The sequence below is a fragment of the Rhamphochromis longiceps genome, linkage group LG12 (genome assembly GCF_057381845.1).
Source record: "Rhamphochromis longiceps isolate RC_006_pf linkage group LG12, R_longiceps_female_GT1.1, whole genome shotgun sequence".
Classification (NCBI taxonomy): domain Eukaryota; kingdom Metazoa; phylum Chordata; class Actinopteri; order Cichliformes; family Cichlidae; genus Rhamphochromis; species Rhamphochromis longiceps.
The window spans coordinates 17,622,354-17,766,532 of NC_140568.1; positions in this window are offsets into that span (position 1 = coordinate 17,622,354).

Sequence of the window (144,179 nt, forward strand, 5' to 3'; positions counted from 1 at the left end):
ATATAAATCGCTGTAACTTTTGATAGAAGACTCAGACAAACATGTTTATGGCTTTATCTTATGGAACTCAATATCCCCGTGCTGGGCAAACAGGTTTTGCAGCCGTTTGAGCTAAGATTTTAAAATTATTCACATAATGAAAACCTATACTTTGTCTCGGGTGAGTTTCCCATTCAAATGCATGTAGCAGTGAGAAACACATTGTCTTGGCGAAATAAAGCGTTTTCGTACAACTTCATATAAATCGCTGTAACTTTTGATAGAAGACTCAGACAAACATGTTTATGGCTTTATCTTATAGAACTCAATATCCCCGTGCTGGGCAAACAGAACAGGTTTTGCAGCCGTTTGAGCTAAGATTTTAAAATTATTCACATAATGAAAACCTATACTTTGTTTCAGGCGAGTTCCCCATTCAAATGCATGTAACAGTGAGAAACGCATTGTCTTGGCGAAATAAAGCGTTTTTGTACAACTTCATATAAATCGCTGTAACTTTTGATAGAAGACTCAGACAAACATGTTTATGGCTTTATCTTATGGAACTCAATATCCCCGTGCTGGGCAAACAGAACAGGTTTTGCAGCCGTTTGAGCTAAGATTTTAAAATTATTCACATAATGAAAACCTATACTTTGTTTCAGGCGAGTTTCCCATTCAAATGCATGTAACAGTGAGAAACGCATTGTCTTGGCGAAATAAAGCGTTTTTGTACAACTTCATATAAATCGCTGTAACTTTTGATAGAAGACTCAGACAAACATGTTTATGGCTTTATCTTATGGAACTCAATATCCCCGTGCTGGGCAAACAGGTTTTGCAGCCGTTTGAGCTAAGATTTTAAAATTATTCACATAATGAAAACCTATACTTTGTTTCAGGCGAGTTCCCCATTCAAATGCATGTAACAGTGAGAAACGCATTGTCTTGGCGAAATAAAGCGTTTTTGTACAACTTCATATAAATCGCTGTAACTTTTGATAGAAGACTCAGACAAACATGTTTATGGCTTTATCTTATGGAACTCAATATCCCCGTGCTGGGCAAACAGGTTTTGCAGCCGTTTGAGCTAAGATTTTAAAATTATTCACATAATGAAAACCTATACTTTGTTTCAGGCGAGTTTCCCATTCAAATGCATGTAACAGTGAGAAACACACTGTCTTGGCGAAATAAAGCGTTTTTGAACAACTTCATATAAATCACTGTAACTTTTGATAGAAGACTCAGACAAACATGTTTATGGCTTTATCTTATAGAACTCAATATCCCCGTGCTGGGCAAACAGGTTTTGCAGCCGTTTGAGCTAAGATTTTAAAATTATTCACATAATGAAAACCTATACTTTGTCTCGGGTGAGTTTCCCATTCAAATGCATGTAGCAGTGAGAAACACATTGTCTTGGCGAAATAAAGCGTTTTCGTACAACTTCATATAAATCGCTGTAACTTTTGATAGAAGACTCAGACAAACATGTTTATGGCTTTATCTTATAGAACTCAATATCCCCGTGCTGGGCAAACAGAACAGGTTTTGCAGCCGTTTGAGCTAAGATTTTAAAATTATTCACATAATGAAAACCTATACTTTGTTTCAGGCGAGTTCCCCATTCAAATGCATGTAACAGTGAGAAACGCATTGTCTTGGCGAAATAAAGCGTTTTTGTACAACTTCATATAAATCGCTGTAACTTTTGATAGAAGACTCAGACAAACATGTTTATGGCTTTATCTTATGGAACTCAATATCCCCGTGCTGGGCAAACAGGTTTTGCAGCCGTTTGAGCTAAGATTTTAAAATTATTCACATAATGAAAACCTATACTTTGTCTCGGGTGAGTTTCCCATTCAAATGCATGTAGCAGTGAGAAACACATTGTCTTGGCGAAATAAAGCGTTTTCGTACAACTTCATATAAATCGCTGTAACTTTTGATAGAAGACTCAGACAAACATGTTTATGGCTTTATCTTATAGAACTCAATATCCCCGTGCTGGGCAAACAGAACAGGTTTTGCAGCCGTTTGAGCTAAGATTTTAAAATTATTCACATAATGAAAACCTATACTTTGTTTCAGGCGAGTTCCCCATTCAAATGCATGTAACAGTGAGAAACGCATTGTCTTGGCGAAATAAAGCGTTTTTGTACAACTTCATATAAATCGCTGTAACTTTTGATAGAAGACTCAGACAAACATGTTTATGGCTTTATCTTATGGAACTCAATATCCCCGTGCTGGGCAAACAGGTTTTGCAGCCGTTTGAGCTAAGATTTTAAAATTATTCACATAATGAAAACCTATACTTTGTTTCAGGCGAGTTCCCCATTCAAATGCATGTAACAGTGAGAAACGCATTGTCTTGGCGAAATAAAGCGTTTTTGTACAACTTCATATAAATCGCTGTAACTTTTGATAGAAGACTCAGACAAACATGTTTATGGCTTTATATTATGGAACTCAATATCCCCGTGCTGGGCAAACAGGTTTTGCAGCCGTTTGAGCTAAGATTTTAAAATTATTCACATAATGAAAACCTATACTTTGTTTCAGGCGAGTTTCCCATTCAAATGCATGTAACAGTGAGAAACGCATTGTCTTGGCGAAATAAAGCGTTTTTGTACAACTTCATATAAATCGCTGTAACTTTTGATAGAAGACTCAGACAAACATGTTTATGGCTTTATCTTATGGAACTCAATATCCCCGTGCTGGGCAAACAGGTTTTGCAGCCCTTTGAGCTAAGATTTTAAAATTATTCACATAATGAAAACCTATACTTTGTTTCAGGCGAGTTCCCCATTCAAATGCATGTAACAGTGAGAAACGCATTGTCTTGGCGAAATAAAGCGTTTTTGTACAACTTCATATAAATCGCTGTAACTTTTGATAGAAGACTCAGACAAACATGTTTATGGCTTTATCTTATGGAACTCAATATCCCCGTGCTGGGCAAACAGGTTTTGCAGCCGTTTGAGCTAAGATTTTAAAATTATTCACATAATGAAAACCTATACTTTGTTTCAGGCGAGTTTCCCATTCAAATGCATGTAACAGTGAGAAACACACTGTCTTGGCGAAATAAAGCGTTTTTGAACAACTTCATATAAATCACTGTAACTTTTGATAGAAGACTCAGACAAACATGTTTATGGCTTTATCTTATGGAACTCAATATCCCCGTGCTGGGCAAACAGGTTTTGCAGCCGTTTGAGCTAAGATTTTAAAATTATTCACATAATGAAAACCTATACTTTGTCTCGGGTGAGTTTCCCATTCAAATGCATGTAGCAGTGAGAAACACATTGTCTTGGCGAAATAAAGCGTTTTCGTACAACTTCATATAAATCGCTGTAACTTTTGATAGAAGACTCAGACAAACATGTTTATGGCTTTATCTTATAGAACTCAATATCCCCGTGCTGGGCAAACAGAACAGGTTTTGCAGCCGTTTGAGCTAAGATTTTAAAATTATTCACATAATGAAAACCTATACTTTGTTTCAGGCGAGTTCCCCATTCAAATGCATGTAACAGTGAGAAACGCATTGTCTTGGCGAAATAAAGCGTTTTTGTACAACTTCATATAAATCGCTGTAACTTTTGATAGAAGACTCAGACAAACATGTTTATGGCTTTATCTTATGGAACTCAATATCCCCGTGCTGGGCAAACAGGTTTTGCAGCCGTTTGAGCTAAGATTTTAAAATTATTCACATAATGAAAACCTATACTTTGTCTCGGGTGAGTTTCCCATTCAAATGCATGTAGCAGTGAGAAACACATTGTCTTGGCGAAATAAAGCGTTTTCGTACAACTTCATATAAATCGCTGTAACTTTTGATAGAAGACTCAGACAAACATGTTTATGGCTTTATCTTATAGAACTCAATATCCCCGTGCTGGGCAAACAGAACAGGTTTTGCAGCCGTTTGAGCTAAGATTTTAAAATTATTCACATAATGAAAACCTATACTTTGTTTCAGGCGAGTTCCCCATTCAAATGCATGTAACAGTGAGAAACGCATTGTCTTGGCGAAATAAAGCGTTTTTGTACAACTTCATATAAATCGCTGTAACTTTTGATAGAAGACTCAGACAAACATGTTTATGGCTTTATCTTATGGAACTCAATATCCCCGTGCTGGGCAAACAGGTTTTGCAGCCGTTTGAGCTAAGATTTTAAAATTATTCACATAATGAAAACCTATACTTTGTTTCAGGCGAGTTCCCCATTCAAATGCATGTAACAGTGAGAAACGCATTGTCTTGGCGAAATAAAGCGTTTTTGTACAACTTCATATAAATCGCTGTAACTTTTGATAGAAGACTCAGACAAACATGTTTATGGCTTTATATTATGGAACTCAATATCCCCGTGCTGGGCAAACAGGTTTTGCAGCCGTTTGAGCTAAGATTTTAAAATTATTCACATAATGAAAACCTATACTTTGTTTCAGGCGAGTTTCCCATTCAAATGCATGTAACAGTGAGAAACGCATTGTCTTGGCGAAATAAAGCGTTTTTGTACAACTTCATATAAATCGCTGTAACTTTTGATAGAAGACTCAGACAAACATGTTTATGGCTTTATCTTATGGAACTCAATATCCCCGTGCTGGGCAAACAGGTTTTGCAGCCCTTTGAGCTAAGATTTTAAAATTATTCACATAATGAAAACCTATACTTTGTTTCAGGCGAGTTCCCCATTCAAATGCATGTAACAGTGAGAAACGCATTGTGTTGGCGAAATAAAGCGTTTTTGAACAACTTCATGTAAATCGCTGTAACTTTTGATAGAAGACTCAGACAAACATGTTTATGGCTTTATCTTATAGAACTCAATATCCCCGTGCTGGGCAAACAGAACAGGTTTTGCAGCCGTTTGAGCTAAGATTTCCAAGTTATACACATAATGAAAACCTATACTTTCTTTCGGTCGAGTTCCCCATTCAAATGCATGTAACAGTGAGAAACGCATTGTCTTGGCGAAATAAAGCGTTTTTGTACAACTTCATATAAATCGCTGTAACTTTTGATAGAAGACTCAGACAAACATGTTTATGGCTTTATCTTATGGAACTCAATATCCCCGTGCTGGGCAAACAGGTTTTGCAGCCGTTTGAGCTAAGATTTTAAAATTATTCACATAATGAAAACCTATACTTTGTTTCAGGCGAGTTTCCCATTCAAATGCATGTAACAGTGAGAAACGCATTGTCTTGGCGAAATAAAGCGTTTTTGTACAACTTCATATAAATCGCTGTAACTTTTGATATAAGACTCAGACAAACATGTTTATGGCTTTATCTTATAGAACTCAATATCCCCGTGCTGGGCAAACAGGTTTTGCAGCTGTGTGAGCTAAGATTTCCAAGTTATACACATAATGAAAACCTATACTTTGTTTCGGTCGAGTTCCCCATTCAAATGCATGTAACAATGAGAAACGCACTGTCTTGGCGAAAGAAAGCGTTTTTGTGCAACTTCATATAAATCGCTGTGACTTTTGATAGAAGACTCAGACAAACATGTTTATGGCTTTATCTTATAGAACTCAATATCCCCGTGCTGGGCAAACAGGTTTTGCAGCCGTTTGAGCTAAGATTTTAAAATTATTCACATAATGAAAACCTATACTTTGTTTCAGGCGAGTTTCCCATTCAAATGCATGTAACAGTGAGAAACACACTGTCTTGGCGAAATAAAGCGTTTTTGAACAACTTCATATAAATCACTGTAACTTTTGATAGAAGACTCAGACAAACATGTTTATGGCTTTATCTTATGGAACTCAATATCCCCGTGCTGGGCAAACAGGTTTTGCAGCCCTTTGAGCTAAGATTTTAAAATTATTCACATAATGAAAACCTATACTTTGTTTCAGGCGAGTTCCCCATTCAAATGCATGTAACAGTGAGAAACGCATTGTGTTGGCGAAATAAAGCGTTTTTGAACAACTTCATGTAAATCGCTGTAACTTTTGATAGAAGACTCAGACAAACATGTTTATGGCTTTATCTTATAGAACTCAATATCCCCGTGCTGGGCAAACAGAACAGGTTTTGCAGCCGTTTGAGCTAAGATTTCCAAGTTATACACATAATGAAAACCTATACTTTCTTTCGGTCGAGTTCCCCATTCAAATGCATGTAACAGTGAGAAACGCATTGTCTTGGCGAAATAAAGCGTTTTTGTACAACTTCATATAAATCGCTGTAACTTTTGATAGAAGACTCAGACAAACATGTTTATGGCTTTATCTTATGGAACTCAATATCCCCGTGCTGGGCAAACAGGTTTTGCAGCCGTTTGAGCTAAGATTTTAAAATTATTCACATAATGAAAACCTATACTTTGTTTCAGGCGAGTTTCCCATTCAAATGCATGTAACAGTGAGAAACGCATTGTCTTGGCGAAATAAAGCGTTTTTGTACAACTTCATATAAATCGCTGTAACTTTTGATATAAGACTCAGACAAACATGTTTATGGCTTTATCTTATAGAACTCAATATCCCCGTGCTGGGCAAACAGGTTTTGCAGCTGTGTGAGCTAAGATTTCCAAGTTATACACATAATGAAAACCTATACTTTGTTTCGGTCGAGTTCCCCATTCAAATGCATGTAACAATGAGAAACGCACTGTCTTGGCGAAAGAAAGCGTTTTTGTGCAACTTCATATAAATCGCTGTGACTTTTGATAGAAGACTCAGACAAACATGTTTATGGCTTTATCTTATAGAACTCAATATCCCCGTGCTGGGCAAACAGGTTTTGCAGCCGTTTGAGCTAAGATTTTAAAATTATTCACATAATGAAAACCTATACTTTGTTTCAGGCGAGTTTCCCATTCAAATGCATGTAACAGTGAGAAACACACTGTCTTGGCGAAATAAAGCGTTTTTGAACAACTTCATATAAATCACTGTAACTTTTGATAGAAGACTCAGACAAACATGTTTATGGCTTTATCTTATAGAACTCAATATCCCCGTGCTGGGCAAACAGGTTTTGCAGCCGTTTGAGCTAAGATTTTAAAATTATTCACATAATGAAAACCTATACTTTGTCTCGGGTGAGTTTCCCATTCAAATGCATGTAGCAGTGAGAAACACATTGTCTTGGCGAAATAAAGCGTTTTCGTACAACTTCATATAAATCGCTGTAACTTTTGATAGAAGACTCAGACAAACATGTTTATGGCTTTATCTTATAGAACTCAATATCCCCGTGCTGGGCAAACAGAACAGGTTTTGCAGCCGTTTGAGCTAAGATTTTAAAATTATTCACATAATGAAAACCTATACTTTGTTTCAGGCGAGTTCCCCATTCAAATGCATGTAACAGTGAGAAACGCATTGTCTTGGCGAAATAAAGCGTTTTTCTACAACTTCATATAAATCGCTGTAACTTTTGATAGAAGACTCAGACAAACATGTTTATGGCTTTATATTATGGAACTCAATATCCCCGTGCTGGGCAAACAGGTTTTGCAGCCGTTTGAGCTAAGATTTTAAAATTATTCACATAATGAAAACCTATACTTTGTCTCGGGTGAGTTTCCCATTCAAATGCATGTAGCAGTGAGAAACACATTGTCTTGGCGAAATAAAGCGTTTTCGTACAACTTCATATAAATCGCTGTAACTTTTGATAGAAGACTCAGACAAACATGTTTATGGCTTTATCTTATAGAACTCAATATCCCCGTGCTGGGCAAACAGAACAGGTTTTGCAGCCGTTTGAGCTAAGATTTTAAAATTATTCACATAATGAAAACCTATACTTTGTTTCAGGCGAGTTCCCCATTCAAATGCATGTAACAGTGAGAAACGCATTGTCTTGGCGAAATAAAGCGTTTTTGTACAACTTCATATAAATCGCTGTAACTTTTGATAGAAGACTCAGACAAACATGTTTATGGCTTTATCTTATGGAACTCAATATCCCCGTGCTGGGCAAACAGGTTTTGCAGCCGTTTGAGCTAAGATTTTAAAATTATTCACATAATGAAAACCTATACTTTGTTTCAGGCGAGTTCCCCATTCAAATGCATGTAACAGTGAGAAACGCATTGTCTTGGCGAAATAAAGCGTTTTTGTACAACTTCATATAAATCGCTGTAACTTTTGATAGAAGACTCAGACAAACATGTTTATGGCTTTATATTATGGAACTCAATATCCCCGTGCTGGGCAAACAGGTTTTGCAGCCGTTTGAGCTAAGATTTTAAAATTATTCACATAATGAAAACCTATACTTTGTTTCAGGCGAGTTTCCCATTCAAATGCATGTAACAGTGAGAAACGCATTGTCTTGGCGAAATAAAGCGTTTTTGTACAACTTCATATAAATCGCTGTAACTTTTGATAGAAGACTCAGACAAACATGTTTATGGCTTTATCTTATGGAACTCAATATCCCCGTGCTGGGCAAACAGGTTTTGCAGCCCTTTGAGCTAAGATTTTAAAATTATTCACATAATGAAAACCTATACTTTGTTTCAGGCGAGTTTCCCATTCAAATGCATGTAACAGTGAGAAACGCATTGTCTTGGCGAAATAAAGCGTTTTTGAACAACTTCATATAAATCGCTGTAACTTTTGATATAAGACTCAGACAAACATGTTTATGGCTTTATCTTATAGAACTCAATATCCCCGTGCTGGGCAAACAGGTTTTGCAGCTGTGTGAGCTAAGATTTCCAAGTTATACACATAATGAAAACCTATACTTTGTTTCGGTCGAGTTCCCCATTCAAATGCATGTAACAATGAGAAACGCACTGTCTTGGCGAAAGAAAGCGTTTTTGTACAACTTCATATAAATCGCTGTGACTTTTGATAGAAGACTCAGACAAACATGTTTATGGCTTTATCTTATAGAACTCAATATCCCCGTGCTGGGCAAACAGAACAGGTTTTGCAGCCGTTTGAGCTAAGATTTTAAAATTATTCACATAATGAAAACCTATACTTTGTTTCAGGCGAGTTCCCCATTCAAATGCATGTAACAGTGAGAAAGCATTGTCTTGGCGAAATAAAGCGTTTTTGTACAACTTCATATAAATCGCTGTAACTTTTGATAGAAGACTCAGACAAACATGTTTATGGCTTTATCTTATAGAACTCAATATCCCCGTGCTGGGCAAACAGGTTTTGCAGCCGTTTGAGCTAAGATTTTAAAATTATTCACATAATGAAAACCTATACTTTGTTTCAGGCGAGTTCCCCATTCAAATGCATGTAACAGTGAGAAACGCATTGTCTTGGCGAAATAAAGCGTTTTTGTACAACTTCATATAAATCGCTGTAACTTTTGATAGAAGACTCAGACAAACATGTTTATGGCTTTATCTTATGGAACTCAATATCCCCGTGCTGGGCAAACAGGTTTTGCAGCCGTTTGAGCTAAGATTTTAAAATTATTCACATAATGAAAACCTATACTTTGTCTCGGGTGAGTTTCCCATTCAAATGCATGTAGCAGTGAGAAACACATTGTCTTGGCGAAATAAAGCGTTTTCGTACAACTTCATATAAATCGCTGTAACTTTTGATAGAAGACTCAGACAAACATGTTTATGGCTTTATCTTATAGAACTCAATATCCCCGTGCTGGGCAAACAGAACAGGTTTTGCAGCCGTTTGAGCTAAGATTTTAAAATTATTCACATAATGAAAACCTATACTTTGTTTCAGGCGAGTTCCCCATTCAAATGCATGTAACAGTGAGAAACGCATTGTCTTGGCGAAATAAAGCGTTTTTGTACAACTTCATATAAATCGCTGTAACTTTTGATAGAAGACTCAGACAAACATGTTTATGGCTTTATCTTATGGAACTCAATATCCCCGTGCTGGGCAAACAGGTTTTGCAGCCGTTTGAGCTAAGATTTTAAAATTATTCACATAATGAAAACCTATACTTTGTTTCAGGCGAGTTCCCCATTCAAATGCATGTAACAGTGAGAAACGCATTGTCTTGGCGAAATAAAGCGTTTTTGTACAACTTCATATAAATCGCTGTAACTTTTGATAGAAGACTCAGACAAACATGTTTATGGCTTTATATTATGGAACTCAATATCCCCGTGCTGGGCAAACAGGTTTTGCAGCCGTTTGAGCTAAGATTTTAAAATTATTCACATAATGAAAACCTATACTTTGTTTCAGGCGAGTTTCCCATTCAAATGCATGTAACAGTGAGAAACGCATTGTCTTGGCGAAATAAAGCGTTTTTGTACAACTTCATATAAATCGCTGTAACTTTTGATAGAAGACTCAGACAAACATGTTTATGGCTTTATCTTATGGAACTCAATATCCCCGTGCTGGGCAAACAGAACAGGTTTTGCAGCCCTTTGAGCTAAGATTTCCAAGTTATACACATAATGAAAACCTATACTTTCTTTCGGTCGAGTTCCCCATTCAAATGCATGTAACAGTGAGAAACGCATTGTCTTGGCGAAATAAAGCGTTTTTGTACAACTTCATATAAATCGCTGTAACTTTTGATAGAAGACTCAGACAAACATGTTTATGGCTTTATCTTATAGAACTCAATATCCCCGTGCTGGGCAAACAGGTTTTGCAGCTGTGTGAGCTAAGATTTCCAAGTTATACACATAATGAAAACCTATACTTTGTTTCGGTCGAGTTCCCCATTCAAATGCATGTAACAATGAGAAACGCACTGTCTTGGCGAAAGAAAGCGTTTTTGTACAACTTCATATAAATCGCTGTGACTTTTGATAGAAGACTCAGACAAACATGTTTATGGCTTTATCTTATAGAACTCAATATCCCCGTGCTGGGCAAACAGGTTTTGCAGCCGTTTGAGCTAAGATTTTAAAATTATTCACATAATGAAAACCTATACTTTGTTTCAGGCGAGTTTCCCATTCAAATGCATGTAACAGTGAGAAACACACTGTCTTGGCGAAATAAAGCGTTTTTGAACAACTTCATATAAATCACTGTAACTTTTGATAGAAGACTCAGACAAACATGTTTATGGCTTTATCTTATAGAACTCAATATCCCCGTGCTGGGCAAACAGGTTTTGCAGCCGTTTGAGCTAAGATTTTAAAATTATTCACATAATGAAAACCTATACTTTGTCTCGGGTGAGTTTCCCATTCAAATGCATGTAGCAGTGAGAAACACATTGTCTTGGCGAAATAAAGCGTTTTCGTACAACTTCATATAAATCGCTGTAACTTTTGATAGAAGACTCAGACAAACATGTTTATGGCTTTATCTTATAGAACTCAATATCCCCGTGCTGGGCAAACAGAACAGGTTTTGCAGCCGTTTGAGCTAAGATTTTAAAATTATTCACATAATGAAAACCTATACTTTGTTTCAGGCGAGTTCCCCATTCAAATGCATGTAACAGTGAGAAACGCATTGTCTTGGCGAAATAAAGCGTTTTTGTACAACTTCATATAAATCGCTGTAACTTTTGATAGAAGACTCAGACAAACATGTTTATGGCTTTATATTATGGAACTCAATATCCCCGTGCTGGGCAAACAGGTTTTGCAGCCGTTTGAGCTAAGATTTTAAAATTATTCACATAATGAAAACCTATACTTTGTCTCGGGTGAGTTTCCCATTCAAATGCATGTAGCAGTGAGAAACACATTGTCTTGGCGAAATAAAGCGTTTTCGTACAACTTCATATAAATCGCTGTAACTTTTGATAGAAGACTCAGACAAACATGTTTATGGCTTTATCTTATAGAACTCAATATCCCCGTGCTGGGCAAACAGAACAGGTTTTGCAGCCGTTTGAGCTAAGATTTTAAAATTATTCACATAATGAAAACCTATACTTTGTTTCAGGCGAGTTCCCCATTCAAATGCATGTAACAGTGAGAAACGCATTGTCTTGGCGAAATAAAGCGTTTCTGTACAACTTCATATAAATCGCTGTAACTTTTGATAGAAGACTCAGACAAACATGTTTATGGCTTTATATTATGGAACTCAATATCCCCGTGCTGGGCAAACAGGTTTTGCAGCCGTTTGAGCTAAGATTTTAAAATTATTCACATAATGAAAACCTATACTTTGTTTCAGGCGAGTTTCCCATTCAAATGCATGTAACAGTGAGAAACGCATTGTCTTGGCGAAATAAAGCGTTTTTGTACAACTTCATATAAATCGCTGTAACTTTTGATAGAAGACTCAGACAAACATGTTTATGGCTTTATCTTATGGAACTCAATATCCCCGTGCTGGGCAAACAGGTTTTGCAGCCCTTTGAGCTAAGATTTTAAAATTATTCACATAATGAAAACCTATACTTTGTTTCAGGCGAGTTCCCCATTCAAATGCATGTAACAGTGAGAAACGCATTGTGTTGGCGAAATAAAGCGTTTTTGAACAACTTCATGTAAATCGCTGTAACTTTTGATAGAAGACTCAGACAAACATGTTTATGGCTTTATCTTATAGAACTCAATATCCCCGTGCTGGGCAAACAGAACAGGTTTTGCAGCCGTTTGAGCTAAGATTTCCAAGTTATACACATAATGAAAACCTATACTTTCTTTCGGTCGAGTTCCCCATTCAAATGCATGTAACAGTGAGAAACGCATTGTCTTGGCGAAATAAAGCGTTTTTGTACAACTTCATATAAATCGCTGTAACTTTTGATAGAAGACTCAGACAAACATGTTTATGGCTTTATCTTATGGAACTCAATATCCCCGTGCTGGGCAAACAGGTTTTGCAGCCGTTTGAGCTAAGATTTTAAAATTATTCACATAATGAAAACCTATACTTTGTTTCAGGCGAGTTTCCCATTCAAATGCATGTAACAGTGAGAAACGCATTGTCTTGGCGAAATAAAGCGTTTTTGTACAACTTCATATAAATCGCTGTAACTTTTGATATAAGACTCAGACAAACATGTTTATGGCTTTATCTTATAGAACTCAATATCCCCGTGCTGGGCAAACAGGTTTTGCAGCTGTGTGAGCTAAGATTTCCAAGTTATACACATAATGAAAACCTATACTTTGTTTCGGTCGAGTTCCCCATTCAAATGCATGTAACAATGAGAAACGCACTGTCTTGGCGAAAGAAAGCGTTTTTGTACAACTTCATATAAATCGCTGTGACTTTTGATAGAAGACTCAGACAAACATGTTTATGGCTTTATCTTATAGAACTCAATATCCCCGTGCTGGGCAAACAGAACAGGTTTTGCAGCCGTTTGAGCTAAGATTTTAAAATTATTCACATAATGAAAACCTATACTTTGTTTCAGGCGAGTTCCCCATTCAAATGCATGTAACAGTGAGAAAGCATTGTCTTGGCGAAATAAAGCGTTTTTGTACAACTTCATATAAATCGCTGTAACTTTTGATAGAAGACTCAGACAAACATGTTTATGGCTTTATCTTATAGAACTCAATATCCCCGTGCTGGGCAAACAGGTTTTGCAGCCGTTTGAGCTAAGATTTTAAAATTATTCACATAATGAAAACCTATACTTTGTTTCAGGCGAGTTTCCCATTCAAATACATGTAACAGTGAGAAACGCATTGTCTTGGCGAAATAAAGCGTTTTTGTACAACTTCATATAAATCGCTGTAACTTTTGATATAAGACTCAGACAAACATGTTTATGGCTTTATCTTATAGAACTCAATATCCCCGTGCTGGGCAAACAGAACAGGTTTTGCAGCCGTTTGAGCTAAGATTTTAAAATTATTCACATAATGAAAACCTATACTTTGTTTCAGGCGAGTTCCCCATTCAAATGCATGTAACAGTGAGAAACGCATTGTCTTGGCGAAATAAAGCGTTTTTGTACAACTTCATATAAATCGCTGTAACTTTTGATAGAAGACTCAGACAAACATGTTTATGGCTTTATCTTATGGAACTCAATATCCCCGTGCTGGGCAAACAGGTTTTGCAGCCGTTTGAGCTAAGATTTTAAAATTATTCACATAATGAAAACCTATACTTTGTTTCAGGCGAGTTCCCCATTCAAATGCATGTAACAGTGAGAAACGCATTGTCTTGGCGAAATAAAGCGTTTTTGTACAACTTCATATAAATCGCTGTAACTTTTGATAGAAGACTCAGACAAACATGTTTATGGCTTTATCTTATGGAACTCAATATCCCCGTGCTGGGCAAACAGGTTTTGCAGCCGTTTGAGCTAAGATTTTAAAATTATTCACATAATGAAAACCTATACTTTGTTTCAGGCGAGTTCCCCATTCAAATGCATGTAACAGTGAGAAACGCATTGTCTTGGCGAAATAAAGCGTTTTTGTACAACTTCATATAAATCGCTGTAACTTTTGATAGAAGACTCAGACAAACATGTTTATGGCTTTATCTTATGGAACTCAATATCCCCGTGCTGGGCAAACAGGTTTTGCAGCCGTTTGAGCTAAGATTTTAAAATTATTCACATAATGAAAACCTATACTTTGTTTCAGGCGAGTTTCCCATTCAAATGCATGTAACAGTGAGAAACGCATTGTCTTGGCGAAATAAAGCGTTTTTGTACAACTTCATATAAATCGCTGTAACTTTTGATAGAAGACTCAGACAAACATGTTTATGGCTTTATCTTATGGAACTCAATATCCCCGTGCTGGGCAAACAGGTTTTGCAGCCCTTTGAGCTAAGATTTTAAAATTATTCACATAATGAAAACCTATACTTTGTTTCAGGCGAGTTCCCCATTCAAATGCATGTAACAGTGAGAAACGCATTGTCTTGGCGAAATAAAGCGTTTTTGAACAACTTCATGTAAATCGCTGTAACTTTTGATAGAAGACTCAGACAAACATGTTTATGGCTTTATCTTATAGAACTCAATATCCCCGTGCTGGGCAAACAGAACAGGTTTTGCAGCCGTTTGAGCTAAGATTTCCAAGTTATACACATAATGAAAACCTATACTTTGTTTCGGTCGAGTTCCCCATTCAAATGCATGTAACAGTGAGAAACGCATTGTCTTGGCGAAATAAAGCGTTTCTGTACAACTTCATATAAATCGCTGTGACTTTTGATAGAAGACTCAGACAAACATGTTTATGGCTTTATCTTATGGAACTCAATATCCCTGTGCTGGGCAAACAGGTTTTGCAGCCGTTTGAGCTAAGATTTTAAAATTATTCACATAATGAAAACCTATACTTTGTTTCAGGCGAGTTCCCCATTCAAATGCATGTAACAGTGAGAAACGCATTGTGTTGGCGAAATAAAGCGTTTTTGAACAACTTCATGTAAATCGCTGTAACTTTTGATAGAAGACTCAGACAAACATGTTTATGGCTTTATCTTATGGAACTCAATATCCCCGTGCTGGGCAAACAGGTTTTGCAGCCGTTTGAGCTAAGATTTTAAAATTATTCACATAATGAAAACCTATACTTTGTTTCAGGCGAGTTTCCCATTCAAATGCATGTAACAGTGAGAAACGCATTGTCTTGGCGAAATAAAGCGTTTTTGAACAACTTCATATAAATCGCTGTAACTTTTGATATAAGACTCAGACAAACATGTTTATGGCTTTATCTTATAGAACTCAATATCCCCGTGCTGGGCAAACAGAACAGGTTTTGCAGCCGTTTGAGCTAAGATTTTAAAATTATTCACATAATGAAAACCTATACTTTGTTTCAGGCGAGTTCCCCATTCAAATGCATGTAACAGTGAGAAACGCATTGTCTTGGCGAAATAAAGCGTTTTTGTACAACTTCATATAAATCGCTGTAACTTTTGATAGAAGACTCAGACAAACATGTTTATGGCTTTATCTTATGGAACTCAATATCCCCGTGCTGGGAAACAGGTTTTGCAGCCGTTTGAGCTAAGATTTTAAAATTATTCACATAATGAAAACCTATACTTTGTTTCAGGCGAGTTCCCCATTCAAATGCATGTAACAGTGAGAAACGCATTGTCTTGGCGAAATAAAGCGTTTTTGTACAACTTCATATAAATCGCTGTAACTTTTGATAGAAGACTCAGACAAACATGTTTATGGCTTTATCTTATGGAACTCAATATCCCCGTGCTGGGCAAACAGGTTTTGCAGCCGTTTGAGCTAAGATTTTAAAATTATTCACATAATGAAAACCTATACTTTGTTTCAGGCGAGTTTCCCATTCAAATGCATGTAACAGTGAGAAACGCATTGTCTTGGCGAAATAAAGCGTTTTTGTACAACTTCATATAAATCGCTGTAACTTTTGATAGAAGACTCAGACAAACATGTTTATGGCTTGATCTTATGGAACTCAATATCCCCGTGCTGGGCAAACAGGTTTTGCAGCCCTTTGAGCTAAGATTTTAAAATTATTCACATAATGAAAACCTATACTTTGTTTCAGGCGAGTTCCCCATTCAAATGCATGTAACAGTGAGAAACGCATTGTCTTGGCGAAATAAAGCGTTTTTGAACAACTTCATGTAAATCGCTGTAACTTTTGATAGAAGACTCAGACAAACATGTTTATGGCTTTATCTTATAGAACTCAATATCCCCGTGCTGGGCAAACAGGTTTTGCAGCCGTTTGAGCTAAGATTTTAAAATTATTCACATAATGAAAACCTATACTTTGTTTCAGGCGAGTTCCCCATTCAAATGCATGTAACAGTGAGAAACGCATTGTCTTGGCGAAATAAAGCGTTTTTGTACCACTTCATATAAATCGCTGTAACTTTTGATAGAAGACTCAGACAAACATGTTTATGGCTTTATCTTATAGAACTCAATATCCCCGTGCTGGGCAAACAGAACAGGTTTTGCAGCTGTTTGAGCTAAGATTTTAAAATTATTCACATAATGAAAACCTATACTTTGTTTCAGGCGAGTTTCCCATTCAAATGCATGTAACAGTGAGAAACGCATTGTGTTGGCGAAATAAAGCGTTTTTGAACAACTTCATATAAATCGCTGTAACTTTTGATATAAGACTCAGACAAACATGTTTATGGCTTTATCTTATAGAACTCAATATCCCCGTGCTGGGCAAACAGAACAGGTTTTGCAGCCGTTTGAGCTAAGATTTTAAAATTATTCACATAATGAAAACCTATACTTTGTTTCAGGCGAGTTCCCCATTCAAATGCATGTAACAGTGAGAAACGCATTGTCTTGGCGAAATAAAGCGTTTTTGTACAACTTCATATAAATCGCTGTAACTTTTGATAGAAGACTCAGACAAACATGTTTATGGCTTTATCTTATGGAACTCAATATCCCCGTGCTGGGCAAACAGGTTTTGCAGCCGTTTGAGCTAAGATTTTAAAATTATTCACATAATGAAAACCTATACTTTGTTTCAGGCGAGTTCCCCATTCAAATGCATGTAACAGTGAGAAACGCATTGTCTTGGCGAAATAAAGCGTTTTTGTACAACTTCATATAAATCGCTGTAACTTTTGATAGAAGACTCAGACAAACATGTTTATGGCTTTATCTTATGGAACTCAATATCCCCGTGCTGGGCAAACAGGTTTTGCAGCCGTTTGAGCTAAGATTTTAAAATTATTCACATAATGAAAACCTATACTTTGTTTCAGGCGAGTTTCCCATTCAAATGCATGTAACAGTGAGAAACGCATTGTCTTGGCGAAATAAAGCGTTTTTGTACAACTTCATATAAATCGCTGTAACTTTTGATAGAAGACTCAGACAAACATGTTTATGGCTTGATCTTATGGAACTCAATATCCCCGTGCTGGGCAAACAGGTTTTGCAGCCCTTTGAGCTAAGATTTTAAAATTATTCACATAATGAAAACCTATACTTTGTTTCAGGCGAGTTCCCCATTCAAATGCATGTAACAGTGAGAAACGCATTGTCTTGGCGAAATAAAGCGTTTTTGAACAACTTCATGTAAATCGCTGTAACTTTTGATAGAAGACTCAGACAAACATGTTTATGGCTTTATCTTATAGAACTCAATATCCCCGTGCTGGGCAAACAGGTTTTGCAGCCGTTTGAGCTAAGATTTTAAAATTATTCACATAATGAAAACCTATACTTTGTTTCAGGCGAGTTCCCCATTCAAATGCATGTAACAGTGAGAAACGCATTGTCTTGGCGAAATAAAGCGTTTTTGTACCACTTCATATAAATCGCTGTAACTTTTGATAGAAGACTCAGACAAACATGTTTATGGCTTTATCTTATAGAACTCAATATCCCCGTGCTGGGCAAACAGAACAGGTTTTGCAGCTGTTTGAGCTAAGATTTTAAAATTATTCACATAATGAAAACCTATACTTTGTTTCAGGCGAGTTCCCCATTCAAATGCATGTAACAGTGAGAAACGCATTGTCTTGGCGAAATAAAGCGTTTTTGTACAACTTCATATAAATCGCTGTAACTTTTGATAGAAGACTCAGACAAACATGTTTATGGCTTTATCTTATGGAACTCAATATCCCCGTGCTGGGCAAACAGGTTTTGCAGCCGTTTGAGCTAAGATTTTAAAATTATTCACATAATGAAAACCTATACTTTGTTTCAGGCGAGTTTCCCATTCAAATGCATGTTGTTACATGAGAAATGCATTGTCTTGGCGAAATAAAGCGTTTTTGTACAACTTCATATAAATCGCTGTAACTTTTGATAGAAGACTCAGACAAACATGTTTATGGCTTTATCTTATGGAACTCAATATCCCCGTGCTGGGCAAACAGGTTTTGCAGCCGTTTGAGCTAAGATTTTAAAATTATTCACATAATGAAAACCTATACTTTGTTTCAGGCGAGTTCCCCATTCAAATGCATGTAACAGTGAGAAACGCATTGTCTTGGCGAAATAAAGCGTTTTTGTACAACTTCATATAAATCGCTGTAACTTTTGATAGAAGACTCAGACAAACATGTTTATGGCTTTATCTTATGGAACTCAATATCCCCGTGCTGGGCAAACAGAACAGGTTTTGCAGCCGTTTGAGCTAAGATTTTAAAATTATTCACATAATGAAAACCTATACTTTGTTTCAGGCGAGTTCCCCATTCAAATGCATGTAACAGTGAGAAACGCATTGTCTTGGCGAAATAAAGCGTTTTTGTACAACTTCATATAAATCGCTGTAACTTTTGATAGAAGACTCAGACAAACATGTTTATGGCTTTATCTTATGGAACTCAATATCCCCGTGCTGGGCAAACAGAACAGGTTTTGCAGCCGTTTGAGCTAAGATTTTAAAATTATTCACATAATGAAAACCTATACTTTGTTTCAGGCGAGTTCCCCATTCAAATGCATGTAACAGTGAGAAACGCATTGTCTTGGCGAAATAAAGCGTTTTTGTACAACTTCATATAAATCGCTGTAACTTTTGATAGAAGACTCAGACAAACATGTTTATGGCTTTATCTTATGGAACTCAATATCCCCGTGCTGGGCAAACAGAACAGGTTTTGCAGCCGTTTGAGCTAAGATTTTAAAATTATTCACATAATGAAAACCTATACTTTGTTTCAGGCGAGTTCCCCATTCAAATGCATGTAACAGTGAGAAACGCATTGTCTTGGCGAAATAAAGCGTTTTTGTACAACTTCATATAAATCGCTGTAACTTTTGATAGAAGACTCAGACAAACATGTTTATGGCTTTATCTTATGGAACTCAATATCCCCGTGCTGGGCAAACAGGTTTTGCAGCTGTTTGAGCTAAGATTTTAAAATTATTCACATAATGAAAACCTATACTTTGTTTCGGTCGAGTTCCCCATTCAAATGCATGTAACAGTGAGAAACGCATTGTCTTGGCGAAATAAAGCGTTTTTGTACAACTTCATATAAATCGCTGTAACTTTTGATAGAAGACTCAGACAAACATGTTTATGGCTTTATATTATGGAACTCAATATCCCCGTGCTGGGCAAACAGGTTTTGCAGCCGTTTGAGCTAAGATTTTAAAATTATTCACATAATGAAAACCTATACTTTGTTTCAGGCGAGTTTCCCATTCAAATGCATGTAACAGTGAGAAACGCATTGTCTTGGCGAAATAAAGCGTTTTTGTACAACTTCATATAAATCGCTGTAACTTTTGATAGAAGACTCAGACAAACATGTTTATGGCTTTATCTTATGGAACTCAATATCCCCGTGCTGGGCAAACAGGTTTTGCAGCCCTTTGAGCTAAGATTTTAAAATTATTCACATAATGAAAACCTATACTTTGTTTCAGGCGAGTTCCCCATTCAAATGCATGTAACAGTGAGAAACGCATTGTCTTGGCGAAATAAAGCGTTTTTGAACAACTTCATGTAAATCGCTCTAACTTTTGATAGAAGACTCAGACAAACATGTTTATGGCTTTATCTTATAGAACTCAATATCCCCGTGCTGGGCAAACAGAACAGGTTTTGCAGCCGTTTGAGCTAAGATTTCCAAGTTATACACATAATGAAAACCTATACTTTGTTTCGGTCGAGTTCCCCATTCAAATGCATGTAACAGTGAGAAACGCATTGTCTTGGCGAAATAAAGCGTTTTTGTACAACTTCATATAAATCGCTGTAACTTTTGATAGAAGACTCAGACAAACATGTTTATGGCTTTATCTTATGGAACTCAATATCCCCGTGCTGGGCAAACAGGTTTTGCAGCCGTTTGAGCTAAGATTTTAAAATTATTCACATAATGAAAACCTATACTTTGTTTCAGGCGAGTTTCCCATTCAAATGCATGTAACAGTGAGAAACGCATTGTCTTGGCGAAATAAAGCGTTTTTGTACAACTTCATATAAATCGCTGTAACTTTTGATATAAGACTCAGACAAACATGTTTATGGCTTTATCTTATAGAACTCAATATCCCCGTGCTGGGCAAACAGGTTTTGCAGCCGTTTGAGCTAAGATTTTAAAATTATTCACATAATGAAAACCTATACTTTGTTTCAGGCGAGTTTCCCATTCAAATGCATGTAACAGTGAGAAACGCATTGTCTTGGCGAAATAAAGCGTTTTTGTACAACTTCATATAAATCGCTGTAACTTTTGATAGAAGACTCAGACAAACATGTTTATGGCTTTATCTTATGGAACTCAATATCCCCGTGCTGGGCAAACAGGTTTTGCAGCCGTTTGAGCTAAGATTTTAAAATTATTCACATAATGAAAACCTATACTTTGTTTCAGGCGAGTTTCCCATTCAAATGCATGTAACAGTGAGAAACGCATTGTCTTGGCGAAATAAAGCGTTTTTGTACAACTTCATATAAATCGCTGTAACTTTTGATATAAGACTCAGACAAACATGTTTATGGCTTTATCTTATAGAACTCAATATCCCCGTGCTGGGCAAACAGGTTTTGCAGCTGTGTGAGCTAAGATTTCCAAGTTATACACATAATGAAAACCTATACTTTGTTTCGGTCGAGTTCCCCATTCAAATGCATGTAACAATGAGAAACGCACTGTCTTGGCGAAAGAAAGCGTTTTTGTACAACTTCATATAAATCGCTGTGACTTTTGATAGAAGACTCAGACAAACATGTTTATGGCTTTATCTTATAGAACTCAATATCCCCGTGCTGGGCAAACAGAACAGGTTTTGCAGCCGTTTGAGCTAAGATTTTAAAATTATTCACATAATGAAAACCTATACTTTGTTTCAGGCGAGTTCCCCATTCAAATGCATGTAACAGTGAGAAACGCATTGTCTTGGCGAAATAAAGCGTTTTTGTACAACTTCATATAAATCGCTGTAACTTTTGATAGAAGACTCAGACAAACATGTTTATGGCTTTATCTTATGGAACTCAATATCCCCGTGCTGGGCAAACAGGTTTTGCAGCCGTTTGAGCTAAGATTTTAAAATTATTCACATAATGAAAACCTATACTTTGTTTCAGGCGAGTTCCCCATTCAAATGCATGTAACAGTGAGAAACGCATTGTCTTGGCGAAATAAAGCGTTTTTGTACAACTTCATATAAATCGCTGTAACTTTTGATAGAAGACTCAGACAAACATGTTTATGGCTTTATCTTATGGAACTCAATATCCCCGTGCTGGGCAAACAGGTTTTGCAGCCGTTTGAGCTAAGATTTTAAAATTATTCACATAATGAAAACCTATACTTTGTTTCAGGCGAGTTCCCCATTCAAATGCATGTAACAGTGAGAAACGCATTGTCTTGGCGAAATAAAGCGTTTTTGTACAACTTCATATAAATCGCTGTAACTTTTGATAGAAGACTCAGACAAACATGTTTATGGCTTTATCTTATGGAACTCAATATCCCCGTGCTGGGCAAACAGGTTTTGCAGCCGTTTGAGCTAAGATTTTAAAATTATTCACATAATGAAAACCTATACTTTGTTTCAGGCGAGTTTCCCATTCAAATGCATGTAACAGTGAGAAACGCATTGTCTTGGCGAAATAAAGCGTTTTTGTACAACTTCATATAAATCGCTGTAACTTTTGATAGAAGACTCAGACAAACATGTTTATGGCTTTATCTTATGGAACTCAATATCCCCGTGCTGGGCAAACAGGTTTTGCAGCCCTTTGAGCTAAGATTTTAAAATTATTCACATAATGAAAACCTATACTTTGTTTCAGGCGAGTTCCCCATTCAAATGCATGTAACAGTGAGAAACGCATTGTCTTGGCGAAATAAAGCGTTTTTGAACAACTTCATGTAAATCGCTGTAACTTTTGATAGAAGACTCAGACAAACATGTTTATGGCTTTATCTTATAGAACTCAATATCCCCGTGCTGGGCAAACAGAACAGGTTTTGCAGCCGTTTGAGCTAAGATTTCCAAGTTATACACATAATGAAAACCTATACTTTGTTTCGGTCGAGTTCCCCATTCAAATGCATGTAACAGTGAGAAACGCATTGTCTTGGCGAAATAAAGCGTTTCTGTACAACTTCATATAAATCGCTGTGACTTTTGATAGAAGACTCAGACAAACATGTTTATGGCTTTATCTTATGGAACTCAATATCCCTGTGCTGGGCAAACAGGTTTTGCAGCCGTTTGAGCTAAGATTTTAAAATTATTCACATAATGAAAACCTATACTTTGTTTCAGGCGAGTTCCCCATTCAAATGCATGTAACAGTGAGAAACGCATTGTGTTGGCGAAATAAAGCGTTTTTGAACAACTTCATGTAAATCGCTGTAACTTTTGATAGAAGACTCAGACAAACATGTTTATGGCTTTATCTTATGGAACTCAATATCCCCGTGCTGGGCAAACAGGTTTTGCAGCCGTTTGAGCTAAGATTTTAAAATTATTCACATAATGAAAACCTATACTTTGTTTCAGGCGAGTTTCCCATTCAAATGCATGTAACAGTGAGAAACGCATTGTCTTGGCGAAATAAAGCGTTTTTGAACAACTTCATATAAATCGCTGTAACTTTTGATATAAGACTCAGACAAACATGTTTATGGCTTTATCTTATAGAACTCAATATCCCCGTGCTGGGCAAACAGAACAGGTTTTGCAGCCGTTTGAGCTAAGATTTTAAAATTATTCACATAATGAAAACCTATACTTTGTTTCAGGCGAGTTCCCCATTCAAATGCATGTAACAGTGAGAAACGCATTGTCTTGGCGAAATAAAGCGTTTTTGTACAACTTCATATAAATCGCTGTAACTTTTGATAGAAGACTCAGACAAACATGTTTATGGCTTTATCTTATGGAACTCAATATCCCCGTGCTGGGCAAACAGGTTTTGCAGCCGTTTGAGCTAAGATTTTAAAATTATTCACATAATGAAAACCTATACTTTGTTTCAGGCGAGTTCCCCATTCAAATGCATGTAACAGTGAGAAACGCATTGTCTTGGCGAAATAAAGCGTTTTTGTACAACTTCATATAAATCGCTGTAACTTTTGATAGAAGACTCAGACAAACATGTTTATGGCTTTATCTTATGGAACTCAATATCCCCGTGCTGGGCAAACAGGTTTTGCAGCCGTTTGAGCTAAGATTTTAAAATTATTCACATAATGAAAACCTATACTTTGTTTCAGGCGAGTTTCCCATTCAAATGCATGTAACAGTGAGAAACGCATTGTCTTGGCGAAATAAAGCGTTTTTGTACAACTTCATATAAATCGCTGTAACTTTTGATAGAAGACTCAGACAAACATGTTTATGGCTTGATCTTATGGAACTCAATATCCCCGTGCTGGGCAAACAGGTTTTGCAGCCCTTTGAGCTAAGATTTTAAAATTATTCACATAATGAAAACCTATACTTTGTTTCAGGCGAGTTCCCCATTCAAATGCATGTAACAGTGAGAAACGCATTGTCTTGGCGAAATAAAGCGTTTTTGAACAACTTCATGTAAATCGCTGTAACTTTTGATAGAAGACTCAGACAAACATGTTTATGGCTTTATCTTATAGAACTCAATATCCCCGTGCTGGGCAAACAGGTTTTGCAGCCGTTTGAGCTAAGATTTTAAAATTATTCACATAATGAAAACCTATACTTTGTTTCAGGCGAGTTCCCCATTCAAATGCATGTAACAGTGAGAAACGCATTGTCTTGGCGAAATAAAGCGTTTTTGTACCACTTCATATAAATCGCTGTAACTTTTGATAGAAGACTCAGACAAACATGTTTATGGCTTTATCTTATAGAACTCAATATCCCCGTGCTGGGCAAACAGAACAGGTTTTGCAGCTGTTTGAGCTAAGATTTTAAAATTATTCACATAATGAAAACCTATACTTTGTTTCAGGCGAGTTTCCCATTCAAATGCATGTAACAGTGAGAAACGCATTGTGTTGGCGAAATAAAGCGTTTTTGAACAACTTCATATAAATCGCTGTAACTTTTGATATAAGACTCAGACAAACATGTTTATGGCTTTATCTTATAGAACTCAATATCCCCGTGCTGGGCAAACAGAACAGGTTTTGCAGCCGTTTGAGCTAAGATTTTAAAATTATTCACATAATGAAAACCTATACTTTGTTTCAGGCGAGTTCCCCATTCAAATGCATGTAACAGTGAGAAACGCATTGTCTTGGCGAAATAAAGCGTTTTTGTACAACTTCATATAAATCGCTGTAACTTTTGATAGAAGACTCAGACAAACATGTTTATGGCTTTATCTTATGGAACTCAATATCCCCGTGCTGGGCAAACAGGTTTTGCAGCCGTTTGAGCTAAGATTTTAAAATTATTCACATAATGAAAACCTATACTTTGTTTCAGGCGAGTTCCCCATTCAAATGCATGTAACAGTGAGAAACGCATTGTCTTGGCGAAATAAAGCGTTTTTGTACAACTTCATATAAATCGCTGTAACTTTTGATAGAAGACTCAGACAAACATGTTTATGGCTTTATCTTATGGAACTCAATATCCCCGTGCTGGGCAAACAGGTTTTGCAGCCGTTTGAGCTAAGATTTTAAAATTATTCACATAATGAAAACCTATACTTTGTTTCAGGCGAGTTTCCCATTCAAATGCATGTAACAGTGAGAAACGCATTGTCTTGGCGAAATAAAGCGTTTTTGTACAACTTCATATAAATCGCTGTAACTTTTGATAGAAGACTCAGACAAACATGTTTATGGCTTGATCTTATGGAACTCAATATCCCCGTGCTGGGCAAACAGGTTTTGCAGCCCTTTGAGCTAAGATTTTAAAATTATTCACATAATGAAAACCTATACTTTGTTTCAGGCGAGTTCCCCATTCAAATGCATGTAACAGTGAGAAACGCATTGTCTTGGCGAAATAAAGCGTTTTTGAACAACTTCATGTAAATCGCTGTAACTTTTGATAGAAGACTCAGACAAACATGTTTATGGCTTTATCTTATAGAACTCAATATCCCCGTGCTGGGCAAACAGGTTTTGCAGCCGTTTGAGCTAAGATTTTAAAATTATTCACATAATGAAAACCTATACTTTGTTTCAGGCGAGTTCCCCATTCAAATGCATGTAACAGTGAGAAACGCATTGTCTTGGCGAAATAAAGCGTTTTTGTACCACTTCATATAAATCGCTGTAACTTTTGATAGAAGACTCAGACAAACATGTTTATGGCTTTATCTTATAGAACTCAATATCCCCGTGCTGGGCAAACAGAACAGGTTTTGCAGCTGTTTGAGCTAAGATTTTAAAATTATTCACATAATGAAAACCTATACTTTGTTTCAGGCGAGTTCCCCATTCAAATGCATGTAACAGTGAGAAACGCATTGTCTTGGCGAAATAAAGCGTTTTTGTACAACTTCATATAAATCGCTGTAACTTTTGATAGAAGACTCAGACAAACATGTTTATGGCTTTATCTTATGGAACTCAATATCCCCGTGCTGGGCAAACAGGTTTTGCAGCCGTTTGAGCTAAGATTTTAAAATTATTCACATAATGAAAACCTATACTTTGTTTCAGGCGAGTTTCCCATTCAAATGCATGTTGTTACATGAGAAATGCATTGTCTTGGCGAAATAAAGCGTTTTTGTACAACTTCATATAAATCGCTGTAACTTTTGATAGAAGACTCAGACAAACATGTTTATGGCTTTATCTTATGGAACTCAATATCCCCGTGCTGGGCAAACAGGTTTTGCAGCCGTTTGAGCTAAGATTTTAAAATTATTCACATAATGAAAACCTATACTTTGTTTCAGGCGAGTTCCCCATTCAAATGCATGTAACAGTGAGAAACGCATTGTCTTGGCGAAATAAAGCGTTTTTGTACAACTTCATATAAATCGCTGTAACTTTTGATAGAAGACTCAGACAAACATGTTTATGGCTTTATCTTATGGAACTCAATATCCCCGTGCTGGGCAAACAGAACAGGTTTTGCAGCCGTTTGAGCTAAGATTTTAAAATTATTCACATAATGAAAACCTATACTTTGTTTCAGGCGAGTTCCCCATTCAAATGCATGTAACAGTGAGAAACGCATTGTCTTGGCGAAATAAAGCGTTTTTGTACAACTTCATATAAATCGCTGTAACTTTTGATAGAAGACTCAGACAAACATGTTTATGGCTTTATCTTATGGAACTCAATATCCCCGTGCTGGGCAAACAGAACAGGTTTTGCAGCCGTTTGAGCTAAGATTTTAAAATTATTCACATAATGAAAACCTATACTTTGTTTCAGGCGAGTTCCCCATTCAAATGCATGTAACAGTGAGAAACGCATTGTCTTGGCGAAATAAAGCGTTTTTGTACAACTTCATATAAATCGCTGTAACTTTTGATAGAAGACTCAGACAAACATGTTTATGGCTTTATCTTATGGAACTCAGTATCCCCGTGCTGGGCAAACAGAACAGGTTTTGCAGCCGTTTGAGCTAAGATTTTAAAATTATTCACATAATGAAAACCTATACTTTGTTTCAGGCGAGTTCCCCATTCAAATGCATGTAACAGTGAGAAACGCATTGTCTTGGCGAAATAAAGCGTTTTTGTACAACTTCATATAAATCGCTGTAACTTTTGATAGAAGACTCAGACAAACATGTTTATGGCTTTATCTTATGGAACTCAATATCCCCGTGCTGGGCAAACAGGTTTTGCAGCCGTTTGAGCTAAGATTTTAAAATTATTCACATAATGAAAACCTATACTTTGTTTCGGTCGAGTTCCCCATTCAAATGCATGTAACAGTGAGAAACGCATTGTCTTGGCGAAATAAAGCGTTTTTGTACAACTTCATATAAATCGCTGTAACTTTTGATAGAAGACTCAGACAAACATGTTTATGGCTTTATATTATGGAACTCAATATCCCCGTGCTGGGCAAACAGGTTTTGCAGCCGTTTGAGCTAAGATTTTAAAATTATTCACATAATGAAAACCTATACTTTGTTTCAGGCGAGTTTCCCATTCAAATGCATGTAACAGTGAGAAACGCATTGTCTTGGCGAAATAAAGCGTTTTTGTACAACTTCATATAAATCGCTGTAACTTTTGATAGAAGACTCAGACAAACATGTTTATGGCTTTATCTTATGGAACTCAATATCCCCGTGCTGGGCAAACAGGTTTTGCAGCCCTTTGAGCTAAGATTTTAAAATTATTCACATAATGAAAACCTATACTTTGTTTCAGGCGAGTTCCCCATTCAAATGCATGTAACAGTGAGAAACGCATTGTCTTGGCGAAATAAAGCGTTTTTGAACAACTTCATGTAAATCGCTCTAACTTTTGATAGAAGACTCAGACAAACATGTTTATGGCTTTATCTTATAGAACTCAATATCCCCGTGCTGGGCAAACAGAACAGGTTTTGCAGCCGTTTGAGCTAAGATTTCCAAGTTATACACATAATGAAAACCTATACTTTGTTTCGGTCGAGTTCCCCATTCAAATGCATGTAACAGTGAGAAACGCATTGTCTTGGCGAAATAAAGCGTTTTTGTACAACTTCATATAAATCGCTGTAACTTTTGATAGAAGACTCAGACAAACATGTTTATGGCTTTATCTTATGGAACTCAATATCCCCGTGCTGGGCAAACAGGTTTTGCAGCCGTTTGAGCTAAGATTTTAAAATTATTCACATAATGAAAACCTATACTTTGTTTCAGGCGAGTTTCCCATTCAAATGCATGTAACAGTGAGAAACGCATTGTCTTGGCGAAATAAAGCGTTTTTGTACAACTTCATATAAATCGCTGTAACTTTTGATATAAGACTCAGACAAACATGTTTATGGCTTTATCTTATAGAACTCAATATCCCCGTGCTGGGCAAACAGGTTTTGCAGCCGTTTGAACTAAGATTTTAAAATTATTCACATAATGAAAACCTATACTTTGTTTCAGGCGAGTTTCCCATTCAAATGCATGTAACAGTGAGAAACGCATTGTCTTGGCGAAATAAAGCGTTTTTGTACAACTTCATATAAATCGCTGTAACTTTTGATAGAAGACTCAGACAAACATGTTTATGGCTTTATCTTATGGAACTCAATATCCCCGTGCTGGGCAAACAGGTTTTGCAGCCGTTTGAGCTAAGATTTTAAAATTATTCACATAATGAAAACCTATACTTTGTTTCAGGCGAGTTTCCCATTCAAATGCATGTAACAGTGAGAAACGCATTGTCTTGGCGAAATAAAGCGTTTTTGTACAACTTCATATAAATCGCTGTAACTTTTGATATAAGACTCAGACAAACATGTTTATGGCTTTATCTTATAGAACTCAATATCCCCGTGCTGGGCAAACAGGTTTTGCAGCTGTGTGAGCTAAGATTTCCAAGTTATACACATAATGAAAACCTATACTTTGTTTCGGTCGAGTTCCCCATTCAAATGCATGTAACAATGAGAAACGCACTGTCTTGGCGAAAGAAAGCGTTTTTGTACAACTTCATATAAATCGCTGTGACTTTTGATAGAAGACTCAGACAAACATGTTTATGGCTTTATCTTATAGAACTCAATATCCCCGTGCTGGGCAAACAGAACAGGTTTTGCAGCCGTTTGAGCTAAGATTTTAAAATTATTCACATAATGAAAACCTATACTTTGTTTCAGGCGAGTTCCCCATTCAAATGCATGTAACAGTGAGAAAGCATTGTCTTGGCGAAATAAAGCGTTTTTGTACAACTTCATATAAATCGCTGTAACTTTTGATAGAAGACTCAGACAAACATGTTTATGGCTTTATCTTATGGAACTCAATATCCCCGTGCTGGGCAAACAGGTTTTGCAGCCGTTTGAGCTAAGATTTTAAAATTATTCACATAATGAAAACCTATACTTTGTTTCAGGCGAGTTTCCCATTCAAATACATGTAACAGTGAGAAACGCATTGTCTTGGCGAAATAAAGCGTTTTTGTACAACTTCATATAAATCGCTGTAACTTTTGATAGAAGACTCAGACAAACATGTTTATGGCTTTATCTTATGGAACTCAATATCCCCGTGCTGGGCAAACAGGTTTTGCAGCCGTTTGAGCTAAGATTTTAAAATTATTCACATAATGAAAACCTATACTTTGTTTCAGGCGAGTTTCCCATTCAAATGCATGTAACAGTGAGAAACGCATTGTCTTGGCGAAATAAAGCGTTTTTGAACAACTTCATATAAATCGCTGTAACTTTTGATAGAAGACTCAGACAAACATGTTTATGGCTTTATCTTATGGAACTCAATATCCCCGTGCTGGGCAAACAGGTTTTGCAGCCGTTTGAGCTAAGATTTTAAAATTATTCACATAATGAAAACCTATACTTTGTTTCAGGCGAGTTTCCCATTCAAATGCATGTAACAGTGAGAAACGCATTGTCTTGGCGAAATAAAGCGTTTTTGTACAACTTCATATAAATCGCTGTAACTTTTGATAGAAGACTCAGACAAACATGTTTATGGCTTGATCTTATGGAACTCAATATCCCCGTGCTGGGCAAACAGGTTTTGCAGCCCTTTGAGCTAAGATTTTAAAATTATTCACATAATGAAAACCTATACTTTGTTTCAGGCGAGTTCCCCATTCAAATGCATGTAACAGTGAGAAACGCATTGTCTTGGCGAAATAAAGCGTTTTTGAACAACTTCATGTAAATCGCTGTAACTTTTGATAGAAGACTCAGACAAACATGTTTATGGCTTTATCTTATAGAACTCAATATCCCCGTGCTGGGCAAACAGAACAGGTTTTGCAGCCGTTTGAGCTAAGATTTCCAAGTTATACACATAATGAAAACCTATACTTTGTTTCGGTCGAGTTCCCCATTCAAATGCATGTAACAGTGAGAAACGCATTGTCTTGGCGAAATAAAGCGTTTTTGTACAACTTCATATAAATCGCTGTAACTTTTGATAGAAGACTCAGACAAACATGTTTATGGCTTTATCTTATGGAACTCAATATCCCTGTGCTGGGCAAACAGGTTTTGCAGCCGTTTGAGCTAAGATTTTAAAATTATTCACATAATGAAAACCTATACTTTGTTTCAGGCGAGTTCCCCATTCAAATGCATGTAACAGTGAGAAACGCATTGTCTTGGCGAAATAAAGCGTTTTTGTACAACTTCATATAAATCGCTGTAACTTTTGATAGAAGACTCAGACAAACATGTTTATGGCTTTATCTTATGGAACTCAATATCCCCGTGCTGGGCAAACAGGTTTTGCAGCCGTTTGAGCTAAGATTTTAAAATTATTCACATAATGAAAACCTATACTTTGTTTCAGGCGAGTTTCCCATTCAAATGCATGTAACAGTGAGAAACGCATTGTCTTGGCGAAATAAAGCGTTTTTGTACAACTTCATATAAATCGCTGTAACTTTTGATATAAGACTCAGACAAACATGTTTATGGCTTTATCTTATAGAACTCAATATCCCCGTGCTGGGCAAACAGGTTTTGCAGCTGTGTGAGCTAAGATTTCCAAGTTATACACATAATGAAAACCTATACTTTGTTTCGGTCGAGTTCCCCATTCAAATGCATGTAACAATGAGAAACGCACTGTCTTGGCGAAAGAAAGCGTTTTTGAACAACTTCATGTAAATCGCTGTAACTTTTGATAGAAGACTCAGACAAACATGTTTATGGCTTTATCTTATAGAACTCAATATCCCCGTGCTGGGCAAACAGAACAGGTTTTGCAGCCGTTTGAGCTAAGATTTTAAAATTATTCACATAATGAAAACCTATACTTTGTTTCAGGCGAGTTCCCCATTCAAATGCATGTAACAGTGAGAAAGCATTGTCTTGGCGAAATAAAGCGTTTTTGTACAACTTCATATAAATCGCTGTAACTTTTGATAGAAGACTCAGACAAACATGTTTATGGCTTTATCTTATAGAACTCAATATCCCCGTGCTGGGCAAACAGGTTTTGCAGCCGTTTGAGCTAAGATTTTAAAATTATTCACATAATGAAAACCTATACTTTGTTTCAGGCGAGTTCCCCATTCAAATGCATGTAACAGTGAGAAACGCATTGTCTTGGCGAAATAAAGCGTTTTTGTACAACTTCATATAAATCGCTGTAACTTTTGATAGAAGACTCAGACAAACATGTTTATGGCTTTATCTTATGGAACTCAATATCCTCGTGCTGGACAAACAGAACAGGTTTTGCAGCCGTTTGAGCTAAGATTTTAAAATTATTCACATAATGAAAACCTATACTTTGTTTCAGGCGAGTTCCCCATTCAAATGCATGTAACAGTGAGAAACGCATTGTCTTGGCGAAATAAAGCGTTTTTGAACAACTTCATGTAAATCGCTGTAACTTTTGATAGAAGACTCAGACAAACATGTTTATGGCTTTATCTTATAGAACTCAATATCCCCGTGCTGGGCAAACAGAACAGGTTTTGCAGCCGTTTGAGCTAAGATTTTAAAATTATTCACATAATGAAAACCTATACTTTGTTTCAGGCGAGTTCCCCATTCAAATGCATGTAACAGTGAGAAACGCATTGTCTTGGCGAAATAAAGCGTTTTTGTACCACTTCATATAAATCGCTGTAACTTTTGATAGAAGACTCAGACAAACATGTTTATGGCTTTATCTTATAGAACTCAATATCCCCGTGCTGGGCAAACAGAACAGGTTTTGCAGCCGTTTGAGCTAAGATTTTAAAATTATTCACATAATGAAAACCTATACTTTGTTTCAGGCGAGTTTCCCATTCAAATGCATGTAACAGTGAGAAACGCATTGTCTTGGCGAAATAAAGCGTTTTTGAACAACTTCATATAAATCGCTGTAACTTTTGATAGAAGACTCAGACAAACATGTTTATGGCTTTATCTTATAGAACTCAATATCCCTGTGCTGGGCAAACAGAACAGGTTTTGCAGCCCTTTGAGCTAAGATTTTAAAATTATTCACATAATGAAAACCTATACTTTGTTTCAGGCGAGTTTCCCATTCAAATGCATGTAACAGTGAGAAACGCATTGTCTTGGCGAAATAAAGCGTTTTTGTACAACTTCATATAAATCGCTGTAACTTTTGATAGAAGACTCAGACAAACATGTTTATGGCTTTATCTTATGGAACTCAATATCCCCGTGCTGGGCAAACAGGTTTTGCAGCCGTTTGAGCTAAGATTTTAAAATTATTCACATAATGAAAACCTATACTTTGTTTCAGGCGAGTTCCCCATTCAAATGCATGTAACAGTGAGAAACGCATTGTCTTGGCGAAATAAAGCGTTTTTGTACAACTTCATATAAATCGCTGTAACTTTTGATAGAAGACTCAGACAAACATGTTTATGGCTTTATCTTATGGAACTCAATATCCCCGTGCTGGGCAAACAGGTTTTGCAGCCGTTTGAGCTAAGATTTTAAAATTATTCACATAATGAAAACCTATACTTTGTTTCAGGCAAGTTTCCCATTCAAATGCATGTAACAGTGAGAAACGCATTGTCTTGGCGAAATAAAGCGTTTTTGAACAACTTCATGTAAATCGCTGTAACTTTTGATAGAAGACGCAGACAAACATGTTTATGGCTTTATCTTATAGAACTCAATATCCCCGTGCTGGGCAAACAGAACAGGTTTTGCAGCCGTTTGAGCTAAGATTTTAAAATTATTCACATAATGAAAACCTATACTTTGTTTCAGGCGAGTTCCCCATTCAAATGCATGTAACAGTGAGAAACGCATTGTCTTGGCGAAATAAAGCGTTTTTGTACCACTTCATATAAATCGCTGTAACTTTTGATAGAAGACTCAGACAAACATGTTTATGGCTTTATCTTATAGAACTCAATATCCCCGTGCTGGGCAAACAGAACAGGTTTTGCAGCTGTTTGAGCTAAGATTTTAAAATTATTCACATAATGAAAACCTATACTTTGTTTCAGGCGAGTTCCCCATTCAAATGCATGTTGTTACATGAGAAACGCATTGTCTTGGCGAAATAAAGCGTTTTTGTACAACTTCATATAAATCGCTGTAACTTTTGATAGAAGACTCAGACAAACATGTTTATGGCTTTATCTTATGGAACTCAATATCCCCGTGCTGGGCAAACAGGTTTTGCAGCCGTTTGAGCTAAGATTTTAAAATTATTCACATAATGAAAACCTATACTTTGTTTCAGGCGAGTTCCCCATTCAAATGCATGTAACAGTGAGAAACGCATTGTCTTGGCGAAATAAAGCGTTTTTGTACAACTTCATATAAATCGCTGTAACTTTTGATAGAAGACTCAGACAAACATGTTTATGGCTTTATCTTATGGAACTCAATATCCCCGTGCTGGGCAAACAGAACAGGTTTTGCAGCCGTTTGAGCTAAGATTTTAAAATTATTCACATAATGAAAACCTATACTTTGTTTCAGGCGAGTTCCCCATTCAAATGCATGTAACAGTGAGAAACGCATTGTCTTGGCGAAATAAAGCGTTTTTGTACAACTTCATATAAATCGCTGTAACTTTTGATAGAAGACTCAGACAAACATGTTTATGGCTTTATCTTATGGAACTCAATATCCCCGTGCTGGGCAAACAGAACAGGTTTTGCAGCCGTTTGAGCTAAGATTTTAAAATTATTCACATTATGAAAACCTATACTTTGTTTCAGGCGAGTTCCCCATTCAAATGCATGTAACAGTGAGAAACGCATTGTCTTGGCGAAATAAAGCGTTTTTGTACAACTTCATATAAATCGCTGTAACTTTTGATAGAAGACTCAGACAAACATGTTTATGGCTTTATCTTATGGAACTCAATATCCCCGTGCTGGGCAAACAGGTTTTGCAGCCGTTTGAGCTAAGATTTTAAAATTATTCACATAATGAAAACCTATACTTTGTTTCAGGCGAGTTCCCCATTCAAATGCATGTAACAGTGAGAAACGCATTGTCTTGGCGAAATAAAGCGTTTTTGTACAACTTCATATAAATCGCTGTAACTTTTGATAGAAGACTCAGACAAACATGTTTATGGCTTTATCTTATAGAACTCAATATCCCCGTGCTGGGCAAACAGAACAGGTTTTGCAGCCGTTTGAGCTAAGATTTTAAAATTATTCACATAATGAAAACCTATACTTTGTTTCAGGCGAGTTTCCCATTCAAATGCATGTAACAGTGAGAAACGCATTGTCTTGGCGAAATAAAGCGTTTTTGAACAACTTCATGTAAATCGCTGTAACTTTTGATAGAAGACTCAGACAAACATGTTTATGGCTTTATCTTATAGAACTCAATATCCCCGTGCTGGGCAAACAGAACAGGTTTTGCAGCCGTTTGAGCTAAGATTTTAAAATTATTCACATAATGAAAACCTATACTTTGTTTCAGGCGAGTTCCCCATTCAAATGCATGTAACAGTGAGAAACGCATTGTCTTGGCGAAATAAAGCGTTTTTGTACCACTTCATATAAATCGCTGTAACTTTTGATAGAAGACTCAGACAAACATGTTTATGGCTTTATCTTATAGAACTCAATATCCCCGTGCTGGGCAAACAGAACAGGTTTTGCAGCTGTTTGAGCTAAGATTTTAAAATTATTCACATAATGAAAACCTATACTTTGTTTCAGGCGAGTTTCCCATTCAAATGCATGTAACAGTGAGAAACGCATTGTCTTGGCGAAATAAAGCGTTTTTGAACAACTTCATATAAATCGCTGTAACTTTTGATAGAAGACTCAGACAAACATGTTTATGGCTTTATCTTATAGAACTCAATATCCCCGTGCTGGGCAAACAGGTTTTGCAGCCGTTTGAGCTAAGATTTTAAAATTATTCACATAATGAAAACCTATACTTTGTCTCGGGTGAGTTTCCCATTCAAATGCATGTAACAGTGAGAAACGCATTGTCTTGGCGAAATAAAGCGTTTTTGTACAACTTCATATAAATCGCTGTAACTTTTGATAGAAGACTCAGACAAACATGTTTATGGCTTTATCTTATAGAACTCAATATCCCCGTGCTGGGCAAACAGAACAGGTTTTGCAGCCGTTTGAGCTAAGATTTTAAAATTATTCACATAATGAAAACCTATACTTTGTTTCAGGCGAGTTTCCCATTCTAATGCATGTAACAGTGAGAAACGCATTGTCTTGGCGAAATAAAGCGTTTTTGAACAACTTCATATAAATCGCTGTAACTTTTGATAGAAGACTCAGACAAACATGTTTATGGCTTTATCTTATGGAACTCAATATCCCCGTGCTGGGCAAACAGGTTTTGCAGCCGTTTGAGCTAAGATTTCCAAATTATTCACATAATGAAAACCTATACTTTGTTTCAGGCGAGTTTCCCATTCAAATGCATGTAACAGTGAGAAACGCATTGTCTTGGCGAAATAATGCGTTTTTGTACAACTTCATATAAATCGCTGTAACTTTTGATAGAAGACTCAGACAAACATGTTTATGGCTTTATCTTATGGAACTCAATATCCCCGTGCTGGACAAACAGGTTTTGCAGCCGTTTGAGCTAAGATTTCCAAATTATTCACATAATGAAAACCTATACTTTGTTTCCGGCGAGTTTCCCATTCAAATGCATGTAACAGTGAGAAACGCATTGTCTTGGCGAAATAAAGCGTTTTTGAACAACTTCATATAAATCGCTGTAACTTTTGATAGAAGACTCAGACAAACATGTTTATGGCTTTATCTTATAGAACTCAATATCCCCGTGCTGGGCAAACAGGTTTTGCAGCCGTTTGAGCTAAGATTTTAAAATTATTCACATAATAAAAACCTATACTTTGTCTCGGGTGAGTTTCCCATTCAAATGCATGTAACAGTGAGAAACGCATTGTCTTGGCGAAATAAAGCGTGTTTGTACAACTTCATATAAATCGCTGTAACTTTTGATAGAAGACTCAGACAAACATGTTTATGGCTTTATCTTATAGAACTCAATATCCCCGTGCTGGGCAAACAGAACAGGTTTTGCAGCCGTTTGAGCTAAGATTTTAAAATTATTCACATAATGAAAACCTATACTTTGTTTCAGGCGAGTTCCCCATTCAAATGCATGTAACAGTGAGAAACGCATTGTCTTGGCGAAATAAAGCGTTTTTGTACAACTTCATATAAATCGCTGTAACTTTTGATAGAAGACTCAGACAAACATGTTTATGGCTTTATCTTATGGAACTCAATATCCCCGTGCTGGGCAAACAGGTTTTGCAGCCGTTTGAGCTAAGATTTTAAAATTATTCACATAATGAAAACCTATACTTTGTTTCAGGCGAGTTTCCCATTCAAATGCATGTAACAGTGAGAAACGCATTGTCTTGGCGAAATAAAGCGTTTTTGTACAACTTCATATAAATCGCTGTAACTTTTGATAGAAGACTCAGACAAACCTGTTTATGGCTTTATCTTATGGAACTCAATATCCCCGTGCTGGGCAAACAGGTTTTGCAGCCGTTTGAGCTAAGATTTTAAAATTATTCACATAATGAAAACCTATACGTTGTTTCAGGCGAGTTTCCCATTCAAATGCATGTAACAGTGAGAAACGCATTGTCTTGGCGAAATAAAGCGTTTTTGAACAACTTCATGTAAATCGCTGTAACTTTTGATAGAAGACTCAGACAAACATGTTTATGGCTTTATCTTATAGAACTCAATATCCCCGTGCTGGGCAAACAGAACAGGTTTTGCAGCCGTTTGAGCTAAGATTTTAAAATTATTCACATAATGAAAACCTATACTTTGTCTCGGGTGAGTTTCCCATTCAAATGCATGTAACAGTGAGAAACGCATTGTCTTGGCGAAATAAAGCGTGTTTGTACAACTTCATATAAATCGCTGTAACTTTTGATAGAAGACTCAGACAAACATGTTTATAGCTTTATCTTATAGAACTCAATATCCCCGTGCTGGGCAAACAGCACAGGTTTTGCAGCCGTTTGAGCTAAGATTTTAAAATTATTCACATAATGAAAACCTATACTTTGTTTCAGGCGAGTTCCCCATTCAAATGCATGTAACAGTGAGAAACGCATTGTCTTGGCGAAAGAAAGCGTTTTTGTACAACTTCATATAAATCGCTGTAACTTTTGATAGAAGACTCAGATATAAGATAAAGCCATGTTTATGGCTTTATCTTATAGAACTCAATATCCCCGTGCTGGGCAAACAGAACAGGTTTTGCAGCCGTTTGAGCTAAGATTTTAAAATTATTCACATAATGAAAACCTATACTTTGTTTCAGGCGAGTTCCCCATTCAAATGCATGTAACAGTGAGAAACGCATTGTCTTGGCGAAATAAAGCGTTTTTGTACCACTTCATATAAATCGCTGTAACTTTTGATAGAAGACTCAGACAAACATGTTTATGGCTTTATCTTATAGAACTCAATATCCCCGTGCTGGGCAAACAGAACAGGTTTTGCAGCCGTTTGAGCTAAGATTTTAAAATTATTCACATAATGAAAACCTATACTTTGTTTCAGGCGAGTTCCCCATTCAAATGCATGTAACAGTGAGAAACGCATTGTCTTGGCGAAATAAAGCGTTTTTGTACAACTTCATATAAATCGCTGTAACTTTTGATAGAAGACTCAGACAAACATGTTTATGGCTTTATCTTATGGAACTCAATATCCCCGTGCTGGGCAAACAGGTTTTGCAGCCGTTTGAGCTAAGATTTTAAAATTATTCACATAATGAAAACCTATACGTTGTTTCAGGCGAGTTTCCCATTCAAATGCATGTAACAGTGAGAAACGCATTGTCTTGGCGAAATAAAGCGTTTTTGAACAACTTCATGTAAATCGCTGTAACTTTTGATAGAAGACTCAGACAAACATGTTTATGGCTTTATCTTATAGAACTCAATATCCCCGTGCTGGGCAAACAGAACAGGTTTTGCAGCCGTTTGAGCTAAGATTTTAAAATTATTCACATAATGAAAACCTATACTTTGTCTCGGGTGAGTTTCCCATTCAAATGCATGTAACAGTGAGAAACGCATTGTCTTGGCGAAATAAAGCGTGTTTGTACAACTTCATATAAATCGCTGTAACTTTTGATAGAAGACTCAGACAAACATGTTTATAGCTTTATCTTATAGAACTCAATATCCCCGTGCTGGGCAAACAGAACAGGTTTTGCAGCCGTTTGAGCTAAGATTTTAAAATTATTCACATAATGAAAACCTATACTTTGTTTCAGGCGAGTTCCCCATTCAAATGCATGTAACAGTGAGAAACGCATTGTCTTGGCGAAATAAAGCGTTTTTGTACAACTTCATATAAATCGCTGTAACTTTTGATAGAAGACTCAGACAAACATGTTTATGGCTTTATCTTATAGAACTCAATATCCCCGTGCTGGGCAAACAGAACAGGTTTTGCAGCCGTTTGAGCTAAGATTTTAAAATTATTCACATAATGAAAACCTATACTTTGTTTCAGGCGAGTTTCCCATTCTAATGCATGTAACAGTGAGAAACGCATTGTCTTGGCGAAATAAAGCGTTTTTGAACAACTTCATATAAATCGCTGTAACTTTTGATAGAAGACTCAGACAAACATGTTTATGGCTTTATCTTATGGAACTCAATATCCCCGTGCTGGGCAAACAGGTTTTGCAGCCGTTTGAGCTAAGATTTCCAAATTATTCACATAATGAAAACCTATACTTTGTTTCAGGCGAGTTTCCCATTCAAATGCATGTAACAGTGAGAAACGCATTGTCTTGGCGAAATAATGCGTTTTTGTACAACTTCATATAAATCGCTGTAACTTTTGATAGAAGACTCAGACAAACATGTTTATGGCTTTATCTTATGGAACTCAATATCCCCGTGCTGGACAAACAGGTTTTGCAGCCGTTTGAGCTAAGATTTCCAAATTATTCACATAATGAAAACCTATACTTTGTTTCCGGCGAGTTTCCCATTCAAATGCATGTAACAGTGAGAAACGCATTGTCTTGGCGAAATAAAGCGTTTTTGAACAACTTCATATAAATCGCTGTAACTTTTGATAGAAGACTCAGACAAACATGTTTATGGCTTTATCTTATAGAACTCAATATCCCCGTGCTGGGCAAACAGGTTTTGCAGCCGTTTGAGCTAAGATTTTAAAATTATTCACATAATAAAAACCTATACTTTGTCTCGGGTGAGTTTCCCATTCAAATGCATGTAACAGTGAGAAACGCATTGTCTTGGCGAAATAAAGCGTGTTTGTACAACTTCATATAAATCGCTGTAACTTTTGATAGAAGACTCAGACAAACATGTTTATGGCTTTATCTTATAGAACTCAATATCCCCGTGCTGGGCAAACAGAACAGGTTTTGCAGCCGTTTGAGCTAAGATTTTAAAATTATTCACATAATGAAAACCTATACTTTGTTTCAGGCGAGTTCCCCATTCAAATGCATGTAACAGTGAGAAACGCATTGTCTTGGCGAAATAAAGCGTTTTTGTACAACTTCATATAAATCGCTGTAACTTTTGATAGAAGACTCAGACAAACATGTTTATGGCTTTATCTTATGGAACTCAATATCCCCGTGCTGGGCAAACAGGTTTTGCAGCCGTTTGAGCTAAGATTTTAAAATTATTCACATAATGAAAACCTATACTTTGTTTCAGGCGAGTTTCCCATTCAAATGCATGTAACAGTGAGAAACGCATTGTCTTGGCGAAATAAAGCGTTTTTGTACAACTTCATATAAATCGCTGTAACTTTTGATAGAAGACTCAGACAAACCTGTTTATGGCTTTATCTTATGGAACTCAATATCCCCGTGCTGGGCAAACAGGTTTTGCAGCCGTTTGAGCTAAGATTTTAAAATTATTCACATAATGAAAACCTATACGTTGTTTCAGGCGAGTTTCCCATTCAAATGCATGTAACAGTGAGAAACGCATTGTCTTGGCGAAATAAAGCGTTTTTGAACAACTTCATGTAAATCGCTGTAACTTTTGATAGAAGACTCAGACAAACATGTTTATGGCTTTATCTTATAGAACTCAATATCCCCGTGCTGGGCAAACAGAACAGGTTTTGCAGCCGTTTGAGCTAAGATTTTAAAATTATTCACATAATGAAAACCTATACTTTGTCTCGGGTGAGTTTCCCATTCAAATGCATGTAACAGTGAGAAACGCATTGTCTTGGCGAAATAAAGCGTGTTTGTACAACTTCATATAAATCGCTGTAACTTTTGATAGAAGACTCAGACAAACATGTTTATAGCTTTATCTTATAGAACTCAATATCCCCGTGCTGGGCAAACAGCACAGGTTTTGCAGCCGTTTGAGCTAAGATTTTAAAATTATTCACATAATGAAAACCTATACTTTGTTTCAGGCGAGTTCCCCATTCAAATGCATGTAACAGTGAGAAACGCATTGTCTTGGCGAAAGAAAGCGTTTTTGTACAACTTCATATAAATCGCTGTAACTTTTGATAGAAGACTCAGATATAAGATAAAGCCATGTTTATGGCTTTATCTTATAGAACTCAATATCCCCGTGCTGGGCAAACAGAACAGGTTTTGCAGCCGTTTGAGCTAAGATTTTAAAATTATTCACATAATGAAAACCTATACTTTGTTTCAGGCGAGTTCCCCATTCAAATGCATGTAACAGTGAGAAACGCATTGTCTTGGCGAAATAAAGCGTTTTTGTACCACTTCATATAAATCGCTGTAACTTTTGATAGAAGACTCAGACAAACATGTTTATGGCTTTATCTTATAGAACTCAATATCCCCGTGCTGGGCAAACAGAACAGGTTTTGCAGCCGTTTGAGCTAAGATTTTAAAATTATTCACATAATGAAAACCTATACTTTGTTTCAGGCGAGTTTCCCATTCAAATGCATGTAACAGTGAGAAACGCATTGTCTTGGCGAAATAAAGCGTTTTTGAACAACTTCATGTAAATCGCTGTAACTTTTGATAGAAGACTCAGACAAACATGTTTATGGCTTTATCTTATAGAACTCAATATCCCCGTGCTGGGCAAACAGAACAGGTTTTGCAGCCGTTTGAGCTAAGATTTTAAAATTATTCACATAATGAAAACCTATACTTTGTTTCAGGCGAGTTCCCCATTCAAATGCATGTAACAGTGAGAAACGCATTGTCTTGGCGAAATAAAGCGTTTTTGTACCACTTCATATAAATCGCTGTAACTTTTGATAGAAGACTCAGACAAACATGTTTATGGCTTTATCTTATAGAACTCAATATCCCCGTGCTGGGCAAACAGAACAGGTTTTGCAGCTGTTTGAGCTAAGATTTTAAAATTATTCACATAATGAAAACCTATACTTTGTTTCAGGCGAGTTTCCCATTCAAATGCATGTAACAGTGAGAAACGCATTGTCTTGGCGAAATAAAGCGTTTTTGAACAACTTCATATAAATCGCTGTAACTTTTGATAGAAGACTCAGACAAACATGTTTATGGCTTTATCTTATAGAACTCAATATCCCCGTGCTGGGCAAACAGGTTTTGCAGCCGTTTGAGCTAAGATTTTAAAATTATTCACATAATGAAAACCTATACTTTGTCTCGGGTGAGTTTCCCATTCAAATGCATGTAACAGTGAGAAACGCATTGTCTTGGCGAAATAAAGCGTTTTTGTACAACTTCATATAAATCGCTGTAACTTTTGATAGAAGACTCAGACAAACATGTTTATGGCTTTATCTTATAGAACTCAATATCCCCGTGCTGGGCAAACAGAACAGGTTTTGCAGCCGTTTGAGCTAAGATTTTAAAATTATTCACATAATGAAAACCTATACTTTGTTTCAGGCGAGTTTCCCATTCTAATGCATGTAACAGTGAGAAACGCATTGTCTTGGCGAAATAAAGCGTTTTTGAACAACTTCATATAAATCGCTGTAACTTTTGATAGAAGACTCAGACAAACATGTTTATGGCTTTATCTTATGGAACTCAATATCCCCGTGCTGGGCAAACAGGTTTTGCAGCCGTTTGAGCTAAGATTTCCAAATTATTCACATAATGAAAACCTATACTTTGTTTCAGGCGAGTTTCCCATTCAAATGCATGTAACAGTGAGAAACGCATTGTCTTGGCGAAATAATGCGTTTTTGTACAACTTCATATAAATCGCTGTAACTTTTGATAGAAGACTCAGACAAACATGTTTATGGCTTTATCTTATGGAACTCAATATCCCCGTGCTGGACAAACAGGTTTTGCAGCCGTTTGAGCTAAGATTTCCAAATTATTCACATAATGAAAACCTATACTTTGTTTCCGGCGAGTTTCCCATTCAAATGCATGTAACAGTGAGAAACGCATTGTCTTGGCGAAATAAAGCGTTTTTGAACAACTTCATATAAATCGCTGTAACTTTTGATAGAAGACTCAGACAAACATGTTTATGGCTTTATCTTATAGAACTCAATATCCCCGTGCTGGGCAAACAGGTTTTGCAGCCGTTTGAGCTAAGATTTTAAAATTATTCACATAATAAAAACCTATACTTTGTCTCGGGTGAGTTTCCCATTCAAATGCATGTAACAGTGAGAAACGCATTGTCTTGGCGAAATAAAGCGTGTTTGTACAACTTCATATAAATCGCTGTAACTTTTGATAGAAGACTCAGACAAACATGTTTATGGCTTTATCTTATAGAACTCAATATCCCCGTGCTGGGCAAACAGAACAGGTTTTGCAGCCGTTTGAGCTAAGATTTTAAAATTATTCACATAATGAAAACCTATACTTTGTTTCAGGCGAGTTCCCCATTCAAATGCATGTAACAGTGAGAAACGCATTGTCTTGGCGAAATAAAGCGTTTTTGTACAACTTCATATAAATCGCTGTAACTTTTGATAGAAGACTCAGACAAACATGTTTATGGCTTTATCTTATGGAACTCAATATCCCCGTGCTGGGCAAACAGGTTTTGCAGCCGTTTGAGCTAAGATTTTAAAATTATTCACATAATGAAAACCTATACTTTGTTTCAGGCGAGTTTCCCATTCAAATGCATGTAACAGTGAGAAACGCATTGTCTTGGCGAAATAAAGCGTTTTTGTACAACTTCATATAAATCGCTGTAACTTTTGATAGAAGACTCAGACAAACCTGTTTATGGCTTTATCTTATGGAACTCAATATCCCCGTGCTGGGCAAACAGGTTTTGCAGCCGTTTGAGCTAAGATTTTAAAATTATTCACATAATGAAAACCTATACGTTGTTTCAGGCGAGTTTCCCATTCAAATGCATGTAACAGTGAGAAACGCATTGTCTTGGCGAAATAAAGCGTTTTTGAACAACTTCATGTAAATCGCTGTAACTTTTGATAGAAGACTCAGACAAACATGTTTATGGCTTTATCTTATAGAACTCAATATCCCCGTGCTGGGCAAACAGAACAGGTTTTGCAGCCGTTTGAGCTAAGATTTTAAAATTATTCACATAATGAAAACCTATACTTTGTCTCGGGTGAGTTTCCCATTCAAATGCATGTAACAGTGAGAAACGCATTGTCTTGGCGAAATAAAGCGTGTTTGTACAACTTCATATAAATCGCTGTAACTTTTGATAGAAGACTCAGACAAACATGTTTATAGCTTTATCTTATAGAACTCAATATCCCCGTGCTGGGCAAACAGCACAGGTTTTGCAGCCGTTTGAGCTAAGATTTTAAAATTATTCACATAATGAAAACCTATACTTTGTTTCAGGCGAGTTCCCCATTCAAATGCATGTAACAGTGAGAAACGCATTGTCTTGGCGAAAGAAAGCGTTTTTGTACAACTTCATATAAATCGCTGTAACTTTTGATAGAAGACTCAGATATAAGATAAAGCCATGTTTATGGCTTTATCTTATAGAACTCAATATCCCCGTGCTGGGCAAACAGAACAGGTTTTGCAGCCGTTTGAGCTAAGATTTTAAAATTATTCACATAATGAAAACCTATACTTTGTTTCAGGCGAGTTCCCCATTCAAATGCATGTAACAGTGAGAAACGCATTGTCTTGGCGAAATAAAGCGTTTTTGTACCACTTCTATAAATCGCTGTAACTTTTGATAGAAGACTCAGACAAACATGTTTATGGCTTTATCTTATAGAACTCAATATCCCCGTGCTGGGCAAACAGAACAGGTTTTGCAGCCGTTTGAGCTAAGATTTTAAAATTATTCACATAATGAAAACCTATACTTTGTTTCAGGCGAGTTCCCCATTCAAATGCATGTAACAGTGAGAAACGCATTGTCTTGGCGAAATAAAGCGTTTTTGTACAACTTCATATAAATCGCTGTAACTTTTGATAGAAGACTCAGACAAACATGTTTATGGCTTTATCTTATGGAACTCAATATCCCCGTGCTGGGCAAACAGGTTTTGCAGCCGTTTGAGCTAAGATTTTAAAATTATTCACATAATGAAAACCTATACGTTGTTTCAGGCGAGTTTCCCATTCAAATGCATGTAACAGTGAGAAACGCATTGTCTTGGCGAAATAAAGCGTTTTTGAACAACTTCATGTAAATCGCTGTAACTTTTGATAGAAGACTCAGACAAACATGTTTATGGCTTTATCTTATAGAACTCAATATCCCCGTGCTGGGCAAACAGAACAGGTTTTGCAGCCGTTTGAGCTAAGATTTTAAAATTATTCACATAATGAAAACCTATACTTTGTCTCGGGTGAGTTTCCCATTCAAATGCATGTAACAGTGAGAAACGCATTGTCTTGGCGAAATAAAGCGTGTTTGTACAACTTCATATAAATCGCTGTAACTTTTGATAGAAGACTCAGACAAACATGTTTATAGCTTTATCTTATAGAACTCAATATCCCCGTGCTGGGCAAACAGAACAGGTTTTGCAGCCGTTTGAGCTAAGATTTTAAAATTATTCACATAATGAAAACCTATACTTTGTTTCAGGCGAGTTCCCCATTCAAATGCATGTAACAGTGAGAAACGCATTGTCTTGGCGAAATAAAGCGTTTTTGTACCACTTCATATAAATCGCTGTAACTTTTGATAGAAGACTCAGACAAACATGTTTATGGCTTTATCTTATGGAACTCAATATCCCCGTGCTGGGCAAACAGAACAGGTTTTGCAGCCGTTTGAGCTAAGATTTTAAAATTATTCACATAATGAAAACCTATACTTTGTTTCAGGCGAGTTCCCCATTCAAATGCATGTAACAGTGAGAAACGCATTGTCTTGGCGAAATAAAGCGTTTTTGTACAACTTCATATAAATCGCTGTAACTTTTGATAGAAGACTCAGACAAACATGTTTATGGCTTTATCTTATAGAACTCAATATCCCCGTGCTGGGCAAACAGGTTTTGCAGCCATTTGAGCTAAGATTTTAAAATTATTCACATAATGAAAACCTATACTTTGTTTCAGGCGAGTTCCCCATTCAAATGCATGTAACAGTGAGACACGCATTGTCTTGGCGAAATAAAGCGTTTTTGTACAACTTCATATAAATCGCTGTAACTTTTGATAGAAGACTCAGACAAACATGTTTATGGCTTTATCTTATGGAACTCAATATCCCCGTGCTGGGCAAACAGGTTTTGCAGCCGTTTGAGCTAAGATTTTAAAATTATTCACATAATGAAAACCTATACTTTGTTTCAGGCGAGTTCCCCATTCAAATGCATGTAACAGTGAGAAACGCATTGTCTTGGCGAAATAAAGCGTTTTTGTACAACTTCATATAAATCGCTGTAACTTTTGATAGAAGACTCAGACAAACATGTTTATGGCTTTATCTTATGGAACTCAATATCCCCGTGCTGGGCAAACAGGTTTTGCAGCCGTTTGAGCTAAGATTTTAAAATTATTCACATAATGAAAACCTATACTTTGTTTCAGGCGAGTTTCCCATTCAAATGCATGTAACAGTGAGAAACGCATTGTCTTGGCGAAATAAAGCGTTTTTGAACAACTTCATGTAAATCGCTGTAACTTTTGATAGAAGACTCAGACAAACATGTTTATGGCTTTATCTTATAGAACTCAATATCCCCGTGCTGGGCAAACAGAACAGGTTTTGCAGCCGTTTGAGCTAAGATTTTAAAATTATTCACATAATGAAAACCTATACTTTGTTTCAGGCGAGTTCCCCATTCAAATGCATGTAACAGTGAGAAACGCATTGTCTTGGCGAAATAAAGCGTTTTTGTACCACTTCATATAAATCGCTGTAACTTTTGATAGAAGACTCAGACAAACATGTTTATGGCTTTATCTTATAGAACTCAATATCCCCGTGCTGGGCAAACAGAACAGGTTTTGCAGCCGTTTGAGCTAAGATTTTAAAATTATTCACATAATGAAAACCTATACTTTGTTTCAGGCGAGTTTCCCATTCAAATGCATGTAACAGTGAGAAACGCATTGTCTTGGCGAAATAAAGCGTTTTTGAACAACTTCATATAAATCGCTGTAACTTTTGATAGAAGACTCAGACAAACATGTTTATGGCTTTATCTTATAGAACTCAATATCCCCGTGCTGGGCAAACAGGTTTTGCAGCCGTTTGAGCTAAGATTTTAAAATTATTCACATAATAAAAACCTATACTTTGTCTCGGGTGAGTTTCCCATTCAAATGCATGTAACAGTGAGAAACGCATTGTCTTGGCGAAATAAAGCGTGTTTGTACAACTTCATATAAATCGCTGTAACTTTTGATAGAAGACTCAGACAAACATGTTTATGGCTTTATCTTATAGAACTCAATATCCCCGTGCTGGGCAAACAGAACAGGTTTTGCAGCCGTTTGAGCTAAGATTTTAAAATTATTCACATAATGAAAACCTATACTTTGTTTCAGGCGAGTTCCCCATTCAAATGCATGTAACAGTGAGAAACGCATTGTCTTGGCGAAATAAAGCGTTTTTGTACAACTTCATATAAATCGCTGTAACTTTTGATAGAAGACTCAGACAAACATGTTTATGGCTTTATCTTATGGAACTCAATATCCCCGTGCTGGGCAAACAGGTTTTGCAGCCGTTTGAGCTAAGATTTTAAAATTATTCACATAATGAAAACCTATACTTTGTTTCAGGCGAGTTTCCCATTCAAATGCATGTAACAGTGAGAAACGCATTGTCTTGGCGAAATAAAGCGTTTTTGTACAACTTCATATAAATCGCTGTAACTTTTGATAGAAGACTCAGACAAACCTGTTTATGGCTTTATCTTATGGAACTCAATATCCCCGTGCTGGGCAAACAGGTTTTGCAGCCGTTTGAGCTAAGATTTTAAAATTATTCACATAATGAAAACCTATACGTTGTTTCAGGCGAGTTTCCCATTCAAATGCATGTAACAGTGAGAAACGCATTGTCTTGGCGAAATAAAGCGTTTTTGAACAACTTCATGTAAATCGCTGTAACTTTTGATAGAAGACTCAGACAAACATGTTTATGGCTTTATCTTATAGAACTCAATATCCCCGTGCTGGGCAAACAGAACAGGTTTTGCAGCCGTTTGAGCTAAGATTTTAAAATTATTCACATAATGAAAACCTATACTTTGTCTCGGGTGAGTTTCCCATTCAAATGCATGTAACAGTGAGAAACGCATTGTCTTGGCGAAATAAAGCGTGTTTGTACAACTTCATATAAATCGCTGTAACTTTTGATAGAAGACTCAGACAAACATGTTTATAGCTTTATCTTATAGAACTCAATATCCCCGTGCTGGGCAAACAGAACAGGTTTTGCAGCCGTTTGAGCTAAGATTTTAAAATTATTCACATAATGAAAACCTATACTTTGTTTCAGGCGAGTTTCCCATTCAAATGCATGTAACAGTGAGAAACGCATTGTCTTGGCGAAATAAAGCGTTTTTGAACAACTTCATGTAAATCGCTGTAACTTTTGATAGAAGACTCAGACAAACATGTTTATGGCTTTATCTTATAGAACTCAATATCCCCGTGCTGGGCAAACAGAACAGGTTTTGCAGCCGTTTGAGCTAAGATTTTAAAATTATTCACATAATGAAAACCTATACTTTGTTTCAGGCGAGTTCCCCATTCAAATGCATGTAACAGTGAGAAACGCATTGTCTTGGCGAAATAAAGCGTTTTTGTACCACTTCATATAAATCGCTGTAACTTTTGATAGAAGACTCAGACAAACATGTTTATGGCTTTATCTTATAGAACTCAATATCCCCGTGCTGGGCAAACAGAACAGGTTTTGCAGCCGTTTGAGCTAAGATTTTAAAATTATTCACATAATGAAAACCTATACTTTGTTTCAGGCGAGTTTCCCATTCAAATGCATGTAACAGTGAGAAACGCATTGTCTTGGCGAAATAAAGCGTTTTTGAACAACTTCATATAAATCGCTGTAACTTTTGATAGAAGACTCAGACAAACATGTTTATGGCTTTATCTTATAGAACTCAATATCCCCGTGCTGGGCAAACAGGTTTTGCAGCCGTTTGAGCTAAGATTTTAAAATTATTCACATAATGAAAACCTATACTTTGTCTCGGGTGAGTTTCCCATTCAAATGCATGTAACAGTGAGAAACGCATTGTCTTGGCGAAATAAAGCGTTTTTGTACAACTTCATATAAATCGCTGTAACTTTTGATAGAAGACTCAGACAAACATGTTTATGGCTTTATCTTATAGAACTCAATATCCCCGTGCTGGGCAAACTATATAAACAGGAAGTAGTGGGCGGCCCGTCCCATACACCTGTCTCACATATAGGACCTGCAAGCACAACATGGACACCATGGTAAGTATAACCAAAGCAACATAAAGAAACATAATTTACTAGACATGTGCCTGTAAACAGAAGAGAATTCAGATGATCTGATGGTTAGTAGTGTTTGCTTTAAAACACATGCATGGATGTAAAGAATGTAACTACTGCTACCACAAACAAAACCCGGGATATTGTGTGTTAAGAGAAGTTACACCAGCAATGTCTAAATGAAAGCATTATGGCTGACTGTAGTGATGGCCAAATGAAGCTTTCCGAAGCACTGAAGCTTGTATTTAAAAACGGTTCATTACTCGAAGCTTTTCAACACAGTCCTCTCCGGTGACATCTGGTGGTGAAAATTTTGAAGAGCAGCTTGAATCTGCAAAATAAAACGGACTGCTCAATCATCACTGCTCACTCAAGAGTGGAGTTCTCTCCGATATTGGGCCACCGTTCCGTTGCTTTGAACATGTAATTGGTTTAGTTTTCTCGATTGGGGGGCTGAAAAAAATGTAATGCGTATTTGCGTAATACATTTTGATCAATAAACTTTCCCTATTTAAACATGCACTATGGTGTGGCCTTTCTTTGCTCATAACTCCTTGATTTTGGTAAATACAATAAGTGAGCAATATATATAATATACATATGAGACTGCACAGCACATTATGGAGTATGCCCCTGCTGTGGAGTCCTGCCTCCATCTACTTGTCATTTAATCACTGGACAGCTGGACAGGTTCATACAAAATATTAGATTAGGCCAATTGTCCTATACATATTTTTGACCTAGGATTGATTGTGAACTGGAAAGGGAAAATGCTTAGGAAGCTGAGTACGGCTGCATCGTCACTGATTTGTAGAATCATTTTGATTCGATACAGGATCCGATTCAATTTGATTGGAATCTGGAAAGTTTTGCCTCAGTCAGAAATATTACAATTCTGGTCATGTATCAGTATATATCCATAATTTCGTATCTATTAAAAGAAAGCTGACACATGTGAGACTTAATTAGAGATGTAAACAGAGAGTTCTGCAGCTGCAGCTGCAGAAGCCAGTGAAGAAAAAAGAGGCAAACACAGCGCGGACCCGCCGACACATCAAAATCTGACTCTGACGCGTCGGGTCCGCGCTCTGTGTTCACGTTTGTATGCAGAATCCGTAAACCTGCTCCCAGTTACTGTTTTAGCTGTTTGGTGTTTGACGACATGTTGTGAGGTTTAACCTGAGATGCTGGCGTTTCAGGCATAATAACGTTAATTTACAAATCGACACAGGATTGTAATGAATCAATATCACTATATTCAATTTAGCATGGATTGTAATCAGAAAAGCGATAATCAAAACCCACCCCTAATCAAGAACTTGCAAAGTAAAAACATGATCTATGTAAGGTAGCCCTTTTGTTATTTACATTTAAAAAGAGGATTAGTGTTACTGTGCGCTGGCTGAGTCTGTTTCTTTTCTTAGAAATAGTTTCTCCTGCCTTGGAGAAAATCCACTTGCATGGAACAGAAGAGGCTGTGGAGTGCAGGAACCACACTGCAAGCTGGTAGATATGCAGGTATTCCTGGGTCCTGCAGACTATCACCTAAAAACAATAAACAAAATGATTTTCTAAACTGTGTAGCAATGTAGGCAAGGCAAGGCAAGTTTATTTGTATAGCACAATTCAACAACAAGGTGATTCAAAGTGCTTTACAGAGACATTAGAAACAAGAACAAATAAAAAGCGTGATTTAAAATTGATTAAAACAAGCAAATAAACTAACTAACTAATTAACAAACAAACAAACAAACAAACAAACAAACAAAACAGTATATAAAATCAAAACAGATAAAATCAGAACAGTAGATAAAATCAGTAGTTAAAAATGTAACTACTGATAAAATCAGTTGTAATGTACGTATAGTGTCAAATACATTTTTGTAGTCTTCATTAGCTTTAATTCACATGGAAGTGTTCCTAAAGTCATATGCTGTAATGGCATTTACATTATGAAAACATGATTTTGGACATTTCAGGTTTTTGACTTCGGCAGATAAAATGAATTGAGCAAAATCAACTCAAAATATTTTCACACGCCATAACGTCCTCTCTTCCTCGCTGGCTCCATATCTGTCAGTGGAATGATCACCTCTTCGCTCTCTGTCACCATCAACACACTCCACGAATCCCGTGGATGATTCACTTCCTTATATCCGTTTGAATCAGGTACCGAAGCAGTTACGTGCGTAATGAAGCTTCAGACGTCACTGGTCACGTGACTTTTGCCAAACGAAGCAAGCCTCGACACAGTGCTTCTGAACCAGTGTGTTGTTTTTTTCGACACACGCTCCGGAGCGTCAGCTTCAAGCGGGCCATCACTAGCTGACTGTAAAATAACAGAACACAGAATAACAATATACGCAAGTGACAAATGGCAAATGAATTCTGTCCTAGCCACTTTGTCACAGGCCTGAGCTAAAAACAGTGGCCCTGGGGAAATGTGGATGGTATTGGCCAGCACCACAGGCCCTGGTGTGGTGATGATGGAATCACAGGAAGCACTGTCCCTGGTGTAATGTGGATGGCCCCAGCCAACAACACTGGCCCTGGTGAAATGTGGATGGTATTGGTCAGCACCACACACCCTGGTGTAATGTGAATAGCCTTAGCCAACACCACTGGCCCTGGTGAATTGTGCATGATATTGGTCAGCACCACAGGCCCAGGTGTATTGTGGATGGCATCAGCAAATAGCACAGGCCCTGTTGTAGTGATGATGGCCGCACAAGAAGAACTGTCCCTGGTGTAATGTGGATGTCCTCATCCAACAGTACAGGCCCTGGTGTGGTGAAGATGGCCTCACAGGAAGCACTGTGCCTGGTGTAAAGTGTATGGCCTCAGCCAACAACAGTGGCCCTGGTGAAATGTGGATGGTATTGGCCAGCACCACAGGCCCTGGTGTGGTGATGAATGAATCAAAGGAAGCACTGGCAGTGGTGTAATGTGGATGGCCTCAGCCAACAACACTGGCCCTGGAGAAATGTGGATGGTATTGGCCAGCACCACAGGCCCTGGTGTAATGTGAATGGCATCAGCCAAAAGCACAGGCCCTGGTAAAATGTGGATGGTATCAGCCAGCAGCACAGGCCCTGGTGTGGTAAATATGGCCTCGCAGGGAGCATTGGCCCTGTTGTAATGTGGATGACCTCAGCCAACAACACTGGCCCTGGTGAAATGTGGATCGCATCATCCAGTAACACAAACCCTGGTGAAATGTCGTTGTTTTCGGCCAACAACACAGTCCCTTGGGTAATTTGGATGGCTAGCAGCACAGGCCCTGGTCTGGTGAAGATGGCCTCACAGGAATCACTGGCCCTGGTGTATTTTCGATGGCATCAGCAAGAAGCACAGACCCTGGTCTAGTGAAGATGGCCTCATGAAAATCACTGGCCCTGGTGTATTGTGGATGGCATCAGCCATCAACACAAGCCCTAGTGAAATATAGGTGGCCTCAGCCAGCAGCACAGGCCCTACTGCAATGTGAATGGCCTCAGCCAGTAACACAGTCCCTGGTGTAATGTGGATGGCATAATCTAACAACACTGGCCCTTGTGAAATGTGGATGGTATTGGTAAAGCACCACACACCCTGGTGTATTGTGGATGGCCTTAGCTTACACCACTGGCCCTGGTGTAATGTGCATGATATCGGCCAGCATCACAGGCCCTAATGTGGATGGCATCAACGAGCATCAAAGGCCCTGGTGGGGTAAAGATGGCCTCACAGGAAGCACAGGCCCTGGTGTAATGTGGATGGTAGAAGCCGGCATCACAGTCTCTGGTGTAATGTTGATGGCCTAAGCCAACAACAGTGGCCCTGGTGAAATGTGGATGGTGTTGGCCAGCACCAGAGGCCCTGGTGTAATTTGAATGGCTTAGGCCACCAGCACAGGCCCTCGTGTGGTGAAGATGGCCTCGCAGGAAGCACTGTCCCTGATGTCCCGTATTTTCACGACCATAAGGCGCACTTAAAAGTCTTAGATTTTCTTCAAAAAGTGCGGCGCGCCCTATAGCGCAGTGCGCCCTATGTGTTGTAAGGAGGACGTAGTAGAGAACACCATGAGAACGTTAAAGGGTGAAGTGTGGGCGTTGATCGTATATACCGGGACAATCGCACATACCTGTATAAAAGAACAGGTATGTGCATTATGCAGGACATCGTTGTTTTAACAACCCTGAAAATGGCAAAGAGACACGCTTACGAAGCACAGTTTAAACTGAAGGCCATCAGCTATGCGGAGGAACATAGAAATCGAGCAGCGGCGAGAGAATTTAAGATTAACGAATCGATGGTTCGCAAATGGAGGAAGCTGGAAAACAAGCTCCGGCAGGTCAAGAAAACGCAGCTGAGTTTCCGCGGACATAAGGCGAGGTGGCCCGAGTTGGAGGAAAGACTCGAGCGGTGGATCATCGAGCAAAGAGCGAGCGGGAGAAGCGTTTCGACGGTCACCATTCGGCTAAAAGCAGTTTCACTAGCTGAAGAGATGAACATTGAACATTTCCAAGGAGGTCCGTCTTGGTGCTTTCGTTTTATGAAACGGTGCCATTTTTCCATCCGGACCAGGACTACGGTAGCGCAGCAACTTCCAGCGGATTATAAGGAAAAGCTGGCCATCTTCCGCTCCTACTGCAGCAAACACATCGGCGACAAAAACATCCAGCCCAGCCACATCACAAACATGGACGAGGTCCCGCTCACTTTTGACATCCCGGTGAGTCACACTGTGGAGAAGAAGGGGACCAGCACGGTAGCGATACGCACAACGGGGTATGAAAAGTCTTCTTTTACTGTTGTGCTTGGCTGCCATGCTAATGGACAGAAACTGCCGCCTATGGTGATTTTTAAGCGAAAGACTTTGCCTAAAGAGAAGTTTCCAGCAGAAATCATCATTAAGGCAAATGAAAAGGGCTGGATGGATGAGGAAATGATGAAAGAGTGGCTGAGGGAGGTGTATGTAAGGAGACCAGGTGGTTTTTTCCACGCATCACCATCGCTGTTGATCTGTGACTCTATGCGTGCCCATCTCACAGCCGATGTGAAAAAACTTGTGAAGCAAATGAACTGTGAGCTTGCTGTCATTCCGGGAGGCCTGACAAAGGAACTCCAACCGCTGGGCATCGGTGTGAACCGCCTGTTCAAAGTAAGGCTGCGAGCGGCCTGGGAGCGATGGATGACCGGTGGAGACCACAGTTTCACTAAGAGTGGAAGGATGCGCCGGGCGAGTTACGCCACAATTTGCCAATGGATTGTAGATGCTTGGGCTAACATGTCTGCTGGCACTGTTGTTCGAGCTTTCGCAAAAGCCGGCATCGTTTCCGAGGAGCCGCACGGCAGGAAAGTGACTCTGACGGTGAAGACAGTGAACCTGGCATGTTTGATGGAGATTTAGCGCAGCTGTTCAATTCAGACACAGAGGATGAGGACTTCGATGGGTTTGATTGATGATAAAAATGTGAGTACCAAACTTTGTTTTGCTCCTGCTTTATTTTTAAATACGCACACTTGTATGCTTGTGTGTTGTTGATGATGACAATTATTGGTAATAAAAATGTGAGTACCAAACTCAGTTTTGCTCCTGCTTTATTTTTACATATGCACACTTGTATGCTTGTGTGTTGTTGATGATGACGATTACCGGCAATAGAAATGTGAGTAAGGTACCGAATTCAGGTTTGCTCCCGCTTTATTTTTAAATACGCATACGGTACTTGTATGCGCCCTATGGTCCAGTGTGCCTTATGTGTGTGTTACATACAGTAAGGGCACACATAACTGAGACTGCGCCTTTTAGCACAGTGCGCCTTATGGTCGTGAAAATACGGTAATGTGGATGGCCTCAGCAAACAACACTGGCCTTGGTAAAATGTCGATGGTATTTGCCAGCACCACAGGCCCTGCTGTAATGTAGATGGCATCAGCCAGTAAAACAGGCCCTTGAGTATTGTGAATGGCATCAGCCAGCAACACAGGCCCTTGGGTAATATGGAAGGCTAGCAGCACAGGCCCTTGTGTAATGTGGATGGTATTGGCTAGCACCACAGGCCCTGGTGTAATGTGAATGTCCTCAGCCATGACCACAGGCCCTGGTGAAATGTAAATGTCCTCAGCCAGTAGCACAGGCCCTGTTGTAATGTGGATGGCCTCATCTAACAACTCTGTCGCTGGTGAAATATGGATGGGATTGGTCAGCACCACACATCCTGGTGAAATGTGCATGATATCGGTCAGCACCACAGGCCCAGGTGTAATCTGGATGGCATCAACGAGCAGCAGAGGCCCTGGTGTGGTGAAGATGGCCTCACAGGAAGCACTGTCCCTTGTGTAATGTGCATGGCCTTTGCCAAAAACAGTGGCCCTGGTGAAATGTGGATTATATTGGCCAGCACCACAGGCCCTGGTGTAATGTGAATATCCTCAGCCAGTAGTAAAGGCCCTTGTGTTTTGTGGAACGCATCAGCCAGCAACACATTCCCTGGTGAAATGTGGATGGCCTCATCCAGCACCACAGGCCCTGGTTTGGTGATGATTGCCACACAGGAAGAACTGTACCTGGTGTAATGTGATTGGCCTCATCCAACAGTACAGGCCCTGCTGTGGTGAAGATGGCCTCACAGGAAGCACAGGCCTTGGTGTAATGTGAATGGCCTGAGACAGCAGCCAGGCCCTGGTGAAATGTAGATGGCCTGAGCCGGCAACATGCGCTCTGGTGAAAGGTAGTCTGCCTCAGCCACTAGCACAGGCCCTGTTGTGGTGAAGATGGCCTCACAGGAAAGCACAGGCCCTGGCGTAATGTGAATGTCCTCAGTAAACACCACTGGCCCTGGTGTAATGGGGATGGCATCAGCCAGTAGCACAGGCCCTTGTGTATTTTGGATCGCATCAGCCAGCAACATAAGCCCTGGTGAAATGTGGATGGTTTGGGCCTGCACCACAGGCCCTGGTTTAATGTGGATGGAATCAACGGGCCTGTGGTGCTGGCCAATACCATCCACATTACACCAGAGCCAGTGTTGTTGGATGAGGCCATTCACGTTACACAAGGGCCTGTGGTGCTAGCCAATACCATCCACATTACACATTACGCTGAGGCCATACACTTTACATCAGGGACAGTGCTTCCTGTAAGGCCATCATCAGCACACCAGGGCCTGTGGTGCTGGATGATGCCATCAACATTATACCAGGACCTGTGCTACTCGTTGATGCCATCCACATTACACCAGGGCCTTTGGTGCTGGCCAATACCATCCACATTTCAACAGGTCCAGTGTTGTTGGCTCAGGCCATCCACATTACACCACTGCCAGTGCTTCCTGTGATGCCATCATCACCAAACCAGGGCCTGTGGTGCTTGCTGAGGCCATCCACATTACACCAGGGCCTGTGCTACTCGTTGATACCAACCACATCTCACCAGGGCTTGTTTTGCTGGCTGATGCGATCCACAATACACAAGAGCCTGTACTTCTGGCTGAGGACATTCACATTACACCAGGGCCTGTGGTGCTGGCCAATACCATCCATATTTCACCAGGTCCACTGTTGTTGGTTTAGGCCATACACTTTACACCAGGGACACTGCTTCCTGTGAGGCGATCTTCACCACACCAGGGACTGTACTGTTGGATGAGGCCATTTACATTACACCAGGGCCTGTGCTACTCGATGATAACCTTCCACATTTCACCAGGGATTGTGTTGCCGGCTCATGCGTTCCAGAAAACACAAGGGCCTTTACTACTGGCTTCACCACAACAGGGCCTGTGCCACTGGCTGAGGCAGACTACCTTTCACCAGAGCGCATGTTGCCGGCTGAGGCCATCTACATTTCACCAGGGACTGGCTGCTGTCTCAGGCCATTCACATTACACCAAGGCCTGTGCTTCCTGTGAGGCCATCTTCACCACACCAGGGCCTGTACTGTTGGATGAGGCCATCCACATTACACCAGGTACAGTTCTTCCTGTGTGGAAATCATCACCAAACCAGGGCCTGTGGTGCTGGATGAGGCCATCCACATTTCACCAGGGATTGTGTTGCTGGCTGATGCGTTCCACAAAACACAAGGGCCTTTACTACTGGCTGAGGATATTCACATTACACCAGGGCCTGTGGTGCTGGCCAATATAATCCACATTTCACCAGGGCCACTGTTTTTGGCAAAGGCCATGCACATTACACAAGGGACAGTGCTTCCTGTGAGGCCATCTTCACCACACCAGGGCCTCTGCTGCTCGTTGATGCCATCCAGATTACACCTGGGCCAGTGGTGCTGAGAGATTTCATTCACATTTCACCAGGGTGTGTGGTGCTGACCAATCCCATATTTCCCATATTTCACCAGCGACAGAGTTGTTAGATGAGGCCATCCACCTTGCAACAGGGCCTGTGCTACTGGCTGAGGACATTTACATTTCACCAGGGCCTGTGGTCATGGCTGAGGACATTCACATTACACCAGGGCCTGTGGTGCTAGCCAATACCATCCACATTACACTAGGGCCAATGTTGTTTGCTGAGGCCATCTAAATTACACCAGGGACAGTGCTTCCTGTGAGGCCATCATCACCACACCAGGGCCTGTGGTGCTGGCTGATACAATCCGCATTACACAAGGGCCTGTGCTGCTAGCCTTCCATATTACCCAAGGGCCTGTGTTGCTGGCTGATGCCATTCACAATACTCAAGGGCCTGTTCTACTGGCTGATGCCATCTACATTACAGCAGGGCCAGTAATTTCTGTGAGGCCATCTTCACTAGACCAGGGTCTGTGCTGTTTGCTGATGCCATCGAAAATACACCAGGGCCAGTGATTCCTGTGAGGAAATCTTCACCAGACCAGGGCCTGTGCTGCTAGCCATCCAAATTACCCAAGAGCTTGTGTTGCTGGCCGAAAACAACCACATTTCACCAGGGCCTGTGGTGTTGGCTGAGGACATTCACATTACAACATGGCCTGTTGTGCTGGCCAATACCATCCACATTTCACCAGGGCCACTGTTGTTGGCTGAGGCCGAACACTTTACATCACGGACAGTGCTTCCTGTGAGGCCATCTTCACCACACCAGGGCCTGTACTTTTGGCTGAGGCCATCCACATTACACCAGGGCCTTTGGTGCTCGCCAATACCATCCACATTTCACCAGGCCCTTTGGTGCTGTCCTAAACCATCCACATTTCACCAGGGCTTGTGTTGCTGGCTGATGAAATCCACAACACAGAAGGGCCTGTGATACTGGCTGATGCCATCCACATTACACCAGGGCCAGTGGTGTTGGCTGAGGCCATCCACATTACACAACGTCCTTTGGTGCTGGCCAATACCATCCACATTTCACCAGGGCCAGTGGTGTTGGATGAGGCCATCAACATTACACGAGGGCCTGTGCTACTCGATGATAACCTTCCACATTTCACCAGGGATTGTGTTGCCTGCTGATGCGTTCCAGAAAACACAAGGGCCTTTACTACTGGCTTCACCACAACAGGGCCTGTGCCACTGGCTGAGGCAGACTACCTTTCACCAGAGCGCATGTTGCCGGCTGAGGCCATCTACATTTCACCAGGGACTGGCTGCTGTCTCAGGCCATTCACATTACACCAAGGCCTGTGCTTCCTGTGAGGCCATCTTCACCACACCAGGGCCTGTACTGTTGGATGAGGCCATCCACATTACACCAGGTACAGTTCTTCCTGTGTGGAAATCATCACCAAACCAGGGCCTGTGGTGCTGGATGAGGCCATCCACATTTCACCAGGGATTGTGTTGCTGGCTGATGCGTTCCACAAAACACAAGGGCCTTTACTACTGGCTGAGGATATTCACATTACACCAGGGCCTGTGGTGCTGGCCAATATAATCCACATTTCACCAGGGCCACTGTTTTTGGCAAAGGCCATGCACATTACACAAGGGACAGTGCTTCCTGTGAGGCCATCTTCACCACACCAGGGCCTCTGCTGCTCGTTGATGCCATCCAGATTACACCTGGGCCAGTGGTGCTGAGAGATTTCATTCACATTTCACCAGGGTGTGTGGTGCTGACCAATCCCATATTTCCCATATTTCACCAGCGACAGAGTTGTTAGATGAGGCCATCCACCTTGCAACAGGGCCTGTGCTACTGGCTGAGGACATTTACATTTCACCAGGGCCTGTGGTCATGGCTGAGGACATTCACATTACACCAGGGCCTGTGGTGCTAGCCAATACCATCCACATTACACTAGGGCCAATGTTGTTTGCTGAGGCCATCTAAATTACACCAGGGACAGTGCTTCCTGTGAGGCCATCATCACCACACCAGGGCCTGTGGTGCTGGCTGATACAATCCGCATTACACAAGGGCCTGTGCTGCTAGCCTTCCATATTACCCAAGGGCCTGTGTTGCTGGCTGATGCCATTCACAATACTCAAGGGCCTGTTCTACTGGCTGATGCCATCTACATTACAGCAGGGCCAGTAATTTCTGTGAGGCCATCTTCACTAGACCAGGGTCTGTGCTGTTTGCTGATGCCATCGAAAATACACCAGGGCCAGTGATTCCTGTGAGGAAATCTTCACCAGACCAGGGCCTGTGCTGCTAGCCATCCAAATTACCCAAGAGCTTGTGTTGCTGGCCGAAAACAACCACATTTCACCAGGGCCTGTGGTGTTGGCTGAGGACATTCACATTACAACATGGCCTGTTGTGCTGGCCAATACCATCCACATTTCACCAGGGCCACTGTTGTTGGCTGAGGCCGAACACTTTACATCACGGACAGTGCTTCCTGTGAGGCAATCTTCACCACACCAGGGCCTGTACTTTTGGCTGAGGCCATCCACATTACACCAGGGCCTTTGGTGCTCGCCAATACCATCCACATTTCACCAGGCCCTTTGGTGCTGTCCTAAACCATCCACATTTCACCAGGGCTTGTGTTGCTGGCTGATGAAATCCACAACACAGAAGGGCCTGTGATACTGGCTGATGCCATCCACATTACACCAGGGCCAGTGGTGTTGGCTGAGGCCATCCACATTACACAACGTCCTTTGGTGCTGGCCAATACCATCCACATTTCACCAGGGCCAGTTGTGTTGGATGAGGCCATCAACATTACACGAGGGCCTGTGCTACTCGATGATAACCTTCCACATTTCACCAGGGATTGTGTTGCCGGCTGATGCGTTCCAGAAAACACAAGGGCCTTTACTACTGGCTTCACCACAACAGGGCCTGTGCCACTGGCTGAGGCAGACTACATTTCACCAGAGCGCATGTTGCCGGCTGAGGCCATCTACATTTCACCAGGGACTGGCTGCTGTCTCAGGCCATTCACATTACACCAAGGCCTGTGCTTCCTGTGAGGCCATCTTCACCACACCAGGGCCTGTACTGTTGGATGAGGCCATCCACATTACACCAGGTACAGTTCTTCCTGTGTGGAAATCATCACCAAACCAGGGCCTGTGGTGCTGGATGAGGCCATCCACATTTCACCAGGGATTGTGTTGCTGGCTGATGCGTTCCACAAAACACAAGGGCCTTTACTACTGGCTGAGGATATTCACATTACACCAGGGCCTGTGGTGCTGGCCAATATAATCCACATTTCACCAGGGCCACTGTTTTTGGCAAAGGCCATGCACATTACACAAGGGACAGTGCTTCCTGTGAGGCCATCTTCACCACACCAGGGCCTCTGCTGCTCGTTGATGCCATCCAGATTACACCTGGGCCAGTGGTGCTGAGAGATTTCATTCACATTTCACCAGGGTGTGTGGTGCTGACCAATCCCATATTTCCCATATTTCACCAGCGACAGAGTTGTTAGATGAGGCCATCCACCTTGCAACAGGGCCTGTGCTACTGGCTGAGGACATTTACATTTCACCAGGGCCTGTGGTCATGGCTGAGGACATTCACATTACACCAGGGCCTGTGGTGCTAGCCAATACCATCCACATTACACTAGGGCCAATGTTGTTTGCTGAGGCCATCTAAATTACACCAGGGACAGTGCTTCCTGTGAGGCCATCATCACCACACCAGGGCCTGTGGTGCTGGCTGATACAATCCGCATTACACAAGGGCCAGTGCTGCTAGCCTTCCATATTACCCAAGGGCCTGTGTTGCTGGCTGATGCCATTCACAATACTCAAGGGCCTGTTCTACTGGCTGATGCCATCTACATTACAGCAGGGCCAGTAATTTCTGTGAGGCCATCTTCACTAGACCAGGGTCTGTGCTGTTTGCTGATGCCATCGAAAATACACCAGGACCAGTGATTCCTGTGAGGAAATCTTCACCAGACCAGGGCCTGTGCTGCTAGCCATCCAAATTACCCAAGAGCTTGTGTTGCTGGCCGAAAACAACCACATTTCACCAGGGCCTGTGGTGTTGGCTGAGGACATTCACATTACAACATGGCCTGTTGTGCTGGCCAATACCATCCACATTTCACCAGGGCCACTGTTGTTGGCTGAGGCCGAACACTTTACATCACGGACAGTGCTTCCTGTGAGGCCATCTTCACCACACCAGGGCCTGTACTTTTGGCTGAGGCCATCCACATTACACCAGGGCCTTTGGTGCTCGCCAATACCATCCACATTTCACCAGGCCCTTTGGTGCTGTCCTAAACCATCCACATTTCACCAGGGCTTGTGTTGCTGGCTGATGAAATCCACAACACAGAAGGGCCTGTGATACTGGCTGATGCCATCCACATTACACCAGGGCCAGTGGTGTTGGCTGAGGCCATCCACATTACACAACGTCCTTTGGTGCTGGCCAATACCATCCACATTTCACCAGGGCCAGTGGTGTTGGATGAGGCCATCAACATTACACGAGGGCCTGTGCTACTCGTTGATGCCATCCAGATTTCACCAGGGCCAGTTTTGTTGGCTCAGGCCATCCACATTACACCAATGTCAGTGCTTCCTGTGATGCCATCATTACCAAACCAGGGCCTGTGGTGCTGGCTGAGGCCATCCACATTACACCAGGGCCTGTGCTACTCGTTGATACCAACCACATCTCACCAGGGCTTGTGTTGCTGGCTGAGCAATCCACAATACACAAGGGCCTGTGCTTCAGGCTGAGGACATTCACATTACACCAGGGCCTATGGTGCTGGCCAATACCATCCACATTTCACCAGGGCCACTGTTGTTGGCTGAGGCCAATTACATTACACCAAGGATAGTGCTTCCTGTGAGGCCATCCTCAACACACCAGGGTCTGTGGTGCTGGATGATGTCATCCACATTACACCAGGGCCCTTGCTACTTGTTGATACCATCCACATTTCACTGTCCTTGGTGGTCCATTACACCAAGGACAGTGCTTCATGTGAGGCCATCCTCAACACACCAGGGCCTGTGGTGCTGGATGAGCTCATCCACATTACACCAGGGCCCTTGCTACTTGTTGATACCATCCACATTTCACCAGGGCTTGTGTTGCTGGCTGATGCGATCCACAATACACAAGGGCCTGTGCTACTGGCTGAGGACATTCACATTACACCTGGGCCTTTGGTGTTGGCCAATACCATCCACATTTCACCAGGGCCTGTGGTGATGGCTAATACCATCCACATTTCACCAGGGCCAGTGCTGTTGGATGAGGCCATCCAAATTACAACTGGGACAGTGCTTCCTGTGAGGCCATCATCACCACACCAGGGCCTGTGGTGCTGGCCGATACCATCCACATTACACAAGGGCCAGTGCTGCTAGCCTTCCACATTACCCAAGGGCCTGTGTTGCTGTCTGAAACCATCCACATTTCACAAGGGCCAGTGGTGTTGCTTGCTGATGCCTTTCACAATATTCAAGGGCCTGGGCTACTGGCTGATGCCATCCACATACACCAGGTCCTGTGCTGCTGGCTGAGGCCATCCACATTGCACCGGAGCCATGACGTTGGATGAGGACATTAACATTACACCAGGGACTGTGTTGCTGGCTGAGGCCATTCACATTGCAGTAGGGCCTGTGCTGCTGGCTGAGGCCACCTATATTTCACGAGGGCCTGTGTTGATGGCTGAGGCCATACACATTACACAAGGGACAGTGCTTCCTGTGAGGCCATCTTCACCACACAAGGGTCTGTGCTACTGGCTGAGGCAGACTACCTTTCACCAGAACGCATGTTGCCGGCCGAGGCCATCTACATTTCACCAGGGCCTGGCTGCTGTCTGAGGCCATCCACATTACACCACTGCCTGTGCTTCCTCTGAGGACATCTTAACCACACCAGGGCCTGTACTGTTGGATGAGAACATCCACATTACACCAGCTACAGTTCTTCCTGTGTGGCAATCATCTCCAAACCAGGGCCTGTGGTGCTGGATGAGGCCATCCACATTTCACCAGGGATTGTGTTGCTGGCTGATGCGTTCCACAAAACACAAGGGCCTTTACTACTGGCTGAGGATATTCACATTACACCAGGGCCTGTGGTGCTGGCCAATACCATCCACATTTCACCAGGGCCACTGTTGTTGGCTGAGGCCAATTACATTACACCAAGGATAGTGCTTCCTGTGAGGCCATCCTCAACACACCAGGGTCTGTGGTGCTGGATGATGTCATCCACATTACACCAGGGCCCTTGCTACTTGTTGATACCATCCACATTTCACTGTCCTTGGTGGTCCATTACACCAAGGACAGTGCTTCATGTGAGGCCATCCTCAACACACCAGGGCCTGTGGTGCTGGATGAGCTCATCCACATTACACCAGGGCCCTTGCTACTTGTTGATACCATCCACATTTCACCAGGGCTTGTGTTGCTGGCTGATGCGATCCACAATACACAAGGGCCTGTGCTACTGGCTGAGGACATTCACATTACACCTGGGCCTTTGGTGTTGGCCAATACCATCCACATTTCACCAGGGCCTGTGGTGATGGCTAATACCATCCACATTTCACCAGGGCCAGTGCTGTTGGATGAGGCCATCCAAATTACAACTGGGACAGTGCTTCCTTTGAGGCCATCATCACCACACCAGAGCCCGTGGTGCTGGCCGATGCCATCCACATTACACAAGGGCCAGTGCTGCTAGCCTTCCACATTACCCAAGGGCCTGTGTTGCTGTCTGAAACCATCCACATTTCACAAGGGCCAGTGGTGTTGCTTGCTGATGCCTTTCACAATACTCAAGGGCCTGGGCTACTGGCTGATGCCATCCACATACACCAGGTCCTGTGCTGCTGGCTGAGGCCATCCACATTGCACCGGAGCCATGACGTTGGATGAGGACATTAACATTACACCAGGGACTGTGTTGCTGGCTGAGGCCATTCACATTGCAGTAGGGCCTGTGCTGCTGGCTGAGGCCACCTATATTTCACGAGGGCCTGTGTTGATGGCTGAGGCCATCCACAATACACCAGGGCTGGTGATTTCTGTGAGGCCATCTTCATCAGACCAGGGCCTGTGCTGCTAGCCATCCAAATTACCCAAGGGCCTGTGGTGCTGGCCGAAAACAACCACATTTCACGAGGGCCTGTGGTGTTGCTGGATGGGGCCATCCACATTACACAAGGGCCTGTGCTACTGGCTGAAGACATTCACATTACACCAGGGCCTGTGGTACTGGCCAATACCATCCACATTACACTAGGGCCAGTGTTGTTGGATGAGGCCATCCAAATTACACCAGGGACAGTGCTTCCTGTGAGGCTATCATCACCACACCAGGGCCTGTGGTGCTGGCTGATACCATCCACATTACACAAGGGCCAGTGCTGCTAGCCTTCCACATTACACAAGGGCCAGTATTGCTGGCCGAAACAATCCACATTTCACATGGGCCAGTGGTATTGCTGGCTGATGCCTTTCAAAATACTCAAGGGCCTGTGCTGCTGGATGATGCCATCTACATTAAACCAGGGCCTGTGGTGCTGGCCAATACCACCGACATTTCAACAGGTCCAGTGTTGTTGGCTCAGGCCATCCACATTACATCAGGGCCATTGGTGCTTGCCGATATCATCCACATTTCACCAGGGCCAGTGGTGTTGACTAAGGTCATCCACATTACACCAAGGTCTGTGGTGCTGGCCATTACCATCCACATTTCACCAGGGCCAGTGGTGTTGACTAAGGTCATCGTCACCACACCAGGGCCTGTATTGCTGGCTTAGACCATCCACATTGCACCAGGGCTAGTGCTCCCTCTGAGGCCAACTTCACGACAGCAGGGCCTGTGGTGCTGGCTAATACCATCCACATTTCACCAGGGCCAGTGTTGTTGGATGAGGCCATCCAAATTACACCAGGGACAGTGCTTCCTGTGAGGCTATCATCACCACACCAGGGCCTTTGGTGCTGGCTGATACCATCCATATTACACAAGTGCCAGTGGTGTCGGCTGAGGACATTCACATTACTCAAGGGCCTGTGCTGCTGGTTGATGCCATCTACATTAAACCAGGGCCTGTGGTGCTGGCCAATACCACCAACATTTCACCAGGGCCAGTGTTGTTTGCTGAGGCCATCCACATTACACCAGGGACAGTGCTTCCTTTGAGGCCATCATCACCACACCAGAGCCCGTGGTGCTGGCCGATGCCATCCACATTACACAAGGGCCAGTGCTGCTAGCCTTCCACATTACCCAAGGGCCTGTGTTGCTGTCTGAAACCATCCACATTTCACAAGGGCCAGTGGTGTTGCTTGCTGATGCCTTTCACAATACTCAAGGGCCTGGGCTACTGGCTGATGCCATCCACATACACCAGGTCCTGTGCTGCTGGCTGAAGCCATCCACATTGCACCAGGGCTAGTGCTCCCTCTGAGGCCAACTTCACGACAGCAGGGCCTGTGGTGCTGGCTAATACCATCCACATTTCACCAGGGCCAGTGTTGTTGGATGAGGCCATCCAAATTACACCAGGGACAGTGCTTCCTGTGAGGCTATCATCACCACACCAGGGCCTTTGGTGCTGGCTGATACCATCCATATTACACAAGTGCCAGTGGTGTCGGCTGAGGACATTCACATTACTCAAGGGCCTGTGCTGCTGGCTGATGCCATCTACATTAAACCAGGGCCTGTGGTGCTGGCCAATACCACCAACATTTCACCAGGGCCAGTGTTGTTTGCTGAGGCCATCCACATTACACCAGGGACAGTGCTTCCTGTGAGGCCATCTTCACCACACCAGGGACTGTGCTGTTGGCTAAGGCCATCCACATTACACCAAGGTCTGTGGTGCTGGCCATTACCATCCACATTTCACCTGGGCCAGTGTTGGTAGATGAGGCCATCCACATTACAACAGGGCCTTTGCTACTGGTTGAGGCCATCCATATTATACCACGGCATGTGCTCCTTGTGAGGCTATCGTCAACATACCAGGGCCTGTATTGCTGGCTTAGGCCATCCACATTGCACCAGGGCTAGTGCTCCCTCTGAGGCCAACTTCACGACAGCAGGGCCTGCGCTGCTGTCTGAGGTCATCTACATTTCACAAGAGCCTGTTTCTGGCTGATGTGATCCACATTGGAAGGGAGACTCGGCTTCATTCACCCGTAGCTAGCCAGGCCCCTGTAACTGGTGCAGCCGAAGATAGCGTAGGCCCCGCTAGCTGTTCCCCGGCAGACCCCAAGCAGCTGGGGAAAGAGCGTGGCTGGGTGACGGTGAGGAGGAAGCATAGTCCTAAACAGTAGCCCCAGGTACACCACCAACCCGTTCATGTGTCTAACTGTTTTTTCCCACTCGGCGACACGCCCGCCGGGGGTCAAACTCTGGTAATTGGTGATTCTGTTCTCAGACATGTGAAGCTAGAGACACCGGCAACCATAGTCAATTGTCTTCCAGGGGCCAGAGCAGGCGACATTGAAGGAAATGCAAAACTGCTGGCTAAGGATAAACGTAAATTCAGTAAAATCATAATTCACGTCGGCAGTAATGACACCCGGTTACGCCAATCGGAGGTCACTAAAAGCAATATTGAATCGGTGTGCAACTTTGCCAAAACAATGTCAGATTCTGTAGTTTTCTCTGGTCCCCTCCCCAATCAGACCAGGAGTGACATGTTTAGCCGCATGTTCTCCTTAAATTGCTGTCTGTCTGAGTGGTGTCCCAGAAACGATGTGGAATTCATAGATAATTAGCAAACCTTCTGGAGGAAACCTGATCTTGTTAGGAGAGACGGCATCCATCCCACTTTGGATGGAGCAGCTCTCATTTCTAGAAATATGGACAGATTTATTAAACCCCCCAAAATATGACTATCCAGAGTTGGGACCAGGAAGCAGAGTTGCAGTCTCACACGCATCTCTGCAGCTTCTCTCCTCCTGCTACCCCCCCCCCCCCCCCCATCTCCTTACACAGAGTTTCTGTCTGATTTCTCAGACTTTTTATCTGATTTAGTGCTCAGCTTAGATAAAATAATTATTGTGGGTGATTTTAACATCCATGTAGATGCTAAAAATGACAGCCTCAACATGGCATTTAATCTGTTATTAGACTCAATTGGCTTTTCATAAAAAGGAAAAGAACCCACCCACCACTTTAATAATCACACTCTAGATCTTGTTTTAACATATGGCATAGAAACTGAACATTTAACAGTGTTTCCTGAAAACCCTCTCCTGTCTGATCATTTCCTGATAACATTTACATTTAAAATAATTGATTACACAACAGTGGAAAGTAGACTTTATCAAAGTAGATGTCTTTCTGAAAGTGCTGTAACTAAGTTTAAGAATATAATCCAACCACTGTTATCATCTTCAATGCCCTGTACCAACATAGAGCTGGGGCCTGTTCTTCGTACCTCGCTAAGTAAGTTAGCTGGATTAGATTGTTGACGATTTCGCGTGATCCTGGATCGTTCGGTTCCCCGAAGCTCATCCGGGACTTGCTGTCATAGCAACAGAGCCGTAAGCGTAAACCTGCTCGGGAGCAGGTTCACTTTATGTAAACAGGATTAGATCGCGGCCACGCAGGTATGTCCGCTTCATTTATACGAAAGCAACAGCGATATTCCACCACTGTTTCACCATAAATAAATAACATCAATGTAACTAAAGATAATGCAGCACCTGATCCTTTTATTGATGTCACACAGATACATACAGGTCATTTCCTAAAAAAGGGAAATGTACTATTAACATTCTATTACATGTATGTGATTATTACAGATGTAATTCATATTTCAGAGTAGTAATTGTAAATTACTTCGTGTAATCAAGATGAGAGACCACGGCTATAAAAGCCAAGGTGGATTTGGGAAGCCTGTCGCAGCCATGTCCTGTCCGTTTACGCGAGCCACCCATTGCGGAAGGTGCAAGATTGATAAGGAGAGTCCTCAGAATTCAGCGTATATTGCGGGATAGACAGGATCCTTTAGCTCAGCGCGACAGTGTGCTCATTGAGAGATATCGATTTCCCCGTGAGGGTATTATTTACTTAACCAACTTGTTGACGAGGGGGTGCAGGACCACCACCTGTCTTTTTTTGCTCTGCCCTTTTCTTGGTTGCTGTTATGAACAAACAAACAAATTATTTCAGGGTCTCTTTCCAAGAGACGAAAAGCAATATAAGTGATAGATATTACCATTCTATAGAATATTCTTATATTTCACTTTTACTTGTTCCCATGTTCTAGTGGGTCCTGTTGTGGCTCTAATGTGAAAGAGGATATAATATAACAATATAATATAATGTAATATAATATTGGATAATATAGTGTAATATAATAAATCTACCCTACCGCCTACTGGTGTTGGCCAGAGGGGCCGATGGCGCGATATGGCAGCCTCGCTTCTGTCAGTCTGCCCCAGGGCAGCTGTGGCTACAACCGTAGCTGCCTCCACCAGTGTGTGAATGTGAGAGTGACTGAATAGTGGCATTGTAAAGCGCTTTGGGTGCCTTGAAAAGCGCTATATAAATCCAATATATTATTATTATTATTATTAAATTACTTACGAGTTTAATTTGTCAGCAACTTTCTGCCAGCCCTCTCTCCTTGCGTTCTGATTTAACTCTGAAACTCCTGAAATCCCTCACTCAGGAGTTCTTGCTCTGCTGCCGAAAAATACCGAGCCGAGCGCACTCCTTCGACATTTTCGCCGACCAATCAGAGGGTTGCCGATCACTGTTTCTGCTATCGATGCGTATCCCCTTTTACGGCACCCAGTGATCGCACATTACTTCATCCAGCTGTACTAATCGTCAACAGCAGGTGTGTTCGGGGAACCGGATTAGCGCGCTCACGGTTAGCGCGATGGTTTGGTCTTGGATGTTTCATTTGATCTTGGATGTAGTAAGCGACGTACGAAGCACAGGGCCCAGAGCAGCTATCTGAATACTACTCCAACAGAGGTCGATTATCTTGTTAATAATTTCACCTCCTCACTACATACAACTGTGGCTCAAGAGTTGGGAGTTCGCCTTGTAATCGGAAGGTTGCCGGTTCGAGCCCCGGCTTGGGCAGTCTTGGTCGTCGTGTCCTTGGGCAAGACACTTCACCCGTTGCCTACTGGTGGTGGTCAGAGGGCCCGGTGGCGCCAGTGTCCGGCAGCCTCGCCTCTGTCAGTGCGCCCCAGGGTGGCTGTGGCTACAATGTAGCTGCCATCACCAGTGTGTGAATGTGTGCGTGAATGGGTGGATGACTGGATATGTAAAGCGCTTTGGGGTCCTTAGGGACTAGTAAAGCACTATATAAATACAGGCCATTTGCCATTTAACTCTGGATACTGTAGCTCCTGTGAAAACTAAGGTCTCAAATCAGAAGTACCTGACTCCGTGGTATAATTCTCAAACACATAGCCTAAAGCAGATGACTCGTAAGCTGGAGAGGAAATGGCGTGTCACAAATTTAGAGGATCATCATTTAGCCTCGAGAAATAGTGTGTTGCTTTATAAGAAAGTCCTCCGCAAAGCCAGAACATCTTACTATTCGTCACTGATTGAAGAAAATAAGTATAACCCCCGGTTTCTCTTCAGCACTGTAGCCAGGCTGACAAAAAGTCAGAGCTCTTTTGAGCCAACCATCCCTTTAACGTTAACTAGTAATGACTTCATGAACTTCTTCACAAATAAAAATTTTATCATTAGAGAAAAAATTACCAATAATCATCCCACAGATGTAATATTATCTACAGCTACTCTTAGTACCATTGATGTTATATTAGACTCTTTTTCTCCAATTGATCTTTCTGAGTTAACTTTAATAATTACTTCCTCCAAACCATCAACGCGTCTTTTAGACCCCATTCCTACAAAACTGCTCAAAGAAGTCCTGCCATTAATTAATTCTTCAATCTTAAATATGATCAACCTATCTCTAATAATCGGCTATGTACCACAGGCCTTCAAGCTGGCTGTAGTTAAACCTTTACTCAAAAAGCATCTCTAGACCCAGCAGTCTTAGCTAATTGTTAGAGATTTTCTACATTATACATTATAACCGAATCTCTATAATACAATATAATCAAGTGTGCCTTATATTCTAACCAAGTATGCCTTATATTTTGTGTGTTCATATATTTTCACATAACCAAGTCTATTGTTAAAGGAAAACATGATGCATTCCTTACCTCAGTGTCTGAGATGTTTGACAAGCATGATATAATGATGCATTCTTTACTTCAGTGTCTGTGATGTCAGATAAAGCATGATATACTTCTGTATTCTTATCCCAGTGTGTGAAAGATCAGATAAGCTGATTTAATGTCTAACCTCTCTTCAACTTCTGTTAAAAAAGGAAGTACTATGTAACCTGCTTTGCCCTATAAATAAAGGAAGCAAGCCTGCACTCGGTGTGTGTGTCTTCTCAGAGACATTCACACCCGTGCGCACGCTCTTATACACTCTGAGTCGGTCTGCAGTTGTCTCATTTCTCTTACTTGTGTTTGAACAAATGTCTACCCCTGATATTTAATTGGTCCTTCGTAGCCGGAGAACTGACTGTTATTTTTAACATCTAGTTTTCCACAGAACGGTCTTCATCGGATCCTGACGTCGTGACGCCTGCGCTGGGAAAAATCTGTGCACAGTAAACAAGAAAAACCGGGAGCGTGAATTCGATCTCCGGTCAGCGTTTATACAGGCCTTCACGGCTCCAGGACCCGATGAGCGCCGGATTCAAAACGCAGCGCCACAGTAAGGTGAATATGAAACACTGCACTCCATCAAGCGCTAAAATACGTTGATATTGAGATTTTCCTTTAAAATAGTGTGTAAACCTGGTTAGCGCCGACAGATCTCAGTCCAGAAGGGACTTGGAGACAACAGGCAAGAGCGAAATTCTAGAAATCGCTATTAAAAGTTCCGGTTGCTCTGGGAAGCAGCTGTAACGGGACAAGTTCCGGTCGCTCTAGGAGTGGCTGCAACGGAACAGGTTGAAGGTGTTACATAAAAAAAAATAAAAAAATAGACAAACATTGGGTGACACAAAACACAGGCACTTTGCCTGACGCCCTGCAATATGCCGAGCATGCAGTTAAAGTATATAAACAGAAAGAAAAAACAGAAGGAGTTTTCATGATTGACCCAGAGACAGGCTTTATAGCTTTCTCAGGACAACAAAAACACACTACAGGCTATAAGCCACGTAAGGGAAAGCAAAAAGTAGGACAAAGAAGAGACAAAAGAGATATGAAATGTTATAACTGTGGTAAAAACGGGCACTTTGCTCGAGACTGTAGAAGTGTAAGCCAAGAACAGGAAAGTGATGATGACAGGCGCAGACGACGTGATGAATGACTAGCACGAGAGGAAGGAAGTGAAACAGATGAAGGGGAAGTTTACAATATCGAACAACTACTGCTAGGATCAGAAGCAAAGCCAACAGTTATAGTACACGTGAATGGCGCCCCAGTAAAATTCCTTTGCGACACAGGAGCGTGTAAAAGTGTACTAACAGTAGAAGTCCCAAACGTAACTTTTTCAAAAGACACTCTAATTGTGAAATCAGCCTCAGGACATGTGACAAAACAGCATTTAACCGTTCCCCTCTTTATGTCACATAGAGAAAGTGGCCGTAGCTGCAAAAATCAGTGCATTTATGACCCATCTTGTCCGCTGAATCTGTTGGGAAGAGATGCTTTAACAAAATTAAAAATAGGAGTTATCCCTGAAGAAAGTGGCATCCAAGCCAGACTCCTACTCTCTGACAGTCAGAGACAAACTGAAGACATTTTTGTTTGTGAAGGTTTAGGTGAGCCAAATTATTACTGGACCTTAGATTTACCAAAACTTGAACCTCTGGAGGCCAAGGCTAATATGTACTTACCTGAACACTCACACAGGCAGGACCCAGCAAAATACCACAACACCCTGTGGTATAAACATGTCCCAGGCCCAGACAAAATTTATGATCAGCAAGTACACAGATTGGGACCACAAAAATTAGTCCTACAACACCTGTATGTAACACAGAGTGGCAATGCAGTATGCTCAGTGTTACAGACAGATGCAGTGCAACGCATAAACAAAATGTTGAACCCTCATGTATCTGTTGCACGCAACGACCAAACGCCTTGGTCTGAGTTGGGTACAGTGCTGAGATCTGTAGAAATGGACAGATATGACAAAACAGAGTGTGATGGCTGGCAAAAAGGCCGCAGGACAAACTGCATGAGATATACTTTATGCTGGCCATTAACCACCACGCCGGCTACACACTTAACCACAACAGAACAAGATGAATGACAAGTGTTAACATTTGAAACATACCCTGAACTAGAAAAGCTACCACAAACATTATGGTCTCAAGGACCCACAGATGTAGGCCTAATAAAAGGAGCAGATGCAGTAGTGGTGAAAACTACAACCACATATAGGCCTGTGAAACCGCAATATCCCTTGAGTGCAGAGGCGAGAGAAGGAATTGGACCAGTCATAGCAGACATGCAAAAAGCAGGTATTCTCGTGAAAACTAATGAAGCCACGTAATGAGGTCAGTATATGTACAAGTAATCCCTGCTCCAAGCACAGAAGTACCACCCACCTGCTATTCAAAACTTCTGAGGAGCAGCCAATAAGACAAAGGTTGGCTCAAAGAGAGGACAGCTAAACTGGCATATTTCAAATGGAAGATAAATTGAAGGACTGCACCAAGACTCAGTATAGGATAAATAAGCATATTTTCAGCAATGAATCACACAAATTTGCTGTAGTGCACAAATTAAAGTATGGAGCTGGAAACAAAGATAATTAGCTCTCTTTAAGGGACTAAAACATCTCTAGATTGTATTTTGAATAGATCATGAGTGGTCCATTTTTTTTGTCATTTGCTATAATAAAATCCCCCTCATAATGTAGTGAAGAGTTGCCAAGGCCATCTATCTGCAGCCGTGGTTTTTAAGATGCGGTACTTTTTAAAATACACACAGTGGGACACTGCCATAGACTGGTGACCTGTACAGGGTGTACCTTGCTCAGTCTGTGACAGCTGCTCCAGCCCTTCATGACCCTGAATCAGATACACCATTAAAAAGGGGGTGGATGGATTGACAGGGGATCAGAGGTATGGTGGACTGTAACTAAATAATTAAATAGAAAAAAATTAACTGTAAAAATAAATCTGTTAGGGTGCCTGGGTTCGTTGACCCAAAATTTTGAGTTTTACATTATTATTGAACTTTGATTTTGCCATTATTTATCATTTCTAGTCTTTTGGTTTCTTAGAGTTCTGTCTTCTGGTTTCTGTCTCTGTGTTACATAGTTGTTCTGTCTCCCCCTGTCTGCTGTATCCCCTCGTCAAGTCCGCGTTGTCTGTGTTATGTTTCCTGTTTTACTTTGAAAGTCCATGTCTCATGTTAATGTATCTGGATTTGCTTCCCTTGTCTCGCTACCCTTATTTGTCCCAGCTGTGTTTCTCTGTTGTCTCCCATTCCCTGATGGCTCTCTCTGGGTATGTAAGCCCTGAGTTTTCTTTGGTCTTTGTTGCGATCTCCCTCATCCTATGCTGTGTGTTCTGTTTGGCTGCCTGTGTAAGTTTCTTTTGGTATTCTTGCTTTTGTTATATTTGTGTTTAGCGTTAAAGCTGTTTTGAGTTCACACTTTTACCTCCAAGTGTCTGCACATTGGGTCCACAGTTCCTGCCTGCACACAGCACATGACAAAATCATTGTGTAAAAACAAAACAAAATGCTGTCTTCTTTATTGACCATTTACCGTCAAACACATTTCAACTATAAGCTTTCATCAGTGCAAACCAAAGCCACATCCCCAGATATAGAACCATGGGAGGTTTAAACACTAATTAGTGTGAATGCTTGAAAAGTTAAATCAGAAGAGCAGGCTGTCTTTACACTGTCACCACGTCCATATAATAAACTCCACAGGCATGAAAAACGAGAATTCTGTAGACATGACATATGTGAGTGAAGTTGGCCCCCCCACCTTCTTCAAATCCAACAAAAGTGGTATCAAACGTTTGTGCTGGTTTGTGCTGCTATCATTTTAAAGATATTAATCAAAATTTCTAGAGGTCATCAGAGGTCAACCAGCCCCCCCACATTAATCAAATCAAACAAAATGGGTGTCAATCAACTGTGCTACATTTGTGCTGGTTTGTGCAGCTTCTGTTTTAAAGATATTAATGAAAATGTAAAGGTCAACCAGCCCCCCCCCCCAAACACACACACACACACACACATTAATGGAATTGAACAAAATTGATGTCAAACATTTGTGCTGGTTTGTTCTGCAAAAATTGTCGTTTGTGCTGCTATCATTTTAAAGATATTCAAGAAAATTTGTAGAGGTCATCAGAGGTCAACCAGCCCCCCCACATTAATGGAATCAAACAAAACTGGTGTCAATCAAGTGTCAATCACTGTGCTGTGTTTGTGCTGGTTTGTGCTGCTAAAATTGTCGTTTGTGCTGCCTCTGTTTTAAAGATATTAATGAAAATGCAAACGTCAAAAGGTCAACCAGCCCCCCCACATTACCCAAATCAAACAAAAGTTGATGTCACAGGTTTGTGCTGCAAAAAATTTTGTTTGTGGTGCTATTATTTTAAAGATATTAATAAAATTCCATCCATCCATCCATCCATCCATTTGCTTATCCTTTTAAGGGTCGCAGGGGGTGCTGGAATCTATCCCAGCTGTCATAGGGCAAGAGGCAGGGTACATCTTGGACAGGTTGCCAGTCTGTCACAGGGCCAACACACAGGGACAGACAACCATTCGCACTCACATTCACACCTATGGGCAATTCGGATTAACCAATTAACCTATCACCACAAGCTACATGTCTTTGGAGAGAGCCCGGAGAGAGCCCACGCAAACATGGCGAGAGAACCTGCAAACTCCACACAGAAAGACCCTGGAATGATGGTGGAATTGAACTCAGGACCTTCTTGCTGTGCGGCAACAGTGCTAACCACCATGCTGCCGTAATAATAACATTTATGAAGAAATTAAAAGGGGCATGCCAGTAGGTGCGTATCAGTTTATAATTGCATAAGGTGTTTTGAGCCATTAAGCATGTGAGTGAAGTTGGCCCCACCACCTTCTTCAAATCCAACAAAAGTGGTATAGAACGTTTGTGCTGCTAAAATTATCATTTGTGCTGCCTCTGTTTTAAAGATATTAATGAAAATGTAATGGTCAAAAGGTCAACCAGCCCCCCCACATTAATGGAATCAAACAAAACTGGTGTCAATCAACTGTGCTACGTTTGTGCTGGTTTGTGCTGCTAAAATTGTCGTTTGTGCTGCCTCTGTTTTAAAGATATTAATGAAAATGTAAAGGTCAAAAGGTCAACCAGCCCCCCCACATTAATGGAATCAAACAAAACTGGTGTCAATCAACTGTGCTACGTTTGTGCTGGTTTGTGCTGCTAAAATTGTCGTTTGTGCTGCCTCTGTTTTAAAGATATTAATGAAAATGTAAAGGTCAAAAGGTCAACCAGCCCCCCCACATTAATGGAATCGAACAAAATTGATGTCAAACATTTGTGCTACGTTTGTGCTGGTTTGTGCTGCAAAAATTTACGTTTGTGCCGCTATCATTTTAAAGATATTCAAGAAAATTTGTAGAGGTCATCAGAGGTCAACCAGCCCCCCCACATTAATGGAATCAAACAAAACTGGTGTCAATCAACTGTGCTACGTTTGTGCTGGTTTGTGCTGCCTCTGTTTTAAAGATATTAATGAAAATGTAAAGGTCAAAAGGTCAACCAGCCCCCCCACATTAATGGAATCAAACAAAACTGGTGTCAATCAACTGTGCTACGTTTGTGCTGGTTTGTGCTGCTAAAATTGTCGTTTGTGCTGCCTCTGTTTTAAAGATATTAATGAAAATGTAAAGGTCAAAAGGTCAACCAGCCCCCCCACATTAATGGAATCAAACAAAACTGGTGTCAATCAACTGTGCTATGTTTGTGCTGGTTTGTGCTGCTAAAATTGTCGTTTGTGCTGCCTCTGTTTTAAAGATATTAATGAAAATGTAAAGGTCAAAAGGTCAACCAGCCCCCCCACATTAATGGAATCGAACAAAATTGATGTCAAACATTTGTGCTACGTTTGTGCTGGTTTGTGCTGCAAAAATTTACGTTTGTGCCGCTATCATTTTAAAGATATTCAAGAAAATTTGTAGAGGTCATCAGAGGTCAACCAGCCCCCCCACATTAATGGAATCAAACAAAACTGGTGTCAATCAACTGTGCTACGTTTGTGCTGGTTTGTGCTGCCTCTGTTTTAAAGATATTAATGAAAATGTAAAGGTCAAAAGGTCAACCAGCCCCCCCACATTAATGGAATCAAACAAAACTGGTGTCAATCAACTGTGCTACGTTTGTGCTGCTAAAATTGTCGTTTGTGCTGCCTCTGTTTTAAAGATATTCAAGAAAATTTGTAGAGGTCATCAGAGGTCAACCAGCCTCCCCACATTAATGGAATCAAACAAAACTGGTGTCAATCAACTGTGCTAAGTTTGTGCTGGTTTGTGCTGCTAAAATTGTCGTTTGTGCTGCATCTGTTTTAAAGATCTTAATGAAAATGTAAAGGTCAAAAGGTCAACCAGCCCCCCCACATTAATGGAATCGAACAAAATTGATGTCAAACATTTGTGCTACGTTTGTGCTGCAAAAATTTACGTTTGTGCCGCTATCATTTTAAAGAAATCCATACAAATTTCAAAAGGTCAAAAGGTCAACCAGCCTCCCCACAGTAATGGAATCGAATAAAAGCCTTCAGTTTTCAGGCCCCTCTTCTGTGGAACCAGCTTCCAGTTTGGATTCAGGAGACGGACACTATCTCTACTTTCAAGATTAGGCTTAAAACTTTCCTTTTTGCTAAAGCATATAGTTAGGGCTGGACCAGGTGACCCTGAATCCTCCCTTAGTTATGCTGCAATAGACATAGGCTGCCGGAGGATTCCCATGATGCATTGAGTTTTTCCTTTCCAGTCACCTTTCTCACTCACTATGTATTAACACACCTCTCTGCATTGAATTATATCTGTTATTAACCTCTGTCTCTCTTCCACAGCATGTCTTTTATCCTGTCTTCCTTCTCTCACCCCAACCGGTCGCAGCAGATGGCCGCCCCTCCCTGAGCCTGGTTCTGCCGGAGGTTTCTTCCTGTTAAAAGGGAGTTTTTCCTTCCCACTGTTGCCAAAGTGCTTGCTCATAGGGGGTCATATGATTGTTGGGTTTTTCTCTGTATCTATGAAGCGCCTTGAGGCGACTTATGTTGTGATTTGGCGCTATATAAATAAAATTGAATTGAATTGAATGTTTCATTAGAGTGGATGTGACACACTTATTCAAAATGATTTGCCAGTGGGACTGTTTGAGAAAAAAGCCTCATCGGGTGAGGGATTTCTACGTGCGATCAATGGCACAACTTGTCAAGTCCCAATCCTTGGAAGAAGCAAAGGTCCTAATACGCAGCATTGCTATTGTGGCATTAAGTGAGACAGAAGGCTGTGACAGTTTTGGAAACCCCATTATGTCAGAAGTGTCCAAATCAAATCTGAAAAGAAAAATTGCAGATGAGACTATATCTGTTTCTGATGACAAGGAAGAAGAAGACATTAGATTGGATCCATGCACAGAAATAAACACCGACTTAAGGCAGTGGGTGGCAGATATTTGTGAGGGGAGCAGGTGCCATGCTGAAGATCATGGTTATCGAGACAATATGCACTATCTACCTGAGCTCGTACCACACATAATTAGATTGGGAGGATACCTACCACTCTGGACTGGATAAATGGTTCCCCTATTTCAGAGCGAAAAACTCACTGCAACTTCAGCTAATGTTGAAGCAGAGTTCAAGAACATTAAACATGGTCTGTTCAAGCATGAAAATCTCCCAATAAGGATAGATAAATTCATTGCACGTCATCTTGGTTTTATTGAAGGGAACATGCGGATCTGTTCTGCAAAACAAATACGAAAAGAAGCAGAGGTTGCCAGACAGGATGGTACAGTGAAGCGTCAGTATCCACACAAAGCCTTTGTGGAGCAGGAAGTGGATGATAACCCCTCTCAGGAGCCCAAAATTGACACAGACATAGACATACAGGAAGGGCACGAAGTACTGCAGTGCGTTTCACGTTGATATCAGGCGCCTCCTAAAAAGGGAAAAGAAAAGTTCATTTAACGCAAAGTTTTCAGGTGTCATTCTTTGGGGAGAATACATGTTTATGAAACTGCATGACATCAGACTCTACCAAATTTTGGAGACTTTTCTTTTAAGATACAACCTTTCTGTCTCTTGTGACAGAGAGTCTGTTTCTTAATCATTTAAAAAAAACCTACACAGTATTTTAAAATAGTGTTCTCCAGATCAGAGCTATAATCTATATAGAACATGGGGTTTAAAGCAAGGAAAAATTGTGTGTTTATCAGTGAAACCTTTAATTTGTGTTAATTTTATCATTATCAATATATGAAATCTTCACCTTAAGGGACTTAATGAATGGTTTCTTCTAAAAATTAGAAATGATTGAGTCCTTTCACATCATATGAAAATATTAATTTTTAATACAAATTTGGCCCTACAAAAATGGAAACTCAGTAACAAAGATAATGGAGATTCTCTAAACACGAGCAAATATCACAGTAAAATTGTTGGTTGTGATTTACCCATTGGATGTATCCTCAGTGATTTGGTACAATTATACAACATTTTATAAGAACTGAACAACTGATGAAACTAATTATAGGCCAGTCTCCAACCTTCCTTTCATATCAAAAATCCTTGAAAGAGTAGTTGTCAAACAGCTAACAGATCATCTGCAGAGGAATGGTTTATTTGAAGAGTTTCAGTCAGGTTTCAGAGCTCATCACGGCACAGAAACAGCTTTAGTGAAGGTTACAAATGATCTTCTTATGGCCTCTGACAGTGAACTCATCTCTGTGCTTGTCCTGCTAGACCTTAGTGCAGCATTCGATACTGTCGACCATAATATCCTATTAGAGCGATTAGAACATGCTGTAGGTATTACAGGTACTGCACTGCAGTGGTTTGTATCATATCTATCTAATAGACTCCAGTTTGTTCACGTAAATGGAGAGTCCTCTTCACACACTGAGGTTAATTATGGAGTTCCACAGGGTTCAGTGCTAGGACCAATTCTGTTTACATTATACATGCATCCCCTAGGCAGCATCATTAGAAGACATAGCATACATTTTCACTGCTATGCAGATGACACCCAGCTCTATCTGTCCATGAAGCCAGATAACACACACCAATTAGTTAAACTGCAGGAATGTCTTAAAGACATAAAGACCTGGATGGCCGCTAACTTTCTGCTTCTTAATTCAGATAAAACTGAGGTTATTGTACTCGGCCCTGAAAAGCCTAGAAATATGGTATCTAACCAGATTCTTACTCTGGATGGCATTACCTTGGCCTCCAGTAACGCTGTGAGGAACCTTGGAGTCATTTTTGACCAGGACATGTCCTTCAATGCACATATTAAACAAATATGTAAGACTGCGTTCTTCCATTTGCGCAACATCTCTAAAATTAGAAATATCCTGTCTCAGAGTGACGCTGAAAAACTAGTTCACGCATTTATTACTTCCAGGCTGGACTACTGCAATTCATTATTATCAGGATGTCCAAAAAACTCACTGAAAAGCCTTCAGCTAATCCAAAATGCTGCAGCAAGAGTACTGACAGGGACTAGAAAGAGAGAGCATATTTCTCCTGTTTTGGCTTCCCTTTATTGGCTTCCTGTTAAATCCAGAATTGAATTCAAAATCCTGCTCCTCACATACAAGGTCTTAAATAATCAGGCCCCATCTTATCTTAATGACCTTGTAGTACCATATCACCCCATTAGAGCACTTCGCTCTCGCTCTGCAGGCCTACTTGTTGTTCCTAGAGTATTTAAAAGTAGAATGGGAGGGAGAGCCTTCAGTTTTCAGGCCCCTCTTCTGTGGAACCAGCTTCTAGTTTGGATTCAGGGGACAGACACTATCTCTACTTTCAAGATTAGGCTTAAAACTTTCCTTTTTGCTAAAGCATATAGTTAGGGCTGGACCAGGTGACCCTGAATCCTCCCTTAGTTATGCTGCAATAGACATAGGCTGCCGGAGGATTCCCATGATGCATTGAGTTTTTCCTTTCCAGTCACCTTTCTCACTCACTATGTATTAACACACCTCTCTGCATTGAATTATATCTGTTATTAACCTCTGTCTCTCTTCCACAGCATGTCTTTTATCCTGTCTTCCTTCTCTCACCCCAACCGGTCGCAGCAGATGGCCGCCCCTCCCTGAGCCTGGTTCTGCCGGAGGTTTCTTCCTGTTAAAAGGGAGTTTTTCCTTCCCACTGTTGCCAAAATGCTTGCTCATAGGGGGTCATATGATTGTTGGGTTTTTCTCTATCTATGAAGCGCCTTGAGGCGACTTATGTTGTGATTTGGCGCTATATAAATAAAATTGAATTGAATTGGGTCCAACTCCTGCCTGCCGCACAGCGATTCATGACACGGGTCTTTTAACCTAAAAATGTTTTAATGGCCATGAAGAAAGGACTCTTCAATAGATCTTTCAACCCACCTGTGTTTACTGTCTCCACCTGAAATTAATTGCAGTCTGAATTTTTTTTTTCTTCTGTCCTTTTACTCAAAAATCATAATTAAGAAAGCAGTATTTACTCTTAACTTCTAAGCCATGTACAATTATAACTGTTTGAATCGTTAACAGAACAAAAGTTTTAAGTTGTTTCAACTTTGAGGAATTTCAATTGTTATATCCACAAACTTTATATGTCAGGTAGACTGTTGGGCTTTACAGTGCAGTAAAACTTGGCAAAGGACAATACTGTGTCATGAACACCTGTGCCTTTGATGCCTTCTGTCAAAGTCTGTGCTGCGCTTACTGTGACAGTCGTACTGCTCAAAACATGTTGAATAGTTCAGAGGAGAACAAAGTATTCCAGCTTGTGAAATCCCTTGCTTCAAAGGGTGTCACTCAACATGCCTATTCATTGAGGGCAGAGGTGCTGAGCTCAATATTCTGCCCTGTTCAGTTGAAGACTGGTGTTCATCGTGTTGATGCACAGTGCCATGTGTCCACAGTAATTCAAAAAACAATGACGGAAAATCCAAGTGTTCACTTCACAAGACAGTGTTCCTCCCAGTACTGCAAACTTTACACACCAAACACAAGGCAAATACCTTTTGTTTCCATTGATCTGTCAGTCCTCTCAGCTTCTGGCATAGCTCACCTTCAGTCTGCTGTTGAACAAGGGCTCAACCTTCCAGCATCGCCATGCCTAAGACCAATCGAAAGTCCTGATGCATCTCCAACAGCATTTAAAACAGATTCATCAGGAAAGCAACTTTGCACAGGGACTGTTTGTCACAGTTTCACCCTGAGAGAGCTTGTATGGATTGACACAGACCTTGGAAAATGCTCTACAGAAACTCTGGAGCACAGTTTTCACAGTCCAAAAAGGTTTTTGCTTACTGAATTCCCATCCACTCTGCTACTTCAAGGAGAGAAATTCACACTGAAAGCAGTCATTACATTTCAGGAGGGCCCAACACCAGAAACACTCGGGCATTATATGACATTCTGTAACAGGACCCCGTACATCTGGGAGATGTATGATGACCTAAGAAAGGATATAACCATAGCATCTGAAAACACCAGCGTATGTCCGCACACTGTGCTCTACACAAAGGAATGATGGCAAGATCTCATGAAAGAAAGTCCTTTTCTAGTTTGTGAGTTAGATGATGGAAATAGCTGTTATTTTTCAGTTATTGTATTAGACTTGTGAGGCTCAGACAGTTCAATGTATTTACCTTTTCTAACAGGAAACATATATACTACATTGTTCTCGTAGTTTTGTATTTTGTTACCAGCAAATAAAGTTTTTTTCTCTAACCGAATGCATTAATTATTTTAAATGCTATATTTAACCTAGTTTTTAAATAAGTTATTGCAGTTTGATTACTAGGTTTAAGAGTGTGATCATAAGAAAAAAATATCCAATGCTGGTTAATATCTCTCAATTTCTTTACGGTAAAGAAAGTGGCTGGTTGAGCTTTAGAAACTTTTGGTAATATCTTTAAAATGAAAGCGTCACAAAGGACAATTTTAGCAGCACAAACCAGCACAAACGTAGCACAAACGTTTGACACCAGTTTTGTTTGATTCCATTACTGTGGGGGGGCTGGTTGACCTCTGATGACCTCTACAAATTTTTATCAATATCTTTAAAATGAAAGCGGCACAAACGACAATTTTAGCAGCACAAACCAGCACAAACGTAGCACAAACATTTGACATCAATTTTGTTCGAGTCCATTAATGTGGGGGGGCTGGTTGACCTTTTGACCTTTACATTTTCATTAATATCTTTAAAATGAAAGCGGCACAAACGACAATTTTAGCAGCACAAACGTAGCACAAACGTTTGATACCACTTTTGTTGGATTTGGGTAATGTGGGGGGGCTGGTTGACCTCTGATGACCTCTAGAAATTTTGATTAGAATCTTTAAAATGATAGTAGCACAAATGAAAATTTTTGCAGCACAAACCAGCACAAACGTAGCACAAACGTTTGATACCACTTTTGTTGGATTTGAAGAAGGTGGGGGGGCCAACTTCACTCACATGACTTTTCTGTTCATTTTAAGCAGCAGAAGTGAGGCGCATGTCTGTGTGCATGTGTATGGAGCCATTGGGTGCAGTCACTATAGCAACCAGGCTCACACCTGCCTGCTTAACTAGCTCTGTCTCTCACTCTGCCAAGATTCATCTTAAACACTTCTCTTTCAACTGCTGCTGTGTCCTTAAAACATTTTCAGCTTTTTTCCAACTTCTTCTTCTGTGTAAACGTCAGCTTTTAGCACTTCAGCACTTTTGTTTTCAGATTAAATTCTTTTTCTTTTTATCTCATTAAAACTTTTTAACTTAAAATTCAGCAATTAATTCATTTCAATGCATACATTCAGATTCAAGCATTCACACTGCAGTTTCTTCAGAAAATGCACTTTCTAGTTGACAACTAGAATACATACTTACATCATGTATGGACCAATGAAGAGGAAGCCATGAATCAAGCCAAAGTTAGAAACTTAAGAAAAAACTTTTTTTTTCCTTTTCTTTTTTTTTTTTTTTACCAATGTTTGTAATTAGGGTGTAGATAGGTACACAAAGCTACATCATCTGGGGCTGGAAAAGAAAAGCAGCACTGAGGTGCTGAAAGATGCAGTTCCAATAGTGGCCACTTGAGGCTGGGAATCATGGGTGTCCCATGTTAAAATGTCCAACTTTAAACATGGATAGTTTCTGTCTATGATAACTGAACTCTTTCTCAGAACTAAACTGCTTCAGTTTTGCTGAGGCTTAAAGTTTGGGTGCATGTCCTCTTTGATGAACTCTTTGGCTTCCACTAATACACTGTGGCTGAACTGAACCTCTCAACTGTGTTTGTGTTCATGGTGCCTTTTGGAGTATTTTTTTTTTTTTATGACAAATAGTCTGGCCTGCTAACTGCTACAAACCATCCACAAACCATCCACTTCAGTTTTGCTGAGTAAAATGCTAGTATTTTATTCATCTGTTTCTTTGCTTTAAAAGAGTCTTCACGTGACATCAGAGCTACTGGGACATGCACACATGAAAGTCAAAACAGTAGTGCAGTCCTTTGCTCTCCAGCCATCTTATGAACGTCTTTGAGTTTAGCCAAAATGCCGGATAGCTGCTGCCTTTTCGTGTTTCTTTACAGCGGCCAGAAGGGCGTAGAATATGGCACCAACATGTGAACACACCCCTCCTGACCCTGCCTTACAGGTCAAATCACGCCAATCCCTGCATTTCCACAGTAACCTAGTCTGTCAATGGAGGCTCATTTAAACTGTAGGACTGATTCACTGTAAAATTCCAAGTCAACAAAATATAAGATTTACACGTGATCATTCATTTCAGCAAACAACAATTTCTTGTTCTTCACCTCTCTGATGACAACCATATTTACCCATCCAGATCGAAAACGCATGTAGATGTCCGTACTTTGAAAGCTTTGATCTTGGTACCAGTGTAAGGTGATCGAGCCATATAAGACGCCACCGAACTGGAGCTCTGGGAGAGACATTGATTTAATTTAAATGTAGATAAAGCTGCCAGCGAAAAGTATGGCTCACAAGTCCCAAAATCCATAGTTTCTCTGAATGCAGCTTGCTAACGTTAGCCCAGATTTGTGACTCCAAAAATCCAACATGGTGGCCATGTTGTTTTCTTTGCAGGTCCTGAAATCAGTGTGAGATGTCCATGTGGCTACAAACACATCATAGTCTATGAATGATAGAAAATAAAATTTAAACCATAGCAACATTACATTACACCTGTGATATCTTTAGCATTGAAGATGTCTTTATTTGGTATTCAGTAAATGTATCTCCTCATCTTTGTTGATGCTACATTTTTTTAACTACCATTTGTTGTTACCATGGCAATGATTCCCTTCAATAAAGATTGTTGTTGTTGTTGTTGTTGGCATCATCCAGCACCACAGGCCCTGGTGTGCTGATGATGGCCTGACAGGAAGCACTGACCTTAATGTAAAGTATATGGCCTCAGCCAACAACAGTGGCCCTGCTGAAATGTGGATGGTATCATCGAGTAGCACAGGCCCTGGTGTAATGTGGATGGAATCATCCAACAGTACAGTCCCTGGTGTGGTGAAGATCGCCTCACAGGAAGCACTGTCCCTGATGTAAAGTGTATGGCCTCAGCCAACCACAATGGCCCTGGTGAATTGTGGATGGTATTGGCCAGCACAACAGGCCATGTTGTAATGTGAATGTCCTCACCAGTAGACCAGGCCCTTGTGTAATGTGGATCGCATCAGCCAGCAACACAAGCCCTGGTGAAATGTGGATGGTATCAACGAGTAGCACAGGCCCTGGTATAATGTGGATGGCCTCATCCAGCAACACCACAGGCCCTGGTGAAATGTGGTTGTTTTCGGCCAGCAACAAAGGCCTTTGGGTAATTTGGATGGCTAGCAGCACAGGCCCTGGTCTGGTGAAGATGGCCTCAAAGGAATCACTGGCCCTGGTGTATTTTCGATGTCATCAGCAAGCAGCACAGACCCTTGTCTAGTGAAGATGGCCTCACAGAAATCACTGACCCTGGTGTATTGTGGATGGCATCAGCCATCAACACAGGCCCTCGTGAAATATAGGTGGCCTCAGCCAGCAACACAGTCCCTGGTCTAATGTTAATGTCCTCAGCCAACACCAATGGCCCTGGTGTAATGTGGATGGTATCGGCCAGCACCACAGGCCCTGGTGTAATGTGAATGTCCTCAGCCAGTAGCACAGGCCCTGGTGTAATGTGGATGGCCTCAACTAACAACTCTGTCGCTGGTGAAATATGGATGGTATTGGTCAGCACCACACATCCTGGTGAAATGTGCATGATATCGGTCAGCACCACAGGCCCAGGTGTAATGTGGATGGCATCAACGAGCAGCAGACGCCCTGGTGTGGTGAAGATGGCCTCACAGGAAGCACTGTCCCTTGTGTAATGTGTATGGCCTCAGCCAACAACAGTGGCCCTGGTGAAATGTGGATTATATTGGCCAGCACCACAGGCCCTGGTGTAATGTGAATATCCTCAGCCAGTAGTAAAGGCCCTTGTGTTTTGTGGAACGCATCAGCCAGCAACACAATCCCTGGTGAAATGTGGATGGCCTAATCCAGCACCACAGCCCCTGGTTTGGTGATTATTGCCACACAGGAAGAACTGTACCTGGTGTAATGAGGATGGCCTCATCCAACAGTACAGGCCCTAGTGTTGTGAAGATGGCCTCACAGGAAGCACAGGCCATGGTGTAATGTGGATGGCCTCAGACAGCAGCCAGGCCCTGGTGAAATGTAGATGGCCACAGCTGGCAACATGCGCTCTGGTGAAATGTAGTCTGCCTCAGCCAGTAGCACAGGCCCTGTTGTGGTGAAGATGGCCTCACAGGAAGAAATGTCCCTGGTGTAATGTGTATTTCCTCAGGCAACAACACTGGCCCTGGTGAAATGTGGATGGTATTGGCCAACACCAAAGGCCCTGGTGTAATATAGATGGCATCATCCAACAACACTGGCCCTGGTGAAATGTGGATGGCATTGGCCAACACCAAAGGCCCTGGCGTAATATGAATGTCCTCAGCCAACACCACTGGCCCTGGTGTAATGAGGATGGCATCAGCCAGTAGCACAGGCCCTTGTGTATTGTGGATCGCATCAGCCAGCAACACAAGCGCTGGTGAAATGTGGATGGTTTCGGCCTGCACCACAGGCCCTGGTTTAATGTGGATGGCATCAAAAAGTAGCACAGGTCCTTGTGTAATGTGGATCACATCAGCCAGCAACACAGGCTATGGTGAAATGTAGATGACCTCAGACAGCAGCGCAGGCCCTGCTGTCATGAAGTTGGCCTCAGAGGGAGCACTAGCCCTGTTGTAATGTGGATGGCCTAAGCCAGCAATACAGGCCCTGGTGTGGTGACGATAGCCTCACAGGGAGCACATGCCGTGGTATAATGTGGATGGCCTCAGCTAGTAGCACAGGCCCTGTTGTAATGTGGATGGCCTCATCTACCAACACTGGCCCAGGTGAAATGTGGATGGTATTGGCCAGCACCACAGGCCCTGGTGTAATGTGAATGTCCTCAGCCATGACCACAGGCCCTGATGAAATGTAGTTGGCCTCAGCCATGACCAAAGGCCCTGGTGAAATGTAAATGTCCTCAGCCAGTAGCACAGGCCCTGTTGTAATGTGGATGGCCTCATCTAACAACTCTTTCCCTGGTGAAATATGGATGGTATTGGTCAGCACCACACACCCTGGTGTACTGTGAATGGCCTTAGCCAACACCACTGGCCCTGGTGAAATGTGCATGATATCGGTCAGCACCCGAGGCCCAGGTGTAATGTGGACCGCATCAATGAGCAGCAGAGGCCCTGGTGGGGTGAAGATGGCCTCACAGCAATCACTGTCGCTGGTGTAATGCGGATGGTAGAAGCCGACATCACAGGGCGTGATGTAATGTGGATCGCCTCAGCCAGAAGCACAGGACCTTGTGTCGTGAAGATGGCCTCACAGGAAGCACTGTCCCTTGTGTAATGTGTATGGCCTCAGCCAACAACAGTGGCCCTGGTGAAATGTGGATTATATTGGCCAGCACCAGAGGCCCTGGTGTAATGTGAATATCCTCAGCCAGTAGTAAAGGCCCTTGTGTTTTGTGGAACGCATCAGCCAGCAACACAATCCCTGGTGAAATGTGGATGGCCTAATCCAGCACCACAGGCCCTGGTTTGGTGATGAGTGCCACACAGGAAGAACTGTACCTGGTGTAATGAGGATGGCCTCATCCAACAGTACAGGCCCTAGTGTTGTGAAGATGGCCTCACAGGAAGCACAGGCCATGGTGTAATGTGGATGGCCTCAGACAGCAGCCAGGCCCTGGTGAAATGTAGATGGCCACAGCCGGCAACATGCGCTCTGGTGAAATGTAGTCTGCCTCAGCCAGTAGCACAGGCCCTGTTGTGGTGAAGATGGCCTCACAGGAAGCACTGTCCCTGGCGTAATGTGAATGTCCTCAGCCAACACCACTGGCCCTGGTGTAATGGGGATGGCATCAGCCAGTAGCACAGGCCCTTGTGTATTGTGGATCGCATCAGCCAGCAACACAAGCCCTCGTGAAATATAGGTGGCCTCAGACAGCAGCGCAGGCCCTGCTGTCGTGAAGTGGGCCTCAGAGGGAGCACTAGCTATGGTATAATGTGGATGGCCTCATTCAGTAGCACAGGCCCTGTTGTAATGTGGATGGCCTTATCTACCAACACTGTCCCAGGTGAAATGTGGATGGTAATGGCCAGCACCACAGACCTTGGTGTAATGTGGATGGCCTTAGCCAACACCACTGGCCCTGGTGAAATGTGGATGACATCGGCAAGGACCAATGGCCCTGATGTAATGTGGATGGTTTCAGCCAACAGCACAGTCCCTGGTGTGGTGAAGATGGCCTCACAGGAAGCACTGTCCCTGGTGTAATGTGGATGGCCTCAGCAAACAACACTGGCCCTGGTGAAATGTGGATGGTATTAGCCAGCACCACAGGCCTTGGTTTAATGTGAATGTCCTCAGCCAGTAGCACAGGCCCTTGTGTATTGTTGATCACATCAGCCAGCAATACAGGCCCTGGTGTGGTGACGATAGCCTCACAGGGAGCACATGCCGTGGTATATTGTGGATGGCCTCAGCCAGTAGCACAGGTCCTGTTGTAATGTGGATGGCCTCATCTACCAACACTGGCCTAGGTGAAATGTGGATGGTAATGGCCAGCACCACAGACCTTGGTGTAATGTGGATGGCCTTAGCCAACACCACACACCCTGGTGAAATGTGCATGACATCGGCAAGGACCAATGGCTCTGATGTAATGTGGATGGTTTCAGCCAACAGCACAGTCCCTGGTGTGGTGAAGATGGCCTAATAGGAAGCACTGTCCCTGGTGTAATGTGGATGGCCTCAGCAAACAACACTGGCCCTGGTGAAATGTCGGTGGTATTGGCCAGCACCACAGGCCCTGGTGTAATATAGATGGCATCATCCAACAACACTGGCCCTGGTGAAATGTGGATGGCATTGGCCAACACCAAAGGCCCTGGCGTAATATGAATGTCCTCAGCCAACACCACTGGCCCTGGTGTAATGAGGATGGCATCAGCCAGTAGCACAGGCCCTTGTGTATTGTGGATCGCATCAGCCAGCAACACAAGCCCTCGTGAAATATAGGTGGCCTCAGACAGCAGCGCAGGCCCTGCTGTCGTGAAGTGGGCCTCAGAGTGAGCACTAGCTATGGTATAATGTGGATGGCCTCATTCAGTAGCACAGGCCCTGTTGTAATGTGGATGGCCTCATCTACCAACACTGTCCCAGGTGAAATGTGGATGGTAATGGCCAGCACCACAGACCTTGGTGTAATGTGAATGGCCTTAGCCAACACCAAAGGGCCTGGTGAAATGTGGATGGTATTGGCCAGCACCAGAGGCCCTGGTGTAATATGAATGGCTTCAGCCTGCAGCACATGCCCTCGTGTGGTGAAGATGGCCTCACAGGAAGCACTCTCCCTGGTGTAATGTGGATGGCCTCAGCAAACAACACTGGCCTTGGTGAAATGTCGATGGTATTGGCCAGCACCACAGGCCCTTCTGTAATGTAGATGGCATCAGCCAGTAGCACATGCCCTTGAGTATTGTGAATGGCATCAGCCAGCAACACAGGCCCTTGGGTAATGTGGAAGGCTAGCAGCACTGTCCCTGGTGTAATGTGTATTTCCTCAGCCAACAACACTGGCCCAGGTGAAATGTGGATGGTATTGGCCAACACCACAGGCCCTGGCGTAATGTGAATGTCCTCAGCCAACACCACTGGCCCTGGTGTAATTGGGATGGCATCAGCAAGTAGCACAGGCCCTTGTGTATTGTAGATCGCATCAGCCAGCAACACAGGCTCTGGTGAAATGTAGATGACCTCAGACACCAGCGCAGGCCCTGCTGTCGTGAAGTTGGCCTCAGAGGGCACACTAGCCCTGGTGCAATTTGGATGGCCTAAGCCAGCAATACAGCCCCTGGTGTGGTGACGATAGCCTCACAGGGAGCACATGTCGTGGTATAATGTGGATGGCCTCATCTACCAACACTGGCCCAGGTGAAATGTGGATGGTTTCGGTCAGCCACACAGGCCCTTGGGTAATGTGGAAGGCTAGCAGCACTGGCCCTTGTGTAATGTGGATGGTATCAGCCAGCACCACAAGCCCTGGTGTAATTTGAATGTCCTCAGCCAGAAGCACAGGCCCTTGTGTATTCGGGATCGCATCAGCCAGCAGCACAGGCCCTAGGGAAATTTGGATGGCTAGCAGCACAGGCCCTGGTCTGGTGACGATGGCCTCACAGGAATCACTGGCCCTGGTGTAATGCGGATGGCCTCATCCAACAATACTGGCCCTGGTGAAATGTGGTTGGTATCAACGAGTAGCACAGGCCCTGGTGTAATGTGGATGGCCTCAGCCAGCAACACCACAGGCCCTGGTGAAATGTGGATGGTTTTCGGCCAGCAACACAGGCCCTAGGGAAATTTGGATGGCTAGCAGCACAGGCCCTGGTCTGGTGACGATGGCCTCACAGGAATCACTGGCCCTGGTGTAATGCGGATGGCCTCATCCAACAATACTGGCCCTGGTGAAATGTGGATGGTATTGGCCAACACCACAGGCCGTTGTGTAATGTGGATGGCCTCAGCCAGTATCACAGGCCCTTCTGTGTTTTGGATGTCATCAGCCAGCAACACAAGCCCTGGTGAAATGTGGATGGTTTCGGACAGCACCAAAGGGCCTGGTGAAATGTGGATGGTATTGGTCAGCACCAAAAGCCCTGGTGTAATATGGATGGCCTCAGCCAAAAGTACAGGCCCTGATGTGGTGAAGATGGCCTCATAGGAAGCATTGTCCCTGATGTAAAGTGTATCGCCTCAGCCAACAACAGTGGCCCTGGTGAAATGTGGATGGTATTGGCCAGCACTACAGGCCATGTTGTAATGTTAATGTCCTCAGCCAGTAGCACTGGCCCTTGTGTACAGTGGATCGCATCAGCCAACAACACAAGCCCTGGAGAAATGTGGATGGTATCAACGAGTAGCACAGGCCCTTGTGTAATGTGGATGGCCTCATCCAGCAACACCACAGGCCCTGGTGAAATGTCGTTGTTTTCGGCCAGCAACACAGGCCCTTGGGTAATTAGGATTGCTAGCAGCACAGACCCTGGTCTGGTGACGATGGCCTCACGGGAATCACTGGCCCTGGTGTATTTTCGATGGCATCACCAAGCAGCACAGACCCTGGTCTAGTGAAGAAGGCCTCACAGAAATCACAGGCCCTGGTGTGGTGAAGATGGCCTCACAGGAAGCACTGTCCCTGATGTAAAGTGTATGGCCTCAGCCAACAACACTGGCCCTGGTGAAACGTGGATGGTATTGGCCAGCACTACAGGCCATGTTGTAATGTTAATGTCCTCAGCCAGTAGCACTGGCCCTTGTGTATTGTGGATGGCATCAGCCATCAACACAGGCCCTCGTGAAATATAGGTGGCCTCAGCCAGCAGCACAGGCCCTACTGCAATGTGAATGGCCTCAGCCAGCAACACAGTCCCTGGTGTAATGTTAATGTCCTCATCCAACGTCATGGCCCCGTTGCAATGTGGATGGCCTCAGCCAGCAGCACAGGACCTGGTGTAATGTGGATGGCATAATCTAACAACACTGGCCCTTGTGAAATATGGATGGTATTGGTAAGCACCACACACCCTGGTGTAATGTGGATGGCCTTAGCTTACAGCACTGGCCCTGGTGTAATTTCCATGATATCGGCCAGCATCACAGGCCCTAATGTGGATGGCATCAACGAGCATGAAAGGCCCTGGTGGGGTAAAGATGGCCTAACAGGAAGCACAGGCCCTGGTGTAATGTGGATGGTAGAAGCCGACATCACAGTCTCTGGTGTAAGGTGGATGGACTAAGCCAGCAACAGTGGCCCTGGTGAAATGTGGATGGTATTGTCCAGCACCAGAGGCCCCGGTGTAATTTGAATGGCTTCAGCCAGCAGCACAGGCCCTCGTGTGGTGAAGATGGCCTCACAGGAAGCACTCTCCCTGGTGTAATGTGGATGGCCTCAGCAAACAACACTGGCATTTGTGAAATGTCGATGGTATTGGCCAGCACCACAGGCCCTTCTGTAATGTAGATGGCATCAGCCAGTAGCACATGCCCTTGAGTATTGTGAATGGCATCAGTCAGCAACACAGGCCCTTGGGTAATGTGGAAGGCTAGCAGCACTGTCCCTGGTGTAATGTGCATCTCCTCAGCCAACAACACTGGACCTCTTTAAATGTGGATGGTATTGGCCAACACCACAGGCCCTGGCGTAATGTGAATGTCCTCAGCCAACACCACTGGCCCTGGTGTAATGTGGATGGCATTAGCCAGTATCACAGGCCCTTCTGTGTATTGGTTGTCATCAGCTAGCAACACAAGCCCTGGTGAAATGTGGATGGTTTCGGACAGCACCACAGGGCCTGGTGAAATGTGGATGGTATTGGCCAGCACCAAAGACCCTGGTGTAATGTGGATGGCCTCAGCCAAAAGTACAGGCCTTGGTGTGGTGAAGATGGCCTCACAGGAAGCACTGTCCCTGATGTAATGTGAATGTCCTCAGCCAGTAGCACAGGCCCTTGTGTACTGTGGATCGCATCAGCCAGCAACACAAGCCCTGGAGAAATGTGGATGGTATCAACGAGTAGCACAGGCCCTGGTGTAATGTGGATGGCCTCATCCAGCAACACCACAGGCCCTGGTGAAATGTCTTTGTTTTCGGCCAGCAACACAGGCCCTTGGGAAATTTGGATGGCTAGCAGCACAGGCCCTGGTCTGGTGACGATTGCCTCACAGGAATCACTGGCCCTGGTGTAATGCGGATGGCCTCATCCAACAACACTGGCCCTGGTGAAATGTGGATGGTATTGGCCAGCACCAAAGGCCCTGGTGTAATGTGGATGGCCTCAGCCAAAAGTACAGGCCCTGGTGTGGTGAAGATGGCCTCACAGGAAGCACTGTCCCTGATGTAAAGTGTATGGCCTCAGCCAACAACACTCGCCCTGGTGAAACGTGGATGGTATTGGCCAGCACTACAGGCCATGTTGTAATGTTAATGTCCTCAGCCAGTAGCACAGGCCCTTGTGTACTGTGGATCGCATCAGCCAGCAACACAAGCCCTTGAGAAATGTGTCATGATCTGCGGAGGCAGACCGTGCAGAAATGTGTGTGGTGGACCCAGGTGCGAACAAAAGCAAAGATACAGGAGTGGATTAAACAAAAGCGAGCCTTTTATTATGGCTGATGAAAAGGAACAAACCAGAGTGAGGGCAGCATAAGAGTATAACTCAACAGAAACCTAAACTGGACATAAACTATGGAAAAGCTATGGCTGGAGATACGGAACACAGGGGGTGGGAACACAGACGACGCGACGCAGACTACATGAAACACAGAGACTAAATACACATGAGGGATGATCTGGGGAAGTGGTCACACATGGGAGCACAGCTGACACACATGAACCATCACGACAGGACAGGAGAGGTGAAACTGAATACACTGACATTGAATACAGACTTTCAAAGTAAAACAGGAAACATGGAGATTAGACATGACATGAACTAAACATAACCACGCAGACGTGACACATGAACCAGGGAGACTTAGTACAGGGGAAGATGACATAAACAACTAAGGAACAAGACTAAACGTCTTGTTGACGTTGACGTCTTGTTGACGTTGTTGACGTCTTGTCTTCACGTCGGCGAAGGAGACGGAGCAGTTCAGGGGGCCGGCCGCGTGGAATGCGGAGACGACGGAACAGTTCAGGGGGCCGGCCGCACGGAAGGCAGCGGCGGCGGCGAAGGCGACGACGGAGCAGTTCAGGGGGCCGACCAGGAGGCCAACGGTCCAGCAGTCCAAAATCCATGAGCTCAGGGGGCCGACCCGGAGGTCGAGAGCACAGCAGATCAGAGGTCAAAGGTTCAGGGGGCCGACCCGGAGGTCGAGAGCACCTCCGATGGCAACGAAGTCCAGCTGACGGCCCGGAAAGCGGCCGGCGATTCCGAGGGGTAAAACGTGGCTTGGGCGGCGGCAACACAGCCGCGGGACCAGGCGAGGCCGACACAGAAACAGAGGCCGAAGCCGGACCAGGCGAGGGCGAAGCAGAAGCCGAGGCCGAAGCCGGACCAGACGAAGCAGGAGCTGAAGTAGAAGCTGGACCAGGCGAAGCAGGAGCTGAAGCAGAAGCCGGACCAGGCGACGGCATGGGCGGAGACACGGCTGCTGCAAACGTGGATGAGGATGCTGGTGGAGCAGCTGGTGACTGAACGGGCCCCTCGGACCCTCCAGCGGAGACAGGAGGCTGAACGGGCCCCTCGGACCCTCCAGCGGAGACATGAGGCTGGACGGGCTCCTCGGGCCCTCCAGCTGACGAGACATGAGGCTGGACGGGCTCCTCGGGCCCTCCAGCTGACGAGACATGAGGCTGGTGCGGTTCACCTGAACCCCCAGCTGACGTGGCATGAAGTGGTGGTGTCGCCGCAGGGTGCCGGATAGGCACACCCGGGAGTCCAACAGCAGACGTAGGACAAACAGGCATGAAGGCCCCTGGCCGGACTAGGAGCTGAGGAAACACAGGCTGCTGAGGCACAATCCCAGAGAGAGAGAGAGCAGGTGAAAAACAGTCTATAGGGCTTAATATCTTAGCACAAAATACCATGAAGTGAACAGTGGTAGTGACCACCAGTTCTGAGCCAGCAATCATAGTCTGCATCAGTCCAAAGTGGCTCAAAGGTTAATGGCCCTGTCTCTGTAACCCCAGGAAAGGTCAACATAAGCTGGTTGGATTTAATCGATGGTAGTGTGCGGCTCAGAGGAGCTGGTACAACCCTACGGAAAACAAGAATTGCCACTTGATCCACAAAAACAAGGCTCAGATCATCAGGAGCTGACTCCTGGAAAAACAGTGAATACACAGGTATGGACCTAACCAATGGCACCGTGGTAGCATGACTGTGATGTGTTGGATGAATGTGTGTGTTGGAACCCGCACCCGTAGTGATCTGTGGCTTCAGAGTGATAGCTACATTGAGTGGAGAGACAGATACGGGTAAAACGGTACTTGAACCATTAACTGAAGCAGGTGACACTTCAGGCTGAGAGTGGGAGGTAACACCATTGGTCGGGGCCAAAATCTTATCTAGTGATGAGTTCACAGAGACAGGAGAAAACGGTGTCACATTAACCCTGATCTCAGCCTCAAACTCCTGAGTGGAGGTAATGGTGCTGGAGCAAAACAGTTCAAAATCACCCTGTGTATGACCTTCAGGAAGACAGAATTCATGTTGTGATGTTACACAGTCCAGGTTACCATGATCCGCATTTATGTTTTCATCTTGACAGATTAGCGTGAGTTCATGATCGGCATTCACCGTTTTCAGTTCATTATTAAACACAAGAGTAGCAGGGAAAACAGGATCACTAGTCATATCACACTTTAATTCATGATTCGCCAACTCTGCAATATCCTTGCTTACTGTGGCTTCAGAGGGCCCTGGAGGTGAGAAAACACAGTTCTTGAGGTCAGGCTCAGAAACAGATAGCTCAGACTTGGATGGAATCTCAGACATGGTAAAAGACACAAAAGGAAACTCCTTCACCCCCATTACTCACACTATTAACATGAGAATCAGTGGAAGTCTCTTTCAGTCTATGTGTAGATTTTGTGGTCCCTGCAGGATTGAGTGAAGCAGTCGTGATCGACTGAGAAGGACTGTCTCTAGCCTGTGGCTTGGTGAATAGCTCATTGCTAGCCATATCACCGGCTAAGTCTGTAGTTACTTCACATGCCGTCTGCTTAGAGGAACTTGGGGTGACAGAACTGGTTCACTCACCTCCGAGCGTCGGGCGATGCGGTGGCGACGCGAACGCCGTTTCTTCTTGGCCGTGGGCCCCGTTAACGTGGAAAGTGGAACCTCCTGCGGCGTCGCAGAGGCTGAGGAGGCGAGTGTTGGCGGAGCGTCAGGCGGGAGCTCCTGGCAACTCCGGGGGCCCCCAAAGGCCAGGCGTGTCCCGCGGAAAATCTCACCATAGTGACTCAAACACTGGGTCGCTTGACCCAGGACCATGACAAAATGTGGATGGTATCAACGAGTAGCACAGGCCCTTGTGTAATGTGGATGGCCTCATCCAGCAACACCAAAGGCCCTGGTGAAATGTGGTTGTTTTCGGCCAGCAACACAGGCCCTTGGGTAATTTGGATGGCTAGCAGCACAGGCCCTGGTCTGGTGACGATGGCCTCACAGGAATCACTGGCCCTGGTGTATTTTCGATGGCATCAGCAAGCAGCACAAACCCTGGTCTAGTGAAGATGGCCTCACAGGGAGCACTGGCCCTGGTGTATTGTGGATGGCATCAGCCATCAACACAGGCCCTCGTGAAATATAGGTGGCCTCAGCCAGCAGCACAGGCCCTACTGCAATGTGAATGGTCTCAGCCAGCAACACAGTCCCTGGTGTAATGTTAATGTCCTCATCCAACCCCATGGCCCCGGTGAAATGTGGATGGCCTCAGCCAGCAGCACAGGACCTGGTGTAATGTGGATGACATAATCTAATAACACTGGCCCTTGTGAAATATGGATGGTATTGGTAAGCACCACACACCCTGGTGTAATGTGGATGGGCTTAGCTTACACCACTGGCCCTTGTGTAATGTGCATGATATCTGCCAGCATCACAGGCCCTAATGTGGATGGCATCAACGAGCATCAAAGGCCCTGGTGGGGTAAAGATGGCCTCACAGGAAGCACAGGCCCTGGTAGAATGTGGATGGTAGAAGCCGACAACACTGTCCCTGGTGTAATGTGGATGGCCTCAGCCAGTAGCACATGCCCTTGAGTATTGTGAATGGCATCAGCCAGCAACACAGGCCCTTGGGTAATGTGGAAGGCTAGCAGCACTGTCCCTGGTGTAATGTGTATTTCCTCAGCCAACAACACTGGCCCTCTTTAAATGTGGATGGTATTGGCCAACACCACAGGCCCTGGCCTAATGTGAATGTCCTCAGCCAGCACCACTGGCCCTGGTGTAATTGGGATGGCATCAGCCAGTAGCACAGGCCCTTGTGTATTGTGGATCACATCAGTCAGCAACACAAGCCCTGGTGAAATGTGGATGGTTTCGGACTGCACCACAGGCCCTGGTTTAATGTGGATGGCATCAACGAGTAGCACAGGCCCTTGTGTAATGTGGATCACATCAGCCAGCAACACAGGCTCTGGTGAAATGTAGATGACCTCAGACAGCAGCGCAGGCCCTGCTGTCGTGAAGTTGGCCTAGGGAGCACTAGCCCTGGTGCAATGTGGATGGCCTAAGCCAGCAATACAGGCCCTGGTGTGGTGACGATAGCCTCACAGGGAGCACATGCCGTGGTATAATGTGGATGGCCTCAGCTACCAACACTGGCCCAGGTGAAATGTAGTTGGCCTCAGCCATGACCACAGGCCCTGGTGAAATGTAAATGTCCTCAGCCAGTAGCACAAGCCCTGTTGTAATGTGGATGGCCTCATCTAACAACACTGTCCCTGGTGAAATATGGATTGTATTGGACAACACCACACACCCTGGTGTAATGTGAATGGCCATAGCCAACACCACTTGATCTGGTGAAATGTGAATGAAATGGTTCAGCACCACATGCCCAGGTGTAATGTGAATGTCCTCAACCAACACCACTGGTTCTGGTGTAATATGGATGGCATCAGCAAAGGCACAGGCCCTGGTAAAATGTGGATGGTATCAGCCAGCAGCACAGGCCCTGGTGTGGTGAATATGGACTCACAGGGAGCACTGGCCCTGGTGTAATGAGGATGGACACAGCCAACAACACTGGCCCAGGTGAAAGGTCGATGGCATCAGCCAGCAACACAAACCCTGGTGAAATGTGGATGGTATCAACGAGTAGCACACACCCTGGTGTAATGTGAATGGCCATAGCCAACACCACTTGATCTGGTGAAATGTGGATGATATCGTTCAGCACCACAGGCCCAGGTGTAAAGTGAATGTCCTCAGCAAAAACCACTGGCCCTGGTGGGATGTGGATGGCATCAGCCAGTAGCACAGGCCCTTGTGTATTGTGGATGGCATCAGCCAGTAGCACAGGCCCTGGTGTAATGTGGATGGTAGAAGCCAAAAACATTTGTCTTGGTGAAATGTGGATGGTATTTGCCAGCACCAAAGTCCCTGGAGTAATGTGGATGGCCTAAGCCAACAGTACAGGCCCTGTTGGGTTGAAGATGGCCTCAAAGGAAACACTGTCCCTGGTGTAAAGTGTATGGCCTCAGCCAACAACAGTGGCCCTGGTGAAATGTGGATGGTGTTGGCCAGCACCACAGGCCCTGGTGTAATGTGAATGTCTTCAGCCAGTAGCACAGGCCTTTGTGGATCGCATCAGACAGCAACACAAACCGTGGTGAAATGTGGATGGTATTGGTCAGCACCGCACACCCTGGCGTAATGTAAATATCCTCAGCCAACACCACTGGCCCTGGTGTAATTGGGGTGGCATCAGCCAGTAGCACAGGCCCTTGTGTATTGTGGATGGCATCAGCCAGTAGCAGAGGCCCTGGTGTAATGTGGATGGCATCAACAAGCAGCAGAGGCCCTGGTCGGGTGAAGATGGCCTCACAGGAAGCACCGTCCCTGGTGTTATGTGGATGGTAGAAGCCAACAACATTTGCCCTGGTGAAATGTGGATGGATATTGGCCAGCACCAAAGTCAGTGGAGTAATGTTGATGGCCTCAGCCAACAGTACAGGCCTTGTTGTGTTGAAGATGGCCTCACAGGAAGCACTGTCCGTGATGTAAAGTGTATGGCATCAGCCAATAACAGTGGTCCTGGTGAAATGTGGATGGTATTGGCCAGCACCACAGGCCCTGGTGTAATGTGAATGTCTTCAGCCAGTAGCACAGGCCTTTGTGTATTCTGGATCGCATCAGACAGCAACACAAACCGTGGTGAAATGTGGATGGTATTGGTCAGCACCGCACACCCTGGTGTAATGTGAATAGCCTTAGCAAACAGCACTGGCCCTGGTGAAATGTGCATGATATTGGTCAGCACCACAGGCCCAGGTGTAATATGGATGGCCTCATCCAACAGTACAGGCCCTGGTGTGGTGAAGATGGCCTCAAAGGAAGCACTGTCCCTGGTGTAATGTGGATGTCCTCATCCAACAGTACAGGCCCAGGTGTGGTGAAGATGGCCTCACAGGAAGCACTGTCCCTGTTGTAATGTGGATGTCCTCATCCAACAGTACAGGCCCTGGTGTGGTGAAGATGGCCTCACAGGAAGCACTGTCACTGGTGTAAAGTGTATGGCCTCAGCCAACAACAGTGGCCCTGGTGAAAATGTGGATGGTATTGGCCAGCACCACGGGCCCTGGTGTGGTGATGAATGAATCAAAGGAAGCACTGGCAGTGGTGTAATGTGGATGGCCTCAGCCAACAACACTGTCCCTGGTGAAATGTGGATGGTATTGGCCAGCACCACAGGCCCTGGTGTAATGTGGATGGCCTCATCCAGCACCACATACCCTGGTGTGGTGAAGATGGGCTCACAGGAAGCACTGGTAGTGGTGTAATGTGGTTGGCATCAGCAAGTAGCACAGGCCCTGGTGTGGTGATGATGGCCTCACAGGAAGAACTGTCCCTGTTGTAATGTGGATTTCCTCATCCAACAGTACAGGCCCCTGTGTGGTGAAGATGGCCTCACAAGAAGCACTGTCCCTGGTGTAAAGTGTATGGCCTCAGCCAACAACAGTGGCCCTGGTTAAAATGTGGATGGTATTGGCCAGCACCACGGGCCCTGGTGTGGTGATGAATGAATCAAAGGAAGCACTGGCAGTGGTGTAATGTGGATGGCCTCAGCCAACAACACTGTCCCTGGTGAAATGTGGATGGTATTGGCCAGCACCACAGGCCCTGGTGTAATGTGAATTTCTTCAGCCAGTAGCACAGGCCTTTGTGTATTCTGGATCGCATCAGACAGCAACACAAACCGTGGTGAAATGTGGATGGTATTGGTCAGCACCGCACACCCTGGTGTAATGTGAATAACCTTAGCAAACAGCACTGGCCCTGGTGAAATGTGCATGATATTGGTCAGCACCACAGGCCCAGGTGTAATATGGATGGCCTCATCCAACAGTACAGGCCCTGGTGTGGTGAAGATGGCCTCAAAGGAAGCACTGTCCCTGGTGTAATGTGGATGTCCTCATCCAACAGTACAGGCCCAGGTGTGGTGAAGATGGCCTCACAGGAAGCACTGGTAGTGGTGTAATGTGGTTGGCATCAGCCAACAACACTGTCCCTGGTGAAATGTGGATGGTATTGGCCAGCACCACAGGCCCTGGTGTAATGTGAATTTCTTCAGCCAGTAGCACAGGCCTTTGTGTATTGTGGATTGCATCAGAAAGCAACACAATCCGTGGTGAAATGTGGATGGTATTGGTCAGCACCACACACCCTGGTGTTATGTGAATATCCTTAGCCAACAACACTGGCCCTGGTGAAATGTGCATGATATTGGTCAGCACCAAAGGCCCTGGTGTAATGTGGATGGCATCAACGAGCAGAAGAGGCCCTGGTTGGGTGAAGATGGCCTCAAGGGAAGCACTGTCCCTGGTGTAATGTGGATGGCCTCAGCTAAGAACAGTGGCCCTGGTGAAATGTGGATGGTATTGGCCAGCACCACAGGCCCTGGTGTAATGTGGATGGCCTCATCCAACAGTACAGGCCCTGGTGTGGTGAAGATGGCCTCACAGGAAGCACTGTCCCTGGTGTAAAGTGTATGGCCTCAGCCAACAACAGTGGCCCTGGTGAAATGTGGATGGTATTGGCCAGCACCACAGGCCCTGGTGTAATGTGAATGTCTTCAGCCAGTAGCACAGGCCTTTGTGTATTGTGGATCGCAGACAGCAACATGTGGATGGCCTCAGCCAACAACAGTGATCCTGGTGAAATATGGATGGTATTGGTCAGCACCACACACCCTGGTGTAATGTGAATGGCCTTAGCCAGTAGCACAGGTCCTTGGGTATTGTGGATCTCATCAGCCAGCAACGCAGGCCCTGGTGAAATGAGGATGGCCTCAGCCAGCAAATCAGGCCCTGGTGTGGTGAGTATGGCCTCACAGGGAGCAGTGGCCCTGTTGCAATGTGGATGGCATCATCCAGTAGCACAGGCCTTTTTATATTGTGGATGGGATCAGCCACCAACACAGGCCCTGGTGAAACGTAGTTGACCTCAGCCATCACCACTGGCCCTGGTGAAATGTAAATGTCCTCACGCAGTAGGACAGGCCCTTATGTATTGTGGATGGCATCATTCAGGAGCACAGGCCCAGGTGTAATGTGCATGGCATCAACGAGCAGCAGATGCCCTGGTCGGGTGAACATGGCCTCACAGGAAGCACTGTCCCTTGTGTAATGTGGATAGTAGAAGCCAACAACATTTGCCGTGGTGAAATGTGGATGGTATTGGCCAGCACCACAGGCCCTGTTGTAATGTGGATGGCCTCGTCCAGCACCACACGCCCTGGTGTGGTGATGATGGCCTCAGCCAAAAGCATTGACCCTGGTGAAAAATTAATGGCCTTAGCCACCACCACTGGCCCTGGTGAAATGTGCATGATATTGGTCAGCACCACAGGCCCAGGTGTAATGTGGATGGCATCAACGAGCAGCAGAGGCCCTGGTTGGGTGAAGATGGCGTCAAGGGAAGCACTGTCCCTGGTGTAATGTGTATGGCATCAGCTAAGAACAGTGGCCCTGGTGAAATGTGGATGGTATTGGTCAGCACCACACACCCTGGTGTAATATGAATAGCCTTAGCCAACACCAGTGTCCCTGGTGAATTGTGCATGATATTGGTCAGCACCACAGGCCCAGGTGTAATGTGGATGGTATCACCAAGTAGCACAGGTCCTGGTGTGGTGATGATGGCCTCACAGGAAGAACTGTCCCTGGTGTAATGTGGATAGCCTCATCCAACAGTACAGGCCCTGGTGTGGTGAAGATGGCCTCACAGGAAGCACTGTCCCTGGTGTAAAGTGTATGGCCTCAGCCAACAACAGTGGCCCTGGTGAAATGTGGATGGTATTGGCCAGCACCACAGGCCCTGGTGTGGTGATGAATGAATCAAAGGAAGCACTGGCAGTGGTGTAATGTGGATGACCTCAGCCTACAACACTGGCCCTGGTGAAATGTGGATGGTATTGGCCAGCACCACAGGCCCTGGTGTATTGTGGATGGCCTCATCCAGCACCACAGGCGTGGTGGTGTGGTGATGATGGCCTCACAGGAAGCACTGGTCGTGGGGTAATGTGGATGTCATCAGCCAGTATGTTATGTGTATGGCCTCAGCCAACAACAGTAGCCCTGGTGAAATATGGATCGTATTGGTCAGCACCACACACCCTGGTTTAATGTGAATGGCCTTAGCCAGTAGCACAGGCCCTTGTGAATTGTGGATCACATCAGCCAGCAACGCAGGCCCTGGTGTAATGTGGATGGCATCAGCCACCAACACAGGCCCTGGTGAAATTTAGTTGGCCTCAGCCATGACCACAGGCCCTTGTGAAATGTAAATGTCCTCAGCCAGTATCACAGGCACTGTTGTAATGCGGATGGCCTGATCTAACAACACTGTCTCAGGTGAAATATGGATAGTATTGGTCAGCACCACACACCCTGGCTTTAATGTGAATGGCCATCGCCAAAACCATTGATCTGGTGAAATGTGCATGATATCGTTCAGCACCAAAGGCCCAGGTGTAATGTGAATGTCCTCAGCCAACACCACTGGCCCTAGTGTAATGTGGATGGCATCAGCCAGTAGCACAGGCCCTTGTGTATTGTGGATGGCATCAGGCAGTAGCACAGGCCCTGGTGTAATGTGGATGGCATCAACAAGCAGCAGAGGCCTTGGTCGGGTGAAGATGGCCTCAAAGGAAGCACCGTCCCTGGTGTTATGTGGATGGTAGAAGCCAACAACAGTGTCCCTGGTGAAATGTGGATGGTATTGGCCAGCACCACAGTCCCTGGCGTAATGTGGATGGCCTCAGCCAACAGTACAGGCCCTGTGGTGTTGAAGATGGCCTCACAGGAAGCACTGTCTGTGATGTAAAGTGTATGGCCTCAGCCAACAACAGTGGTCCTGGTGAAATGTGGATGGTATTGGCTAGCACCACAGGCCCTGGCGTAATGTTAATGTCTTCAGCCAGTAGCACAGGCCTTTGTGTATTGTGGATCGCATCAGACAGCAACACAAACCGTGGATAAATGTGGATGGTATTGGTCAGCACCACACACCCTGGTGTAATGTGGATGGCCATAGCCAACACCACTTGATCTGGTGAAATGTGGATGATATCATTCCGCACCACAGGCCCAGGTGTAAAGTGAATGTCCTCAGCCAAAACCATAGGCCTTGGTGTAATGTGGATTGCATCAGCCAGCAGCACAGTCCCTGGTGTAAAGTGTATGGCCTCAGCCAACAACAGTGGCCCTGGTGAAATGTGGATGGTATTGGCCAGCACCACAGGCCCTGGTGTAATGTGAATGTCTTCAGCCAGTAGCACAGGCCTTTGTGTATTGTGGATCGCATCAGACAGCAACACAAACCGTGGTGAAATGTGGATGGTATTGGTCAGCACCACACACCCTGGTGTAATGTGAATGGCCATAGCCAACAGCACTTGATCTGGTGAAATGTGGATGATATCGTTCCGCACCACAGGCCCAGGTGTAATGTGAATGTCCTCAGCCAAAACCACAGGCCCTGGTGTAATGTGGATGGCATTAGCCAGTAGCACAATCCCTGGTGTAAAGTGTATGGCCTCAGCCAACAACAGTGGCCCTAGTGAAATGTGGATGGTATTGGCCAGCACCACAGGCCCTGGTGTAATGTGGATGGCCTCATCCAGCACCACACGCCCTGGTGTGGTGATGATGGCCTCAGCCAAAAGCACTGTCCCTGGTGTTATGTGTTAGGCCTCACCCAACAACAGTGGCCCTGGTGAAATATGGATCGTATTGGTCAGCACCACACACCCTGGTTTAATGTGAATGGCCTTAGCCAGTAGCACTGGCCCTGGTGTAATGTGGATGGAATCAGCCAGTAGCACAGTCCTTTGTATGTTGTGGATGGCATCAGCCACCAACACAGGACCTGGTGAAATGTAGTTGGCCTCTGCCATGAACACAGGCCCCGGTTAAATGTAGATGGCCTTAGTCGGGAACATACGCCCTGGCGAAATGTGGATGGCCTTAGCCGACACCAATGGCCCTGGTGAAATGTGGATGGTATCGGCAAGCAGCACAGGCCCTGGTGTAATCTGGATGGCCTCAGCCAACAGCACATTCCCTGGTGTAATGTGGAAGGCCTTAGCCAACACCAGTGTCCCTGGTGAAATATGGATGGTATCGGCAAGCACCACAGGCCCTGGTGAAATGTGGAGTGCCTTAGCCAACAGCACAGGCCCAAGTGTGGTTAACATGGCCTCACAGGAAGCACTGTCCCTGGTGTAATGTGGATGGTACTGGCCAGAACCAAAGGCCCTGGTGTATTGTCCATGTCCTCAGCCAACACCACTGGCCCTGGTGTAATAGGTATGGCATCAGCCAGTAGCACAGGCCCTGTTGTAATGTGGATGGCCTCAGCCAGTGACACAGGCCTTGGTGTAATGTGGATGGCATCAGCCAGCAATGCAGGCCCTGGTCTGGTAAAGTTGGCCTCAGGCAGAAACACAGTTAGTTTTGTGGTGAAGATGGCCTCTCAGGGAGCACTGACCCCGGTGTAATGTGGATGGAATCAGCCAGTAGCACAAGCCCTTGTGTATTGTGGATGGCATCTGCCAGTAGCACAGGTCTTTGTGTATTGTGGATGGTATGAGCCACCACACAGAACCTTGTGTAATGTGGTTTCCCTCAACCAGTAACACTGGCTCTGGTGAAAAGTGGATGGTAATGGCCAGCAACACAGACCCTGGTGTAATGTGGATGGCCTTAGCCAACACCACTGGCCCTGGTGAAATGTGGATGGTATCTGAAAGCACCAAATTCCTTGCTGTAATGTGGAAAGCCTCAACCAGCAAGACACGCCCTGGTGAAATGTAGATGGCCTCAGCCAGCAACACACGCCCTGGTGAAATTTAGCTGGCCTCAGTCAGTAGCACAGGCCCTGGTAAAATTTGGATTGCATCAACCAGCAACACAGGCCCTGGTGAAATGTGGATGGTATTGGCCAGCACCAAAGGCCCTGGTGTAATGTAGATGGCATCAGCCAGCAACACATGCCCTGGTGAAATTTAAATGGCCTCAGCCAGCAACACAGGCCCTGGTGAAATGTAGATGGCCTCAGCCAGCAACGCAGGCTCTGGTCAAATTTAGATGGCCTCAGACAGCAGCACAGGCCCTGCTGTCGTGAAGATGGCCTCACAGTGAGCATTAGCCCTGGTGCAATGTGGATGGCCTCAGCCAGCAATAAAGGCCCTGGTGTGGTGATGATGGACTCACAGGGAGCACATGACCTGGTATAATGAGGATGGCATCAGCCAATATCACAGGCCCTGGTCTGGTAAATAATGACCAAGGCAGAATCAAAGTTTTGATGTGGTGAAGATGGCCTCACACGGAGCACTGACCCTGGTGTAATGTGGATGGAATCAGCCAGTAGCACAGGCCTTTGTGTATTGTGGATGGCATCAGCCACCAACACAGGACCTGGTGAAATGTAGTTGGCCTCAGCCATGAACACAGGCCCCGGTTAAATGTAGATGGCCTTAGTCGGGAACATACGCCCTGGCGAAATGTGGATGGTATCGGCAAGCAGCAAAGGCCCTGGTGTAATCTGGATGGCCTCAACCAACAGCACATTCCCTGGTGTAATGTGGAAGGCCTTAGCCAACACCAGTGTCCCTGGTGAAATATGGATGGTATCGGCAAGCACCACAGACCCTGGTGAAATGTGGAGGGCCTCAGCCAACAGCACAGGCCCAAGTGTGGTTAACATGGCCTCACAGGAAGCACTGTCCCTGGTGTAATGTGGATGGTACTGGCCAGCACCAAAGGCCCTGGTGTATTGTGCATGTCCTCAGCCAACACCACTGGCCCTGGTGTAATGGGGATGGCATCAGTAAGTAGCACAGGTCTTTGTGTATTGTGGATGGCATCAGCCACCAACAAAGGACCTGGTGAAATGTAGTTGGCCTCAGCCTTGAACACAGGCCCTGGTGAAATGTAAATGGCCTCAGCCGTCAACATACTCCCTGGTGAAATTTGGTTAGCCTCAGCCATTAGCACAGGGCCTGTTGTATTGTGGATGGCCTCATCTAACAACACTGGCCCTGGTGAAATGTGGATGGTAATGTCCAGTACCACAGACCCTGGTGTAATGTCGATGGCCTTAGCCAACAACATTTGCCCTGGTGAAATGTGGATGGTATTGGCAAGCACCACAGGCCCTCGTGAAATGATGATGGTATTGGCCAACACCACAGGCCCTGATGTAATGTGGATGGCATCATCAGCAATGCAGGCCCTGGTGTGTTGAAGATGGCCTCACAGGAAGAACAGGCCATGGTGTAATGTGGATGGCCTCATCTAACAACACTGGCCCTGGTGAAATGTGGATGGTAATGGCCAGTACCACAGACCCTGGTGTAATGTGGATGGCCTTAGCCAACACCACTGGCCCTAGTGTGGTTAAGATGGCCACACAGGAAGCACTGTCCCTGGTGTAATGTGGATGGTATTGGCCAGCACCACAGGCCCTGGTCTGGTGAAGATGGACTCACAGGAATCACTGGCCCTGCTGCAAATTGGATGGCATCAGCCAGCAACACAGGCCCTTGTGTATTGTGGATATCTCAGCCACCAACACAAGCTCTGTTTAAATGTAGTTGGCCTCAGCCATGAACACAGGCCCTGGTGAAATATAGATGGCCTCAGACAGCAGCACAGTCCCTGGTGTGCTGAAGATGGCCTCACAGGGAGTACAGGCACTGGTGCAATGTGAATGGCCTCAGCCACAACACAGGCCCTGGTGTAATGTGAATGTCGTCATCCAACACCACTGGCCCCGGTGCAATGTGGATGGCATCAGCCTACTGGCTGATGCCATCCACATTGCTACTGCAGAGGCCCTTGTGTATTGTGGATGGCAACAGCCAGCAACACACTCCGTGTGTTTTGTGGATGTCAACAGCCAGCAACACACTCCCTTGTGTATTGTGGATGGGCTAAGCCAGCAACTCAGGCCCTGGTGAAATGTGGATGGTATAGGCCAGCACCAAAGGCCCTGGTGAAATGTAGATGTCCTCAGCCGGCAACATACGCCCTGGTTAAATGTAGTTGGCCTCAGCCAGTAGCAGAGGATTTATTGAAATGTGGATGGCCTCATCTAACAACACTGGCCCTGGTGAAATGTGGACGGTATTTGCCAGCACCACAGGCCCTGGTCTGGTGAAGATGGACTCACGGGAATCTCTGGCCCTGCTGCAAATTGGATGGAATCAGCCAACACCAATGGCCCTCGTGTAATGGGGATGCCATCAGCCAGCAACACAGGCCCTGGTGAAATGTGGATGATTTCAGCCAGCACCACAGGCCCTTGTTTAATGTGGATGGCATCAACTAGTAGCACAGGCTCTGGTGTAATGTGGATCGCATCAGCCAGCAACACAGGCTCTGGTGAAATGTAGATGACCTCAGACAGCAGCGCAGGCCCTGCTGTTGTGATGTTGGCCTCACACTGAGCACTAGCCCTGGTGCAATGTGGATGGCCTAAGCCAGCAATACAGTTCCTGTTGTAATGTGGATGACCTCATCTAACAACACTGGCCCTGGTGAAATGTGGATGGTAATGGACAGCACCACTGTCCCCTGTGTAATGTGGATGGCCTCGGCAATCAACACTGGCCCTGGTGAAATGTTAATGGTATTGGCCAACACCACAGGCACTGCTGTAATGTAGATGGTTTCGGCCAGCAACACATTCCCGTGGGTAATGTGGATGACGAGTAGCAAAGGCCCTTGTGTAATGTGGATGGTATAAGCCAGCAGCACAGGCCCTGGTCTGGTGAAGATGGACTCACAGGAATCACTTTTCCTGGTGTAATTTGGATGGCATCAGCCAGCAGCAAAGACCCTGGTCTGGTGAAGATGGCCTCAGCCAACAGCACAGGCCCTGGTGTTGTGAAGATGGCCTCACAGGGAGCTCTGGCCATGGTGAAATGTGGATGGCATCAGCGACTAGCAGAGGCCCTGGTGAATTGTGGATTCATCAGCCAGCAACACAGGCCCTGTTTAAATGTAGTTGGCCTCAGCTAACAACACAGGCCCTGGTGAAATGTAGATGGCCTCAGCCATGAACATACGCCTTTGTGAAATGTAGTTGGCCTCAGCCAGCAACACAGGCCCTGGTGAAATGTGAATGGCCTCAGCCAGCAACACAGGCCCTGGTGTAATGTGAATGTCCTCATCCATCACCACTGGCCCCGGTGCAATGTGGATGGCATCAGCCAGTAGCAGCGGCCCTTGTGTATTGTGGATGGCAACAGCCAGCAACACACTCCCGTGTATTTTGTGGATGGCAACAGCCAGCAACACAGGCCCTGGTGAAATGTAGATGGCCTCAGCCATGAACATACGCCTTTGTGAAATGTAGTTGGCCTCAGCCAGCAACACAGGCCCTGGTGAAATGTAGATGGCCTCAGCCAGCAACGCAGGCTCTGGTCAAATTTAGATGGCCTCAGACAGCAGCACAGGCCCTGCTGTCGTGAAGATGGCCTCACAGTGAGCATTAGCCCTGGTGCAATGTGGATGGCCTCAGACAGCAGCAATAAAGGCCCTGGTGTGGTGAAGATGGCCTCACAGGGAGCACATGACCTGGTATAATGAGGATGGAATCAGCCAATAGCACAGGCCCTGGTCTGGTAAATAATGCCTAAGGCAGAAGCAAAGTTTTGGTGTGGTGAAGATGGCCACACAGTAAGCACTGTCCCTGGTGTAATGTGGATGGTATTGGCCAGCACCACAGGCCCTGGTCTGGTGAAGATGGACTCACAGGAATCACTGGCCCTGGTGTAATGTGGATGGCATCAGCCAGCAATGCAGGCTCTGGTCATATGTAGATGGCCTCAGACAGCAGCGCAGGCCCTGCTGTCGTGATGTTGGCCTCACAGGGAGCACTAGCCCTGTTGTAATGTGGATGGCCTCAGCCAGCAATACAGGCCCTGGTCTGGTAAAGTTGGCGTCAGGCAGAAACACAGTTACTTTAGTGGTGAAGATGGCCTCACAAGGAGCACTGACCCCGGTGTAATGTGGATGGAATCAGCCAGTAGCACAAGCGCTTGTGTATTGTGGGTGGCATCAGCCAGTAGCACAGGTCTTTGTGTATTGTGGATGGTATGAGCCACCAACACAGAACCTGGTGAAATGTAGTTTGCCTCAGCCAGTAACACTGGCTCTGGTGAAATGTGGATGGTAATGGCCAGCACCACAAACCCTGGTGTAATGTGGATGGCCTTAGCCAACACCACTGGCCCTGGTGAAATGTGGATGGTATCGGAAAGCACCATAGGCCCTGCTGTAATGTGGAAAGCCTCAGCCAGCAACACATGCCCTGGTGAAATGTAGATGGCCTCAGCCAGCAACACACGCCCTGGTGAAATTTAGCTGGCCTCAGCCAGTAGCACAGGCCCTGGTTAAATTTGGATTGCATCAACCAGCAACACAGGCCCTGGTGAAATGTGGATGGTATTGGCCAGCACCAAAGGCCCTGGTGTAATGTAGATGGCCTGAGCCAACAACGCAGGCTCTGGTCAAATTTAGATGGCCTCAGAAAGCAGCACAGGCCCTGCTCTCGTGAAGATGGCCTCACAGTGAGCATTAGCCCTGGTGCAATGTGGATGGCCTCAGCCAGCAATAAAGGCCCTGGTGTGGTGAAGATGGCCTCACAGGGAGCACATGACCTGGTATAATGAGGATGGCATCAGCCAATAGCACAGGCCCTGGTCTGGTAAATAATGCCTAACGCAGAAGCAAAGTTTTTTTGTGTGGTGAAGATGGCCTCACACGGAGCACTGACCCTGGTGTAATGTGGATGGAATCAGCCAGTAGCACAGGCCTTTGTGTATTGTGGATGGCATCAGCCACCAACACAGGACCTGGTGAAATGTAGTTGGCCTCAGCCATGAACACAGGCCCCGGTTAAATGTAGATGGCCTTAGTCGGGAACATACGCCCTGGCGAAATGTGGATGGCCTTAGCCGACACCAATGGCCCTGGTGAAATGTGGATGGTATCGGCAAGCAGCACAGTCCCTGGTGTAATCTGGATGGCCTCAGCCAACAGCACATTCCCTGGTGTAATGTGGAAGGCCTTAGCCAACACCAGTGTCCCTGGTGAAATATGGATGGTATCGGCAAGCACCACAGGCCCTGGTGAAATGTGGAGTGCCTTAGCTAACAGCACAGTCCCAAGTGTGGTTAACATGGCCTCACAGGAAGCACTGTCCCTGGTGTAATGTGGATGGTACTGGCCAGCACCAAAGGCCCTGGTGTATTGTGCATGTCCTCAGCGAACACCACTGGCCCTGGTGTAATGGGGATGGCATCAGCAAGTAGCACAGGTCTTTGTGTATTGTGGATGGTATGAGCCACCAACACAGAACCTCGTGAAATGTAGTTTGCCTCAGCCAGTAACACTGGCTCTGATGAAATGTGGATGGTAATGTCCAGTACCACAGACGCTGGTGTAATGTGGATGGCCTTAGCCAACAACATTGGCCCTGGTGAAATGTGGATGGTATCGGCAAGTACCACAGGCCCTCGTGAAATGTGGATGGTATTGGCCAGGACCACAGGCCCTGATGTAATGTGGATGGCATCAGCCAGCAGCAGAGGCCCTTGTGTATTGTGGATGGCAACAGCCAGCAACACACTCCCGTGAGTTTTGTGGATGGCAACAGCCAGCAACACACTGCCTTGTGTATTGAGGATGGGCTAAGCCAGCAACACAGGCCCTGGTGTAATGTGGATGGCATCATCAGCAATGCAGGCTCTGGTCAAATGTAGATGGCCTCAGGCAGCAGCGCAGGCCCTGCTGTCGTGATGTTGGCCTCACTAGCCCTGTTGTAATATGGATGGCCTCAGCCAGCAATACAGGCCCTGGTCTGGTAAAGTTGGCCTCAGGCAGAAACACAGTTACTTTTGTGGTGAAGATGGCCTCACAGGGAGCACTGACCCCGGTGTAATGTGGATGGAATCAACCAGTAGCACAAGCTCTTGTGTATTGTGGATGGCATCAGCCAGTAGCACAGGTCTTTGTGTATTGTGGATGGTATGAGCCACCAACACAGAACCTGGTGAAATGTAGTTTGCCTCAGCCAGTAACACTGGCTCTGATGAAATGTGGATGGTAATGGCCAGCACCACAGACCCTGGTGTAATGGGGATAGCCTCAGCCAGTAGCACAGGCCCTGTTGTAATGTGGATGGCCTCATCAAACAACACTGGCCCTGGTGAAATGTGGATGGTAATATCCAGTACCAAAGACCCTAGTGTAATGTGGATGGCCTTAGACAACAACATTGGCCCTGGTGAAATGTGGATGGTATCGGCAAGCACCACAGGCCCTGATGTAATGTGGATGGCATCAGCCAGCAGCACAGGCCCTGGTGTGTTGAAGATGGCCTCACAGGAAGAACAGGCCATGGTGTAATGTGGATTGCCTCTGACAGCAGCACAGGACCGGGTGTAATGTGGATGGCCTCATCTAACAACACTGGCCCTGGTGAAATGTGGATGGTAATGGCCAGTACCAAAGACCCTGGTGTAATGTGGATGGCCTTAGCCAACACCACTGGCCCTAGTGTGGTTAAGATGGCCACACAGGAAGCACTGTCCCTGGTGTAATGTGAATGGTATTGGCCAGCACCACAGGCCCTGGTCTGGTGAAGATGGACTCACAGGAATCACTGGCCCTGGTGTAATTTGGATGGCATCAGCCAGCAGCAAAGACCCTGGTCTGGTGAAGATAGCCTCAGCCAACAGCACAGGCCGTGGTGTTGTGAAGATGGCCTCACAGGGAGCTCTGGCCATGGTGAAATGTGGATGGCATCAGCGACTAATAGAGGCAATGGTGTATTGTGGATTCATCAGCCAGCAACACAGGCCCTGTTAAAATGTAGATGGCCTCAGCCATGAACATACGTCTTTGTGAAATGTAGTTGGCCTCAGCCAGCAACACAGGCCCTGGTGAAATGTAAATGGCCTCAGCCAGCAACACAGGCCCTGGTCAAATGTAGATGGCCTCAGTCAGCAGCGGAGGCCCTGCTGTCGTGATGTTGGCCTAACAGGGTGCACTAGGCCTGTTGTAATGTGGATGGCCTCAGCCAGCAATACATGCCCTGGTCTGGTAAAGTTGGCCTCAGATCAGAAACACCTGAGGTGTTTCTGACTTTTGTTATGAAGATTGCCTCACAGGGAGCACTGACCCCGGTGTAATGTGGATGGAATCAGCCAGTAGCACAAGCCCTTGTGTATTGTGGATGGCATCAGCCAGTAGCACAGGTCTTTGTGTATTGTGGATGGTAGGAGCCACCAACACAGAACCTGGTGAAATGTAGTTTGCCTCAGCCAGTAACACTGGCTCTGGTGAAATGTGGATGGTAATGGCCAGCACCAAAGACCCTGGTGTAATGTGGAAGGCCTTAGCCAACACCACTGGCCCTGGTGAAATGTGGATGGTATCGGAAAGCACCAAAGGCCCTGCTGTAATGTGGAAAGCCTCAGCCAGCAACACACGCCCTGGTTAAATGTAGATGGCCTCAGCCAGCAGCACAGGCCCTGGTTAAATTTGGATTGCATCAACCAGCAACACAGGCCCTGGTGAGATGTGGATGGTATTGGCCAGCACCAAAGGCCCTGGTGAAATGTGGAGTGCCTTAGCTAACAGCACAGGCCCAAGTCTGGTTAACATGGCCTCACAGTAAGCACGGTCCCTGGTGTAATGTGGATGGTACTGGCCAGCACCAAAGGCCCTGGTGTATTGTGCATGTCCTCAGCGAACACCACTGGCCCTGGTGTATAATGGGGATGGCATCAGCAAGTAGCACAGGTCTTTGTGTATTGTGGATGGCATCAGCCACCAACACAGGACCTGGTGAAATGTAGTTTGCCTCAGCCAGTAACACTGGCCCTGGTAAAATGTAAATGGCCTCAGCCGGCAAGATACACCCTGGTGAAATTTGGTTAGCCTCAGCCAGTAGCACAGGCCCTGTTGTAATGTGGATGGCCTCATCTAACAACACTGGCCCTGGAGAAATGTGGACGGTAATGTCCAGTACCACAGACCCTGGTGTAATGTGGATGGCCTTAGCCAACAACATTGGCCCTGGTGAAATGTGGATGGTATCGGCAAGTACCACAGGCCCTCGTGAAATGTGGATGGTATTGGCCAGGACCACAGGCCCTGATGTAATGTGGATGGCATCAGCCAGCAGCAGAGGCCCTTGTGTATTGTGGATGGCAACAGCCAGCAACACACTCCCGTGAGTTTTGTGGATGGCAATAGCCAGCAACACACTCCCGTGAGTTTTGTGGATGGCAACAGCCAGCAACACAGGCCCTGGTGTAATGTGGATGGCATCATCAGCAATGCAGGCTCTGGTCAAATGTAGATGGCCTCAGGCAGCAGCGCAGGCCCTGCTGTCGTGATGTTGGCCTCACTAGCCCTGTTGTAATATGGATGGCCTCAGCCAGCAATACAGGCCCTGGTCTGGTAAAGTTGGCCTCAGGCAGAAACACAGTTACTTTTGTGGTGAAGATGGCCTCACAGGGAGCACTGACCCCGGTGTAATGTGGATGGAATCAACCAGTAGCACAAGCTCTTGTGTATTGTGGATGGCATCAGCCAGTAGCACAGGTCTTTGTGTATTGTGGATGGTATGAGCCACCAACACAGAACCTGGTGAAATGTAGTTTGCCTCAGCCAGTAACACTGGCTCTGATGAAATGTGGATGGTAATGGCCAGCACCACAGACCCTGGTGTAATGGGGATAGCCTCAGCCAGTAGCACAGGCCCTGTTGTAATGTGGATGGCCTCATCAAACAACACTGGCCCTGGTGAAATGTGGATGGTAATATCCATTACCAAAGACCCTAGTGTAATGTGGATGGCCTTAGACAACAACATTGGCCCTGGTGAAATGTGGATGGTATCGGCAAGCACCACAGGCCCTGATGTAATGTGGATGGCATCAGCCAGCAGCACAGGCCCTGGTGTGTTGAAGATGGCCTCACAGGAAGAACAGGCCATGGTGTAATGTGGATTGCCTCTGACAGCAGCACAGGACCGGGTGTAATGTGGATGGCCTCATCTAACAACACTGGCCCTGGTGAAATGTGGATGGTAATGGCCAGTACCAAAGACCCTGGTGTAATGTGGATGGCCTTAGCCAACACCACTGGCCCTAGTGTGGTTAAGATGGCCACACAGGAAGCACTGTCCCTGGTGTAATGTGAATGGTATTGGCCAGCACCACAGGCCCTGGTCTGGTGAAGATGGACTCACAGGAATCACTGGCCCTGGTGTAATTTGGATGGCATCAGCCAGCAGCAAAGACCCTGGTCTGGTGAAGATAGCCTCAGCCAACAGCACAGGCCGTGGTGTTGTGAAGATGGCCTCACAGGGAGCTCTGGCCATGGTGAAATGTGGATGGCATCAGCGACTAATAGAGGCAATGGTGTATTGTGGATTCATCAGCCAGCAACACAGGCCCTGTTAAAATGTAGATGGCCTCAGCCATGAACATTGTGAAATGTAGTTGGCCTCAGCCAGCAACACAGGCCCTGGTGAAATGTAAATGGCCTCAGCCAGCAACACAGGCCCTAGTGTAATGTGGATGGCATCAGCCATCAATGCAGGCTCTGGTCAAATGTAGATGGCCTCAGTCAGCAGCGGAGGCCCTGCTGTCGTGATGTTGGCCTAACAGGGTGCACTAGGCCTGTTGTAATGTGGATGGCCTCAGCCAGCAATACATGCCCTGGTCTGGTAAAGTTGGCCTCAGATCAGAAACACCTGAGGTGTTTCTGACTTTTGTTATGAAGATTGCCTCACAGGGAGCACTGACCCCGGTGTAATGTGGATGGAATCAGCCAGTAGCACAAGCCCTTGTGTATTGTGGATGGCATCAGCCAGTAGCACAGGTCTTTGTGTATTGTGGATGGTAGGAGCCACCAACACAGAACCTGGTGAAATGTAGTTTGCCTCAGCCAGTAACACTGGCTCTGGTGAAATGTGGATGGTAATGGCCAGCACCAAAGACCCTGGTGTAATGTGGAAGGCCTTAGCCAACACCACTGGCCCTGGTGAAATGTGGATGGTATCGGAAAGCACCAAAGGCCCTGCTGTAATGTGGAAAGCCTCAGCCAGCAACACACGCCCTGGTTAAATGTAGATGGCCTCAGCCAGTAGCACAGGCCCTGGTTAAATTTGGATTGCATCAACCAGCAACACAGGCCCTGGTGAGATGTGGATGGTATTGGCCAGCACCAAAGGCCCTGGTGAAATGTGGAGTGCCTTAGCTAACAGCACAGGCCCAAGTCTGGTTAACATGGCCTCACAGTAAGCACGGTCCCTGGTGTAATGTGGATGGTACTGGCCAGCACCAAAGGCCCTGGTGTATTGTGCATGTCCTCAGCGAACACCACTGGCCCTGGTGTATAATGGGGATGGCATCAGCAAGTAGCACAGGTCTTTGTGTATTGTGGATGGCATCAGCCACCAACACAGGACCTGGTGAAATGTAGTTTGCCTCAGCCAGTAACACTGGCCCTGGTAAAATGTAAATGGCCTCAGCCGGCAAGATACTCCCTGGTGAAATTTGGTTAGCCTCAGCCAGTAGCACAGGCCCTGTTGTAATGTGGATGGCCTCATCTAACAACACTGGCCCTGGAGAAATGTGGACGGTAATGTCCAGTACCACAGACCCTGGTGTAATGTGGATGGCCTTAGCCAACAACATTGGCCCTGGTGAAATGTGGATGGTATCGGCAAGTACCACAGGCCCTCGTGAAATGTGGATGGTATTGGCCAGGACCACAGGCCCTGATGTAATGTGGATGGCATCAGCCAGCAGCAGAGGCCCTTGTGTATTGTGGATGGCAACAGCCAGCAACACACTCCCGTGAGTTTTGTGGATGGCAACAGCCAGCAACACACTGCCTTGTGTATTGAGGATGGGCTAAGCCAGCAACACAGGCCCTGGTGTAATGTGGATGGCATCATCAGCAATGCAGGCTCTGGTCAAATGTAGAAAGCCTCAGGCAGCAGCGCAGGCCCTGCTGTCGTGATGTTGGCCTCACTAGCCCTGTTGTAATATGGATGGCCTCAGCCAGCAATACAGGCCCTGGTCTGGTAAAGTTGGCCTCAGATCAGAAACACAGTTACTTTTGTGGTGAAGATGGCCTCACAGAGAGCACTGACCCCGGTGTAATGTGGATGGAATCAGCCAGTAGCACAAGCTCTTGTGTATTGTGGATGGCATCAGCCAGTAGCACAGGTCTTTGTGTATTGTGGATGGTATGAGCCACCAACACAGAACCTGGTGAAATGTAGTTTGCCTCAGCCAGTACCACAAGCTCTGGTGAAATGTGGATGGTAATGGCCAGCACCACAGACCCTGGTGTAATGTGGATAGCCTCAGCCAGTAGCACAGGCCCTGTTGTAATGTGGATGGCCTCATCTAACAACACTGGCCCTGGTGAAATGTGGATGGTAATATCCAGTACCACAGACCCTGGTGTAATGTGGATGGCCTTAGCCAACAACATTGGCCCTGGTGAAATGTGGATGGTATCGGCAAGCACCACAGGCCCTGATGTAATGTGGATGGCATCAGCCAGCAACACATGCCCTGGTGAAATGTAGATGGCCTCATACAGCAACACACGCCCTGGTGAAATGTGGATGGTATTGGCCAGCACCAAAGGCCCTGGTGTAATGTAGATGGCCTCAGCCAGCAACGCAGGCTCTGGTCAAATTTAGATGGCCTCAGACAGCAGCACAGGCCCTGCTGTCGTGAAGATGGCCTCACAGTGAGCATTAGCCCTGGTGCAATGTGGATGGCCTCACAGGGAGCACATGACCTGGTATAATGAGGATGGCATCAGCCAATAGCACAGGCCCTGGTCGGGTAAATAATGCCTAAGCCAGAAGCAAAGTTTTGGTGCGGTGAAGATGGCCTCACACGGAGCACTGACCCTGGTGTAATGTGGATGGAATCAGCCAGTAGCACAGGCCTTTGTGTATTGTGGATGGCATCAGCCACCAACACAGGACCTGGTGAAATGTAGTTGGCCTCAGCCAACGAACACAGGCCCCGGTTAAATGTAGATGGCCTTAGTCGGGAACATACGCCCTGGCGAAATGTGGATGGCCTTAGCCGACACCAATGGCCCTGGTGAAATGTGGATGGTATCGGCCAACAGCACATTCCCTGGTGTAATGTGGAAGGCCTTAGCCAACACCAGTGTCCCTGGTGAAATATGGATGGTATCGGCAAGCACCACAGGGCCTGGTGAAATGTGGAGTGCCTTAGCTAACAGCACAGGCCCAAGTGTGGTTAACATGGCCTCACAGGAAGCACTGTCCCTGGTGTAATGTGGATGGTACTGGCCAGCACCAAAGGCCCTGGTGTATTGTGCATGTCCTCAGCGAACACCACTGGCCCTGGTGTATTGTGGATGGCATCAGCCACCAACACAGGACCTGGTGAAATGTAGTTGGCCTCAGCCTTGAACACAGGCCCTGGTGAAATGTAAATGGCCTCAGCCGGCAAGATACTCCCTGGTGAAATTTGGTTAGCCTCAGCCAGTAGCACAGGCCCTGTTGTAATGTGGATGGCCTCATCTAACAACACTGGCCCTGGAGAAATGTGGATGGTAATGTCCAGTACCACAGACCCTGGTGTAATGTGGATGGCCTTTGCCAACAACATTGGCCCTGGTGAAATGTGGATGGTATCGGCAAGTACCACAGGCCCTCGTGAAATGTGGATGGTATTGGCCAGGACCACAGGCCCTGATGTAATGTGGATGGCATCAGCCAGCAGCAGAGGCCCTTGTGTATTGTGGATGGCAACAGCCAGCAACACACTCCCGTGAGTTTTGTGGATGGTAACAGCCAGCAACACACTGCCTTGTGTATTGAGGATGGGCTAAGCCAGCAACACAGGCCCTGGTGTAATGTGGATGGCATCATCAGCAATGCAGGCTCTGGTCAAATGTAGAAAGCCTCAGGCAGCAGCGCAGGCCCTGCTGTCGTGATGTTGGCCTCACAGGGAGCACTAGCCCTGTTGTGATATGGATGGCCTCAGCCAGCAATACAGGCCCTGGTCTGGTAAAGTTGGCCTCAGGCAGAAACACAGTTACTTTTGTGGTGAAGATGGCCTCACAGGGAGCACTGACCCCGGTGTAATGTGGATGGAATCAGCCAGTAGCACAAGCTCTTGTGTATTGTGGATGGCATCAGCCAGTAGCACAGGTCTTTGTGTATTGTGGATGGTATGAGCCACCAACACAGAACCTGGTGAAATGTAGTTTGCCTCAGCCAGTAACACTGGCTCTGATGAAATGTGGATGGTAATGGCCAGCACCACAGACCCTGGTGTAATGGGGATAGCCTCAGCCAGTAGCACAGGCCCTGTTGTAATGTGGATGGCCTCATCTAACAACACTGGCCCTGGAGAAATGTGGATGGTAATGTCCAGTACCACAGACCCTGGTGTAATGTGGATGGCCTTTGCCAACAACATTGGCCCTGGTGAAATGTGGATGGTATCGGCAAGTACCACAGGCCCTCGTGAAATGTGGATGGTATTGGCCAGGACCACAGGCCCTGATGTAATGTGGATGGCATCAGCCAGCAGCAGAGGCCCTTGTGTATTGTGGATGGCAACAGCCAGCAACACACTCCCGTGAGTTTTGTGGATGGCAACAGCCAGCAACACACTGCCTTGTGTATTGAGGATGGGCTAAGCCAGCAACACAGGCCCTGGTGTAATGTGGATGGCATCATCAGCAATGCAGGCTCTGGTCAAATGTAGAAAGCCTCAGGCAGCAGCGCAGGCCCTGCTGTCGTGATGTTGGCCTCACAGGGAGCACTAGCCCTGTTGTGATATGGATGGCCTCAGCCAGCAATACAGGCCCTGGTCTGGTAAAGTTGGCCTCAGGCAGAAACACAGTTACTTTTGTGGTGAAGATGGCCTCACAGGGAGCACTGACCCCGGTGTAATGTGGATGGAATCAGCCAGTAGCACAAGCTCTTGTGTATTGTGGATGGCATCAGCCAGTAGCACAGGTCTTTGTGTATTGTGGATGGTATGAGCCACCAACACAGAACCTGGTGAAATGTAGTTTGCCTCAGCCAGTAACACTGGCTCTGATGAAATGTGGATGGTAATGGCCAGCACCACAGACCCTGGTGTAATGGGGATAGCCTCAGCCAGTAGCACAGGCCCTGTTGTAATGTGGATGGCCTCATCTAACAACACTGGCCCTGGTGAAATGTGGATGGTAATATCCAGTACCACAGACCCTGGTGTAATGTGGATGGCCTTAGCCAACAACATTGGCCCTGGTGAAATGTGGATGGTATTGGCCAGCACCAAAGGCCCTGATGTAATGTGGATGGCATCAGCCAGCAACACATGCCCTGGTGAAATGTAGTTGGCCTCACGCAGTAGAACAGGCCCTGGTGTAATGTGGATGGCCTCAGCCAGCAACAAAGGCCCCTGTGTGGTGAAGATCGCCTCACATGAAGCACTCTCCCTGGTGTAAAATGTATGGCCTCAGCCAACAACAGTGGCCCTCGTGAAATGTGAATGGTATTGGCCAGCACCACAGGACCTGGTGTAATGTGAATGTCATCGGCCAACACCACTGTTGGATGGCCCTGGTGAAATGTGGATGGCATCAACGACTAGCACAGGCCCTGTTGAAATGTAGTTGGCCTTAGCCAGTAGCACAGGCCCTGTTGTTATGTGGATGGCATGAGCCAGCAATGCAGGCCTTTGTGAAATATGGATGGCCTCATCTAACAACATTGTCCCTGGTGAAATATGGATGGTATTGGTCAGCACCACTGGCCCTGGTGTAATGTGAATGGCCTTAGCGAACAGCAAAGAACCTTGTGTGGTGAAGATCGCCTCACAGGAAGCACTCTCCCTGGTGTAAAATGTACGGCCTCTGCCAACAACAATGGCCCTGGTGAAATGTGGATGGCATCAGCCAGTATCACATGCCCTTGTGTATTGTGGATGTCGTCAGCCAGCAACACAAGCCCTGGTGAAATGTAGTTGGCCTTACCCAGTAGAACAGGCCCTGGTGTAATGTGGATGGCCTCAGCCAGCAACAAAGGCCCCTGTGTGGTGAAGATCGCCTCACAGGAAGCACTCTCCCTGGTGTAAAATGTATGGCCTCAGCCAACAACAGTGGCCCTGGTGAAATGTGGATGGTATTGGCCAGCACCACAGGCCCTGGTGTAATGTGAATGTCATCGGCCAACACCAATGTTGGATGGCCCTGGTGAAATGTGGATGGTATCAACAAGTAGCAAAGGCCCTGGTGTAATATGGATGGCATGACCAAGCAACGCAGGCCCTGGTGTAATGGGGATGGCATCAGCCAGTCGCACAGGCCTTTGTATATTGTGGATGGGATCAGCCACCAACACAGGCCCTGGTGAAATGTAAATGTCCTCAGCCAAAACCACATGCTCTGTTGTAATGTGGATGGCCTGGATGATATCGTTCAGCACCACAGGCCCAGGTGTAATGTGAATGTCCTCAGCCAAAACCACTGGCCCTGGTGTAATGTGGATGGCATCAGCCAGAAGCACAGGCCTTTGTATATTGTGGATGGGATCAGCCACCAATACAGGCCCCGGTGATGTAGTTGTTGTTGTAGTTAGCCTCAGCCATGGTGTAATGTAAATGTCCTAAGCCAGTAGTAAAGGCCCTGGTGTAATGTGAATGACCTTAGCCAACACCACTGGCCCTGGTGAAATGTGCATGATATCGGTCAGCACCACAGGCACATCAACGATCAGCAGAGGCCCTGGTGGGGTGAAGATGGCCTCACAGGAAGCACTGTCCCTGGTGTAATGTAGATGGTAGAAGCCGGCATCACAGGCCGTGATGTAATGTGGATGGCCTCAGCCCACAGCAAAGGCCCTGGTGTGGTGAAGATAGCCTCACAGGAAGCCCTGTCCCTGGTGTAATGTGTATGGCCTCAGCCAACAACAGTGGCCCTGGTGAAATATGGATGGTATTGGTCAGCACCACCAATACCCTGGTGTAATGTGAATGGCCTTAGCCAGTGGCACAGGCCCTTGTGTATTGTGGATCGCATCAGACAGCAACGCAGGCCCTGGTGAAACGAGGATGGCCTCAGCCAGCAACGCAGGCCCTGGTGTTGTAAGTATGGCTTCACAGGGAGCACTGGACCTGTTGTAATGTGGATGGCATGAGCCAGCAACGCAGGCCCTCGTGAAATGAGGATGGTATCACAGGGAGCACTGGTACTGGTATAATTTGGATTGCATCAGCCATGACCACAGGTCCTGGTGAAATGTGAATGATTCATATATACGTATTCATGGTTCATGGTACGTATTCACTGTTCCAAGACAATGCGTTTCTCACTGTTACATGCATTTGAATGGGAAACTCGCCCGAGACAAAGTATAGGTTTTCATTATGTGAATAATTTTAAAATCTTAGCTCAAACGGCTGCAAAACCTGTTTGCCCAGCACGGGGATATTGAGTTCTATAAGATAAAGTCATAAACATGTTTGTCTGAGTCTTCTATCAAAAGTTACAGCGATTTATATGAAGTGGTTCAAAAATGCTTTATTTCGCCAAGACAGTGCGTTTCTGACGATTACATGCATTTGAATGGGAAACTCGCCCGAGACAAAGTATAGGTTTTCATTATGTGAATCATTTTAAAATCTTAGCTCAATCGGCTGCAAAACCTGTTTGCCCAGCACGGGGATATTGAGTTCTATAAGATAAAGCCATAAACATGTTTGTCTGAGTCTTCTATCAAAAGTTACAGCGACTTATATGAAGTTGTACGAAAACGCTTTTTTTCGCCAAGACAGTGTGTTTCTCACTGTTACATGCATTTGAATGGGAAACTCGCCTGAGACAAAGTATAGGTTTTCATTATGTGAATAATTTTAAAAGCTTAGCTCAAACAGCTGCCCAGCACGGGGACATTGAGTTCTATAAGATAAAGCCATAAACATGTTTGTCTGAGTCTTCTATCAAAAGTTACAGCGATTTATATGAAGTTGTTCAAAAACGCTTTCTTTCGCCAAGACAATGCGTTTCTCACTGTTACATGCATTTGAATGGGAAACTCGCCTGAGACAAAGTATAGGTTTTCATTATGTGAATCATTTTAAAATCTTAGCTCAAACGGCTGCAAAACCTGTTTGCCCAGCACGGGGATATTGAGTTCTATAAGATAAAGCCATAAACATGTTTGTCTGAGTCTTCTATCAAAAGTTACAGCGATTTATATGAAGTTGTACAAAAACGCTTTCTTTCGCCAAGACAGTGTGTTTCTCACTGTTACATGCATTTGAATGGGAAACTCGCCTGAGACAAAGTATAGGTTTTCATTATGTGAATCATTTTAAAATCTTAGCTCAATCGGCTGCAAAACCTGTTTGCCCAGCACGGGGATATTGAGTTCTATAAGATAAAGCCATAAACATGTTTGTCTGAGTCTTCTATCAAAAGTTACAGCGATTTATATGAAGTTGTTCAAAAACGCTTTATTTCGCCAAGACAATGCGTTTCTCACTGTTACATGCATTTGAATGGGAAACTCGCCTGAGACAAAGTATAGGTTTTCATTATGTGAATCATTTTAAAATCTTAGCTCAATCGGCTGCAAAACCTGTTTGCCCAGCACGGGGATATTGAGTTCTATAAGATAAAGCCATAAACATGTTTGTCTGAGTCTTCTATCAAAAGTTACAGCGACTTATATGAAGTTGTACGAAAACGCTTTCTTTCGCCAAGACAGTGTGTTTCTCACTGTTACATGCATTTGAATGGGAAACTCGCCTGAGACAAAGTATAGGTTTTCATTATGTGAATAATTTTAAAAGCTTAGCTCAAACAGCTGCCCAGCACGGGGACATTGAGTTCTATAAGATAAAGCCATAAACATGTTTGTGAGTCTTCTATCAAAAGTTATAGCGATTTATATGAAGTTGTTCAAAAACGCTTTCTTTCGCCAAGACAATGCGTTTCTCACTGTTACATGCATTTGAATGGGAAACTCGCCTGAGACAAAGTATAGGTTTTCATTATGTGAATAATTTTAAAAGCTTAGCTCAAACAGCTGCCCAGCACGGGGATATTGAGTTCTATAAGATAAAGCCATAAACATGTTTGTCTGAGTCTTCTATCAAAAGTTACAGCGATTTATATGAAGTTGTTCAAAAACGCTTTCTTTCGCCAAGACAATGCGTTTCTCACTGTTACATGCATTTGAATGGGAAACTCGCCTGAAACAAAGTATAGGTTTTCATTATGTGAATAATTTTAAAATCTTAGCTCAAACGGCTGAAAAACTTGTTTGCCCAGCACGGGAATATTGAGTTCTATAAGATAAAGCCATAAACATGTTTGTCTGAGTCTTCTATCAAAAGTTACAGCGATTTATATGAAGTTGTACGAAAACGCTTTCTTTCGCCAAGACAGTGTGTTTCTCACTGTTACATGCATTTGAATGAGAAACTCGCCTGAGACAAAGTATAGGTTTTCATTATGTGAATAATTTTAAAAGCTTAGCTCAAACAGCTGCCCAGCACGGGGATATTGAGTTCTATAAGATAAAGCCATAAACATGTTTGTCTGAGTCTTCTATCAAAAGTTACATCGCTGTAACTTTTGATATGAAGTTGTTCAAAAACGCTTTCTTTCGCCAAGACAATGCGTTTCTCACTGTTACATGCATTTGAATGGGATACTCGCCCGAGACAAAGTATAGGTTTTCATTATGTGAATAATTTTAAAATCTTAGCTCAATCGGCTGCAAAACCTGTTTGCCCAGCACGGGGATATTGAGTTCTATAAGATAAAGCCATAAACATGTTTGTCTGAGTCTTCTATCAAAAGTTACAGCGATTTATATGAAGTTGTACGAAAATGCTTTCTTTCGCCAAGACAGTGTGTTTCTCACTGTTACATGCATTTGAATGGGAAACTCGCCCGAGACAAAGTATAGGTTTTCATTATGTGAATAATTTTAAAATCTTAGCTCAAACAGCTGCCCAGCACGGGGATATTGAGTTCTATAAGATGAAGCCATGAACATGTGTTTCTGAGTCTTCTATCAAAAGTTACAGCGATTTATATGAAGTTGTACGAAAACGCTTTCTTTCGCCAAGACAGTGTGTTTCTCACTGTTACATGCATTTGAATGGGAAACTCGCCTGAGACAAAGTATAGGTTTTCATTATGTGAATAATTTTAAAAGCTTAGCTCAAACAGCTGCCCAGCACGGGGATATTGAGTTCTATAAGATAAAGCCATAAACATGTTCGTCTGAGTCTTCTATCAAAAGTTACAGCGATTTATATGAAGTTGTACGAAAACGCTTTCTTTCGCCAAGACAGTGTGTTTCTCACTGTTACATGCATTTGAATGGGAAACTCGCCTGAGACAAAGTATAGGTTTTCATTATGTGAATAATTTTAAAAGCTTAGCTCAAACAGCTGCCCAGCACGGGGATATTGAGTTCTATAAGATAAAGCCATAAACATGTTTGTCTGAGTCTTCTATCAAAAGTTACAGCGATTTATATGAAGTTGTTCAAAAACGCTTTATTTCGCCAAGACAGTGTGTTTCTCACTGTTACATGCATTTGAATGGGAAACTCGCCCGAGACAAAGTATAGGTTTTCATTATGTGAATAATTTTAAAATCTTAGCTCAAACGGCTGCAAAACTGTTTGCCCAGCACGGGGATATTGAGTTCTATAAGATAAAGCCATAAACATGTTTGTCTGAGTCTTCTATCAAAAGTTACAGCAATTTATATGAAGTTGTTCAAAAACGCTTTCTTTCGCCAAGACAATGCGTTTCTCACTGTTACATGCATTTGAATGGGAAACTCGCCTGAAACAAAGTATAGGTTTTCATTATGTGAATAATTTTAAAATCTTAGCTCAAACGGCTGCAAAACTTGTTTGCCCAGCACGGGAATATTGAGTTCTATAAGATAAAGCCATAAACATGTTTGTCTGAGTCTTCTATCAAAAGTTACAGCGATTTATATGAAGTTGTACGAAAACGCTTTCTTTCGCCAAGACAGTGTGTTTCTCACTGTTACATGCATTTGAATGGGAAACTCGCCTGAGACAAAGTATAGGTTTTCATTATGTGAATAATTTTAAAAGCTTAGCTCAAACAGCTGCCCAGCACGGGGATATTGAGTTCTATAAGATAAAGCCATAAACATGTTTGTCTGAGTCTTCTATCAAAAGTTACAGCGATTTATATGAAGTTGTTCAAAAACGCTTTATTTCGCCAAGACAGTGTGTTTCTCACTGTTACATGCATTTGAATGGGAAACTCGCCCGAGACAAAGTATAGGTTTTCATTATGTGAATAATTTTAAAATCTTAGCTCAAACGGCTGCAAAACCTGTTTGCCCAGCACGGGGATATTGAGTTCTATAAGATAAAGCCATAAACATGTTTGTCTGAGTCTTCTATCAAAAGTTACAGCGATTTATATGAAGTTGTACGAAAACGCTTTCTTTCGCCAAGACAGTGTGTTTCTCACTGTTACATGCATTTGAATGGGAAACTCGCCTGAGACAAAGTATAGGTTTTCATTATGTGAATAATTTTAAAAGCTTAGCTCAAACAGCTGCCCAGCACGGGGATATTGAGTTCTATAAGATAAAGCCATAAACATGTTTGTCTGAGTCTTCTATCAAAAGTTACAGCGATTTATATGAAGTTGTTCAAAAACGCTTTCTTTCGCCAAGACAATGCGTTTCTCACTGTTACATGCATTTGAATGGGAAACTCGCCCGAGACAAAGTATAGGTTTTCATTATGTGAATAATTTTAAAATCTTAGCTCAATCGGCTGCAAAACCTGTTTGCCCAGCACGGGGATATTGAGTTCTATAAGATAAAGCCATAAACATGTTTGTCTGAGTCTTCTATCAAAAGTTACAGCGATTTATATGAAGTTGTACGAAAATGCTTTCTTTCGCCAAGACAGTGTGTTTCTCACTGTTACATGCATTTGAATGGGAAACTCGCCCGAGACAAAGTATAGGTTTTCATTATGTGAATAATTTTAAAAGCTTAGCTCAAACAGCTGCCCAGCACGGGGATATTGAGTTCTATAAGATAAAGCCATAAACATGTTTGTCTGAGTCTTCTATCAAAAGTTACAGCGATTTATCTGAAGTTGTTCAAAAACGCTTTCTTTCGCCAAGACAATGCGTTTCTCACTGTTACATGCATTTGAATGGGAAACTCGCCTGAGACAAAGTATAGGTTTTCATTATGTGAATAATTTTAAAATCTTAGCTCAAACGGCTGCAAAACTTGTTTGCCCAGCACGGGAATATTGAGTTCTATAAGATAAAGCCATAAACATGTTTGTCTGAGTCTTCTATCAAAAGTTACAGCGATTTATATGAAGTTGTTCAAAAACGCTTTATTTCGCCAAGACAATGCGTTTCTCACTGTTACATGCATTTGAATGGGAAACTCGCCTGAGACAAAGTATAGGTTTTCATTATGTGAATAATTTAAAAAGCTTAGCTCAAACAGCTGCCCAGCACGGGGATATTGAGTTCTATAAGATAAAGCCATAAACATGTTCGTCTGAGTCTTCTATCAAAAGTTACAGCGATTTATATGAAGTTGTACGAAAACGCTTTCTTTCGCCAAGACAGTGTGTTTCTCACTGTTACATGCATTTGAATGGGAAACTCGCCTGAGACAAAGTATAGGTTTTCATTATGTGAATAATTTTAAAAGCTTAGCTCAAACAGCTGCCCAGCACGGGGATATTGAGTTCTATAAGATAAAGCCATAAACATGTTTGTCTGAGTCTTCTATCAAAAGTTACAGCGATTTATATGAAGTTGTTCAAAAATGCTTTATTTCGCCAAGACAGTGTGTTTCTCACTGTTACATGCATTTGAATGGGAAACTCGCCCGAGACAAAGTATAGGTTTTCATTATGTGAATAATTTTTAAATCTTAGCTCAAACGGCTGCAAAACTGTTTGCCCAGCACGGGGATATTGAGTTCTATAAGATAAAGCCATAAACATGTTTGTCTGAGTCTTCTATCAAAAGTTACAGCGATTTATATGAAGTTGTTCAAAAACGCTTTCTTTCGCCAAGACAATGCGTTTCTCACTGTTACATGCATTTGAATGGGAAACTCGCCTGAAACAAAGTATAGGTTTTCATTATGTGAATAATTTTAAAATCTTAGCTCAAACGGCTGAAAAACTTGTTTGCCCAGCACGGGAATATTGAGTTCTATAAGATAAAGCCATAAACATGTTTGTCTGAGTCTTCTATCAAAAGTTACAGCGATTTATATGAAGTTGTACGAAAACGCTTTCTTTCGCCAAGACAGTGTGTTTCTCACTGTTACATGCATTTGAATGAGAAACTCGCCTGAGACAAAGTATAGGTTTTCATTATGTGAATAATTTTAAAAGCTTAGCTCAAACAGCTGCCCAGCACGGGGATATTGAGTTCTATAAGATAAAGCCATAAACATGTTTGTCTGAGTCTTCTATCAAAAGTTACATCGCTGTAACTTTTGATATGAAGTTGTTCAAAAACGCTTTCTTTCGCCAAGACAATGCGTTTCTCACTGTTACATGCATTTGAATGGGATACTCGCCCGAGACAAAGTATAGGTTTTCATTATGTGAATAATTTTAAAATCTTAGCTCAATCGGCTGCAAAACCTGTTTGCCCAGCACGGGGATATTGAGTTCTATAAGATAAAGCCATAAACATGTTTGTCTGAGTCTTCTATCAAAAGTTACAGCGATTTATATGAAGTTGTACGAAAATGCTTTCTTTCGCCAAGACAGTGTGTTTCTCACTGTTACATGCATTTGAATGGGAAACTCGCCCGAGACAAAGTATAGGTTTTCATTATGTGAATAATTTTAAAATCTTAGCTCAAACAGCTGCCCAGCACGGGGATATTGAGTTCTATAAGATGAAGCCATGAACATGTGTTTCTGAGTCTTCTATCAAAAGTTACAGCGATTTATATGAAGTTGTACGAAAACGCTTTCTTTCGCCAAGACAGTGTGTTTCTCACTGTTACATGCATTTGAATGGGAAACTCGCCTGAGACAAAGTATAGGTTTTCATTATGTGAATAATTTTAAAAGCTTAGCTCAAACAGCTGCCCAGCACGGGGATATTGAGTTCTATAAGATAAAGCCATAAACATGTTCGTCTGAGTCTTCTATCAAAAGTTACAGCGATTTATATGAAGTTGTACGAAAACGCTTTCTTTCGCCAAGACAGTGTGTTTCTCACTGTTACATGCATTTGAATGGGAAACTCGCCTGAGACAAAGTATAGGTTTTCATTATGTGAATAATTTTAAAAGCTTAGCTCAAACAGCTGCCCAGCACGGGGATATTGAGTTCTATAAGATAAAGCCATAAACATGTTTGTCTGAGTCTTCTATCAAAAGTTACAGCGATTTATATGAAGTTGTTCAAAAACGCTTTATTTCGCCAAGACAGTGTGTTTCTCACTGTTACATGCATTTGAATGGGAAACTCGCCCGAGACAAAGTATAGGTTTTCATTATGTGAATAATTTTTAAATCTTAGCTCAAACGGCTGCAAAACTGTTTGCCCAGCACGGGGATATTGAGTTCTATAAGATAAAGCCATAAACATGTTTGTCTGAGTCTTCTATCAAAAGTTACAGCAATTTATATGAAGTTGTTCAAAAACGCTTTCTTTCGCCAAGACAATGCGTTTCTCACTGTTACATGCATTTGAATGGGAAACTCGCCTGAAACAAAGTATAGGTTTTCATTATGTGAATAATTTTAAAATCTTAGCTCAAACGGCTGCAAAACTTGTTTGCCCAGCACGGGAATATTGAGTTCTATAAGATAAAGCCATAAACATGTTTGTCTGAGTCTTCTATCAAAAGTTACAGCGATTTATATGAAGTTGTACGAAAACGCTTTCTTTCGCCAAGACAGTGTGTTTCTCACTGTTACATGCATTTGAATGGGAAACTCGCCTGAGACAAAGTATAGGTTTTCATTATGTGAATAATTTTAAAAGCTTAGCTCAAACAGCTGCCCAGCACGGGGATATTGAGTTCTATAAGATAAAGCCATAAACATGTTTGTCTGAGTCTTCTATCAAAAGTTACAGCGATTTATATGAAGTTGTTCAAAAACGCTTTATTTCGCCAAGACAGTGTGTTTCTCACTGTTACATGCATTTGAATGGGAAACTCGCCTGAGACAAAGTATAGGTTTTCATTATGTGAATAATTTTAAAATCTTAGCTCAAACGGCTGCAAAACCTGTTTGCCCAGCACGGGGATATTGAGTTCTATAAGATAAAGCCATAAACATGTTTGTCTGAGTCTTCTATCAAAAGTTACAGCGATTTATATGAAGTTGTACGAAAACGCTTTCTTTCGCCAAGACAGTGTGTTTCTCACTGTTACATGCATTTGAATGGGAAACTCGCCTGAGACAAAGTATAGGTTTTCATTATGTGAATAATTTTAAAAGCTTAGCTCAAACAGCTGCCCAGCACGGGGATATTGAGTTCTATAAGATAAAGCCATAAACATGTTTGTCTGAGTCTTCTATCAAAAGTTACAGCGATTTATATGAAGTTGTTCAAAAACGCTTTCTTTCGCCAAGACAATGCGTTTCTCACTGTTACATGCATTTGAATGGGAAACTCGCCCGAGACAAAGTATAGGTTTTCATTATGTGAATAATTTTAAAATCTTAGCTCAATCGGCTGCAAAACCTGTTTGCCCAGCACGGGGATATTGAGTTCTATAAGATAAAGCCATAAACATGTTTGTCTGAGTCTTCTATCAAAAGTTACAGCGATTTATATGAAGTTGTACGAAAATGCTTTCTTTCGCCAAGACAGTGTGTTTCTCACTGTTACATGCATTTGAATGGGAAACTCGCCCGAGACAAAGTATAGGTTTTCATTATGTGAATAATTTTAAAAGCTTAGCTCAAACAGCTGCCCAGCACGGGGATATTGAGTTCTATAAGATAAAGCCATAAACATGTTTGTCTGAGTCTTCTATCAAAAGTTACAGCGATTTATCTGAAGTTGTTCAAAAACGCTTTCTTTCGCCAAGACAATGCGTTTCTCACTGTTACATGCATTTGAATGGGAAACTCGCCTGAGACAAAGTATAGGTTTTCATTATGTGAATAATTTTAAAATCTTAGCTCAAACGGCTGCAAAACTTGTTTGCCCAGCACGGGAATATTGAGTTCTATAAGATAAAGCCATAAACATGTTTGTCTGAGTCTTCTATCAAAAGTTACAGCGATTTATATGAAGTTGTTCAAAAACGCTTTATTTCGCCAAGACAATGCGTTTCTCACTGTTACATGCATTTGAATGGGAAACTCGCCTGAGACAAAGTATAGGTTTTCATTATGTGAATAATTTAAAAAGCTTAGCTCAAACAGCTGCCCAGCACGGGGATATTGAGTTCTATAAGATAAAGCCATAAACATGTTCGTCTGAGTCTTCTATCAAAAGTTACAGCGATTTATATGAAGTTGTACGAAAACGCTTTCTTTCGCCAAGACAGTGTGTTTCTCACTGTTACATGCATTTGAATGGGAAACTCGCCTGAGACAAAGTATAGGTTTTCATTATGTGAATAATTTTAAAAGCTTAGCTCAAACAGCTGCCCAGCACGGGGATATTGAGTTCTATAAGATAAAGCCATAAACATGTTTGTCTGAGTCTTCTATCAAAAGTTACAGCGATTTATATGAAGTTGTTCAAAAATGCTTTATTTCGCCAAGACAGTGTGTTTCTCACTGTTACATGCATTTGAATGGGAAACTCGCCTGAGACAAAGTATAGGTTTTCATTATGTGAATAATTTTTAAATCTTAGCTCAAACGGCTGCAAAACTGTTTGCCCAGCACGGGGATATTGAGTTCTATAAGATAAAGCCATAAACATGTTTGTCTGAGTCTTCTATCAAAAGTTACAGCGATTTATATGAAGTTGTTCAAAAACGCTTTCTTTCGCCAAGACAATGCGTTTCTCACTGTTACATGCATTTGAATGGGAAACTCGCCTGAGACAAAGTATAGGTTTTCATTATGTGAATAATTTTAAAATCTTAGCTCAAACGGCTGCAAAACTTGTTTGCCCAGCACGGGAATATTGAGTTCTATAAGATAAAGCCATAAACATGTTTGTCTGAGTCTTCTATCAAAAGTTACAGCGATTTATATGAAGTTGTACGAAAACGCTTTCTTTTGCCAAGACAGTGTGTTTCTCACTGTTACATGCATTTGAATGGGAAACTCGCCTGAGACAAAGTATAGGTTTTCATTATGTGAATAATTTAAAAAGCTTAGCTCAAACAGCTGCCCAGCACGGGGATATTGAGTTCTATAAGATAAAGCCATAAACATGTTCGTCTGAGTCTTCTATCAAAAGTTACAGCGATTTATATGAAGTTGTTCAAAAACGCTTTCTTTCGCCAAGACAATGCGTTTCTCACTGTTACATGCATTTGAATGGGAAACTCGCCTGAAACAAAGTATAGGTTTTCATTATGTGAATAATTTTAAAATCTTAGCTCAAACGGCTGCAAAACTTGTTTGCCCAGCACGGGAATATTGAGTTCTATAAGATAAAGCCATAAACATGTTTGTCTGAGTCTTCTATCAAAAGTTACAGCGATTTATATGAAGTTGTACGAAAACGCTTTCTTTTGCCAAGACAGTGTGTTTCTCACTGTTACATGCATTTGAATGGGAAACTCGCCTGAGACAAAGTATAGGTTTTCATTATGTGAATAATTTAAAAAGCTTAGCTCAAACAGCTGCCCAGCACGGGGATATTGAGTTCTATAAGATAAAGCCATAAACATGTTCGTCTGAGTCTTCTATCAAAAGTTACAGCGATTTATATGAAGTTGTTCAAAAACGCTTTCTTTCGCCAAGACAATGCGTTTCTCACTGTTACATGCATTTGAATGGGAAACTCGCCTGAAACAAAGTATAGGTTTTCATTATGTGAATAATTTTAAAATCTTAGCTCAAACGGCTGCAAAACTTGTTTGCCCAGCACGGGAATATTGAGTTCTATAAGATAAAGCCATAAACATGTTTGTCTGAGTCTTCTATCAAAAGTTACAGCGATTTATATGAAGTTGTACGAAAACGCTTTCTTTCGCCAAGACAGTGTGTTTCTCACTGTTACATGCATTTGAATGGGAAACTCGCCTGAGACAAAGTATAGGTTTTCATTATGTGAATAATTTTAAAAGCTTAGCTCAAACAGCTGCCCAGCACGGGGATATTGAGTTCTATAAGATAAAGCCATAAACATGTTTGTCTGAGTCTTCTATCAAAAGTTACAGCGATTTATATGAAGTTGTTCAAAAACGCTTTATTTCGCCAAGACAATGCGTTTCTCACTGTTACATGCATTTGAATGGGAAACTCGCCTGAGACAAAGTATAGGTTTTCATTATGTGAATAATTTTAAAATCTTAGCTCAAACGGCTGCAAAACTGTTTGCCCAGCACGGGGATATTGAGTTCTATAAGATAAAGCCATAAACATGTTTGTCTGAGTCTTCTATCAAAAGTTACAGCGATTTATATGAAGTTGTTCAAAAACGCTTTCTTTCGCCAAGACAATGCGTTTCTCACTGTTACATGCATTTGAATGGGAAACTCGCCTGAGACAAAGTATAGGTTTTCATTATGTGAATAATTTTAAAATCTTAGCTCAAACGGCTGCAAAACTTGTTTGCCCAGCACGGGAATATTGAGTTCTATAAGATAAAGCCATAAACATGTTTGTCTGAGTCTTCTATCAAAAGTTACAGCGATTTATATGAAGTTGTACGAAAACGCTTTCTTTTGCCAAGACAGTGTGTTTCTCACTGTTACATGCATTTGAATGGGAAACTCGCCTGAGACAAAGTATAGGTTTTCATTATGTGAATAATTTAAAAAGCTTAGCTCAAACAGCTGCCCAGCACGGGGATATTGAGTTCTATAAGATAAAGCCATAAACATGTTCGTCTGAGTCTTCTATCAAAAGTTACAGCGATTTATATGAAGTTGTACGAAAACGCTTTCTTTCGCCAAGACAGTGTGTTTCTCACTGTTACATGCATTTGAATGGGAAACTCGCCTGAGACAAAGTATAGGTTTTCATTATGTGAATAATTTTAAAAGCTTAGCTCAAACAGCTGCCCAGCACGGGGATATTGAGTTCTATAAGATAAAGCCATAAACATGTTTGTCTGAGTCTTCTATCAAAAGTTACAGCGATTTATATGAAGTTGTTCAAAAACGCTTTATTTCGCCAAGACAGTGTGTTTCTCACTGTTACATACATTTGAATGGGGAACTCGACCGAAACAAAGTATAGGTTTTCATTATGTTTATAACTTGAAAATCTTAGCTCAAACAGCTGCAAAACCTGTTTTCCCAGCACAGGGACCTTGAGTTCTATAAGATAAAGCCATAAACATGTTTGTCTGAGTCTTCTATCAAAAGTTACAGCTATTTATATGAAGTGGTACAAAAACGCTTTATTTCGCCAAGACAGTGCATTTCTCACTGTTACATGCATTTGAATGGGGAACTCGACTGAAACAAAGTATAGGTTTTCATTATGTGTATAACTTGAAAATCTTAGCTTAAATAGCTGCAAATCCTGTTTTCCCAGCACGGGGACCTTGAGTTCTATAAGATAAAGCCATAAACATGTGTATCCGAGTCTTCTATCAAAAGTTACAGCTATTTATATGAAGTTGTACAAAAATGCTTTCTTTCGCCAAGACAGTGCGTTTCTCACTGTTACATGCATTTGAATGGGGAACTCGACCGAAACAAAGTATAGGTTTTCATTATGTGTATAACTTGAAAATCTTAGCTCAAACAGCTGCAAAACCTGTTTTCCCAGCACGGGGACCTTGAGTTCTATAAGATAAAGCCATAAACATGTTTGTCTGAGTCTTCTATCAAAAGTTACAGCTATTTATATGAAGTTGTACAAAAACGCTTTATTTCGCCAAGACAGTGCATTTCTCACTGTTACATGCATTTGAATGGGGAACTCGACCGAAACAAAGTATAGGTTTTCATTATGTGTATAACTTGAAAATCTTAGCTTAAATAGCTGCAAATCCTGTTTTCCCAGCACGGGGACCTTGAGTTCTATAAGATAAAGCCATAAACATGTGTATCCGAGTCTTCTATCAAAAGTTACAGCTATTTATATGAAGTTGTACAAAAACGCTTTCTTTCGCCAAGACAGTGCGTTTCTCACTGTTACATGCATTTGAATGGGGAACTCGACCGAAACAAAGTATAGGTTTTCATTATGTGTATAACTTGAAAATCTTAGCTCAAACAGCTGCAAAACCTGTTTTCCCAGCACGGGGACCTTGAGTTCTATAAGATAAAGCCATAAACATGTTTGTCTGAGTCTTATATCAAAAGTTACAGCTATTTATATGAGGTTGTACAAAAACGCTTTCATTCGCCAAGACAGTGCGTTTCTCACTGTTACATGCATTTGAATGGGGAACTCGACCGAAACAAAGTATAGGTTTTCATTATGTGTATAACTTGAAAATCTTAGCTTAAATAGCTGCAAATCCTGTTTTCCCAGCACGGGGACCTTGAGTTCTATAAGATAAAGCCATAAACATGTGTATCCGAGTCTTCTATCAAAAGTTACAGCTATTTATATGAAGTTGTACAAAAACGCTTTCTTTCGCCAAGACAGTGCGTTTCTCACTGTTACATGCATTTGAATGGGGAACTCGACCGAAACAAAGTATAGGTTTTCATTATGTGTATAACTTGGAAATCTTAGCTCAAACAGCTGCAAAACCTGTTTGCCCAGCACGGGGACCTTGAGTTCTATAAGATAAAGCCATAAATATGTATATCTGAATTTTCTATCAAAAGTTACAGCTATTTATATGAAGTTGTACAAAAACGCTTTATTTCACCACGTTAGTGCGTTTCTCACTGTTACATGCATTTGAATGGGGAACTCGACCGAAACAAAGTATAGGTTTTCATTATGTGAATAATTTAGAAATCTTAGCTCAAACAGCTGCAGAACCTGTTTTCCCAGCACGGGTGCCTTGAGTTCTATAAGATAAAGCCATAAACATGTTTGTCGGAGTCTTCTATCAAAAGTTACAGCTATTTATATGAAGTTGTACAAAAACGCTTTCTTTCGCCAAGACAGTGCGTTTCTCACTGTTGCATGCATTTGAATGGGGAACTCGACCGAAACAAAGTATAGGTTTTCATTATGTGAATAACTTGGAAATCTTAGCTCAAACAGCTGCAAAACCTTTTTGACCAGCACGGGGAAATTGAATTCTATAAGATAAAGCCATAAATATGTATTTCTGAGTCTTCTATCAAAAGTTACAGCTATTTATATGAAGTTGTACAAAAACGCTTTCTTTCGCCAAGACAGTGCTTTTCTGACGATTACATGCATTTGAATGGGGAACTCGCCCAAAACAAAGTATAGGTTTTCATTATGTGAATAACTTGAAAATCTTAGCTCAAACAGCTGCAAAACCTGTTTGCCCAGCACGGGGAAATTGAATTCTATAAGATGAAGCCATGAATATGTATTTCTGAGTCGTCTATTAAAGTTACACCTATTTATATGAAGTTGTTCAAAAACGCTTTATTTCGCCAACACAGTGCGTTTTTCGCTATTGAATGGAGTTCTCGCCCGACACAAAGTATAGGTTTTCATTATGTGAATAATTTGAAAATCTTAGCTCACACAGCTGCAAAACCTGTTTGCCCAGCACGGGGATATTGAATTCTATAAGATGAAGCCATAAACATGTGTGTCTTAGTCGTCTATCAAAAGTTACAGCTATTTATATGAAGTTGTACAAAAACGCTTTCTTTTGTCAAGACAGTGCGTTTCTCACTGTTACATGCATTTGAATGCGGAACTCGACCGAAACAAAGTATAGGTTTTCATTATGTGAATAACTTTAACATCTTAGCTCACACAGCTGCAAAACCTATTTGCCCAGCACGGGGAAATTGAATTCTATAAGATAAAGTCATAAATATGTGTGTCTGAGCCTTCTATCAAAAACTACAGCTGTCTTCATGAAGTTGTACAAAAAGGCTTTATTTCACCAAGACACTGCGTTTCTCAGGATTACATGCATTTGAATGGGGAACTTGCCTGAAAGAAAGTATAGGTATTCATTATGTGAATAACTTGAAAATCTTAGCTCACACAGCTGCAAAACCTGTTTGCCCAGCACGGGGATATTGAATTCTATAAGATAAAGCCATAAAAATGTGTGTCTGAGCCTTCTATCAAAAGTTACAGCTATTTATATGAAGTTGTACAAAAAGGCTTTATTTCGCCAAGACAGTGCGTTTCTCACTGTTACATGCATTTGAATGCGGAACTCGACCGAAACAAAGTATAGGTTTTCATTATGTGAATAACTTGAAAATCTTAGCTCAAACAGCTGCAAAACCTGTTTGCCCAGCACGGGGAAATTGAATTCTATAAGATGAAGCCATGAATACGAATATCTGAATCTTCTATCAAAAGTTACAGCTATATATATGAAGTTGTACAAAAACGCTTTCTTTCACCAAGACAGTGCTTTTCTGACGATTACATGCATTTGAATGGGGAACTCGCCCAAAACAAAGTGTAGGTTTTCATTTTGTGAATAACTTGAAAATCTTAGATCAAACAGCTGCAAAACCTGTTTGCCCAGCACGGGGATATTGAATTCTATAAGATAAAGCCATAAATATGTATTTCTGAGTCTTCTATCAAAAGTTACAGCTGTCTTTATGAAGACCATGAAAAACACTATATTTCACCACGTTAGTGCGTTTCTCGCTATTACATGCATTTGAATGGAGTCCTCGCCCGACACAAAGTATAGGTTTTCATTTTGTGAATAACTTGAAAATCTTAGCTCACACAGCTGCAAAACCTGTTTGCCCAGCACGGGGACCTTGAGTTCTATAAGATAAAGCCATAAACATGTTTGTCTGAGTCTTCTATCAAAAGTTACAACTATTTATATGAAGTTGTACAAAAATGCTTTCTTTCGTCAAGACAGTGCGTTTCTGACGATTACATGCATTTGAATGGGGAACTCGCCCAAAACAAAGTGTAGGTTTTCATTTTGTGAATAACTTGAAAATCTTAGATCAAACAGCTGCAAAACCTGTTTGCCCAGCACGGGGATATTGAATTCTATAAGATAAAGCCATAAATATGTATTTCTGAGTCTTCTATCAAAAGTTACAGCTGTCTTTATGAAGACCATGAAAAACACTATATTTCACCACGTTAGTGCGTTTCTCGCTATTACATGCATTTGAATGGAGTCCTCGCCCGACACAAAGTATAGGTTTTCATTTTGTGAATAACTTGAAAATCTTAGCTCACACAGCTGCAAAACCTGTTTGCCCAGCACGGGGACCTTGAGTTCTATAAGATAAAGCCATAAACATGTTTGTCTGAGTCTTCTATCAAAAGTTACAACTATTTATATGAAGTTGTACAAAAATGCTTTCTTTCGTCAAGACAGTGCGTTTCTGACGATTACATGCATTTGAATGGAGTCCTCGCCCGACACAAAGTATAGGTTTTCATTTTGTGAATAACTTGAAAATCTTAGCTCAAACAGCTGCAAAACCCGTTTGCCCAGCACGGGGATATTGAATTCTATAAGATAAAGCCATGAATACGTATATCTGAATCTTCTATCAAAAGTTACAGCTATTTATATGAAGTTGTACAAAAACGCTTTCTTTCGCCAAGACAGTTCGTTTCTGACGATTACATGCATTTGAATGGGGAATTCGAACGAAACAAAGTATAGGTTTTCATTATGTGAATAACTTGAAAATCTTAGCTCACACAGCTGCAAAACCTGTTTGCCCAGCACGGGGACCTTGAGTTCTATAAGATAAAGCCATAAATATGTGTGTCTGAAACTTCTATCAAAAATTACAGCTGTCTTCATGAAGTTGTACAAAAACGCTTTCTTTTGTCAAGACAGTGCGTTTCTCACTGTTACATGCATTTGAATGCGGAACTCGACCGAAACAAAGTATAGGTTTTCATTACGTGAATAACTTTAACATCTTAGCTCACACAGCTGCAAAACTTATTTGCCCAGCACGGGGAAATTGAATTCTATAAGATAAAGTCATAAATATCTGTGTCTGAGCCTTCTATCAAAAACTACAGCTGTCTTCATGAAGTTGTACAAAAAGGCTTTATTTCACCAAGACACTGCGTTTCTCAGGATTACATGCATTTGAATGGGGAACTCGCCTGAAAGAAAGTATAGGTATTCATTATGTGAATAACTTGAAAATCTTAGCTCAAACAGCTGCAAAACCTGTTTGCCCAGCACGGGAAAATTGAATTCTATAAGAATTCAAATAGACTCTTTGTTATCTGCATGTGGTAACAAAGGTCAGAGGGATCTTCCAGGAATGGTGAGGACATTTTCCAGAGACTCAGACACACATAAATATGTGTGTCTGAGCCTTCCATCAAAACTACAGCTGTCTTCATGAAGTTGTACAAAAACGCTTTCTTTCGCCAAGACAGTGCGTTTCTGACGATTACATGCATTTGAATTGGGAACTCGCACGAAACACAGTATAGGTATTCATTATGTGAATAACTTGAAAATCTTAGCTCACACAGCTGCAAAACCTGTTTGCCCAGCACGGGGATATTGAATTCTATAAGATAAAGCCATAAATATGTGTGTCTGAAACTTCTATCAAAAATTACAGCTGTCTTCATGAAGTTGTACAAAAACGCTTTATTTCGCCAAGACAGTGCGTTTCTGACGATTACATGCATTTGAATGGGGAATTCGAACGAAACAAAGTATAGGTTTTCATTATGTGAATAACTTGAAAATCTTAGCTCACACAGCTGCAAAACCTGTTTGCCCAGCACGGGGAAATTGAATTCTATAAGATAAAGCCATAAACATGTTTGTCTGAGTCTTCTATCAAAAGTTACAGCAATTTATATGAAGTTGTTCAAAAACGCTTTCTTTCGCCAAGACACTGCGTTTCTCAGGATTACATGCATTTGAATGGGGAACTCACCTGAAAGAAAGTATAGGTATTCATTATGTGAATAACTTGAAAATCTTAGCTCAAACAGCTGCAAAACCTGTTTGCCCAGCACGGGGAAATTGAATTCTATAAGATGAAGCCATAAACATGTGTGTCTTAGTCGTCTATCAAAAGTTACACCGATTTATATGAATTTGTTCAAAAACGCTTTCTTTCGCCAAAACAGTCCGTTTCTGACGATTACATGCATTTGAATGGGGAACTCGCCCGACACAAAGTATAGGTATTCATTATGTGAATAACATGAAAATCTTAGCTCAAACAGCTGCAAAACCCGTTTGCCCAGCACGGGGATATTGAATTCTATAAGATAAAGCCATAAATATGTGTGTCTGAAACTTCTATCAAAAATTACAGCTGTCTTCATGAAGTTGTACAAAAAGGCTTTATTTCGTCAAGACAGTGCGTTTCTGACGATTACATGCATTTGAATGGGGAATTCGAACGTTAGCTAACCAGAAGGCAATAACAATGTAAACGAAAAACACCTGCTTAAAAGATGAATACAAATGAGGAATGGTGGGAAAGGTGGGAGTACTGTAATTACCTAACGTTATATTATTATTTTCCATAACAATTTAGCCCCCTCCACAATATTAACTGACGTTAAAACTGTTAACTAGCTATTTATTGATTAGCAATTAGCGAATCATGTAACATTAGCTTAATGCTAAAAATTTAGGTTACTATCACATTCAGACAAATAATTTCATGTAGGCTAACGTTACCTACCTCTGTCTTTTTCTCGTTTCTCCTCCTCCTCTTCTCTCTTTTTTCTTCCCTGGGCACCTGACAGTTTTGGCCGTTTTGACATCTTGTGTTGATTTTTTTGATGTGGTGACGTCCAAAAGGAACCATGATACGGGAAGGGAGGGGGCGCACCGTGCGGGTGGGGGGGGGGGGCGTAATGTTGTAACAAATAATATTTCTATTAAATAAGCTTTACTTTGCATTTTAATTAACGTGGGATTATTTTTTGTATTTAGAAATAATAGTACCAACTTTTTTTTCTTTTTTTTTTCCCCAAACATTTGTGGCACTGGCGTGGCGCCCGTGGCATAGGCCTATACGGCCTATGCCACGGGCCGGCCCTGTATCAAAAGTTACACCTATCTATATGAAGTTGTACAAAAACGCTTTCTTTCGCCAAGACAGTGCGTTTCTGACGATTACATGCATTTGAATGGGGAACTCGCACGAAACAAAGTATAGGTTTTCATTATGTGAATAACTTTAACATCTTAGCTCACACAGCTGCAAAACCTGTTTGCACAGGACACACACTGGTGTAACGTGAATGGCCTCATCCAACAACACTGGCCCTGGTGAAATGTGTTGGCCAGCACCACAGGCCCTGGTGTAATGTGAACGTCCTCAGCCATGACCACAGGCCCTGATGAAATGTAGTTGGCCTCAGCCATGACTACAGGCCCTGGTTAAATGTAAATGTCCTCAGCCAGTAGCACAGGCCCTGTTGTAATGTGGATGTCCTCATCCAACAACACTGGACCTGGTGAAATGTGGATGGTATTGGCCAGCACCACAGGCCCTAGTGTAATGTGAATGTCCTCAGCCATGACCACAGGCCCTGATGAAATGTAGTTGGCCTCAGCCATGACTACAGGCCCTGGTTAAATGTTAATGTCCTCATCCAACACCGCTGGCCCTGGTGTAATGGGGATGGCATCAGCCAGGAGCACAGGCTCTTGTGTATTGTGGATCGCATCAGCCAGCAACACAAGCCCTGGTGAAATGTGGATGGTTTCGGCCTGCACCACAGGCCCTGGTTTAATGTCGATGGCATCAACGAGTAGCACAGGCCCTTGTGTAATGTGGATCACATCAGCCAGCAACACAGGCTCTGGTGAAATGTGGATGACCTCAGACAGCAGCACAGGCCCTGCTGTCGTGAAGTTGGCCTCAGAGGGAGCACTAGCCCAGGTGCAATGTGGATGGCCTCAGCCAGTAGCACAGGACCTGTTGTAATGGGGATGGTATTGGCCAGCACCACAGGCTCTGCTTTGGTGATGATGGCCAGACAGGAAGCACTGTCTGTGGTGTAATGCGGATGGCCTCATCCAACAACACTGGCCCTGGTGAAATGTGGATGGTATTGGCCAGCACCACAGGCCGTTGTGTAATGTGGATGGCCTCAGCCAGCAGCACAGGACCTGGTGTAAAATGCATGGCCTTAACTTACACCACTGGCCCTGGTGTAATGTGCACGATATCGGCCAGCATCACAGACCCTAATGTGGATGGCATCAACGAGCATCAAAGGCCCTGGTGGGGTAAAGATGGCCTCACAGGAAGCACAGTCTCTGGTGTAATGTGGATGGCCTCATAAAACAACACTGGCCTTGGTGAAATGTCGATGGTATTGGCCAGCACCACAGGCCCTGCTGTAATGTAGATGGCATCAGCCAGCAACACAGGCCCTGGTGTGGTGATGATGGCCTCACAGGAAGTACTGTCCCTGGTGTAATTTGGACGGCCTCATCCAACAACACTGGCCCTGGTGAAATGTGGATGGTATTGGCCAGCACCACAGGCCCTGGTGTAATGTGAATGTCCTCAGCCATGACCACAGGCCCTGATGAAATGTAGTTGACCTCAGCCATGACTACAGGCCCTGGTTAAATGTAAATGTCCTCAGCCAGTAGCACAGGCCCTGTTATAATGTGGATGTCCTCAGCCAACAACACTGGCCCTGGTGAAATGTGGATGGTATTGGCCAGCACAACAGGCCATGTTGTAATGTGAATGTCCTCAGCCAGTAGCACAGGCCCTTGTGTAATGTGGATCACATCAGCCAGCAACACAGGCTCTGGTGAAATGTAGATGACCTCAGACAGCAGCACAGGCCCTGCTGTCGTGAAGTTGGCCTCAGAGGGAGCACTAGCCCAGGTGCAATGTGGATGGCCTAAGCCAGCAATACAGGCCCTGGTGTGGTGACGATAGCCTCACAGGGAGCACATGCCGTGGTATAATATGGATGGCCTCAGCCAGTAGCACAGGCCCTGTTGTAATGGGGATGGTATTGGCCAGCACCACAGGCTCTGGTTTGGTGATGATGGCCTCACAGGAAGCACTGTCCCTGATTTAATGCGGATGGCCTCATCCAACAACACTGGCCCTGGTGAAATGTGGATGGTATTGGCCAGCACCACAGGCCGTTGTGTAATGTGGATGGCCTCAGCCAACACCACTGGCCCTGGTGTAATGTGTATGCCATCAGCCAGTATCACAGGCCCTTCTGTGTTGTGGATGTCATCAGCCAGCAACACAAGCCCTGGTGAAATGTGGATGGTTTCGGACAGCACCAAAGGGCCTGGTGAAATGTGGATGATATTGGCCAGCACGAAATGCCCTGGTGTAATGTGGATGGCCTCAGCCAAAAGTACAGGCCCTGGTGTGGTGAAGATGGCTTCACAGGAAGCACTGTCCCTGATGTAAAGTGTATTGCCTCAGCCAACAACACTGGCCCTGGTGAAATGTGGATGGTATTGGCCAGCACAACAGGCCCGGTGTAATGTGAATGTCCTCAGCCAGTAGCACAGGCCCTTGTGTACTGTGGATCACATCAGCCAGCAACACAAGCCCTGGTGAAATGTGGATGGTATTGGCCAGCACAACAGGCCCGGTGTAATGTGAATGTCCTCAGCCAGTAGCACAGGCCTTTGTGTACTGTGGATCACATCAGCCAGCAACACAAGCCCTGGTGAAATGTGGATGGTATCAACGAGTAGCACAGGCCCTGGTGTACTGTGGATGGCCTCATCCACCCA